General features: G+C 36.4%; 1 protein-coding gene and 1 long non-coding RNA gene across 16 annotated transcripts; one reads left to right on the top strand and one right to left on the bottom strand.

The window, feature by feature from the left end:
- Positions 1-14,766: 14,766 nt before the first annotated feature.
- LOC116742908 lies at positions 14,767-18,325 on the bottom strand. The gene is made up of 2 exons (XR_004346625.1): positions 15,305-18,325; positions 14,767-14,880 (listed from the first exon to the last, which is right to left on the bottom strand). It is a non-coding gene; the product is annotated as an uncharacterized LOC116742908 (long non-coding RNA).
- A 14,206-nt stretch (positions 18,326-32,531) lies between these two features.
- RBM26 (RNA binding motif protein 26) lies at positions 32,532-115,024 on the top strand. Of its 15 annotated transcripts, XM_032610811.1 has the most exons (24): positions 32,532-33,238; positions 59,475-59,593; positions 60,213-60,349; positions 64,008-64,096; positions 64,767-64,984; positions 66,838-67,098; positions 67,801-68,040; positions 68,487-68,627; positions 68,990-69,130; positions 73,176-73,287; positions 74,340-74,499; positions 76,958-77,122; positions 77,950-78,081; positions 79,291-79,362; positions 87,710-87,835; positions 88,187-88,261; positions 89,699-89,866; positions 91,739-91,843; positions 95,972-96,172; positions 98,882-98,968; positions 106,570-106,683; positions 108,303-109,457; positions 110,095-110,153; positions 113,885-115,024. In XM_032610811.1, exons 6-22 carry the CDS (start codon positions 67,068-67,070, stop codon positions 108,390-108,392), a joined length of 2,160 nt encoding a protein of 719 aa, XP_032466702.1. In that variant the 5' UTR covers positions 32,532-33,238; positions 59,475-59,593; positions 60,213-60,349; positions 64,008-64,096; positions 64,767-64,984; positions 66,838-67,067; the 3' UTR covers positions 108,393-109,457; positions 110,095-110,153; positions 113,885-115,024. The 15 variants fall into 15 exon arrangements, with proteins under 15 accessions (XP_032466702.1, XP_032466703.1, XP_032466695.1 ...); XM_032610804.1 differs by lacking the exon at positions 32,532-33,238 and having other exon boundaries at positions 59,478-59,593; positions 64,770-64,984; positions 68,457-68,627; positions 68,975-69,130; positions 107,732-109,457; XM_032610805.1 differs by lacking the exon at positions 32,532-33,238 and having other exon boundaries at positions 59,478-59,593; positions 68,457-68,627; positions 107,732-109,457.
- The last annotated feature ends 29,155 nt before the right edge of the window (positions 115,025-144,179 follow it).

The following is a 144,179-nucleotide window of genomic DNA, read 5'->3' as shown; positions in this document are numbered from 1 at the left end:
GTCCTAACCTCCAGTACCATAGAATATTTGGAGATAGTGCCTTTCAAAGAGGTCATTAAGGTACAATGAGGTCATGTGGGTGGGCATTGATCCAACATGACTGGTGTCCTTATAAGAAGAGATTAGGACATAGACATAGTAACAGAGGAAAGACCATGTGAGGACACAGTGGGAAGGTGGATATCTGCAAGGCAAGGAGAGGGGCCTCCGAAGAAACCAAACTGGCTGACAACTTGATCTTGGGCTTCCTAGCCTCCAGAACTTTGAGGAATAAATTTCTGTTGTTTAAGCCACTGAGACCGTGTTATTTTGTTACGACAGCCCTAGCAAATGGACGCGAGGATATTCAATATTTTTTCCCACGTGTTGAAAAATGTCTGCAGTATGCTAGGCTCCGTGGGGAATACAAACATTTTAAGAAACAGTTGTTTCACTCAAGAAGTTTAGAATATTCAGACTTAAGTGGGTTGAAGACTGTGGCAGATCTTATATTCTGTAATAAGCAGAAAGATACATATATATATATATATATATACACACACATATATATATACATATATACATTCTCTTATAGCCTTTAAAAGTAAACAGAACACTGAGTTTTCTCTTCATGATGGATAAAACAAATCCTACAGTGTTTTTTGTGTTTTTGCACTGTAATATATAAAGCCCCATAATAACATGTAAATGCAGTTTAATCATGGACAAATTATTAATGAAGAGCATTTTTTTCTGCTCAACTGCACTTTCACAAGAAGTACAAGCGCAAATAGTAAACTTTATACTACATTTAACTAAGAATGTATTTAGGATCTCCAAACAGATGCTCATTAACACTGAATACCCACCGAAAGATAACAATCTGAGGCCAGGGGACTGACAACTAGAGCTGAGTAGAGACAGGGTCCATGCACCAATGGAGCTAGAATCCAAACAGTGGTATCTGGGATTTTACTCTTCTTACAAAACAGGAGCTACTCTTGTATTTATGATTGTTCTGAGGAGTAATTACAGGAAATTTCTTTCCAGTAAAAAGTTTCAAAACTTACACACTGCTTTTTTCACCAAACAAACAAACAACTGTGCTATTAGTTAAAAGAAGATATGTTGATAAATGAAGGTGTTGTCTGTTCTCTGTGGTTTGGTACAAGCTGTATAATCCATTCCCATCCCACACATCTACATTACTCAACTCTATCACTGAATAATTGAAAGTTAGCCTTGCATTTAGGCACTTACTGCATTGTCTTCTCATACATTCTTAATACTGTATTGCTAATAAGTTGATAATGTATTAGAAATACATTGGATTAGAAATAAATAATCAAAGGCACTGAACTCTGGGAATATGAGCTGTCAGCTTTCCTTTCCTCACCAATATTGAGTTCATTACTTTGATCACTTGGGCCAGTGGTTAGGGTTAAGGATAGCTCATACTCTGCTGAACACTGAATCAGTATTTGGGGGAAGCTCCTTCTGGAAATGAATTAATTTTATCAGAAAGGGGCAGAGGCAAATTCACAGACATGGTCATAGTACTTGCTAGGAAAGATTTTCAACACATAGTTATTGCTAAAAACTATATGAAGCTTTCTTAGGCGTGGTCTATAACTTTTATGATTAATATTAAACAGATTAATTCCATTCATTCAGTCAGTCCACAGAGATTTGCTGAATGCCTACTATAAGATGCTATCTTATGTCCAGTTCCCTAGAAGCAAAGCCTGAGATGGAGATTCTTGTTGAAATGATTAGTTGAGAGAGTGATCTCAGGAGAATGGGGGTGAGAGAGGCAGGTTAGTACAGGGGATAAAAGCTTAGCAGGGATGTAATCTCACTGGGATGCTAGCTTCAGTCCAGTCCCATGGGAAATTCTTTTCTCATCTTGCGGGAAGGCAGCCAGCTTTTGTGCCTCCTGTCAGTCAATTATTTGATGGGGGCTATATCCCTCAGGGTGTGGCTGCTCCAGTCTCCAGTTCCGCTGAAGGGAAGAGAGCAGTTCTCCTGGGTTAGGGACAGCTGTGAGTTGCTAACAAGAGATACTCATAAGTGCTAGCGGATGGACAGACCAGCCAGATCAAGCAGGGTGGGCACTAAAATAGTCCATCAGATACGGTCCTGACTTGTTAAATTTTTGAAAATTTAGAGGTAGAAAGTACCTTAGAGATTACATAACAAATTACCACTCACTTTCCATATAAGGAGAACCGAGGTTCAAAGACAGTCTTAGAAGCGCCCGATTTGGCATAATACGGATTAAAGCACAAATCCGACTTCCAGCAGGTTAACTTTTATTATATCCCAATTCCTAATTCCAGAAATTTTTCTTTTGATTAGTATATAGGTAGCAGAAACTTACCTCTAATCTTTTTCTTTCAGAGAGCAAAAGGACTTGATAACATATTTTGGGACAAAATTAATTTTGTAATGGGAAAGAATTAACTGCTCAAGGTCAAATTACTGGACTTCTTCTTGCAATGAGTTTAAGAAGAATTCAACAACTAAATTTAGATGAGAACAAAAAAATAAAAAGGCAGCCCGAAACTGGCAATAAAAATAAGAGACAAAAATCAATTTCTTCCTATCACAAGTGATGAGGCAGAAAAACCCCAGGCTGGAATAATGCTAGAAATAAAAAGCAGAAAGAGATGCCTCATCACCGGATTTTTTTTTTTTTTTAACAGAGCTAAGTATTTTGATCACATTTTATGAGGAAGAATCTTGAAAGAAACTGCGAGTTAGGATTCTATTTTTGAGTCTTTAGACTTGACAAAACCAGGAATTTTCCTTTTCTCTTAAAACATCTTGGCTTTATATATATATTTATGCTGTCTTTAGGAGTTACGTAACTGTACCAAATAGTCAAAATGTGAGGATTATAAATTCTATTTACCGTATCTGTTTATATCAGGAGTTCTTAACCTGGAGTCCTTGGATGCCCAAACTGTCCATGGATAGAATTCAGTGGGTAGTTGAACTTGATGGGTAAAAACATTTACATCTTTATTTTCAGTAATATTTAACTGAAATTTAGAAAGTCCTCCAAGTATGAATGTTGGCAAAAATCTTAGTCTCTGTGACCTTATAAATCAATAGGAATCACCGAGACTTTCAAATCACAGTGAAGTTGTTGAATATCTCTCAAAATACCACTTATGCTCATCACTCTCTCAAAAGTACTGCAGTGTTAGCTCTCAGCCTCCCTGTCCACAGACACCCTTGCAGTGGGGCTGGCCAAATGCAGAGCAACTCTGGGCCTCCATATGGTGAAGCTATATAACCTCATAATAGAAATTTAACTCAAATAGCTTTAGAGATTTTTGATATTCCTTGAGAGAATCTACCCATTCCTTGTTAAGCAAGCTATGGAAACTTTAATTAAATTTACGATAATATGTTTTTGAGAATCTGGATTGTCAGCACTTGAAGCCAAAAAACAAAAAGTGGAAGTCAACTGGATGTCATACGACATGTATATTGCTCTGTCAAAGAAAGTTTATCATTCTTATTCATTTTAAGTAACAACAGCCTTCACACTAAGAGTTGTGAAAAATAAAATTTAAATTTGAGTTGCCTATATTTTAAATCTATTGTTATTTAGTGTATTTTTTAAAGCTCATATTTTTTATAGTACAAAAATAATATTAAGTTTTTCAATATTTTGAAATATTGAAAAAATTTTCAAAATTTTTTCAATGATTTTCTTTGTAATCCTATATATTCAAACCATTTATTTCCATTTAATAAAAAAAATATTTATTGAAACATAACAAGCCAGCCGTTGCTAGGGACCACATGATGAGTATCTCTATCTCATATATAACAGCAATAAATTTTTAACATGCATAACTTATTTAGCACTAATACAAATGTCCACATAACCACAAAGATGAAAATCAATCAATCTACATTTTTTTTCAAACCCTGTTGTCCCTTGAATTGCTCTTAAGCTCACCTAGGTTCTTAACATCAGGGCAGCTTTAATGGTCCTACTTGGCTACACACTGGCACTTATTCGTGCCTAGTTAGACACAGAGTAACATATCAGATTAAAGGGGGAATGGATTTTACAATTAAAAAATGCAAGCTATATAAGAAGTGCTGACTACATTTGAATTTAAAACCATTATTACTAGTAGGAATCCATAGGCTTTATCAGACTGCCAAAGGGGTCCATGTTATAAAAGAAGGTTAAGAACCTTTGATTTAGGTGCAGGTTGTTATTTATGCAAATCATGAGTCTGAATGGTTGCTCTCACTGGCCTTTGCTTCTGTGTTCTGATTTAAATCATTTTTATTATTTCCTTAACTCATATTTCTTCCTATTTTTTTTTACCTTTAATGAGATATATTTCACATACCATAAAATTGCTCATTTCAGGTGTATAATTCAGTCATGCAATTAGTAGCTTTATTGAGTCAGTTTTAGAACATTTTCATCCCCCTAATAAGATCACTCATGGTTATTGATGGTTCTTAGATCATTATTAGGCATATTGAAATTGTATCTCACCTCCTCCTCATTGATTATAGTGTTTTTTAGATTATAAGAATTCACCTATAGGGGCTTCCCCGGTGGTGCAGTGGTTGAGAGTCCGCCTGCCGATGCAGGGGACATGGGTTCGTGCCCCGGTCCGGGAAGATCCCACATGCCGCGGAGCGGTCAGGCCCGTGAGACATGGCTGCTGAGCCTGCGCGTCCGGAGCCTGTGCTCCGCAACGGGAGAGGCCACAACAGTGAGAGGCCCGCGTACCGCAAAAAAAAAAAAAAAAAAAAAAAAAAAAAAAGAATTCACCTATAATGAAAGTCCTATGACTATGTTAACACTTAGCATGGCATGACTGGTATACATTTTAAAAACAGGTTTAATGAGAAGATATTCATTCTAATTAATTCAGGCAGTAGTCATCAATAGATGCTAACACATTCTTGAGGAATATTAAGATAGTTACATAATCTCAAAGTATGTTTCCATAAAGCATTTATTAATTATAAGAGATAATAATGTTACAGTGGAGAAACATGACAGATACCACCTTAGCCAAATGATCAATGTTAACTTCAACAATAATGGGACAAATAAACAGCATATGCCTCCTAATGTGGTACACTAAGAGGAGCACAGCCTAATTTCTATGATATTCCTACCAAAAGTGCATAACTTGAATCTAATCATGAGAAAACATCAGACAAACCTTAATTTGAAGGACACTCTACAAAATCCTTGTCCTGTACTCTTCAAAAATATCAGCTTCATAAAATACAAAGAACATCTCGGGACTTCCATGCTGAAGGAAAGTAAAAAGATATGACAACTGAATGTGATGCATGATCTTAAATTTCTTTTGCTATAATTGACATTACTGGACAATTAGTGAAATCTGAATAAGGGCTGTATAGTAAATAATAGTGTTGTATCAGTATTAATTTCCTAGTTTTGAAAATTGTACTGTGGCTATATAAGATGTTCTTGGTTTTAGGAAATACACACTGAAGTATATAGCAGGAAAGAAGCATTGTATCTGAAACTTACTCTTAAAGGATTCAGAGGTGTGTGTGTTGGGGGTATGGTTGTGGGTGGGTATGTGCAAGCATGCTTGGATGCACGTGTGCACACACACGAGAGACAGAGAGAGAGAGAGAATGAAGAAGGTTGTGAGTACAATAAAAGTTAACATTTGAGGAATCTGGGTGGCGTGTATTCCAGAATTCTCTGTACTATTTTTGAAACTTTTCTATAAGTATGATATTATGTTAAAAGAAAACTAAAAAACCTTTCTAAGTGTACTCACTGTCATACCAAATACTGAGAGTTCTGATACCCCAATTTATACTCCACTCCACAGTTATTTTTAGCTACTGGCAAATTTTGTCCATAGATTTTTCGCTGTGCCCTATTTGCTTTTTTCATTTGAGTATTCGTGCTCTCCTCTTTTGTTTATTATTTCCCTAGGGCAGATGATGCTAAGCTGCAAACATATGGCCATTTTCATTTTCTGCCCATCACTTACAAACAAATGCCCCTAAAGACCAATAGTTGTGATCAGCTAAAATAAGGTGTGGAAATGTTGAGCAGAATGAGTCATATATTTTGCGAGTCAGCAGCTTTGGCTGGCTGCTGATTCAATTCGTGAACTTGGGAAAAAACCCGTCATTCCTTTGTGCCTTATTCTCCTCATAATCTTTTTCATTATGGAGTATTGAAAGGATTAATTTTGATTGTACATCACTTTGAATCTCCATGATTTAGGTATTAAGGGAGTTACCACAATTAAATATTCCTATAAATAGCATACTTATGAAAATCTTCTCCTTGGTATTTTCATAGTTGCTTTAGAATTATAAAAGCTTTTCATAATGCTCAAAATATTACCAGCCTTGGCTTGTGGTAAACTTTCACCCTATAGACATTGTATTATTGAATATTATTGAAGACAATAGGAATTATGCAAGGGATTTATAGATTACCATTGTTTTGCCTATTTTATCTTTTCATTTCTAGACTGGAATTGCATAAATTAATTTTTTTCCTTCAAAGTTTTTGCCCTCTGCACAAGGTCTGCTGTATTTGCTTGCATGGTACCCAATCACCTTTTCGCTGGAATTGAGTTTAAGTTAGGGAAATATGCCTCTTCCAACTCAGTTCATATGGTTTAGTTGGGACTGACCCAGGAAGATGGGGTCCTTGATGCAGATCTGGCCAATCAGAGAGCACACACCCTGTCTACAATGATTGTAGGAATAGGCAAGTGATACCAAGGACCATGAGTCCCTCTTATGACTCATTCTAAAATTATTAAGAAACAGGTGATCTCCTTCATCCGGGATTGCTTAACTGAGAAAATGTAAGCTTAGTCTTTCTAGTAGCTATCTTGTCATTATGAGGGGAGAGCACATCTAAGCCTGTTTCCAATCCAGACAAAGCAAAGGTGAGAGGTAAAAGGAAGTAAAATTTCCCAAAGACCATTTGAGTACCTAGACTGGGTACGCCTGTACAGACATAACAGTTTGCTAATCTGGGTCAATGCATGTTTTTTTTTTTTTTTTTTGGCTTAAGTTGGTTGAGAGAGCTCCAACAAAATCATTTTGTACATGTGGCAGAGATAGCTGGTTGCTTATTCAATATCCACTTTCCTCTTTATCCTTAGTAACATAATCTCAATTTGATTCAGGGTACCAATTGTCCTAGCTTTAAAAAAAAGTACTTCCCAGCCTCCTTTATAGGTAGGAATGACCATGTAACTGGTCAAAGGGATATAGACAGAAGTCATAGGCTGGGATTTATTAGAAGACTCTTATTAACAGAAAGCTTGGATGAGCTTTTCTGCTCCTCGCCCTTCTACTTATTCCTTCCTGAATTAATAACATATGACAGTTGCAATTCTAGTGGCCATCTTGTGCCCTTGAGGATGGAAACCATGTATTAAGAAAGGATTCCCGTTGTCGTTGTAGAACTTCGTACCAGTGTGGATAGCCCACTTTTGTGTTTCTTACATGTAAAATAATAAACTCTTAGGTATTTAAGCCACTGTAGTCAGGTTTTTATTGCCAGTAGCTGATAAAATTCCTACTTGATATAATACAACTCTGCAATTGAACATCAATGGTACTTCAGGAGACGCCTGAATTTATTTTCTGTGAAATGAAGAGAAACGAGACAAGAGTATTTTTGCTTAAAGTTACAGGTAATTCTCTTTACTTTTGCATCGTTTATGAATGTTAGGTGACAAGCAATTAATAATACTGGCTGCTACTTCTTCAACCTCTTTTCTGATCCTTTCTATACAACGAAGAAAATTTTAGATGGGTCAAATGTGGTAGCTCAGAGTCACAAAGCTCGCCAATATGAGCTTGTAGATGTTCTCATTTTTTTGGCCTTCTCCATTCTTATGATTATTGTCCCATTTCAGGAAATCATCAGTCTGTTACTTGGGGCTTCCTGCATCCAATCTTTTGTTTGCTAAGCCCAATTCTCTGCACTAGCATCAACGTTATCATTCAAATATACATCATGATTTTAAAAACTGCTTAAAAAAACAACAACCTAAATGAGCTGGAGAGTGACAAAAGTCAGGTAGAAGCTGGAGAGAAGTCAGAACTTGAAGGAGGTGGTAACAGGTTATTTTATCAGGTGATTTTTAACAGGCAGTCTCCAGTAAAGGAGCTAAAACTTGGATGGAAACCCACAGTCATACTGGCTTAAAGAAACAAGAAAGCACCAAGTTTAGGGTGATCACTGCAGCTGGAAAGAAAGAGAAAAAATCTCTTAAAAGAGAGATCCAGAAAGGGAGAGTTCCAAATTCTCTGCTCAGATCTTAGTTGAAACCTGAACTCTACTTGCACATGACAGATTAAAGGGGCCCAGATAAGGCCAAAAGATTTGAACAGAAATTTAGCTGCTGCCCTCTATGGGGAAAACAGATTTTGGAGTGTGAGTCCAGCTATGTTAACTACATATTAAAAAACAAACAAACAAGCAAACACCACTATTAGAAAACTAGGAATAGAGAGAAAATTCTTCAACTTGATAAAGAACCTACAGCTAATATGGTGAGAAACTTAAAGCTTTCCTGATAACATCAGATACCAGGCAAGGATATCCCTCCTCACCACTGCTTTTCAACATCATACTGGAAATCCTAGCTAATGTAGTAAGACAAGAAAAGGAAATAAAAGTTATACAGATTGGAAAGGAAGAAATAAAACTGTTGTTGCTTGCAGGTGACATGATTGTCCATGTAGAAAACCCAAACAAATCAACAACAACAACAAAACCTGCAATTAATAAGTTATTATATCAAGGTTGCAGGATACAACGTTAATATACAAAAGTCAGTTGCCTATATACTGGCAATGAACAAGTGGAATTTGAAATTAAAAACACATTATCATTTACATTAGCATCCCCCTTAATGAAATACTTATGTATAAATCTAACGAAATATGTACAAGAGCTATATAAGGAAAACTCCAAACTCTGAGGAAAGACATAAAGAAGAAGAACATGAATAGAGAGGTATTCAATATTCATGAGTAGGAAGACTCAACATGATCAAAATGCCATTTCTTCCCACTTTGATCTATAGATTCAGTGCAATCCCAATCAAAATCCCAGCAAGTTATTTTGTGATTCTAACGTTTATATAGACTAGGCCCCAAAATAACCAGTTCAACACTGAAAAAAAATGAACAAAGTTGGAGAACTGACACTACCTGATATGCTTTGAGACTTACTATAAAATTACAGTAATTAAGACAGTGTGGTATTGGGACTTCCCTGGCGTTCCAGTGGTTAGGGCTCTGTGCTTCCACTGCAGAGGGGGCTTGGGTTCGATCCCTGGTCAGGGAACTAAGATCCCACATGCCTCGTGGCCAAAAAAATAAATAAATAAAAGATAAACGAGTAGGGACTTCCCTGGTGGTCCAGTGGTTAAGACTCTGGGGGTTCAATCCTTGGTCGGGGAACTAAGATCTTGCATGCCACCAGTGCGACAAAAAAAAAGACAGTGTGGTATTGGTAAAAGACTAGACAAATAGATCAGTGGAACAGAACAGAGAGCCCATAAATAGACCCACATAAATATAGTCAACTGATCTTTTTTTTTAATTGACGAAATTGACATACATTATATTAGTTTCAGGTGATTCAATCTTTGTATTGTGAAATTATCACCACAATTAGTCTAGCTGACATCCACCACCATACATAGTTAAAAAAGTTTTTTTCTTGTGATGAGAACTTTTACCATGCACTTTCTTAGCAACTCCCAAACATGTAATACAGTATTACATCTATACATTACATCCGCATGACTTACTTACTTTATAACTGGAAGTTTGTATCTTTCCGCATGCCAAATAAATACCATAAGTCCAAAGACAACTAAGTGGTGACACACATCACAAAGGGTTAATTTCCCTAATAAAGAGAGACAGCCTACAAAATTAATAAGAAAAGGACTGACAACTCAAAAGAAAATGAGCAAAGGATTATGAACAGTAAGCTCATGGAAAGGAAATACAAATAACTCCAACAGTGATAGCTCACTCATAATAAGAGAAATATATAATACATCTGCAACTAGATACATTTTTCATCTATTATATTGGCAAAATTCAAAAGTTTGGTATCACTCAGTTGGCAATACTATAACAAAATGGCTCCATTGCTCCTGAGGGAATATAAATTGGTATAACCTTCATGATGTCAATACCCATCAACATTACACACTCATATGTCCTTTTACCTAGCAATCCCACTTTTGGGACTTTATCCTTCAGACATAATTTTCACATGTATAACATGGCACATGAATACAAGATTATTATTGAAGAATTATTTGCAATAGAAAAAGACTGAAAACAACTCAAAAGTTTATCAACTGGGGACTGGTAAATAGTGATATATTCCTAAAATGCACTTGCTATCTACTATACAAATGTCGAAGAAAACAAGGAGTAATCTACAATAGATTTATGGAAAGATTTCCAAGATATATTAGTAATAAAAGCAAGATACAGAATAGGGTATATGATATGATGCTTTTTGCATAAGAAAAAAAATAGATTAAAATGAGACACATATGTATCTGTATATTCATAAAGAAATTCTGGAAGGATACATAAGAAATTAATAATGAATGTTTACCCATGAATGTGGAGGGGCTGAGCATTGAGCTGAGGGAAACATGTTTATGTTTTATTACATATGAAAGAATTACATTTAAAATTTGTCATATTTCAAAGAATAAAACCCAAAAGGTTGGGGAGGTAGCCAAAAGGGGATAGTGCTAATACCAACCTGGCTCCTTTGCTGGGAACTCTTGTTATTTTGTTCTGGATTTATCTAGCGCCATATTTAGAAAAGATTAAATAAAAACTGTGAAATTAAAAAAAAAATACAATTGATAAGCCTCTATCCATATTGGTCAAGAAAAATAGAGAAAAAAAATAAAATGTGTCATATTTTACATATCATGTTCTATATTTGCAACTGGAAGGTTTTCATTTTAGTTCAGTCTACCTTACCAGAACCATAAATCTTGGTAAGAAAAAAAATTTTTTTAAGTAAAGGCTATTGGAAAAATAAATAGACAGAATTAATTTTAATTGCCTGCCATTTCTAAGTAAAATAAATGATAATGATATCTCTTTTTGTTTGGGAATATATTTATTATTTTAACAAGAAATAGAATATTCTTTTTAGTAATACATTTATATTATGTAAATAATAACTATTATTATTATTTAATAACTATAATTTTTAATTTTAATTTTTCAGAATCCAGCAGCTTTTAAAAGAGAAAATAAGTTTCTTTAGTTAAAAAGCAAAAAATGTTTGAGCTCCCTCTGCTGGATCTGTAGTAGTATATCAGAGTAAATTTTGGTTTTATTTAGAAACAAACTTGCACATGATTAATGCCATTAATTCATTTGCCAATATTTAAGAGAGTAATTCTAAACTGTGTTTTCCAAAATTTTATAAATGTTAAGTTCTGCTAATATGTCACTAATATTGCCAAGCAAGATGAGCATTTCAATACAAATCTTAAAACGTTATTCAGTATGTGCCTTTAATACATCCTTAAATATGGTACCACATAATTGGGTTGTACAGGAATGAATTCTACATACACCACAATACGTAAAGGAGAACTTTAGTTTTTAAATTTATTATGGCTTTCAAGCTACAGTAATCATAAAACCTACCTGTTGGGTTAGCTTATTAACATTTAATTGATTTAAAATATCATACGCATATTTTGAAGTTAGAAGGAATATAAAATATTTGCATAAACAATGATTAACATGACAATTTAGAGTAACTGTAAATATTGTTTTGTTCTTTGTCATGATAGCATAATCTATGATTACGATGTGCCATACAAAACTACTAGCTACTTCTCTTCTCTTTTTATTTCTATATTCCAGACCATTGATTAGCATCTCAGTGGTGACCAACTTATCCTTCTATTTATCTACTAAATTATTTATTTTCTGCTTTACTTAAATTTCTTTAACGATGCCTTAAAAAAGCAATTCAGGTTTTCATCTTTCTGTTTTATCAGTTGTATTTTCCAGTTGTTTGTTCTACAGACATTCCTCTTTCAAACTACTCATGCTTCTTACGTAAGATGTTGTTTTTGTTGGTTAGTTCATGGGTTCAATTCTGATTGTTGAAATATTGGGAATTCCCCATGTGGTGGAAGATAAAGGTGTTTCTAGTCAATGGTGTGCTGATGTCAGTTGTTAGCAGCTTATGAAACGTGACTGTTAATTTTTCAAGAATTTTGCAAGCTAGTTGTTAAAAACAGCTTCTATTAAAAATGAAATTATCTAAACTTAAAATAACATTAATTCTATTAAAAAGGCAAAAAAGTACTCAAAACTGATTTCCTAATTATTCTACTTTATTTTATTATTATTTATGCCACTCAGGTTATTTACATCTATTGTATATGTATAGTGAAAATACTGTATAATGGTGTGTTACTGCAAATTTCTTTCCAACTCTGCATTCAGTGACATCATGTCAGTAACTTGAATTTGGCTATGGTGGGAGCATTTGGAAATGGCAAGTGCTACAGAGCTGGGCTTGATTTATTGTTTTGTTGATTGTCTAGATGTAAGAAAGTGATGCAGAAAATGTTACACATATAAGCACTTGGCAAAAATCAACTAAAACATTTTGTGAGAACCAATTTGTTGTATTGGAATTTATAATAGAGTATTGTATATTTCATTATTTGTAAATTGTGTGCTACACATCTTTTATATCAGTACAACTTATATACATACATATGTATCTATACATTTTGTTTTCTAGAAAGGCAGTTGATAAACATTAACCAACATATCATTAAAGTCTCTATCCCAAAAGGTAGTATAGGTAGGCAAACAGCCAATTCTCTGCTGAGGCTGCTGAAGGGATCACTGATGTGGTATTCACCCAGCCTCAAGGGCAGTGCCATAGCTTTAAAATATGTCCACAAAGTCTTTCATACATCTCATTTCTAAAGGTGAGTACTAATTCCTTCCCCCTTGAATGTGGGCTGTATTTGACTCTAATGAGTAAAATGTGGGAGAAATTGAAAGTATTAGACTTCCAAAGTTAATTCATAAAAGATATTGTGGTTTCCTACTTGCTCTCTCTTGGATTGCTTGCTTTGGGGGATGCCAGCTGCAATGTCATGAGGCACAAACATCCTCATGAAGAGGCCCACATGGTGTGGAACGAAGGACTCCTGCCAATAGCTATTTTGGAAGAAGATTCTCTAGCCCCAGACAAATCTTCAAAGACTGTGGCCCCAGCAGACATCTTTACTGCAACTTCACGAGAGACCCTGATCCAGAACCTCTCAGCTAAGCAGCTCTCATAGATCATTATTGTTTCTTCAATTCCCAGTAAGTCTTTCACAATGATAATTTCCACTGGTTTTGTTTGGCCTATACGGGTGCTTGTGTGTTTTACTTGTGATTTGAATTTGCCTTTTGGACATAAAATTCCCAAATTAAATTAATATCCATCTTCTGGAAAATTACATGCAAATAAGGTAATTATTGGAGAAAAAGAATCAGAATTTGATTCCTGTTAAAGTGTTATCTGTGATTACATGCCCTGTCCTCCAATTTACGCTGGTAGTAAATCCCTCTTCCTTGGTGAAGAGACAGACATAGACTCAAGCTCAATCGATTAGCTTCTCTATCCTGATCATTTGTATCTTGAACAGAGAAGCCCAGGGTAGGTGGTTGCTATTGTGTCATTGGAATGCAGGAGCACCCTATAGAAAAAGTCCATGAAGGAACAAATATTGGCTGTTCTGATTCTTAGAGGTGTGCTGGTTCCTGTTGCCTAGGCTTGCTGTTCAGCACTCTTTGATGCCATAAGTTACCTTAATTTCATTCAAAACATGAATCTCCTTTTTTTTTTTTTTCAGTAAGCAGGCCTCTCACTGCTGTGGCCTCTCCCGTTGCGGAGCACAGGCTCTGGGCGCGCAGGCTCAGCGGCCATGGCTCACGGGCCCAGCCGCTCCGTGGCATGTGGGATCTTCCCGGACCGGGGCACGAACCCGTGTCCCCTGCATCGGCAGGCAGACTCTCAACCACTGTGCCACCAGGGAAGCCCTGAATCCCCTTTTATAAAAGTAAATCAGCTACGAATATTGGCTGAATGAATGATAGAAGGAAAGTTAGAGCTGTGTCATAAGAAAAATACATGTTGATAGAGACCACAAGCCTGAGCATGTGTTTGTTGGGCTCTGTGTCAGTTAGTGTTCACTACATAACTAACCACCTCAAATTAATGGCTTAAAAGCATTTATTATTTCTTATCATTCTGTGAGTTGCTGGGACATTATAGTTTGGGCTGGCTGGGCAGAAGCTGAGTGGTTTAGGATGGTCTTTCTCACACGTCTGGCGGTTCACAGGCTGGATCTAGTTGGGACTTCTTCACATGGTGGTCTGGGGTTCTCAGGGTTCAAAAGGATGTGCAAGTACTTTTCAAGTTATTGACTTGTATCACATTTATCTCAGCATATTTGCTTTAATCTCATTTAGTCAAAGCAAATCACATGGCCAAGTCCAAAACTGCTGTGGGAGGAAACTGTGAAAGTGGATATGGAAAGTGTGAACAAATTGCAGGGCCATTACTGTAGTAATTTACCATGGGCTTGAAAATATGAGTAGAGATAGCCTTTAAACTCCTTTGACTTTCTAGCTCCTTAAAATAGAAGACAAACGCAAAAAACCTTTGTTAATTCTTTTTTAAACCAGTTCATTTTATTTTTTCCCTTTTCTCTGGGAGAATGACAAATATCAAAGAAAGGCCATTAAAAAAAAAAAACAATCTCTCTTGTGACTAATGTTTCACTTTCTGGTACCCTGAAAGATAGATCAAGTGTCAATTACCATCATGAGCACAATACCATCACAATTACTATACAGAACCGCCCCCCACCGCCAATGACAAATGACAATTAAAAAAAATGTATTATCTTATTATTCCCATTTTAGAAATGAAATAATTAATGTGCAGAAAGTTTAAATGACTTGTCCAAGATAAATCAAGGCATCAGGATTCAGACCCTGCTGGCCTAACTACAGCTTAGGCTCTCATTGGCCACATGCCTACTACCATTGCCCCTGGTAGGGACAACCACAGGGCCAAAGGAACAAGTCAATCTTAGGTTAAGTTAACCAGTTAATGCAATTAATCCACAAGCATACTCTACAGAAAAAAATAACAATAAATAATTTCCTTCATTTCCAGAATGTACAGTTAGGGCTCACTAGCTGCTGCCATTACCTTTTCCCCGACGCTGTGAAGAAGTAGAATGCCATACCCCAAATTAACAAAGATCATCACTTGTCCAGAGACAACGAAGATTTCTCTGTGCCCACAGCTCCTAATGAGGCTACCTGTCATTAGTCAAATAAGAAAATCACTAGGTTGGTAACAGAAAGGTCAACACTAACACATCTGCTAATTGTCTAATGAGCCCATGTCCCAGAAAATCTGAGGGAAGCTCCATTGCCCAAGGGGTATCAGAATTTTATGCCTTAGTTTTTTGGACTATTTCCTGCTGTCCAAGGAGTAACACTGGATTACTATTTTACTGGACACTATTTAATCGATACCAGTAAATCCCAATGATGTATGCAAAGAGGGGTGGGTCTGATACAGAATGCGCATGGATTAAGGTCCAACAAGTCCCCTCCTCTTGGTCCCACCACTGCTCTTGCCTCTCCTGACTACTAGCTCTCCATGGCATTTGACTGCCTGCTGTGTTTGGAATATTCTGCACTTTCACAAGCTAAAAGAATGCACACTTCTTGGGGCTGTATGGCAGAACAGGCTCTGGAATCGGACAAACCAGGTTGAAATCTTGGCTCTACCAGCTCCTACTATGTGACCTGCCCAAACTCCTGAGTCCTCTGAGCCTCAGTTCTCTCATCTATACAGTTGGGTCATGAACGATACCTACCTTATGGGATTGACGTAAAGAGTAAATGCATGTCAGCTCCCAGAACTCCATAAATAAAAGCTACTATTCAAGAATCTGGATTGACTGAAAGCGGTGACATAAGAATATCTCTAAGTAGCACTTTTCCCCTAAAGGTCTCTTTGCTTAACCCACTTCTGGACCTTCTCTTTTGTAACTGCCTCCAGCATGAGTACCTTTGGTAATGACATATCTCTTTCCTTTGGGGATGCATTATGACCAGAACTGTTTTTCAGAGCCAACAGTGGTACTGAGAAGAGGAGCATCCTTTTAGTCAAATGTGAGGGGTGACTGTGAAGTCCAAATCTGGTCCCAATACACAAGTCTATCAGCTGTTACCACTCCCCATCCTATGCATTCAGAGTTCCTCAAACCTCACCATTCCCCAAGTGAGCAGAGACTTTCCTGCTCCCAGGGCTTCTCACGGGGCTCCTCCTCCGAATAGGATGGCACAGCCTTGTTTCTCTGACCCATTCAGAAATATCCTACTTATCCACCACACCAGCCCACTCAACCCTTCTGTAAAGCTTATTCTCTGCCAGGGAGGCACAATGGCACAGCAGTTAAGAACAAATGTAAGAGCCCAATAACAGTGCTCAGGAGAAGCATCAGAAAAGGTGGTGATGTGCATGGACTACGAAGCCAGGCTGCCTGGGTCTGAATCCTGCCTCTACAATGTGGTCATGAGCTCTGTGATCTTAGATGAGTTACTTTATGTCCCCATGTCTCAGTTTCCTCAATAGTTATATAAGATAAAGAATGGTGGTTACTTCAAAAGTCTATTTTGGAGATGAGATAAAGCACCTAGAATAGTACCCACCAAATGTTTGTCTAATAAAGTCCTCAATCTATTACTTCTTAGCTGGGTGACCTTCAATGGTTTATTTAACCTTTCTGTATCTCAATTTCTTGACTTTAAAATGAGGATAAGAAAAATAGCACCAATTTCATAGGATTGTTGAGGATTAAATAAGATAATATATGTAACTCGCCTACTACATAATTGTATATAGAGCTTTGCATATGGCAGGATTTAAACAAAATGGTAGTTTTTAAAAAAAGTTAGTTATTTTTCCTGAACTCTGTAACGCCTTACTCATATATCTATTACAGCACATATCAGATTATATTGTAATAACCTAGACTGGGAACTCCTTGAGGACAGGAAGTTTGTCATTAATCTTCTGGTAAAGGGAAAACCAGTTCAGCTGGCAACTAGGATGTGAGGGGGGAACTGAAAATTGAAACAGAAACCACAACTTGCAAAACTATATAATGAGTCACAAAATAGGAAAACTGTACAAAACCATGATATGCAAGACAAACTAAGTTCAGACCCTTAACGACATCTCATGGTGTTCTAAATAAGACAACAAACTAACCTAACAATAACTCCACACAAAGGCATGTCTTCTAAAGATAAGACCGCTGATTATTCCAACAACTTCCTAGTTTACTAATTCTGACCTATCTCTGCCAAGGCCATCCAATGACTAACTACAGTCCTGCAAACTCTGTAGATAATCTTCCTTAACTTCTACCTGTTAAAATGTTGAACTCTCCATTATGTGTGCACCTCCTTGCTGCAGCAAGCTAATAAACCTTTGTTTGAAAAAAAAATACTACCTATTGTACGCTGGACATTGGGAATAAAACCGTGAATGGAAAAAGCTTTTGCCTTCAAGGAACCTAATCTTTTAATGTGGTAACAGACAAATATTAACAATACAGTGTGATATAATTATAAGCAAGGTAAGCACTGTGAACACTTGGCCTAGTCAGGGAAGTCTTTCTGGAGGAAGTGATTTTTAGGATAAATCCTGAAGGGTGATTAGGAGTTAGGTAAAGAATAGGGTTGGGCATGGTAAACATTCTAAACAGCAAGGGCTCCTAGTTCGAAGAAGAGAATAAAGGACAGCATGCTTGGAATAGAATAAAGGACAGCTAGGAATAGATTAAGGACTTTATAGGCCCCATGCATCAAGAATACTGCTAAGTTCTTCCATTTGAAATTCAAAATAAAAATTAATGCTAATTATAAAACACATGCAGGGAAAAAGGCACACAAGACCCAGGGCGCCACCTCCAGGCACTTGGAGGAAGGAGGGTCAGTGCAGAGCTGGAAGAGCACGCAGCCAGGCGGGGGGTCGCAGCTCCTACAAAGGTGCAAAGAATGTCAGTAAGAGGATACTCTGTGGCTGAGACCGCTGGTAAGAGGCTTCTGGCACTTATAATATCAGAGCCTTGTGGCTGACAGGGTCTTGGTGCTCCCGTCAGGTGTCAGGCCTGTGCCTCTGAGGTGGGAGTGCTGAGTTCAGGATATTGGTCCACCAGAGACCTCCTGGCTCTGCATAATATCAAACAGCGAAAGCTCTCCCAGAGATCTCCATCTCAACGCTAAGACCCAGCTCCACTCGACGACCAGCAAGCTACAGTGCTGGACGCCCTATGCCAAACAACTAGCAAGACAGGAACTCAACCCCACCCATTAGCAGAGAGGCTGCCTAAAATCATTCTAAGTTCACAGACACCTCAAAACACACCAGACGCAGCCCTGCCTACCAGAAAGAAAAGATCCAGCCTCATCCACCAGAACACAGGCACCAGTTCCCTCCACCAGGAAGGCTACCCAACCCACTGAACCAACCTTAGCCCCTGGGGGCAGACACCAAAAACAATGGGAACTATGAACCTGCAGCTGGCAAAAAGGAGACCCCAAACTGAGTAAGTTAAGCAAAATGGGAAGACAGAGAAATATGCAACAGATGAAGGAGCAAGGTAAAAACCCAGCAGACCAAACAGATGAAGAGGAAATAGGCAGTCTACCTGAAAAACATTTCAGGGTAATGATAGTAAAGATGACCCCAAATCTTGGAAATAGAATGGAGAAAACACAAGAAATGTTTAACAAGGACCTAGAAGAATTAAAGAGCAAACAAATAATGATGAACAACACAATAAATGAAATTAAAAATTCTCTAGAAGGAATCAAAAGCAGAATAACTGAGGCAGAAGAACGGATAAGTGACCTGGAAGATAAAATAGTGGAAATAACTACCACAGAGCAGAATAAAGAAAAAAGAATGAAAAGAACTGAGGACAGTCTCAGAGACCTCTGGGACAACATTAAACACATCAACATTTAAATTATAGGGGTCCCAGAAGAAGAAGAGAAAAAAAAGGGACTGAGAAAATATTTGAAGAGATTATAGTTGAAAACTTCCCTAATATGGGAAAGGATATAGTCAATCAAGTCCAGGAAGTGCAGACAGTCCCAGACAGGATAAATCCAAGGAGAAACACGCCAAGACACATATTAATCAAACTATCAAAAATTAAATACAAAGAAAAAATATTAAAAGCAGCAAGGGAAAAACAACAAATAACATACAAAGGAATCCCCATAAGGTTAACACTGATCTTTCAGCAGAAACTCTGCAAGCCAGAAGAAAGTGGCAGGACATATTTAAAGTGATGAAAGGGAAAAACCTACAAACAAGATTACTCTACCCAGCAAGGATCTCATTCAGATTCGATGGAGAAATTAAAATATTTACAGACAAGCAAAAGCTAAGAGAATTCAGCACCAATAAAACAGCTTTACAACAACTGCTAAAGGAACTTCTCTAGGCAGGAAACACAAGAGAAGGAAAAGACCTACAATAACAAACCCAAAACAATTAAGAAAGTGGTAATAGGAACATACATATTGATAACTACTTTAACTGTAAAAGGATTAAATGCTCCAGCCAAAAAGACACAGACTGGCTGAATGTATACAAAAACAAGACCCTTGTGTATGCTGTCTACAAGAGACCCACTTCAGACCTAGGGACACATACAGACTGAAGGTGAGGGGATGGAAAAAGATATTCCATGCAAATGGAAATCAAAAGAAAGCCGGAGTACCAATTCTCATATCAGACAAAATGGACTTTAAAATAAAGACTAAAAGAAGAGACAAAGAAGGACACCACATAATGGGGTGGTGGATCAATCCAAGAAGAAGATAAAACAATTGTAAATATTTATGCACCCAACAGAGGAGCACCTCAATACATAAGGCAAATGCTAACAGCCATAAAAGGGCAAATCGACAGTAACACATTCATAGTAGGGGACTTCAACACCCCACTTTCACCAATGGACAGATCATCCAAAATGAAAATAAATAAGGAAACACAAGCTATAAATGATACATTAAACAAGATGGACTTAATTGATATTTATAGGACACTGCACCCAAAAACAACAGAATACACTTTCTTCTCAAATGCTCATGGAACATTCTCCAGGATAGATCGTATCTTGGATCACAACTCGAGCCTTGGTAAATTTAAGAAAATTGAAGTCATATCAAGTATCTTTTCCGACCACAACACTATGAGACTAGATATCAATTACAGGAAGAAATCTGTAAAAAATAAAAACACAGGGAGGCTAAACAATACACTACTTAATAACCAAGAGATCGCTGAAGAAATCAAAGAGGAAATCAAAAAATACCTAGAAACAAATGACAATGAAAACACAACTATCCAAAACCTATGGGATGCAGCAAAAGCAGTTCTAAGAGGGAAGTTTATAGCAATACAATCCTACCCCAAGAAACAAGAAACATCTCAACTAAATAACCTAACCTTACACATAAAGCAATTAGAGAAAAAAGAAAACCCCAAAGTTAGCAGAAGGAAAGAAATTATAAAGATCAGATCACAAATAAATGAAAAAGAAATGAGGGAAACAATAGCAAAGATCAATAAAACTAAAAGCTGGTTCTTTGAGAAGATAAACAATATCAATAAACCATTAGCCAGACTTATCAAGAAAAAAAGGGAGAAGACTCAAATCAATAGAATTAGAAATGAAAAAGGAGAAATAACAACTGACACTGCAGAAATACAAAAGAACATGAGAGATTACTACAAGCAACTATATGCCAATAAAATGGACAACCTGGAAGAAATGGACAAATTCTTAGAAAAGCACAACCTTCTGAGACTGAACCAGGAAGAAACAGAAAATAGAGACAGACCATCACAAGCACTGAAATTGAAACACTGACTAAAATTCTTCCAACAAACAAAAACCCAGGACCAGATGGCTTCACAGGTAAATTCTACCAAACATTTTGAGAACAGCTAACACCTTTCCTTCTCAAACTCTTCCAAAATATAGCAGAGGGAGGAACACTCCCAAACTCATTCTATGAGGCCACCATCACCCTGATACCAAAACCAGAAAAAGATGTCACAAAGAAAGAAAACTACAGGCCAATATCAGTGATGAACATAGATGCAAAAATCCTCAACAAAATACTAGCAAACAGAATCCAACAGCACATTAAAAGGATCATACACCATGATCAAGTGGGGTTTATCCCAGAAATGCAAGGATTCTTCAATATATGCAAATCAATCAATGTGATACACCATATTAACAAATTGAAGGAGAAAAACCATATGATCATCTCAATAGATGCAGAGAAAGCTTTCGACAAAATTCAACACCCATTTATGATAAAAACCCTCCAGAAAGTAGGCATAGAGGGAACCTAACTCAACATAATAAAGGCCATATATGACAAACCCACAGCCAACATCATTCTCAATGGTGAAAAACTGAAACCATTTCCTCTAAGATCAGGAACAAGACAAAGTTGCCCACCCTCACCACTATTATTCAACACAGTTTTGGAAGTTTTAGTCACAGCAATCAGAGAAGAAAAAGAAATAAAAAGAATCCAAATCAGAAAAGCAGAAGTAAAGCTGTCACTGTTTGCAGATGACATGATACTATACATAGAGAATCCTAAAGATGCTACCAGAAAACTACTAGAGTTAATCAATGAATTTGGTAAAGTAGCAGGATACAAAATTAAGGCACAGAAATCTCTGGCATTCCTATACACTAATGATGAAAAATCTGACACAGAAATTAAGGAAACACTCCCATTTACCATTGCAACAGAAAGAATAAAATACCTAGGAATAAACCTACCTAAGGAGACAAAAGACCTGTATGCGGAAAACTATAAGACACTGATGAAAGAAATTAAAGATGATACAAACAGATGGAGAGATATACCATGTTCTTGGATTGGAAGAATCAACATTGTGAAAATGACCATACTACCCAAAGCAATCTACAGATTCAGTGCAATCCCTATGAAACTACCAATGGCATTTTTCACAGAACTAGAACAAAAAATTTCACAATTTGTATGGAAACACAAAAGACCCCGAATAGCCAAAGCAATCTTGAGAAAGAAAAACAGAGCTGGAGGAATCAGGCTCCCGGACTTCAATACTATGACGCTACAGTAATCAAGACAGTATGGTATTGGAACAAAAACAGAAATATAGATCAATGGGACAGAATATAAAGCCCAGAGATAAACCCACACACATATGGTCACCTTATCTTTGATAAAGGAGGCAAGAATATACAATGGAGAAAAGAGAGCCTGTTCAATAAGTGATGCTGGGAAAAGTGGACAGCTACATGTAAAAGGATGAAATTAGAACACTCCCTAACACCATAGAAAAAATAAACTCGAGATGGATTAAAGACCTAAATGTAAGGCCAGACACTATAAAATTCTTAGAGGAAAACATAGGCAGAACCCTCTATGACATAAATCACAGCAAGGTCCTTTTTGACCCACCTCCTAGAGAAATGGAAATAGAAACAAAAATAAACAAATGGGATCTAGTGAAACTTAAAAGCTTTTGCAAAGCAAAGGAAACCATAAACAAGACTAAAAGACAACCCTCAGAATGGGAGAAAATATTTGCAAACAAAGCAACTGACAAAGGATTAATCTCCAAAATTTACAAGCAGCTCATGCAGCTCAATATCAAAAAAACAAAACACCCAATCCAAAAATGGGCAGACCTACATAGACATTTCTCCAAAGAAGATATACAGATTGCCAACAAGCACATGAAAGAATGCTCAACATCACTAATCATTAGAGAAATGCAAATCAAAACTAATGAGGTATCCCCCTGACACCGGTCAGAATGGCCATCATCAAAAAATCTACAAACAATAAATGCTGGAGAGGGTGTGGAGAAAAGGGAATCCTTTTGCACTGTTGGTGGAATGTAAATTGATACAGCCACTATGGAGAACAGTATGGAGGTCTTTAAAGAACTAAAAATAGACCTACCATACGACCTAGCAGTCCCACTCCTGGGCATATACCCTGAGAAAACCATTATTCAAAAAGCTACATGCACCCCAATGTTCATTGCAGCGCTATTTACAATAGCCAGGACATGGAAGCACCCTAAGTGTCCATCGACAGATGAATGGATAAAGAAGATGTGGTACATATATACAATGGAATATTACTCAGCCATAAAAAGAAACAAAATCGAGTTTTTTGTAGTGAGGTGGATGGACCTAGAGTGTGTCATACAGAGTGAAGTAAGTCAGAAAGAAAAATGCATACCATATGCTGACACATATATATGGAATCTAAAAGAAAAAGTGCCTCTGAAAAACCTAGGGGCAGGACAGGAATAAAGATACAGACGTAGAGAATGGACTTGAGGACACAGGGAGGGGGAAGGGTAAGCTAGGACGAAGTGAGAGAGTGCCATTGACATATATACACTACCAGATGTAAAATAGATATCTAGTGGGAAGCAGCCACATAGCACAGGGAGATCAGCTTGGTGGTTTGTGACCACCTAGAGGGGTGGGATAGGGAGGGTGGGAGGGAGATGCAAGAGGGTGGAGATATGGGGATATATGTATATGTATAGCTGATTCACTTTGTTATAAAGCAGAAACTAACACACCATTGTAAAGCAACTGTACTCCAATAAAGATGTTTTAAAAATAAATAAATAAATAAAATACATGTAGGAAAGTCCTTCTGGTTTTTCTCATCATGTGTAGTTTAATACTTTAAAAGAAATCTTGAATTCTCTGAAAAATATACTCATGTTCCTGCTTTGGCACTTCAGCATATATGAGTTTGTCTATTGCATCATGCACTACTGTTTCTTTAGGGAACTACAAATACTTTAGTGTGGCAGCACTGTAGAGTGTGACAGGTAAGAGATAAAGCTGGAGAACTAGGCAAGCACCAGTTAATGAAAGATCTAGTAAAGATGTAGTTAAAAGATGTGGTCTTTGTTGTCTACTGACCTGGGTTCAATCTCTGCCATGCCTGGGCACTCACTGTATATGACTGGGCAACTCAAAGCCTTAATTTCCTCAGCAGTAAAATGGAAATGCTAAGCTGTGATGATTAACATAATAAATATAAAGTGCTTAGCACAGTGCTTAATATAAAACACACTAAATTTCAGTTCAGTATTTTTTTAAATAAATTTGTTCTTCAGCCTGAGAAATGGGGAGTCAATAAAGAGTTTTAAGTAGTGAGATGATTAGAATGGGATTTTATGGATTTCTTTGCTGCAGTGTATAGTCTAGGTTGAATGACAATGAGTAGATTCTAGGTGTACTTAAGAGGAAGACTCAAATAATAATGGGGCTTCCCTGGTGGCGCAGTGGTTAAGAATCTGCCTGTCAATGCAGGGGACACACGTTCGAGCCCTGGTCCTGGGAGGTCCCATATGTCGCAGAGCAACTAAGCCCGTGTGCCATAACTACTGAGCCTGAGCTCTAGAGCCCCCGAGCCACAACTACTGAGCCCACGTGCCACAGCTACTGAAGCCCACGTGCCTAGAGCCCGTGCTCCACAACAAGAGAAGCCACCGTAATGAGAAGCCCGCGCACCGCAATGAAAAGTAGCTCCCGCTCGCCGCAACCAGAGAAAGCCCACGTGCATCAACGAACACCCAATGCAGCCAAAAACAAACAAATAAATAAAGTTATAAAAAAAATAATGATTGGATGGAGTTTGAAGATATATATGCATATATCTATATGTTGCATGTATACATATATTACATATTTATACATACACACACATTTACAAAGTCTCATATAAACTGCCACAGATGATGATAGGTGTAAATCTCAGTTTCCAGAAGAATCAAATATGTAACATTATTAAAATCATCTGTCAGTGAAATGATGTGATAATCTGTCAAAATAATTTAAAATGGGCTAAGGAGAGAAGATGGAGTGTCAATGAAATAAAAATTGACCAGGAATTGATTACTGTTAAAACTGGATGACAGGACTTCCATGGTGGGCGCAGTGGTTGAGAGTCCGCTTGCCGATGCAGGGGACACGGGTTCGTGCCCCGGTCCGAGAAGATCCCACGTGCCGCCAAGCAGCTGGGCCTGTGAGCCATGGCCACTGAGCCTGTGTGTCCGAAGCCTGTGCTCCGCCACGGGAGAGGCCACAACAGTGAGAGGCCGCGCGTACCGCAAAAAACAAAAACAAAAACAAAAGCAAAACCTGATGACAGGAAAGATTATACTTTTTTCTGCTTTTGGATACATTAAAAATTTTTTCCATAACAAAAAACATTTAAAAAAAAATATACTAAGGTAGGGAGACCTAGAAAACAAAAAGATCCCTGGGGGGCCTAATAGACTGGCTAGAATACAAGTCCATGAAGGCAAAGACCTTGCCTGTCCTTGTTTACATCTGTATCTCCAGGGCCTAGAGCAGTTCATACCACACAGTAGGCTCTCAGTGTGTATTTGTTGAAGGAATGAACGCTGGAGAACAAAAACCATAACCTAAGTGAGTCTGACAGCTTAGACTGAGAGCCAAGATTCCTGGGGATCATCTTTTATGCTACATATGATATCTCCTTAGCTACTGTAAGGAAAAAGAGCTCGAGAAAACCAACCCAAGAGAGAGCAGAGCAGATTCACAAACTTCACTTTGGTATTCCATGAGAAGTAGGTATTTACAATGGTAATATGCATTTGATCCCTAGAAAGCTTCTCTGGGGACTCTGTCATATCATTCCATGCCATTGCTTTTTAAAAAACAAATATTTATTGTGGAGATGTCTTTGTCTTGTCTTCAAGCCAAGAATCAGAAGAAAACTATGTATATACCCTATCCTCTCCTTCCCTCTCTTATGGCTAATACTACTATAGGCTAATAGAAGAGACGGAAGGAATAAACAGTCTTTTGAAGAAGGTTCACCTCTACATTTTGTTCTTATTTCCTTAGTAGCCTTAGGACAAAACTGTCTATTACAAAAGTAATGATGTAGAACCTTAATTAGGGTTTTTGAAATTCAAGCCCACTCTTATGGGGGGCAGAACCTGAGCAGAAGAAAACGACCAATAACACTGAAACAACAGACATCAAGTACAATTAAATGCCCACATGAGGCACCCTCTAAAGTTTTAAAGCTGCACTGTTCAGTACCATAGCCACTAGCAATGTGTGGCCATTGAGCATTTGTGATGCAGCTTGTCTGAATTGAGATGACCTATAAGTGTAAAAATACACACCAGATTTCAAAGACTTAGTAACAACAACAAAGTAAAATATCTCAATTATTTTTATATTAATTGCACAGTGAAGTGAAAATATTGTGGATAAGTTACAGAAAATATATCATTAAAAGTAATTTCACTTTTTTTTACTTTTTGAAAAAGTAACCACTAGAAAACTTAAAATTACATATGTGGCTCACACTATATTTTTATTGGACAGCATTTTTGTTTGTTTGTTTAGTAATTTTCCTCTCCTTATGTGGAATAAAATAAAGAGCTCAGGGTATTAATAGCACAACTCCTAGTCTTCTTACTCTATACTGTTTTGGGTCCCTTCTATAAAAGTACTGCTATAGGAGTCATTATAAGCAATTATAGGTATAAATGGAGTGCCCACTGAAGAACTGGTGATTGTCCCACAAACTCTTTTTTTACTAGAAGTCCTCTGAACTTATTAAGGGGGAAATGATAGAATGTCCTCTGATCCCAATTTACACTATCAGCAATTGCTGAAGTGTTTCCTCTTAAATTACCTAAAGATATACCTTACCACAGCAAGCATTATTTTTCTTTCCAAGTCATCAGTGCCTAGTCTCAGATGAGAAACTGTATTCCCTTTATTAACATGCTCTTGATTCACTTTTTTTTTTTTTAATAAATTTATTTATTTTTGGCTGCTTTGGGTCTTCTTGCTGCGTGCGGGCTTTCTCTAGCTGCGGCAAAGGCGGGGCTACTCTTCGTTGCAGTGTGCATGCTTCTCCTTGTGGCTCACGGGCTCTAGAGCGCAGGCTCCAGTAGTTGTGGTGCACGGGCTTAGTCGCTCTGGGGCAATGTCGGATCTTCCCAGAACCAGGGCTCGAACCCGTGTCCCCTGCATTGGTGGGCGGATTCTTAACCACTGCACCACCATGGGAAGTCCAGCTCTTGATTCACTTTTAGGCGAAATAAAAATCCTGGCATTATTATGTTAACAGTGATTTGCCTCCCTTCTGTTTTTATTTAAAAATTCCCAAATTTAATTAAGCTTTTCTTTTAAAAGAAGTATGTACATATGTTCATGTTTTCAATTCATCCTGTCATACTGAAAAACTTTTCAATGGTTGTGTATCATATTTTAAATAAAATCTAGTTCAAAATCTTAATGTGGCTCTTGTTTACCTAATTTGACCTACAGCCATGTTTCCCCCTACTTGATACCCTCCTACCTCTCTGGCATTCTTTAAGAGCCTAGCTCTTCCTTACCTCTGGAACATCCACAAGCTATTATGTCTGCCTTGAATATTCCTGTCTCTATTTTGTTTCACATGGCTAACTTCTACTCATTACCCCCTTCTTAACCATTTAAACACTATATTCTAAGAGAAGCCATGCTTGAGTCTTTCCAGTCTAAATTGTTATAATGGTTCATATTTCTATTTTCTTTCATAATACGTAATATAATTTGTATTAAAATTTAATTACAGAAATTAAAAAAAAATTTCCTATATGATTTTCCGTTAAATGTCTCCCTTTCTAAATTAGGGCAGATACCATGCCTTGTTTGTCCATCACTGTATTCTCAGCAAGCAGTAGTATATCTGAAACAGAGCCGACCTTTAGTAAACATTCGTTGAGTGATGAATTGGGAGAGACCCAACAGAGTACAAGAGTTGCAACATGAGATAAGGAAGTAATCGATGAAACAAGGTACTAAAGAGGCCACAGGGGATAAAGTATATGTGCATTAAAAAAATAAAACGATAGGGCTAAATCAATGATGGCCATAGAAAGTCAAAGGTTTGTTAGAATGTATGTCCTGAGAGACATCATATTAAATGAAGGTGGCTAGGGATGGTTTCAAAGAAGTAATTGGGCCAGAAGGGACGGTTATATTTTAATTAACTATAATTTAAAAAATATTTATAAAAATAGAATGAATCAGATGACTTGTGTCATAGATTAGGTTCTCTAGGAAGTAGATGTTGAGGTGGAGTTAGAAGTACAAAAGGTTTACTGGAGGATAGCATCTGTGAAAGAAAGGCAGAAAGTAGGATTAGGCAGGGGGAGCCATGCAGGCCTGAAGAAGCCTCTGTCATCCTAATGTTGACATTACGGTCCTTATACTATGCCTTACTCAGTCTTTAGTTGAGGATGGGCATGGGAGAGAGGGTAGCCCTGAAAATAGTGTTACTTCAGCTTTGGAAGCTGAGGTGAAACCCAGAAGAAGTTAATGACTGAAGGCTGTCAGCTAACTACATGCCTTCGGCAGTGAGTCCTTTCTCAAAGGTAGACCTGAGGCAAAGTACCTGTGACTGCGACACAGGATGCCAATTCAACCCAAATTAATCTATAAATTCAATAAAGGATCCTTTTTTTTTGTTTTTGCTAAGCTCGACAATCTTGTTCTAGGAAGTATTTAGTAGACCAAGGGTTCACAGTTAGCTAAGTCAAATTTGAAAGACAAGAGCAAAGGGGGAGGAATTTTTCACTATTACATATTAAGACAGTCTATAAGACAATGTAAATAAAAACAACATGGTACTGGCTCATCATGGACAAAGAGACCAACTGAAAAAGAGGTCAGAACCAGAGCCATACATAATGGAAATATGAATATATGATAAAGGTGGCATTGAAAATCAATGGGGAAGGGAGAGACTGTTCAGTAGAATTATAGAGAAGAATTGGCTTGCTGTTTGGAGAAAAAATAGGCTAGATCCCCACCTTACACCAAATAAAGGCATGTATTCCAGAGAGAATAAAGACCTAAACGTGATTCTCGGGACAGAGTACTGACTATACAATAGAAGAAAAAAATATAGAATATGTTGTGTGATGTTGAAATACAGGCTAAGTGTTTAATCAGACCCTCAAAGCAACCACCACTGAGAGTAAGAAGACTGTCTCCACCAGCCAGGTGAGAGAACTGGAAGAACCTAAGGAGGAGTTAAGTATACTCTAGAGAATATTCCTAAGGATCAGGGCAGCTAAGTAACTATAAGGAGATGTAGGCCTACTGGGAGGTATATCATTATGACTTGCCTATCAAAAATATTTCCCCTGCCTCTACTTCCTTCTTATATCTTTCAACAAACATTTCTGAGTTCCACACACTGTGCTACGTGCAGAAAGAACAAACAGGAATCAACTTGAGTCCTAGTCCTTAAAGAGCTCATAATCTAGTTAGACAGACAGATGAAAAACTAAATAAGACGTTTTAACTCCTATTCTACAGGTAAGAACCAAGAGGCAACAACCTTTGCCTAGGGCAATCTGGTATTTGAGCTATAAGGAAAGTCATTCCAGGCAAAAGGAACAGTGCTAACAGTCACAGGGCTTTGAAGGGAACATGGTATGTTGGAAAATGTTAAGGAGGTAACCTAATAATGGACATTCTGAATTGTTTGTTACTGAATACATAAAGTAGTCTATGGGGGTTGTTTTAGTCTTTTCTTAGTTGCACTGCTTATCACATTAGCTAATTATCACCTCTGAAGACAAAGCCAAAGAAGATGAAGCACTGAAGCGATGAGGGATAAATGATAATAGTTAAGAAAGAGAATCATGCTAGGAAGCACTGATGACTAGTCGTGGAGTGATAACAAGCACTGTAACTAAGGATTTAGAGGTGGAAGAGATTGCTATCAGCTACATTGTTCAGGGAAGATTTCCTGGAAGTGGCAGAGCTTCATTTGATCATTCAAAAAATTGAGAAATGACTGTATATATCAGGGGCTGTGCATGGAACAGGAGATTCAAAACCATAGTCTACTAATGAACAGATAATCAAATAATTGCAAAAATAAAGCAATGAGTGTTACAATAGATGCAAGCACAGGCTGATGTGATAAAACCTCAGAGGGACTCCTGCTTTAGAGCAGGGAAGTCAAGGATGGTTTTCTAAAGGTGATGCTGTATGCACTGAATTTAATGGACAGGTAGGATTCAAGTGCAAGGGAGGGAAACACATTTTGCAATGGATCAGTTTAGTGAGAGAACACACCTCTTTCAAGGAGCATGAAATAGTTTCAGGGTGCTGAAGCGAAGGCTGAAAGGCAGTGAAAGAAGTTTCTAAGGCATATAGTAAGAGTTTGATTTTAAAAGGTCCTTTATAGATGTTAAAGAATGTAGATTTTTTATCCTGAAGACAACGTGGAAGTTGATGAAGATTTTAAGCAGGGAACTAACATGATTAGATCCAAATTTTACAATAACTGCTATTAAAGGCAATGATGATGAAGGCAACTGAAGATGAACTGATAAGGGGGCAGCTAAGAGGCAGAGAAATTAAAAGCCTGTTACTATTGTTTAGGAAAAATAAGGAAGGATTCAAAAATACAGTAGCAGTGGTACTGAGAGAGAAGGATGGGCAAGGTTTGAATAGCCAGAGAAAGAAGTAAGTGGAAGCATTCCCTGTGGAAATGATGTGAATAAATGTTTGGAGGAGGGAAAGGTGAGCAAATCTGTTTCCGTGGATTATATAGCATTTAACAAAAGAATGATGATTAGCTGGAGTGCAGAGCCAGAGTTACCCAACAGTTGGTGATGAGGTTGAAAACTGGTGGAGTCAGTCCGCGGCAAGGCTATTAAACTGGCAGGCTAACAGTTAGGATTTTACATTTCCCTAGCAATATTAAATTTATAAATCATTTTTTATTGTGGCAAAATATACAAAAATTTATCATTTTAACCTTTTTTTTTTTTTTTTTGCAGTACACGGGCCTCTCACTGTTGCGGCCTCTCCCGTTGCAGAGCAGAGGCTCCAGAACGCGCAGGCCCAGCGGCCACGGCTCATGAGCCCAGCCGCTCCGCGGCATGTGGGGATCTTCCCGGACTGGGGCACAAACCTGTGTCCCCTGCATCGGCAGGTGGACTCTCAACCACTGAGCCACCAGGGAAGCCCCCACTTTAACCATTTTTAAGTGTACAGTTCACAACACTCACGTTATTGTGCAACAATCAACACCGCCTATCTCTAGAACTTTCTCATCATCCCAAACTGAAATTCTTTACTCATTAAAAAATAGCTCCCCATTCTCCCCTACCCCTCTTGCCCCTGGCAACTAAGTGATAACAAGTTGATAAAAATTCTATTTTTCTGTCTCTAGGGGTTTGGCCACTCTAGGTACCTCACATAAGTGGAAACACAGAATAGTTGCCCTTTTGCATCCAGCTTATTTCACTTAGCTAAATCACTTGTTAATCAACACCCTGGTTAATCAGTAGCAGTCTTCTAATTTGCATACTACTTTATATGCTATATTTTAAAACAAATGTCAAGCTTTTCCGACTTTGTCAAATCTTTTCCACTTAGTGCTTAAGGACACTTCACTCTAGCAAATTATAAACTCAGAGTTCTTAACAATTTAGTCTACCACTGTGTCTGCCATAAAAAGCTTTTTATTGTTCTACTTTAAATGTCTATATTGTGAATTATTTTCATTACAGTTAACAGGCACTAGACTTTTTGTAAAATTCCACCTAGTACCTTAATGGAAGTAAATAATAGCAAAAAGAATAACTGAAGCAGGAATCAAACTTATTTGACCCACCCAGGAGAAAGGAAGTTACTTTATTTAGGATGCTGATATGAAGGCTCTCTTTTGATATTATGTAATTTCCCTATCTGGGGCTGAATAGGCTCTAAACGGAGGGAATTAAAAACACTACACACTAAAAAAAAAACCAAAACCCCCCCAAAAAACCACAAACACTTATCCTTATTTCTGGCTGGGAAAAAGTCCGAAAGTTTCAGATGTTTGGAAACTATTTCAGAACTGTCAAGGGTTGAAGGAATCCCTAGGTCATTAGTGCTCTGCCCATGCATGAAGTCGAGTAATTGTGGACAAAACTAAGCCTCTGGCGGTCTCAGCGCGTTATATTAGACCAGCCCGTTCTTCCCAATCTTGTCCACAGCACAGCACATGCAGAATATAGTACTGCAGGATCCTGAGGTAAACGGAGGAGGCAGCACAGCGCAGCACACCTGTAATCCCCAGGTCGCCTGCATCCCGCCACATCCGAGTGGACGCTCTCAGAGGAGCGCTCCCGTCGGTCGTTCCAGCCGATGCGCCACGCCGTCAGTTACAGAGGACGGGCTGGGGTTCCCGCTGATTCTGAAATCAGCGGCCTTTCCCTCCTTGCAAAAAAAAAATAAAGTCTTTAGTCCTTAAGAGAATCAAAGCGTGAAAAAAGAAAAGGGCCCACAAACCACGCAAAGACGCAAAACTCGCCAAACTTGCCTAGCGCGCTCTCCGTTGATCTTACGTCTCTTCCCAGCAGGCTCCGGGAGTCACCGCGACACTTCAACAATTCCTCGCGAGATTTATCGGCAGCCATCTTCTTGGGGGTGCTGGGAGCCGGAAGACCCCCTGAACCGTTCCCATTCAGCTGCCCTTCGTCTTCGCTTTCTTCACTTTTGCCTCTTCTGCGTTGCCAACCAGCACCTGGTCTCAAAGCTGAGAGAAAGCCCGGGTCTAGGAGCGTGTCGCGCTCTGGTCCAAGGAAGATTCGCTGGGGTGGAAGAGAAGGGGGAAGGGCCCGGGCAAACAGTCGCTGCCTGAGCCGGGGCCGGGGGCCGGGGAGGGGGAGTTCCTGGCACCCCGTGGACTCGCGGCCTGCGGCCGTCCCCCGCGGAGCTGTTGGCCCATCGGGGCTCGCGGGAGCCTGCCACCGGCGCCTCCCACCGCGGCCCACGCGGGCGGCGCGCGGAGGAGGGGGCGGGGGCAGCGGCGGCTGTAGCGGCCGCGACCTGGGCGGGCGGACTAGTGTGACGGGCCTCTGGGCCGCTGTGGATGGTTTCTAAAATGATCATTGAAAACTTCGAGGGCCCTCAAGTCCTGGCTCAGCAAGACTCTCGAGCCCCATGTGAGTATCCGGGGGCTATTTCCTTGCAGGGGTGGAAGTGGGAGATAGGTGGCCTCACGGTTGCCTCAAGTGCCTTCCGTGGAGGCCGAAGCGGTTGAACGCTGGTCCTAGGGCTCTGTTTTCTTCTCCTCTACCACCCTCGTTCCCAGGTTCAGAATACGCCTGGGAGCCTGAGCTGACCTTTACCTTATCGCTGAGTTGGTTCTTAAACCAATGTCTCTTCCTCTTGTTTTCCCGTTATTTGTAGACCGACCCCAACAACCTACACACACAACTCGTATTTGCCCAGGGCCCCCAGATCAGTTTCTTCTGGTGAATCCGAGCATAATCCGCTGTCCACTAGACTATTTTTGTTTCTTTAAATGAGGTGAATAGCCCTTATTACAGATTAGAACAGTTCTTGTCTCAGCCACTCACGTTTTACCTACATACAATCCCTGAAAGAAAGGCCATGTCTCCATGTGCTGTCTGGCTCATCAGCACCTCTGTTAACTGAAGATGTAACAGGTGCTAAGGTGCCCAGTAAAATTCCCCTTTCCCACCTACACGTTGTTAGCTTGGAGGGAAGAAAATGCAATCTATCCATATGGACTATTTAGCAGTTTTAAGTAGGTTTCTATAGGTGGACTCTGTGCATGTGTGTGTTTGAGGGGGTTCAGAGTGCTGAAATGTATTAGATTGGAAAAATTGAGTGTTTTAAGGAGTTATCTTTTAATACACGCAAAATATGGGCCAAGTGTTTTATCAAAATTGGTTGATTTACAATAAACAGCTTAAAATACAACGGGGAATATCCATTCATTTAATAAATTTATTAGGCTCCTTCTATGTACTGTGGGAGGGTCAGGGCTAGAGTTTTTAAATTCCAAAATCAGTAAGACATAATAAACAAGTAAATAAGGTAATTTCAGGTAATAAGAGTAATGATGATTGTAACAGTAGAGAATCATGTAAAAGAGTGATTAGAAGGCCTCTCAGAGGAGGTGGACATTTGAGCAACACCTAAGGAACAGAAGGAACTATCTGTGTAAAAGTCTGGAGAGAGAATGCTCCTTACAGAAGGAACAGCGAGTGCAAAGGCTCTGTAGTGGAAATGATCACGGTGTGATCTGGGAAGAGAAAGCAGGCAGTTGTAGCTGCAGGGAACCTTGTGATGGGGGAGAGGATGGAAGGTTGTGAAGTTTGAGAAGTAGGCAGGGGCCAAATCATGTAGGATCTTCTAGGCTGTGGTCAAGAGCTAGGATTTAATTTAAACTATAATGGGAAGACATTAGATGATTTAAAGCAGGCAGGGATTGATTTGATTTTGTTTTAACTCTACCTGCTTTGTGGAGGTTAAGGGGCCAAGAAGAGAAGTAAGGAGAACCGTTCTGAAGGACGTTGTAGGCAGAGCTGTAGATAGTTTGCATTAGAGTGATAGTGGAGACAGAAACTAAATATGTTTAATGAATAGATCTGTAGAACTTGCTGATCGATTGGGTGTGAGAGATAAGGGAAAGGGAAGTCAAGGGTGATAACTAAGAAGTTAGCCTAAGCAACTGAATCCGTGTTGGAGAGAACAGGTTGAGGGGAGAAGAGTAGGTTGGTTGGTTTTGATCATTAAGTGTAAGGTATTATATACTAAGTGAGATGTTCAAATAAGTAGTTGGTTATGAGTCTAGAAACTCAGGCCAGGACTAGAAATATTTGGGAGTCATGCAGATAGTGTTTAAAGCCATGAGACTGGGAAGTTTCTGAGGAAGAATGTGTAGAAAGGGAAGCGAAGAGAGTCCAGGTCTGAGGTAGGAAGAAAATTGGGATACATGTCACTAATGAAACAAATGTATAACAAAAGAGGAGGGTTGTCAACTTGATGGGATACTGCATAATGGATGAAAAAGGTGGAGGCAGATTAGTGGCCCTTAGGTTTGTCAAGGTAGAAGTCATTGGTGAACTAAGTGAAAAGTCTCACTGGAGTAGGGTGGTATGGTTAGAAGCCTTGTTTAAGTGGATTGGAGAGAGGGAGTAGGCAGGAGTGTATGAGAGGGAGAACCCTGGAGCCAGAATGGCTGCCTTTGAATTCTGCCTCTGCCACTTACCAGCTGTATGATACTAGGTAAGTTACTTAGCTCAGTGCCTCCTTCCTCATGTCTAAAATGGGGAAAATAATGAGTATGTATTAAGAAAATCTTTGAACACTGCCTGGTTTGTAATTAGCACTCAATAAAGTGTTCGGTGAACAGAAAACTTAGAAGACTGTTTTGAGTTAAAATAGCATTCCCGGGGCTTCCCTGGTGGCGCAGTGGTTGAGAGTCCGCCTGCCGATGCAGGGGACACGGGTTCGTGCCCGGTCCGGGAAGATCCCACATGCCGCAGAGCGGCTGGGCCCGTGAGCCATGGCCGCTGAGCCTGCGTGTCTGGAGCCTGTGCTCCGCAGTGGGAGAGGCCACAACAGTGAGAGGCCCGTGTACCGCAAAAAAAAATATATATATATATATATATTCCCTTTTTTAAGGCATTCAATTCTCAAATTACTTATCAGCTTTATTACCATTTCCTTTTTTTTTTTTCACTAATTGAAGATTATAGCTACTCTGCTTGTAATTTTTCTTGAGTTTTAATAAAGCATCTTCGGGTATCATATAGCCTACTCAGATGACTGTAAGCAGTGCAGTCATTACTGCTGGAATAAAGCACTACTTGTAGAACCTAGACAGTGATAGGAGCTGGGATTGGTCCTTTTATAACGTACACTACTGTGGTAAAAATGAGCCCTTATCCAAGTTCCTGTCCCTTTAATTGCATTTCAGGTGAATTCTTTTTTTTTTTTTTTTTTTTTTAACAAGCCTGCATCTGACGTTAATTTATTTATTTTTGCTGTGTTGGGTCTTCGTTCCTGTGCAAGGGCTTTCTCTAGTTGCGGCAAGCGGGGGCCACTCTTCATCGCAGTGCTTGGGCCTCTCACTATCGCGGCCTCTTTTGTTGCGGAGCACAGGCTCCGAACGCGCAGGCTCAGTAGTTGTGGCTCACGGGCCCAGTTGCTCCACGGCATGAGGGATCCTCCCAGACCAGGGCTTGAACCTGTGTCCCCTGCATTAGCAGGCAGACTCTCAGTTACTGCGCCACCAGGGAAGCCCCTCAGGTGCATTCTTTAGATGACTTTTAACGCTGATTACAGTTATTTAAGACCTATGGTTTCTAACCTTGGTTTTGTGAAACTTGAAGATGTATTTGTTCTCTAAAGAGATTTTTTTGCTTTACTTCGTAATTGCCATATAGCACCTATTTGAGGCAGGACCATATGAAGCACAAAGGATAAGACAGAACTTGAAACGTGTATAGAACTTTTTTAGCTATTTGTGCTAGTAAAGTATCTGATGGTTTTGGACTTGCCTCATAGTTTAAATGTATTAAATTCAGCACATATTTATTGAGCACCTTTAATCTACTCTGTGCTAAGCACTGTGTTAGATATTGGGGAAATAGTAGGAAACACGACATGAAATGACCATCTTCATATTGTTTACCGCTTAGCACGGAAAAGACCGATGGTGAACAAGTAACCATAAGACTAGTGAGTGTTATTAATCCAGAATGCTGTCAAAATATATGTCTGGGAGGTCAAGAAAGGCTTTCCTGGCATGATAATATTTTCATCTCAACCGGGATGGATGAAGAGCAGTTTGCTGGGGCAAAAGGAGGGGAATGGAGAGCTGTGACAGCAAGGTTTTAGAGGGCAGATGGTATGAAGGCCCTAAAATAAAGGGAAAAAAGAGGTGTCTTGGAGGAATTGAAAGAAAACTGAAAAAAGAGCCAGTGGATAGCTCCAGAGAGAGGAGCCAGATCGCACGAGACTCTTGAGTCATTTTAAGGATTTGGGATGTCATTGAAGGGTAGTTGGAAGCCAGTGAAGGGTTTTAGGGGAGGAAAGTTTTCATATGGACATTAAGAAAAAAAAAAAAGTCAACCTGGTTGCAGTTTCACAACATGAAATAAAAGTTGGTAAATCTGTATTTTATTTGATTATAAGGTCTGTAGGTATATCAAGATTCTGAGTTTTTTTCATAATTTATTGAAAATATAGGTGTTAAAATTGTCATCTTGAAATACTTGATGTTTTTGTTCTCCCAAACATTTGCTTAGTCATGCATGCTAATAATAAAATTAGATGTTGGTCTTCCCTTTAACATTGATTTCTTTTCATAATGTGCAGTCCTGGAAAAGAATTAAGCTGTCTTCTTTCGATGTTTTTTTTGTTTTTTTAAACAGAAGAGGTTTTCTGCTGTATTTTAAAACTTTTTCTGAGTTTACACATCACTGAATGGTGATTTAATAAAATCATGGATTATTTTTAGTTTAGGGGAAACCTCAAAATCTAATCAAACCCCTTAATTTTTCAGAAAATAAAATTGAGAGACAGATGAACTTAATGATGTGCCCAGATTTTGTGAGTTTAGTAGTAAAGAACAAAACGCCTAGTTTTGTGCTCCTGCTACTATGTAGTGCTGTGGAGGTAGCATTGTGTAGTGGAAAGAAAACATTTTTGTGTCCACATAGACCAGTGTTCACATCTCAGCTCTGCCACTTATTAACTGAGTAATCTAGGCAAATGAACCTCCCTTTTCCTTGTTGGTGTGATAGGGAGAATTATACTTGTTTTCTTTCTGTAGTTGAAAGGATTAAATGAGACATATTTTAAAGAGCCTAGCCCTTCCCTCCTTTCTTAATACCGGTTGATTAAACACAAATAGGTTACATTACTATTATTGCTACCATTAACATTTGAACACATTGTTAAAGTTTTGTATTTCAAGTTCTGTGAGGTAAATACTGTACCTCCATTTTGCAAGTGATGACCCCGAGGCACTAGAGCATGAAGTTGAGATACTTGCCCCAGAGTCACAGCTTTTACATGTGACTAAACAGTGATTTAAACTCAAGTTTTTGACTCTGGAGCCTTGTTCTTAATTTACTACAACACAGTACAATGTATTCTTTCCTATTACTCTGTGTGTGTGTATATACACTTTTTTTTGAGGTACGTGGGCCCTCTCACTGCTGCGGCCTCTCCCGTTGCGGAGCACAGGCTCTGGACGCACAGGCTCAGTGGCCGTGGCTCACGGGTGCAGCCGCTCCGCGGCATGTGGGATCCTCCCGGACTGGGGCACGAACCCGTGTCCCCTGCATCGGCAGGCGGACTCTCAACTACTGCGCCACCAGGGAAGCCCTATACACTTTTTTACTATTACATTTTTGGAGTAGTAGCTGCTATTGTAAAGGAACAAAGTTCTAAAGCATCATGGTTATCAGTGCTTTAGAGTTTAAGAAAGAAACCTAGAGTTTTTGTAGTCTTTTCCTCTTCACCTACGCTTGTTATTAAACCTTTCTTACCACATTAAAATTTATTTTTGTTCCAGTTTTACAGGAAGAGCTGAAAGGTGATCTTTTTATTTCTGAACTTTATACCTGTTTCCCTCCCTTGATCTTTTTTTTCTGCAGACTCCTTTGGGCACAGAGTCAGTCTCCCATTCCTTAAGGAAGAAAAGCTTAGCAACAGTAGCAAAAAATAAAACAAAAAATTAAATCATACTTCTAGTCACTTTGCTAGCTTTCTTTTCCTGTCAGTGTTAAATCTTGAAACAGTAGTCAGCCTTTAATTTTTTCACTCATTTGCCCCAGCCATTTACTTCCTAATGCCTATAATATAGTTTCTTGCTACTTGTATTCACCAAAATTGCTTACCTCAATGTTACCAGTGAATTTGTTTATTAAATGTAAATACTTTGTATAAATTTTAATTCTTTGACCTCTGTATATAACATTAGACAGTGTTGATAGCTGCCCTTTTTCTTTTTTTTTAAACTTCTCATGTCTTGGATCCATAATATTTTGGTTCTCTTCTCAAATCATTTCTATCTCCTTAAGTTCTTTTTCTTGCCTTTGAATTGTATTATTCTTAGTTCTGTTCCCAAGACTTTTTTTTCTTAATCATTCTACTCCTGTTCCATCATTCACATTCATTCCTATGGATGGTTTCCATTGTAATACGTGCCTGTGGTTTTTAAAAACTTTGTGTGTGTGTTGTAGATGCTTTGAAAGTTTGATTAAAGACTGTTTTCCCCAGGATATTGCATATACACATTTGCATTTGAATTTTAGAGCTTTTCCAGCACATACCTGTATGCATTTATTTTTCACACAATTATGTTTAGGCTTAACCACTTCAAAGTTTTAAGCTCTTAACTCTGATTGCTAGCTCTGTACCTGATCCTCTCATCTGAACTTCAAACTATTGTATGTTTCTGAAAATAAAATGTTCACTTATTTCCATTTCATTTCTCCAAATTATCTGGGCTTGAAGTTTCATTTTTTTGGCTTCTCCTCCCTTCATTTCTTTTCTCCCATTCAAGTTGGTCATTGGGTTCTGTCTCTTTCTTTTAATAATTCTTACTAATGACAGTGCTCAGTAGGGGACTCTTCACTCCTTATCTAAACCATTGCAGTTTGTTTCCTAACAGACCTCCCTATCTCCAGTCTTTTTCTCTCTTCCAGTTCTTTTGGCCTGGATACCCAACTTGTTTATATCCTATTGTTAGATCAAAATCTTCAGGACTCCTAAGTAATTAACTGCATACTTTTTAACTTGGTTTTCAGGACTCTAATGTCTGTTTCAAATTATCTCTCCAGTTTATATCTTCCTACTTTTTATGTAAGTCTTAATTTCAGCAAAACTGAACTTTACATTCTGATTCTCTATCACATTGGTCATACTGTCCTTTTCCCCTCAACTTTAAGTAGAAGGTAACATTCGTTGAGTGCTATTTGCTAATGCTTGTGCATTCATTGTATGTGAGCTAGGTTCTGTTATACCAATTTTAAGGATGAAGAAGTTGACTCTTAGGAAGATTAAGTAATACACTTCATTCATAGCTTATAAATGATAGAGACAGGATTAAAAACAAGACACTTATATTCCAGAGCTTTGTTGTGCATTATCATGTATTGCCTTTCTCCGTTTCTTTTTTATATGTTGAAATCAAAGGTCAAGTGTGATTCCAGTTCTTCCAGAAAGCCATTTATCATCTATCCAGTTGGAAGCAGTGACTCTCCTCCATGACTCTCCTCTCCTAGCTCTAGTTGGTACTCATCACTTGCAAACTTGTTCAGCAGTTAATTCTTACTTGTTTTAAGGTTACTGTTAGAGTCTAAGGTCCTTGAAAATAAACTCCAAATCTTAAGGTTAAGTGTTCTGTTCTGTGTGAGCACCCAGCACAATGCCATGTGTGGGGTGTGCATCTGAGTTTCAAATGCATTAGTTGAAATTTCTATTTTGTGCACCCATGACTTAAGGGAGAAGAGGCATTTGTGTAAAACTTCTATTTCAGAGAAGCAGATAAGTGAGCAATTTGAAGATTTACTAATCTCAGGGCCTGTTTTGCTTTATTTTTACCTTTCAGCAGTTTCAAATTAACTAAAGCTTAAGTGATTTTTTTTAAGGGGGAAAGGACACTGAAGAGTATTAACATTTACTCATTAAAGTATTACTGAATGCTGCTATATGCAAGATTGCGCACCTCCATGGAGCTGCACAAAAAATTATGTATGGTAATTTAGTCTGATGAATTTTACAGCTGGTAGAAGAGTTTTTCTATAATTAATTATTGGCTAAAATATTTTTCATGACCTTCATTACCACATTTTACTGCTGCAAACCTTAGTTGGGTTTTCCATCTGAGTGATGAGTAGTTAAAATGCATTTAGCATTTTCTGTCTGTTTTAGCAATTCCTTTTCTTTGGCTTACAGTTCTTTTCAAATGAATTATTTTACATGCATAAATCAAGATATAGGGATAGTATTATGAACAAAATGGAAAATAAGATATTACGGTGTTTGGTGTGTACATTTTGAGAATGAATAACTCAAACTTGAGCTAAATGTAGGCTTCTAGGAATTTTTTTTCTTCCTCCTGCTTCGTTAGTCCCAGAGAACAGAGAATGAGTGAAACGAGTGGATGGTAAATGCTTCCTACTAGACTTACTCACTACCCTCCTACCACCTTGTTTCTGTGGAAAAATCCTTTTCAGTTTACAGATAGTAACTTCTGAAATAGGTAAAAGTTTATTTTTAACTTGAGGTTATATTTAGTATTTTGTGTGTATATGAAACAATGGAGTATGTTGGAGATATGTTACTCATTGGTTCTCACTGCGATATTTTGCCTATGTACAAGCAAATATGTTTATATATATTTTTCTTTTTTTTTATATAACTGGTTTCATACTTGGAGGTCATTCAATATAAAACGTAAGAGACTTGCCCCCTTTTTAACGGTTGCATGGCATTTTAATGTAACGTGTGTACCATAATTTATTTAACCAGCCTTTATTGATTTACTGAACAAATAGTACTATGGTGTATATATCTATCATGTGTCAATTTATACTTAACATAAACATTAGTTGCATAAGGTTTTTTTTTTGGCAGTTTCTTTTTTATTTTTTAATTTTTAAAAAATTTAATTAATTAATTTTTGGCTGTGTTGGGTCTTTGTTTCTGTGCAAGGGCTTTCTCTAGTTGCGGCAAGCAGGGGCCACTCTTCATCGCGGTGCGCCGGCCTCTCACTATCGCGGCCTCTCTTGTTGGGAGCACAGGCTCCAGATGTGCAGGCTCAGTAGTTGTGGCTCACGGGCCTAGTTGCTCCACGGCATGTGGGATCTTCCCAGATCAGGGCTTGAACCTGTGTCCCCTGCATTGGCAGGCAGATTCTCAACCACTGCACCACCAGGGAAGCTCAAATGCATAAGTTTTGACAGTTATATACGCCTATGTAATCACTGTATAAAACAGGATCTAGAACATTCTCTGGAACATTCTCTTGTGCCTCTTTCTGGGTTTTTCTTTCCCTCTCCAACAAAGGCATCTACTTTCTAACTTTGGCATTATGAATGTGGCTGCTATGAATATTCTTATTCAAGTCTTTGTGGAAATATTTTTTTTGGGTAAATACCTAGGAGGATATTTGCTAGATCATAGGGTAGATAGATGTATGTTTTCTATTATAAGAAACTGCCTAATTGTTGCTACCTGTGATTTATGAGAATTCCAGTTGCTCCATATCCGCAGCAATATTTAGTATTGTCAAGGGTTTTTTTTTTTGTTGTTTCTTTTTAAACCTTTAGAGTGAGTATAAAATGGCATCTTTCCTTTTTTGGACTGACAGTTTAATTCTCTTTATGGTTTTAATTTGCATTTTCCTGATGACTAATGCTTTTGAGGACCTTTCCATGTGCTTATTGACTGTCATATCTTTTGTAAAGTATCTAAGTCTTGCTTATTTTTAAAATTGTCCTGTCTTTTATTGTTGACTTATAGGAGCTCTTTATTCATATACAATACATGTACTGCAGATTTTTTCCCCACTCTGTGACTTTTATACAGTAGTCCCCCCTTATCTGTGCTTTTGCTTTCTGTGGTTTCAGTTACCTGTGATGAGCTGCTGTTTGAAAATATTAAATGGAAAATTCCAGAAGTAAACAATTTATAAGTTTTAAATTGCATGCTGTTCTGAGTAGCATGATGAAATCTTGCACTGTCCTGCCCGAGATGTGAATTAATCCTTTGTCCAGCATATCCCACCTGTTAGTCACTTAGTAGCTGTCCTGGTTATCAGGTCAGCTCTCATGGTATTGCAGCGCTTGTGCTCAAGTAACCCTTATTTTACTTAACAATGACCACAACATGCGACAGCAGTGACGCTGGCAGTGTGGATATACCAAAGAGAAGCCATAAAGTGCTTCCTTTAAGCGAAAAGGTGAAAATTCTCGACTTGATAAGGAAAGAAAAAATTCAGTACTGAAGTTACTGAGATTTACAGTAAGAATGAATCTTCTGTGAAATTGTGAAGAAGGAAAAAAATTCTTTCTGGTTTTGCTGTCACACTTCAAACTGCAAAAAAGTTGCAGCAACTGTGTGTGATAAATGCTTAAGATGGAAAAGGCATTCAATTTGTACTAAAGTATTTTGAAAGGTGGAGAGAGAGACTACACTTACATAACTTTTATTACAGTATATTGTTATAATTGTTCTATTTTATTATTGTTGTTAATCTCTTACTGGACTAATTTACATATTAAACTTTATCATAGGTATATCTGTGTGGGAAAAAATGTAGTGTATATAGGGTGTATTTGTGGTTTCACTGGTTTCACACCCCCCCTCCCAGTGGGTGTCTTGAAACATATTTCCCCCATGGATAAGGGGGGACTATTGTATAATGATGTCATTTCGTGAGCAGAAATTTTTAATTTTTATTAAGTCCAATTTATTTTTCTTTTATGGTTAGTGCTCTTTGTGTCTAAGAAGCCTTTATCTCCTCCAACATCATAAAGATATTCTATGTTCTAGAAATTTTCTGCCTCTTGGTTTTATGTTCAGGTCTGTTCATCTCAAATGAATTTAAAAAAAATGCATATGGAGGAGTTCGGGTTTTTTGAGCACAAGCCACCTGTTCTTACTTGGCCCTGCAGTAATCGTTTCTCAGTGCCAGACTCCGACATTTTGGTTTGTTTGGCCTAACTGTGTGTCTCTCAGGCAAACGAACTTGCGTTTGGTATCAGTTTTGGTGAGCCAGCCCAGTAGTCTATTCCTGTGGCAGGTTGACCCTGGCCAGGAGCAGCCTCTTCCCTGAGTCCCCAGCAGCTGCCAAAGCTCATTTCGTTCAGAAGCACTCAGAAGGACTCCCAGACAAGCACTGGCTGCCCTGGCTCAAGGCTGTTTGGAGTCGAGAAACGAAAAACAAACAAACAAAAATGGATGTGGAATGAGATAGGGCTAAATGGCTCCTTTTTTTTCTTTAATAAGTATATTAAGTTTTCCAGAAATGGTTCCTAAAAAGACATTCCTTTTCCCATTGGGTGACTTGGCACGTTGGTTGATAATTAAGTGTATGTATAAGTCTATTTCTGGATTCTGTCTTGGTCCAATGATATTTGGCATGTTGGTTGATGATTAACTATATATGAGTCTATTTCTGGACTCTGTCTTCGTCCAGTGATATTTATTTATTATGATGCTTATACCACACTGTCTAAAGCTAACTACCTTTATAATAAGTTTTAAAATCAGGTTATATGAGTCCTCCTAGTTTGTCCTTTTAAAAGATTGAGTTATGCTGGGTTCTTGGCATTTCCCTATAAAGATGAGAATCAGCCTTTCAGTTTCTGCAAGAAAGCCTGTGTGATTGTTGATAGGGATGTGTTGAATGTAGAGATCAATTTTAGAAGAAAGAACATCTTCATAATATTTAGTCTTCCAGTTCATGAATGTGGTAATCTCTCCATTTATTCAAGCTTAATTTCTCCTGGCAATGTTTTGTAGCTCTCCGTGTGGAGTCCTTGTAAATCTTTTGTTAGATTTTTTTTCACTGGGTACGTGATGTTTTATAAAATCATTAAAATTTAATTTTTCAATTTTCTTTGTTTATAGAAATATGATTGATTTTTGCATATTGACTTTATTCTGCAACTTTCTAAGTACACTTATTAGTTATAGTAGCTATTTTATAGATTCTTTGGAATTTCTTTTACCAGTCATGTCACCTGTGATTAATGACAGTTTTACTTTCTGATTTTTTATGCCTTCATTTCTTACTGAACTGGTTAGGAACGACAGACAGTACAAGTTAAATTGAAGTGGTAAGAGTGGACATTCTTGTTTTGTCTCAATCTTAGGGGAGAGAGACTTAATGTTTCAGTATTAACTGATGTTAGTGCTAGATTGTTTTTTTTGGCCGTGTCAGGTCTTAGTTGCAGCACGCGGGATCTTTGTTGAGGCATGCGGGATCTTTTGTTTTGGCGTGCAGGCTTCTCTCTAGTTGTGGCGTGCGGGTTTTCTCTCTCTAGTTGTGTTGTGCGGGCTCCAGGGCGCATGGGCTCTCTAGTTGTGGCGTGCGAGCTCAGTCGTTGTGGTGTGCGGGCTTAGTTGCCCTGTAGCATGTGGGGTCTTAGTTCCCCGACCAGGGATTGAACCTGTGTCCCCTGCATTGAAAGGCAGATTCTTTACCACTGGACTACCAGGGAAGTGCCCTGTGCTAGACTTTTTTTTTTTTTTTTTTTCGCGGTACGCAGGCCTCTCACTGTTGTGGCCTCTTCCGTTGCGGAGCACAGGCTCTAGACGCGCAGGCTCAGTGGGCATGGCTCACGGGCCTAGCCGCTCCGCAGCATGTGGGATCTTCCCGGACCGGGGCACGAACCCTTGCATTGGTAGGTGGACTTTCAACCACTGCACCAGCAGGGAATCCCTAGATTTTTTTTAAAACTGCCTTTTAAATACCAGATTGAGGAAATTCTCTTTTATTCTTACTTTGCAGAGTGTTTTTGTCATGAAAAGGTATTGAATTTGTCAAATTCTTTTGTCTACATTTATTGAGATGATCATAGGGGTTTTCTCTCTTTTTCTGTTAATATTGTGTATTACATGGATTGGTTTTCAAATGTTAAGCCAGCCTTGCATTCAGGAGATAAACCCTGCTTGGTCATGATGTATTATCATTTTTATACATATTACTGGATGTGATTTGCTAATATTTTGTTAAGAGGTTTTGGTTTTGTTTATGAGGGCTATCTGCATTTTATTTTTTCTTTAAAATGTTTGGTAGACTTCACTGATGAAACCATCTGAAACTGAAGATTTTGTTGTGAAATGGACTTTTTATTATGAAATCAGTTTCTTTAATAGGTATAGGTCTGTTTAGGTATTCTGTTTCTTCTTGTGTCACTTTTGGTAATTTATGTTTTTCAAGGATTTTCCTTTTAAGTTGCCAGATTTATTGACATAGAGTTGTTTCTGTTGTTGCCTTACTATTCATATAATGACTAGAATCTATTGTGATGCTCCCCCTCCCCTTTTAAAAATTATACCTGACGTTGGTAATATTACTCTTTTATTGACCAGTTTTGCTAAGTTTGTCAATTTTATTCATCATTTCCGAGAACAGTATTAGCTTTGTTGATTGTTTTCTGTTTCAATATTATATTTTTATTATTTCCTTTTTTCCTACTTTGAATTTAGTTTGCTGGCCTTTCCCTCTTTATGTCATTGGTTTTATATTTTTCTTTTAGTTTCAAAAGCTTGGAGCCTGGAGGTAAAGCACAGGCAAGTATCCAGAATCTTGTTAATGCTGAGATTCCAGTTTTTATGAAAGGGAAAATCCTGATCATGCCCTCAAAACATTTGAAGCCAGTGGTGAACTGAATCAAACTAAAGCTTCTTACAAAGCCCAAACCATGTCAATTACAGAACAAGTGACTCCACTCTAGTGGCCTGACAAAAGGGCATGGCATTTACTGAAGGTAAATCTTATTTACTTCAGTCTCCATTCACCTCATTGTTCTTTTACACAAAACGTTCAACATAAGATCAAATAACAAGGAACACAAAATAGTAAGAAAATAAGATCCACATGAGAAGAAATAGTCAATGGAAACTTACCCAGAGATGACTCAAATAATAGAATTTTTAATCAAGGACTTTAAAATAACTATGATAAAAATGCTAAAGAATTTATTTGAACATGTGGACAGCATGCATAAAGATATGGGGAACTTCAGCTAATACACAGAAGCTATTAAAAAGAGCTTAATGGAAAAACCTAGAAATGAAAACTGTAACAGAAATAATTCTTCTTTGCAACAGACTGGACACCATAGAGGAAAAAAATAGCAGTGAACTTTAATGTAGGAAAATAGAAAATATCCAAACCGAAAACAAAGGGACAAAAGTAATTTTAAAAGATACATCTGAGATCTGTAGGATAGTATCAAGTAATCTAAAATACAAGTTACTGAAGTCTTAGAAAAAGGAAAGAAAAATGAGGCAGAAAAAATGTTGGAAGACATAATGACCAAGGACTTTCCAAAACTGATGAAAGACATCAAAACATAGATCCAAATTGGCAAAACCAAACAGGATAAAATACACACACACACACACACACACACACAGCCTTAAGCATATTGTAGTCAAACTGCTGACCAAATAAAAACAATCTTAAAAGTAGCCAAAGGGAGAAAAAAAGACAGATACATACAGGAAAACAAAGACTTAAATGGTCGCTAATTTCTCTTCATAATCATTGGAGGACAGTGGCAATAGAACAATATCATAAAACAACTAAGTGTACAACCACTCAACACTTACCAACTAAAAACACAAGAGTAGTTCTGCAAGCAAGGAAGGAGAAGTAGAAGAGATCTACCAAGGCACTCCCAGCTTTCAGCTAGCAAAGTCTGAGAGTAGAACAGGAGGGCTGAGCAAAACTCCTCTTAGGCATTCCAGGCCTTCACAGAGAATTGGGTGGTTACCCTACAAAAGAAAAGGGAAGGAGCAACAAAACAACTGCTCTGCCTATATTCTCCATTTATTAATTTTCCACTGCTTACTGGCAGTTTAAAAGTTGATACGGAAAAAAAACCCCCAAATCTTGAAGTCAGTTATTATAAATAAAAAACATTTGAATGATGTCAAGTCCTACATATAAGCACTAATAGCAGTTCAGCAGATCATTTGTTGCTCTTTTTAATATAGTTTAAGTGCAAGAAGTATTTTGAAACCTATAACTTAACCTTTTTAGGGCATTTTAAAAAGAAATTATCAGTGTGACTCTTGTTATTTTTATATATTTTCTTTAATGATAGCTGAAGTACTTATTTTACATTTTCAAAAAGTTTAATTTTTTATAATAACAGACTGTGAAAGAGATAGATCTTATTTTGAAAACTGTTTTATAAACTTGTACTTACCAGGCTGTGAAAGTTTTTCAAGAACTTTCTCAAATTGGATTGTGTTAAAGTTTTTTTTTAAAATTAATTAATTAATTTATGGCTGTGTTGGGTCTTTGTTGCTGCGGGTGGGCTTCCTCTAATTGAGTGGGGGCTACTCTTTGCTGTGGTGTGAGGGCTTATTATTGCAGTGGCTTCTCTTGTTGCGGAGCATGGGCTCTAGGCGCATGGGTTTCAGTAGTTGTGGCACACAGGCTCAGTAGTTGTGGCTCATGGGCTCTAGAGCACAGGCTCAGTAGTTGTGGCGCACGGGCTTAGTTGCTCTGCGGCATGTGGGATCTTCCCGGACCAGGGCTTGAACCTGTGTCCCCTGCATTGGCAGGTGAATTCTTAACCACTGTGCCATCAGGGAAGTCCCTGTGTAGTTTTGAAGCTTCTGATGACATTGAGTGCCCCAAATTGGATGAATAGTTATGTTCTATGAAGAATTATGACTGTTCATTATGGGTAGGAAAAGGTTTTTGACTCCAGCTAGCCTTTGTTGGTTTCATATTAAAAAGGTTTTATTACCATGTTGAAGTGTTTGGACATTTTGGGGACTAGGTAATGGGATACTGGGAAGGTTAATTAAAGTAGCAGAGTAACCTGGTCACATCTCTTTTTAAGAATGAAACTATGGTGCTTAGAGATTTGATTAAGTTGTAACATTTTGGAGACAAGGAAGATTAACTAGTTTTTTAATTCTAGTTTTAAGAGTGAGTTGTAAAATGCCTAAATTTGGGCTTTGGCAGGAGGTAGGAAGAGAGAGGTAATATACTTAGAACATATGTACTGGATATATATGAGGGCCATTGAAGCAGTCAGAATATGGAAGAAAAAGCAACTAGGAAGGACTTGTCAGAATGCTTGTGGGCTTTTTTATTGACCTTTTTTGGTATCTGTGACAGCTTTTTAAACTGTTGGCACACCTTTGTATTTGTAATAATTGGGTTTGACCTAAACTGAGAATTGTTTTTTTGTGAGTTTTGGTTGATATGCCCCTGACTTAGTATGCTATTACATACTGTGATAATTAGTAGATACTTCTCAACCAGTGTGATTGGTTCTAGGGAAAAGGTAGACATAGTTACCTAGTCTGAAACAGACAAGCACACCAGTAGTAACATTTGAACAGTGGTAGAAATATGTGCAGATCTTAAGGTCTGGCAATTCAGAAAAATTATGTAAAGTGTTTCTACCTAGTAGAATTTAGTTATTCTTTATCCTTCCCAGAGGCTCAAACTTTGCTCATGAGTGTTCAGAAAAGGGAATTATATGGCTTTTGAAAAAGACCTAGAGGAAAAAAATTTTTTTTCAGATTACATACTGAATTATTTTTAAGTTCAGTTAAAGTTCCTGGGAATGAGAGTAGGGGAGTGTAATGACGATGAAAGCTTTGCATCTTATTCCTAAAAAATGACCCACTTTGTCAGATTGTATGGTTCAGCACCTTTGTTTTAAAAATGAGAAAACTGAAGCCTAGAGAAATAGAATGCTAACCCAGAATTATGTAACTAATGAATAAAGTAAGATGATATCAGACTAGAAATCTGAAAACCCCTGGGTTTTTGGAGTTCATTTCTGTGCTTTTTTTTTTTTTTTTTTTTTTAATAATACCAGACTGCTTCAAGGAAAAGCTGTTAGTTTGGCTTAGAAGACAACATAGATTTGAAAGGGAATAGTGCTTAAAATATAGTAGCTAGATTTTAACACCTATTCTAAGGGGGTGGCAATAATAGGCATCTTATTACTTCAAATTTTTATTTTATTTCATTCTTTAGTGGTCCATTTGTTCCGGTGTTTGGCAGGTTAATAAAATGCTTTCTTATTTGCAGTCATATTTATTTGTAATTATTTCTAATTTGGCAGAGCAGCTGTTCTCTCAGATAAGGAAACTGAAGCTTAGTTTCTTTAGTCCTGAGATTTGTGAGGTGAAAAGTATAACCTTTCTAATGAAAAAATTTCAGCGTGATTTGATAGCAGTATTAGAAAACTGTTGTGGCAATATTAGAAAAAACCCAGGAGTATACCATACAGCCACACAGCATTAGCCTGAATTTTTTTTTTTTAATATATGAGGAAACAGTTTGTAAGAATTTAGTTGAAAACAGAATGACAGAACTAGGTTTTTCACATTTCTAGTCTTAGTGCTATTTCTTTTGGATAATTCTGCCCCTTCTTGGTCAAGAGAGAAAATGTTTCCTAACCTCTCCTGTCTCTTAGTAACTGAAGGGAATAAGCGCTTCAAATATGTATTGTAACTAGGTAAATGTGAATCCACATATAAGTAACTGAAGGGGTGGCCTTTGGAAGCCCCAGAGCCCTTTCCCAGAGAATTTGATTCTTCCTCAGCTGTGAATTAGAATGTAAAACGTACAAGAAATAATGGAGTTTTGTTGTGGGCTGCCATATCAGCATTTCATCTGCAGTTCCGCTTTTCTTTTAAGAGAGAATTCTATGACATGATTCTATAACCACACCTATCTGTGCTCAATTTGCTCTTTGGGCTACTGCTTTTTGCACTGAGCAGTATACAGTCTGATTATTGGGTCTTTGGGAGTGTGAAGACTGACTTTGTCTTTGAATTAAACGCTTAACACATACTTTCTGAATCACTTCTAAAGCAGCGATTCTCAAATGTGGTGTGAGGACTCCTAGAGCTTCCTGAGACCCTTTCATGGAGTCTGTGAGGTCCCCACTTTCCCAACTGTATACCTATGTGAGGCCAGATTTTATATTTCAACCAAAACAGGGTATCACAACAGATTGAATATAAAAGTAGATGTAAGTATCAGTCTATTATTTAAGGCAGACATTAATAGTATTTGCAAAAAAAAAGAACCGTTGTCAATCTTCTTACTAAATTTTAATTTTGGTGTGGGAATATAACTTTATTCACAAAAAATATAGGGTACAGGTTTCCCCTGATATCTGAAATAGAGTGTTCCTGTGAAACTTTTCGTCAGCTGAAATGGCGTAAAGTGAAGAAGCAGTTACTTTAGGACACATCTTGTCAATGGATGCACAAAATAAATTGAGATAAAACATAGCTGCTCACAGACACAGTTCTGAACAGACACAGTTCAAGCTGCTATGGCAGCTTGATGCTGAGATGCCCAGTGTAGTTCTTGGGGAAGGATCTGGGCAGTGCCACTCTGGCTGCTTATGGTACGGGCTACCTCTATACAACTTGCTGCAAAACAAATGCTGGACACTATTTATGTTTTTCACCTTTTCTCATAAAAGTGAAAATTCTTTCTGAATTTCTTGTGGTTAGTAGTTACCAATGTAGGTCTTCTGTAAAAGCTTCACAAAGGGGCATAAAGCGAACTTTTGAAAAGCAGGGGATTCCTGTGTTTAGTTTCAGGTGAGGCTATTAGTTATCGAGCTCTGCCCATCCCTGCATTGCAGTGGGGGTATAGCTCAAACTGGAGAAGGTCAGTCATTTTCAAGGACCAATATGATGCTCTGGGAGAGAGGGGAGGCTATTTTCTCTGGCTTCACTAGCTGTCAGAATAATGTAAGCCCAGAACTGCTCAGGGCTATTTTTGTTGCCATGTGTGCCTGCCTCAAAATAATGCAAGTTCAAAGGAAAGCAGAATAGAAAGGGAGTGTCCTGGTAACATCATTTGAACTCCTGGATCCAGCTCTGCCTAAAGTCAATCCTACTCTTGGACTTCCCATTTATTTATATCAATAAGTTCCTCCTTTTGATTACTCCTCCTGTCCCCCAACCCCAGGTATTTATAGTTAAATCATAATGGATTTATTTAGTTATTTTAAACTAAATAATTTAGAATTTTCTCATTTTTAAATTTTAATATGGTAAATACTGGCTTTTAAATAAAAGCTTTTCTGGGTCCTCTGTCATTTTTAAAGTGTAAAAAGATTCTGAGACCAAAAAGTTTGAGAACCACTGCTCTCAAGGTAAGGAGGAATTCCTGCCATTTCTTGGGGGTAATATAAGGGAATGAAGGAACTAACTGAATAGTATTCAGCATTATAATTACATGTTTTGTACTAAGTTTGTGCAGTGCTAAGTGGTTCATGTGATGCTCATGGATGTATCATGTTTACATATGCTTATTTTGTGGTGGTCATTTTATTTTGTAGAATAAAGTGGGTATGTAATAATTCTTTATGAGTAACCTTTGCTGTAACTAATTACTACATACAAATAATCTATGTTTTACTCTTTTTTTGAATTGGATGAAACTGTATAATAAACTATGGTAATTGAATTTTTCAATGTATATAGTATGTTTGTTGCAATGGAATTTGGGTTTTTAAAAGAGTAATTCTGTGTACAGAATATAATTGCATGACTTTGATGTAAATTAGATATTTTTCTTGAATATAAAGTGAAAATTTGGTAGGAACAGACGTGGGTGTATATCCGTGTTCTAAAGTGACTGAGTTAACATATTTAAATTTAATTTTTAATTCCCACTGCCACCTCCAGCTCCTCCTTCTCAAGATTACTGAAAATGGAAGCTTGGGTAAAATTTCATCAGTTATCTTCCACTGAATTTCTAAAGCCTCCAAAAAACTTGGGCAAAACAAAACAAACTTCTTTTTGAAATATTGTACTGGTGTGTTAGCTTTTTGTTTTTTGCTTCACTGTCTCATTACTATTTTGAAAGTACTAAATTAAAAAGTAAAAACTAATATGATGAGTGTGTTAGGAAGATTAATTAGAACCTTTATATCTAGGGGTGATTCTTTTTTTAATTGAGGTATAGTTGATTTACAGTGTTGTGCTGATCTCTGCTGTACAGCAAAGTGTCTCAGTTATTTGATTCATGTTTTTTGAAGTCTTTCTTAAGAAAATTAAGTTCTTTTGGGAGATTTTATTAAAACATTTGATTTTCTGCACTGCTTTGGCTTTTCTAACTTATTTAGTGCATGTGCTCTCCTTCCCAGATACAGCTGGAGGAGAAAGACCCTCTTAGATATTCACCCATGCTTTTCAGGGGCATTATTATTAGTTGTATCCTTAACTGAATATATTCAGAGATTGATAAAATTTTATTTTTAAGCCTTTAAAATCATTGGTTTGAATGACTTCATAGTGATCTGATGTAAATTTTAAATCCTTAACAAAGGTGAGAGATTAGAAATCCAAATGTGCATGACACATTTGGATGGAATGGAACACTGGTCTCATATCCCTCATGAGTCAAGTATCAGTAGATACCCACGTCAGCCCTTTTCTGTTGGTTCCCTCTGCCTGGGCTGACCTTTTTCCAGAAAGCCAAAAAGCTTGCTTGCACTACATTCTGTTCCCTATTTAAATTCTGACCCTGTTTAAATATCCTTACCTGATAATCTTATCTAGGATCTCCTCATTCATTCCTTCTCCTCCCTCCGTTTTCTTTCTTCCTCTTTTTTTCCCTTCATTCCTCTTCTATAGTTTATCCCATTACCTGGCATTTTTTTCTCTTCGGAGCACTTGTTTATATGAGAATGCCTTCTGTGTGTGTATTGTCTGGCTACACAAGAATCCCTAGCAAGTTATCTGATAATGATACCCATTTACCATTCTGGTCATTTTCTAAGAATGTTTGACTTTGTTTATATATTTATAAAAGGTGGCACCTAGAAGTGAAAGCAGTGGCACTCCCTACTGCATGGGAGAGCTGCACTGTTTCCTCTCTGGTTATGATTTTCTTCCATTTCAATGCTTTATCTCATTTGACTTTTGTAAGTTGAAATACTTAGTTGCTTCCCCTTCACCCCACCTTCCCCAGTGCTATTGGTAAGCCATGTCTTCTTTATTTTGTAGTTTCTGGTTTTTGTTGTGTTTTCCCTGCTCCCCTCCTTCTATGCCCTCACTGCTCCCACCCTCCTACCCCCAACACACACACAGAAGGGTAATTGAAGTTGGAGCACTCTGTGGTCAGAATTGTACTTTATTGGCAGATTATATTTTTGCTGGGCTTAGAAGTACTTATGGAACAGACTTAGTGGGAATTCAGCCTGTTTTCTAAGGTAAGAGTGAAGTTTGTCACTGTTTCAGTATTTTCTTTGTCCTTAACATTTTCAAAATCTGATTCTTTTTTTCTGTTTCCCTGATCTGAAAGAAGATTTCAGCCCCACTTTTCTTTCACATGTTTCTAGAATGCTGGCAGTGTAGCAGAGGGTAAAGACTAGCTTTGACAAGATAATGTGTCATTCAAATCACAAACCTATCATCAGCAGTACCAACTGGTATAGTAAAGTACCTCGTGAACAATCTTGCTTACCATGGAGACAGTTTTTAAAAGTAACCCCTTACTATCAGAATATAGTTTTCTTTTGATTCAGTAATTTAAACTTTTTTACTTCATTAATTTTGCATAGCAGGTTATTATTGCTAGATGTTCAGATGAAGTAGCATTGGTACTTTTAATTAAGATAAATAGAAAAGAGAACACACAGTTTGCCTTTTGTCCCTGATCCATAACATTTTGGTATATTATTAAACTTCTGTGGTTCAAATTATTTTTTACTTAGCTATAATTTGTAACTACATACCTTTTTTGTTTTCAAAAGTTATTAAAATAAAAATGAAGTGGCTTCCTATAGGACTTAAGAAAAATTACCTCCCAAATGCATATTTACCTGTTTTGTTGTTAAATGTGAAATTGTAAACCTTGCTTCTACTATGTAATTTGCAGTCTAACAAATTTTAGAAAGTAATCTACCTTTCAGACTATTTTAAGTATTTAACATTTTTTTGTATGGTAGTTAATTCATTATGATTGTTGTGGCTTTTTTTTGGTTCTTGATTTGGTTTGAATTGCTTCTAATAGAAGATGTTGAGCAGAGATTGTATAGGAGTTTATCTTGCTGTTTTATAAAACTGTATTCTAGGCCACAATAATTTTTTAAAAATCGCAAAAGTCTTTCTCCACAGTTTTAGCTGCTAACATTTTAATTCACTTTTAAAGTGTCCTGTTTAAAAAATAATGGAGGGAATGGAATAGATTTGGTGTTTAGCTAAGAGAAATGTAAAGTGACAGTTATTAGAAAGGCTGTTATTAAGTTGAAAATTCACTACAACAATCAAGCCAATACTCAATCAGACTATAGCATTTGGACTCAATGTAGAGATTCTGAATTTGTTCATTAACAGTTGCAATAAAACTGTATAACACAGTGATAGTATTATGTATCACAGTGATTTCCAGTAAACTGAAGTATGTTCAGCTTGGTGTCTAGTTAGGTTAATGTTTAGTTGATTGTGCTTATTCAGGTTACCTAACATGAGAAAGTACTGTTTCATGGTCTCTCATGCAGTGTTACCAGATTGCCAGATATAAGCGTATCTGTAGATACATCATGAGATTATTGTCCCATTTTTTCATGCTTATTTCATCACAGAGGCTGACCCCAGCCTCTCCAGTTTCTTTGAATTTGTTGTCCAGCTCTTTCCTATATCCTTATCTGTGGACTTTTTGCTAAAGGAAATTCCTTGTTTAATTGGTGTTTCAGAAAAATGGGAAAATTCATGGCCCATTGTCTCTGGAGTCATATCATCATCTTCACTAGCAATTAAGTGAAAAGCAGGCTCTAAAATTTTTCTCACAAAATTACCAACATGAATATTATCTTTAATATTGTGCATTTAATATTAATGCACAATATTAACATTAGCATTATTAATATTAGCATTATTTAATACTCATTGTGATAAACATGAAAAAATTAACTTACCACAAATCACTTTGTCTGCATTTAAAAAATTGTTGGTATAAATAAATATATTGAAATAAATTTCAAAGAGAAAGTGTTTAAAAATCTCATGTACCATTGAAATGATTTTTTTTTTCTGTTTAGGTTATAACCCACTTCAAGTCTTTGTAAATAAATGGAAATAGATCTATGAGAAAAGTTGATATATAATTACTAACAGATTACCCTGAAACTTAACTTAGTAGCACAGCAGACATTTATCATCTCATGACATATATCATTCCTGTGGGTCAGAAATTTGGAGCAGGTTAGCTAGGTATTTCTGGCTCTGAGTCTTTCATGAGGTTGTGGTCAAGCTTTTGGTCAGTGCTGCAGTTGTTTCAAGGTTCCACTGGGTCTGTAGAATCGGCTTCCATGTTCATTCATGTATGGTTCTTGGCAAGAGACCTTAGTCCTCCCTGGAACCCTCATTTCATAGCCACATGGTGCTCTCTGTAAGGCTGCTTGAGTGTCCTTGAAACATAGCAGCTGATTTCTCTAGAATATATATATAATTGCAAATGACCTAGATGGTGTCTGACCATAAACATCAGACACCATCACTTCTGCCGTATTCTGTTTGTTCAGAAGCAAGGCAAAGAATGGGAATTGGGCTCTGCCTTTTGAAGGGAAGATTGAAGAGTTTGAAGTCACAGTCACCACAAAGATGTACACTAAGGAGTCTTAACATTATATGATAAATGCTGTACTAGTTCCTTAATAGAGTAATTCTCAACTCTGATACTGTATCATACTTATCTGTACAGCTCTTATAAAACAAACAAAGCAAAATGCAGATGGTTGTATTAGACCTGTTGATTCACTTGCAGTCAGATTTTCCATAGGTGTTTCTACTGTGCAGCCAAAGCTGTCCAGTGTCTTTAAGATGTACTTTTTGATTCAGTGACATGTTACTGCTATAATTCTGTAAAACCGTTACATTCCAGATATGTACAGGAATTAAGACTTTTTGGTATATGTATTAAAGTATTTTCTAGCTTTAATGTGTATAAGTTCCTTATTAATATTCTAGCATTTGAACTTTTGGTAGAACATGTGGAATTTCTATTTTGTGTTTAGTATTGTTAGAGTTAAAATTGCTAATAGTTGTTACAATAAAGAGCGATAAAAATGAATTGAAGGATGTCATGTATCATGTATGTATCTGTTTTTCCTCAAATGAACTATTAGGTTATCCTATCTCTCCCCCTCATTTGTAGTCATCTCTCCCTACTGTAATTCCCTAATGTATTTGTCTTTTTTTAAAAACTGTAATTGGTAAGTCTTTTTGTGTCATCAGTATCCTTTGAAAATTTAATTTACTGAGCATTATTTATGTTACTGGCATGAAACTAAGAAGCTAGGAAGTTAAATCTAAGCTGGGGGTGGATTCTAACTTGGGATTTTGCCAAGTTGGTGGCATAGAAGAAGAGTAGAAAGAAAGTGAGGCAAACGTGGCTGAGGAATTTAGAGGTTGTTTGAAATAGTGGACTCTGAGGGGAGAGTACAGGAGGAAGTAAATTAGAGGAACTGTGCCTTAGACAGCAACTAAGGGAGGTATTGTAGGGGGCTTTTACTAGGATGGATAGGGAGTTGGTGGCTGTAACTAGATGTTTGTAGCAGTAAGTAAATTGGAGGTCTGGTTTTTGGGTAGCTCGTTGTAAGAAGCAATTTGGTGTAGTGGTTAAGAGAGCAGACTTTAGAGTAAGAAATTTAGGTTTAAATCTTGGTTCTGTTACTAATTTACATGTAGTCTTGGGCAGTTTGCTTAACTTTTTCCTGAGCCTCAGTTTCATCAGTAAAATGAGAACTAAATATAGAATGTAAAGTGTGGAGCACTGTTCATGGCGCAAATGAGGGTTCAGTAAATGTTAGTGCTTAGCTATTGCTATTATTTTATTATTATTTACCATAACTTGTAAAATGATCTTTAATTAAATAGGTAGCAACTTTAGCTTAGTTGAAAAACAATTATCTGCTTTTTAGCAATTGGATGGGCATGGTTTGGGCATCAAAAACTTTCCCTCTTCCCTCCTGACCCTGTTTCTTTTTCACTTCCTACTCCCTACCCCCATCAACAAATAACCATAGTTATTTGTTTATACGTATAGCTATTCATTATTCAGACATAAGCCAACCCAAATACATAATCTCCTTTTCTTCCCACACAAATGGTAATACACTATACAAGTTTTTTCTCTATCTCGCTTTTTAAACTTAACAAATTGATAGGAAAATTTCTCCATGATATGAAAACTTCCTCATTCTTTTTTGTCCTTTTGCTGTATCCCATTCCCTTGTGTAGATTTAGTATACTTTCTTTTTCCAGTCCTCTGTAAATGGACAGTTGCAGATTTTTGATTTTACAATCAGTGTGACACTGAATGACTTGTACACATATCATTTTGAACATGTAAGTATATCTGTAAAGTTAATTCATTGAAGTAGAATTGCTGGGTCAGTTGTATTTGTGATCTTTTTACTGCCATACCCTAGGAGCTACCAGTTTACTTTCAGCAGCAATAATGTATGAAAACTGATTGTTTCTGTCTTGCCTCCAGAATATGTTTCCATATATTTAGATTTTATCAACTTTATAACAGAAAAATGATATTTCAGTATAGCTTAAGTTTGAATTTATCTTATGGATGATGTTATATTTTTACTCATATTTAAGAATCATTTTTATTTCTTTTTCTGTTTAGTATTTCATTTGACTTTTAAGTCTTTTTTACATTCTTAAGTTTTTGCTTTTGTATAATCAAATTACTCTTGTGCAATATATGGATTTTCTCTCATAATTCAAAAGGTCTTCATTACTCCAGAGTTGTAAAATAACTTTTTCTTGTTTTCTTCTAATACTTTAATGGTTTCATGTTTTTACTGTGGTATATGGAATAAGTTATGGGTCCAACTTAATTTTTTAGAAAGACAGCTGCCAAGTTTTCTCAGTACCATTTATTTTGTAGTTCATCCCTTCTTCCTTGACTTGGATGTCACCTTTATAAAATTTATGTTTCTATATATATTTGGGTCTATTTCTAAACTTGCTTTTCTTTCGTTAAAATTCTGTATTGTGTGGTATGTTTTCAAGTTTCCCTTTATTGTCCTCTTTTTCAGGGTTTTTCTGACCATTATTTACCTTGTTCTGGGGGAGAATAGCCTCTTGGTATGTTTTTTTTTTTTTTGCGGTATGCGGGCCTCTCACTGTGTGGCCTCTCCCGTTGTGGAGCACAGGCTCCGGACGCACAGGCTCAGCGGCCATGGCTCATGGGCCCAGCTGCTCCGCGGCATGTGGGATCTTCCCGGATTGGGGCGCACATCCGTGTCCTCTGCATCAGCAGGCGGACTCTCAACCACTGTGCCACCAGGGAAGCCCGCCTCTTGGTATTTTTATTGGTACCACACTAATTATTAGTTTTTGATGCTTTGGTGTTGTTTATAATTTGTTATAACTTCTTTTTTTAATAATAGAGCCTACTGAATCTTTAATACATGTATTAGTGTGTATTTGGCAGAATACTGAATGATGACTACATGTACCATGTAAAGCATATTAAGATAAGGGAGAGAAACTTATATTTCTTCATTGCTTTCTATGAACCAGATGCTTTTTTACATATATTAACTCATTTAACTATCATGCTATTAGTTTGTAACTGGAATTCGTAGAATGTTCAATTTTTTATGGTTATATTTCCTTCAACATTGCTTTTTTCTTCAGCTGTGATGCAGATCCATCAGCCCTGGCAAAATATGTTCTCGCTTTGGTAAAGAAAGACAAAAGTGAAAAAGAATTAAAGGCGTTATGTATTGATCAACTGGATGTATTTCTTCAAAAAGGTAAGATCTTTGGTTTAAAAATACTAATTTAAAAAGTTATTTAAAATAAGATTCAGAGAGTGTTAAAGGAATTCACTAAGAGACAGACTCGCTAACTGTAACAAAGTTGAACAAATAGTATTATTATTGATTATATCCATAGCTTATTTATAATGGAAATCTTTTCTTTCATTAACATCCATATGCTTATTCTTAAAGAATGCTGTTATTTTTTTCTTAAGAGATTAAGAAAATGACTGAAAGATAGTACTGCTTAGGAACCTACTTTGGATGTTGTCTAGCACAGTGCTTCTCAAATTTTTTCACCTTGCCAGCATTTAGGTAATGATAATATTTCTGTTTGGCACACTAGGCAGGATACATGGAGACTAGTGATGGCTGGGAGCGACTGACCCAGAGGCTCTAGCCATTCTAGCCCTCAGCATCCTGAGAATTGAATGGATCAGTATTACCATGGGACTTGTGCCATAGCACACTGGTTGGGAAGCTGTTGGTCTTAGTATAATTTTTAGATTTATAAAAAATCAAGGCATATTTCATCATACTGATGTGGAGAAGTAGAGAATAAATATCTTAGCAAATGTTTTTTAATCTATGCTGGTTTTGGTTTTATTTTTAGAGACACAGATATTTGTGGAAAAACTTTTTGATGCTGTGAATACAAAGAGTTATCTACCTCCTCCAGAGCAGCCATCATCAGGAAGCTTAAAGGTAGAATTTTTTCAGCACCAAGAAAAAGATATAAAAAAAGAAGAGGTAAGAATTTGTGTTAAACTTTACATGTTCTTTAAAAACATATTTGGAGTGATTAAACTGAGTTTTTTTTTTTTTTAATTTATTTTTAGTTTTATTTATTTTTATCTGTGTTGGGAGTCCTCAAGACCACCTCCAGGTTTGATTATTTCACTAGGAGTACTCACAGAACTCAGAGCATATAGTCATACTCATGGCTATGATTTCTTACAGTGAAAGGATACAAAGCAAAATCAGCAAAGGGAAAAAAGTATATGGTGCAAAATCTGGGGAAAAACAGGAACAGATTTCCAGAGGTTCTTCCAGTGGAGTCAAAGAAGATGCACTTAACAAGTAGTGACAACATGTGTGAACCAGGGACGCTCATTAGAAACACAGTGCCCAGGGTTTTTATTTAGCGCTGGTTACGTAGGCATCTTCAGCCTCATATGTACCAAAATTCCAGACTCTGAGGAGGAAAGCAGATGTTCAGCATAGACCATATTGTTTATCCAGACAGTTTAGGCATAGTGAGCTATTGTTATCAGGGAATGATGTGAACCTTCCAGAAATTGTTGTTTGCAGATGCCAGCTAAGGGCTTACCTTATCAGCAGGTCTTTCTAAAGATAAGTCTCAGGAGTGCTTTTAACTCTTCTCTGCACAGTATTTATAGGTATGGACTCTTATTATCTGTGTTCTATGAAAATAGTTAGATTGTCAGTAGATCTGTTTGCTTCTGCCTACATGCATTTTGTAGGGGACTTTTTTTCTTTAATAGATTTATTTATTTATTATTTATTTTTGGCTGTGTTGGGTCTTCCTTGTCGCACACGGGCATTCTCTAGTTGTGGTGAGCGGGGGCTGCTCTTCGTTGCAGTGCACAGGCTTCTCATTGCAGTGGCTTCTCTTATTGCGGTGCCCATGCTTCAGTAGTTGTGGCACACGGGCTTAGTTGCTCCACGGCATGTGGGATCTTCCCAGACCAGGGCTCGAACCCGTGTCCCCTGCATTGGCAGGCAGATTCTTAACCACTGCGCCACCAGGGAAGCCCTGTAGGGGACTATTTTTAAGGTAGTCAAATAAAAGGACCTTCATAGGGCAATGTAAATGACTTCATACTTTAAGAGGTGTTTACCTTTCATACAAGATTACCCTCTTGTTTAATAATCATATAATAGTTCAAATTTCCTCAGTTTGATGTTTAAAGATTGTAATTTTAACAAAAATAATCGTTGACAATTAAGCTATTAATATAATATATCCATGGTTAGCCTAGTTTTAGGTCAAACAAATCTTGGTTAAATTTTTACCACTGTTTGGGGCTTCCCTGGTGGCGCAGTAGTTGAGAGTCCGCCTGCCAATGCAGGGGACATTGGTTCAAGCCCTGGTCCGGGAGGATCCCACATGCCGCAGAGCAATGAAGCCCGTGTGCCACAACTACTGAGCCTGCGCTCTAGAGCCCACGAGCCACAACTTGAGCCTGAGTGCCACACTGCTGAAGCCCGCACGCCTAAAGCCCGTGCTTTGCAACAAGAGAAGCCAGCCAGTGAGAAGCCTGCGCACTGCAACGAAGAGTAGCCCCTGCTCGCCGCAACTAGAGAAAAGCCTGTGCACAGCAACAAAGACCCAATGCAGCCAAAGATAAAAATAAATAAAATAAATTAATTAAAAAAAAATTTTACCACCGTTTTGTGACCTTGAAATTATTACTTTTCCAACCCTTAGTTTACTCAGCCGTGAAATGGAAATATTATAGGGCTGTTGTGAGGAATAGTAAAATAAGGTCTGTGAAGCACTTGGCAGAGTGTGTGGCGCAAAGTAGGTTCTCAGTAAATGATAGTTGCTATTATTGTTGAGACATTGTTGTGTGGTGGGTGTGGTTGTGGCCTTTGGTTTTTTTTCACCTGATACTCTGTTTTTTTCCAGATTATATAAGTAATATATGTTCATTATATTTACATATGTGTTATATAATAATATTTATGTATGTATGATATGTATTGTAATTTACATATGTATTTACATATGTATTATATAATTCTCAAATGTATTTTTGTCTCTGTATATCTGAACATATTTGCACACACATATATATATATATATATATATATATATATATAGTTACATGCACATATACATAAGACACCCCCATCACTTCTGTCTTCAGAGGAAGACCAGAAATAATTTTATAACTGCATGTTTTGTACCTAACGGTATAGGGGGTCTGTTAGTAAGGAAGAATGGGATAGTGGATATTGTCTTGGCAACTGCTTATGCAACATAGAGATATGCAATAATTTATTTAAATTTTACCCATTGATGGAAGTCTGGATTGGTTCCAGAATTTTTTCCAGATAATTGCAAATTATATTTTAATTCATGGAAATCTTGAGTAAATCATGGGCTCTTTGTTTGAGAAGCAGTAAGCCTTAGTCTTACATCTGTTGATATAATAATATTTCACCACAGTTGTCTTGAGCAGTTGTGAAGGATATTTATCCCTCATCTTTCAGAACCGAAATGTCAGATGGCAGTCTGGACTTTAAATGCTGTGGGTGTTGTGAAAGTTTGCAGTTGGGCAGGTACCATGGAATGTGACAGTCTGTCAACCTAACTTATTTACAAGAGTGCATGGAAGCAAACTGAAGGGAAAAAATGCATCAGGAGGGTTTTTTGTTTTGTTTTGTTTTTGCAGGGGGGAAGGTTGAAATGGATAGGAAGAGTAGAACAAAAAAAGTACTTACAAGAAAGAAAAAGGCAAACTGTTAAAAGAAGGCTTTTAAGTATTATTTCTCAGAGTTTGGTCTGTTGATAGGATTTCCATTTAATTTATCATCCAGTGTGAGACACTTGACAGTGAGAGGCTTTTACCCAAAGGAATGCTGAAACAGCTGGCATAAACTGGGACATATTTATGCTATCTGTAGACTATGTGCATAAGAATATCTTAGGGTTTTTATTAAACATGCAAAATCTTGAGCCGTATCATATTTACAGAAGCTCATGTTCAATATTTTCTGAATTTGTTTATCCTCTGAATCCTTTTTTCTCTAATAACACCTCTTAATGTCCTGTGGAACCAGTTTTTTGGGCAGCATGGAAAGCTGGTCTAGAGAAAGTAGCACTGATCAAGGGAATGTTTTTCAGGGCTGCATTATATTAATTATATAATATGAATTGTAGGAGAGAGCAATGTATAGCTGTCATACTGCTGTGAGAAACTAGAGAACTGTTTGTTTATTTTCACAGGTATTTTTTTCTCAAATGTTTTCTTTTTCTATGACTTGGTTAATTCTAATGCATTCTCCTTTAGTCCCTAATGTGTTTGGTGCCAGATCAAATCCATGAAACCAAAACTTGAATGGACTTTTGAAAGAAGGAATAAAATTGGCTTTCCATTAATGATGTGTAAAATAAGGACACTTGCTTAAAATGTTTTTCTTGCTACTGTTATCTAAGATAAGCATTTATGAATTTCTTTACCATTCACTTTAACTTTCAGCAAGCCTGTCTTTTATTGTTAAATTAAATGATTGTACTTAGAAGACAAATTTATTTTGTTTAATGCTTTCACAAGAAGACTCTATTGCTCATATTTTAATATCAGTTAAGTCATTGAAACAGTAACATGGCAAGGAATAACTGTTGTTAAACTTGCACACATTTTTCTTTGTGTATCAGATCACAAAAGAGGAAGAACGAGAGAAGAAGTTTTCTAGAAGGCTAAATCACAGTCCTCCTCAGTCAAGCTCCCGATACAGAGAAAATAGGTGATTGATTCTTTGAACCATGTTCAATGTTTAGACATTGCTTTTATTTTATATGAATATTTAGACTTGATTTTCTTTTACATAGGGGTAAGTAATATCTACTCTTTTATTGGTCTAGGAAAGTGATAACTCACTCCTTTTCTACCAAGAATATCTAGGTGAGATTTGTTGGTCCTGGAAGTGAGATTTAGAACAGTGCTCAGCATATGTTTGTTATTGTTATTATTTTTATTCCTAACTGCAAATTCCAGTGAAGTCTTAATGTGAGACCTTTTTTGCCCAAAGTTTCCCTTTAGAGTAAATACATTATTTTTCCCATTAAGGCTTCAAAAGCATTTAGAGTGCAGTGCATGTACTATATGCCTATAAGTATGAGACTGTGTACAAGACAATATATACTACAGGACATATGTACAGATCCCTTAATGTATAGATGCATTTGTGTATAAAATGAAGACGTCAAAAGAGTTCTTTTTTTCCTTAGGGGTTTTAGAGTACTTTAGCAGGTCATGTTCAGGTTTTCAGTTTTTTGAGTTTCCTATGTTTGTATTCTGATGGTGGGATAAAGAATCATGGTGGTACAAGAATAAAATAGAACTTTTGCCTTTAATTGGAGTTTTTCCTGTATCCACTTAAATATTTTCATAAAAGTGATCATATATTTCTTTAGAAGTCGTGATGAGAGGAAAAAAGATGATCGTTCTCGCAAAAGAGATTATGATCGAAACCCTCCTCGAAGAGATTCATACAGAGACCGGTACAATAGAAGACGAGGGCGAAGTCGCAGTTACAGCAGGAGTCGGAGTCGAAGTTGGAGTAAAGAGAGGCTTCGTGACAGGGATAGAGATAGAAGCAGGACTAGAAGCAGAAGCAGGACCCGAAGCAGGGGTAAATAATCCACATATCTGTATATTTTAGTTGGCACTTTCATAGTGAAAAAAATTCTGTATTTGAGGGTTTTAAAATTTGTTTTAATTTTGTCAATGTTATCTTTATTTTTTTCTATTTTGGTGTATTTTGTGGGTCCAAGTGAATGCTTTTTAAAAATTTCTTAAAAAATTTTTATTTTATACAAATTAAAGCCACAATGAATTACCACTGTACACCCATCAGAGTGATTGAAATTAAAAAGACTTGCTTTACCCAGTGTTGGTGAGGATGGAGATAAATTGGAACTCTTTGGAAAACACTTGAACAGTATCTTAAAAATGTTAAGCCTATACCTACCAAATGATCCAGTCAGTCATTCCACTCCTAGGTGTTTACTTAAAAGAAATGAAAGTGTATTTCCACACAAAGACATACACAGATCATGGCAGCTTCATTTGTTATAGCCAAAAGCTAGAAACAATCCAAACGTCCATCAACAGGTGAATGGATGAACAAATTATGGTATATCCATAGAATGGATAAAAAGGAAAGAACTATTGATACATGTAGGAAAATGCATGAATCTCAAAATAATTATGCTGATTGAAAGAAGCCACACAAAAAAGTGTGTGTGTGTGTGTGTGAGAGAGAGAGAGAGAGAGACACACACACAGACATAGAATTTTAGAAAATGCAGACTAATCTATGATGACAGAAAACAACTCAGTGGTTGCCTGGGATAAAGTAAAGGAGGGATGGATCATAAAAGGGAACAAGGATACTTTTGGGGGGTGATGAGTATGTACAGTATATACCTTATTTTGATTGTGATGTTTGGTTTCACAGGTGTATACATAGATCAAAATTCATTAAATTGTACATTTTAAGTATGTTCAGTTTATCATATATCAGACCTCAAAACTATGAAAACAGTTAAAAATTTTCATTTCAGATATGTGAGTTTACAGGAGTGTCTCATTTCCAACATGCATATTTTTCTTTCAATGTGTATTATTGAAAGGGATATATTGCAGGCAGTAGAACAACTAAACACCTTAAGAGTAAAACACCTTTACTCAACTTAGATTTTTACTACCCTTGCGAACTTTATTGTATAGTTACTTGTAGTCTTTAGGAAATAATATTTATGGCTTTTGTGTAAGCCCTGTATTTCTCTGTTACTCTTAGAGTTTTTCCCCGCCCTGTGATCTAGGTGTATTAGGCCTTTCTGCACATTGCTTCACTTAACTGATCTCCTTAATGTCTTTTCTCTTTCCTTGGTAAATTTTCTTTTCTTGGCCCAGTTAATTTCTTTGTGTTTATTATGTACTCCTTTTTCTTCCTCTTTACACATCCATTCTCATCTTCAACAAATAGTGTTCAGTGTATAAAGCCATGCTAGGATCTTTGAATGGATGACAACTAAATATTCACCACAGAAAAAATAACCATACTTGTATATTTTATTTTGTTGGCTAAAGTTATGCATACTAAGATTGCAATGAAGAAAATTTTAAAATTCTCTGCTAAGTAAAGCTCAAAGAAAAATCTCATTAAGTACAGCAAGTTTATGTGTGATTTTTTAGTTTAGGTCATATTGAAAAGAAATTGCTTATCTTGGAACATTGTATATACATTGAATAGTTTTTAAAAGGAGGATTGTGTAAAATTTGAACTTTTTCTCTATGTTTAGCAAAAATATTGGGTTGGCCAAAAAGTTCATTTGGGTTTTTCCATAACGTCTTATGGAAAAACCCAAACGAACCTTTTGGCGAACCTAATATCTATTTCTTAGCTTTGGGGACATGTGTGTTTTTTGTTTTTTTGTTTAATAGAGTGTAGTTTTATAAGTCATTTATATTTTGTTGCAGAAAGGGATCTGGTAAAACCTAAATATGACCTGGATAGAGCAGATGCATTAGAAAACAATTATACTCCAGTCTCTTCGGTACCTAATATTTCATCTGGCCACTACCCTGTACCTACTTTGAGCAGCACTATTACAGTAATTGCTCCTACTCATCATGGTAATAATACTACCGAAAGTTGGTCTGAATTTCATGAAGACCAAGTGGACCATAACTCGTATGTAAGACCACCAATGCCAAAGAAACGGTGTAGAGACTATGATGGTAAGCCTGTCAACTATTTCATGAGGTATCGAATTAATATTTCCAGCTGAGTAACTTCTGTAAATTTAGGTTATACACACTCAAAGACTTATTAACCTATTGGAAATAGTGGGAAATTAGTTTTAATTACTTCATGAATTCCTCAGTATATTACTGAAGTCTTCATTAGTCACCACTGACTATTGAATATTAATTTAAAGATACTGTTTATTTGCACCAAGTCTTAACATATTTTTGGAATTTGCCAAACAAGAGTAATATCTACTGAGTTACCTACCAGGGAATTGGCTACTGAAACATTCTTGACAAAACTGACTTCTTTAGAAATCAGTGGTTATTAGCATGTAAGTAAAACCTAGAAATGTGAATATCACCTATATAAGCATTTTATAAATGAATTGAAGACTCTAAGATTTTACTGTAAAAGTTTTGTAAACTGTATTAAAGCTGTATCATGTTGCTAGCTGGGTTTACTCATTTTAATTTGGTAATATATTTTTTAGTGGGTATGTTAGCTATATTTTCACTTAATATATATTTTATATTACTGGAAATGAGTAGGTAGCTCTTGTGATATGGTTACTTATATTTGCCCAATATTAAAAATATTCCTATTTTTAAATATCTCCACTTTTTTTAACTTAGAGAAAATGTATATGTCCAGCAGTTTTCATATTTCTTTCTAATTGTTCTTCCTCACAGAAAAGGGTTTCTGTATGAGAGGAGACATGTGCCCTTTTGATCATGGAAGTGACCCGGTAGTTGTAGAAGATGTCAATCTTCCTGGTATGCTGCCTTTCCCAGCACAGCCTCCTGTTGTTGAAGGACCACCTCCTCCTGGACTCCCTCCACCACCACCAATTCTTACACCCCCACCTGTGAATCTGAGACCCCCAGTGCCACCGCCAGGCCCATTACCACCCAGTCTACCACCTGTCACAGGTAAGTAAATATGTTTGCCTATACTTATTATCTATCCATTCATAGTCTTTTATAAAAGTTGATAGTTTAATGCTTGATTTTGTTAAAAGTATCTAAAGTAATCCTATAGATGCCTGTTAGGAACTAAGAGTAAGATGCTTCCATCTGGAATATACTCCTTATTTTTCAGGCTGTGCCAAACCTATGGTTTACTGTGGTTTAGGGTGGCCCTGAATTATGCATGTTACTGATGAATCCCAGCTATCTGTAGTCCTTTATAGCTTAAGACAAACCTGTTTTGGAATACATTAAATGAATATTTTACCTTGAAAAACTCATATAGTTGTAAGAGCTTGGTGTTTGTAGATATTATAATTTGCTAAAGGAGAATATCACGTTTGGATATACAATAACTTATTTTATTTGTTTGCTTTCAGATGATATTTCTTATTCTTTGGTTTTGACAGGACCACCACCTCCACTTCCTCCTTTGCAACCATCTGGCATGGATGCTCCCCCAAACTCTGCGACCAGCTCTGTTCCTACTGTGGTAACAACTGGCATCCATCACCAGCCTCCTCCTGCTCCACCCTCTCTTTTTACTGCAGGTGCGGTTTTGGCCCTCTCTGTATTGATAATGTAGTATAGTTTAGTGAAGAGTTTTAGGTGAGGAATTAAAAAATGTCTAGAGAGTGAATTGCTCTATCAAGTCTGTTTTTCTTACTAAAATTATATGGAATAAAATGTAGACATGGTGAATGCACATTAAATATAAGTTCTCAGTTACACTTTTTAAAAAACTAAGTTTTTAATAACATTTAATTTTTATAAGACTTTTTAAAAATACATATGCACGTTAGTTATGAATTAGTAATATGTTACGTAGTTGACTTTTTCTATTATCAGTATAAAAAAAATTACCAAGAGGAGTTTTATAATTGTTTTTTAATTGCAGTTTTTGTATTACCAGATACATATGACACAGATGGTTACAATCCTGAAGCCCCAAGCATAACAAACACTTCCAGACCAATGTATCGACACAGAGTGCATGCGCAAAGGCCTAACTTGATAGGACTAACATCAGGGGATATGGATTTGCCACCCAGAGGTACTATGATGAATCTTTTCTTCTTATCATTTTCATAATATCAAGAGTGGCAAAGCATTTGAAAAGAACAGTCAGTCCTGTGTTTATTGGAGTTGAGTAAGGGATGATGCTTATGTTTGTTCCTTGGATCCTTTGGTCTCACATGAGAGAAAAGGTAATGTGTGGTACCCTATTTGTGGTGTTGGTGACATTTTTTTTTTTTTTTTTTTTTTTTTTTTTTTTATGCGTTACGCGGGCCTCTCACTGTTGTGGCCTCTCCCGTCGCGGAGGACAGGCTCCAGACGCGCAGGCTCAGCGGCCATGGCTCCCGGGCCCAGCCGCTCCGCGGCATGCGGGATCCTCCCAGACCGGGGCACGAACCCGCGTCCCCTGCATCGGCAGGCGGACTCCCAACCACTGCGCCACCAGGGAAGCCCGTTGGTGACATTTTATTCTGTCATCCAAGGGGAAAGGAATTTCCCCAAAGTCCTTATTTTCTAGCTTTTTGGGGGTATATGCTATCATTTGCAGTCTTAATTGGTTCATTTAAACTCTTTAAGAATAATGCTTTAATTCCTAAAGATAAATTCTTTTGTAGTTTAGATCATGAAATTAGCTGTACAAATTTAATGCTTGATACATATTTTAGTTTTGTTTGCTTTTGACATGTTAGAATTTGATACTGGTTTGCTTATAATACTTTAAGCATAAAGAATTATATTTTAGAAAGTGACTTGTTAGCTTTTAAATTTTTCTTAGAGGAGACAGACTTTTTGGTATAATTTCTAAATGGGAGAAGAAGATAGAATTTAGACTGGTCCACAAGCCAGGACAGGAAAAGTGCTATACAGAGGTGCAAACTGATACAAAGGTTCAAAGGAGGGAGAGTTCACATTAATTTGAAAGATGGAGCAATGTTGTGAGACATTATAGAAAATATTATACAGGCCAATAAAAATATATCTTTTTTCCTAACTACTTCAACTAACTTTTAAATCTCATTTTCTTTCCAATCTTTCCTTGCCATCTTTTATTTCTAGTAAAAAAAAAAAAAAAAGTCATGCATTGTCAGTTGTGAATAAAAGTCCAACTTGTTTAAATAAGTAACAGTCTGTACCTAATGTGGTTTAGTAAACTTGTGTTTACTTACACTTTGCACTTTTTTTGTTTGTTCATTAGAAACTGTCAGATTCTGAGCATCTACTTTGAGTGTTCAGAGAACTTTCTGTGGTGGAGGACTGAGGAACGTTTTATCCTGTGAGATCACAGGACAACATTTCATGTGGATGTCCCTTTCCTCCCACACCTTTTTTTTTTTTTTTTTTTTTTTTCTCCCACACCTTTTAAAGTCTCCTTGAGGCATTCTAATGACTTTCATTAATAATAACAGCAATAGAAAAAAGGTTTCTTAACAATTTTTATGTAAGGGAAATAAGATTGTTTGTAATTGAAAAGTAGCCACTTAAGATTATGGCTGTTCATGGTATTTACTCATCCCTTGAGTGTCTCCTACCTGACTAGTTCAGAGAAAACCCCTTCCTTCTTTGGGTCACTACTTAGCACTCATTTTCTTTTCATTATACCAGTATTCCTTGCTCTTGCTGGAACCTCTGACATCAAATCATCTCTTTCTTACCTTGCTGCTTTGGAGTGGCATAAATGTATGCCACTATAGATCAACATTTATTAGACCCATCCCAAATCTAGGACAGTTTTTTGCTGGTGATTGAGAGAAGACAGAAGGATCAAACCCCTTGCACATAAATCTTACCATATAGAAGTTGGAATTATGGTAATTTCAGCTCCACATGCATGTAGTTACAAGTTATAGGAAATGGCTCTATTGAGATATAAATGTCTGGTATGCCTACTTAGAAATTTGAATGCCTTTTCTTAGAGACTCATGATACATAATGATTATTTTATTACTTTTTAAATTTCTTTAGGTACATCATGTACTATTTCTGTAAGCTGGTTTAGGAATATATTTTCCATTAATAACATTGTTTTTATGTACCAGACAACTGATTTAGCAAACCATTTAAATTGAGGATGACCTATACTTTTGTTGCCTTATCTTTTTTCATCCCTCCTCCCCTCAAAATGTTCTCATCTATTGCCCATTTGGTTTGAAATTTACTGGCCTGGATTGGGACATATACATAATTAAAAGTTTATAATATTGTTCATTATATAATTATTATACATTTCTAATAGCCTATAGATGGCCTCATTTACATTTGTCACAGACTGTTATGTGATAACTATATTTTTATGCTTCATACTTTCAACTTTATAGGAAATTATTGTTATTAAACAAATGAAAAAACTTTAGGCCTTTTAATGCCTTGGAATCAAAAAAGTGATAATTGTACTTTCTAGATTTCTAAGGCAGTGGAGAACTTGATAGACACTCCCTTGACTGGATATAGATAGGTAGGAAGAAGGGCTAAGTGGTTTTTCATTTGCCATCAACAAAACCAGTGCTGAAAACGCTAAGCAGAAAAACAATTTATTAAAAAGATATCAGGGGAAAACGCAGTAAATACAGCTAATAGACACATTTACTAATTGTATATCAAGAGGAACTTGCTTCTGTGTGTTTAGCACTCCTTTTAAATAAATAACAGTGAAAAATAAATAAATAAATAAATAACAGTGAAAGAGAATATGAGTGAGGGAATACAGATGAGTTGGAGCAAACACATCACTGCCTTTCTTGGTGAACCTTCAGATAAAGAACATATTAAAGTACAAAAGGATATTGGATAGCTCAAAGACTCTTTAAAACGGCTAGTGAACATGTTTGGGAGGCAGGGATAAGGCCAGAAATTCTGTTGCAGAACTGGTTCTGTGAAGATACCACTTGGCAAAGAAACTACAACTTGCACTGTGAATGCCAGCAGTGCCAGATACTGGATGTTTCCACCTGATCTGCTGTAGAGATGTGGGATAAGTCAGAGTTAGCCAGAAAAAGGGGGTCAATAAAGCACATATATCCTGTGCTACTTTTGTGAAACTGGAAAATCTTTTTGATTAGGAACAGAGGGAGTAAGGGATATGGGGGCGGGGAGATAGGAGGCCAATTAAAGGCGTTTGAAAAATTCTAGAAAAGAGATGATAAGTAGCTAGACTAGGGTAGTAACAGTGGGAAGTAAGAGATTTAAGTTTAGTGGAAAGAGTTGACAACACCTTTAATTTATTGAATTTGGGGACTTAGAATGGGGGTAATGGAGAAGGTGAAATGAAAGACACCAGGTTTCTGTTTTGGATAATTGGGCAGATGATAATATCATTCATTGAGAGGAAGAACAGATTTGGTAGGAGAATCTCCTGCGTGGAGATTATAGTGGTAGCCATAAGAGAGACTGTGCTGAAACAGATCCTAAGTTCTTTTGGTTAGTTATATGTTTAGAAATACTCAGAATAGGAGTTATATAACCAATTTATCCATCTTTTAAGAAAGGAGTTTTAAAATATATTTTTTCCGTGTGGACCAATGTTAGCATGTTTTAAACTTTGGCGTCATTTGGGAATAACAGGTTAAATGTAGTTTTGTGTTTGTCAAACTCCATCTAAGTGTATGTAAAATGTTGAAAGTAGCACATATTTACAGCTCTTTTGCACTGCATTTCAATGTTGAATATTTACCTTTTTTAATTTAACATGATTTTATTTTGTTAATATGCTGATGTTTAAATAAGCAACTCATTTCAGTCACAACTCCAAGTTATTGAGTCTTAGGGTTACTAGACTAGTGTTAAATTTTAAATCTTGTAGATTGTGCATTTAATTTCAAAACTATAAACTCAGCCCCAAGATGATTTTTTTATTATTAATTTGACATATGAGAATTACTGATTATTGTTCAGTTAAGTGTGAAAGGAATTCAAAATAAGTTAAAATCCTTTAGATGACTGTATTTAGATGTACATATATTTCTATTTCTTCTAAAATGTATATTTGGACAAAAATCCAGAACTTTGTTTTTAATGCAGATTTAAGGAGGTGGCTACGATTAACAGAAAATATTAATCTATGCTTTCTTTTCTTTTGTTTCAAACAGAAAAGCCTCCTAATAAAAGCAGTATGAGGATAGTAGTGGATTCAGAGTCAAGAAAAAGAACCATTGGTTCTGGGGAGCCTGGAGTTCCTACAAAGAAGACTTGGTTTGATAAGTAAGCTGGCGGGGGAAATTGAGGAATTTTATTATGCAGTGATCTTTAGGATCGTTGCAGTATTATTGTGACAGTATAGTGGTCTCTTTCAAAATAAAATTTATTCTGTAGGCAGTCCCCAACTAAAGTGTATAGTATTTGTTTTCTAAAAATATGTAAGTTAGTTGTCTGGTACTTGGAAGGTACTTTCTTATAGAAATGATGTGGTGGTTGAGCACATGATTTGTACCTCCCCCTACCTTCACAAAAACAACAACAACCCACCCCTTAACTTAGCAATGTTGTTGAATACTAGCTGTTTAAAGGATAGTCATGACCCTACTCTTAGGGAAGGAAGGAAGGGTTAGGTATGAGAGGAGGCTTTACATGTGGGCAGTTCCTGTTAGGAGTTAGAAAGCAGCCTTTGTGGGGGTAGGGGGAGGCTGTGTGTTTGATGATTCATTTACAAATTTGCATGTTTGAGGAAAGACTGGGATCACACTTTTAGAGCTTTAACATATGTTTAATAATGGATAATTTCTAGTTCTGTTTCTGCCTCTAATTCTGTGATTTAGGGCAAGCAATGTAACCTCCCTGGGCCACAGTTTTGACCCCCTTTCTTCAAGTGTCAAACGTATGGTCTACAATTCTGACTTTTTTTTTTAATTGGAAGGAGGTCGAGACAGTCATTTCTTGCTTTTAATCAATGTTTTGAAGTAGGAAATATCTCAATAAGTTAGCCTTTGCAGAAATGGCAAAGGTTATATAGGCAAATTGACTGAAAGAGGGTGCTAAGAACTTTTCTGCTAAGAATTTTAAGTAGGAGTGGAATAGAAGTGGAAAGGAACAAATGATGAGGAAGAAACCTTCTCATTTGGCTTCCATAAAAGATAATGAACACTACTCATTTGGAAACTTCATTTTTTGAGGAAAAAAAAAATTCCCTTTATCAACTAGCAATTTCAATTTTGAAAAAAAAAATTGAACTTAAGTTGCAAAACTTTATTCCTTTGTACTTGATAGGGATCAGGATTTATAAATGAATGTATCAATTAACTTGATTTTTGTTACAGGCCAAATTTTAATAGAACAAACAGCCCAGGCTTCCAGAAAAAGGTTCAGTTTGGAAATGAAAATACCAAACTTGAACTTAGAAAAGTTCCTCCAGAATTAAATAATATCAGCAAACTTAATGAGCATTTTAGTCGATTTGGAACCTTGGTTAACTTACAGGTAAGAGCCTTGAAGTAATTCTATTGTCTCTGCTTAATTATCTAGAGAGGGAATCTTAATATAGTAAGAAAAATAGTTTTATAAGAAAATATTATGGAAACTTTGGTATTATTCTAAGTTTAGAAAATTGGATATGAAGTGAAACTTTTTATTTTAGGAAAGTGTGTGATTTTGAATAACCTATTTACTTTCAAAAGGCAGGAGACTTGATTGATCTTATTATACACTTTTTACCTAATAGAGATTATCATAAAATTACAGCAAAGTTAAATAACCACAGTGGTAAAATCTAATCTTAAAGTAGTTTTCATTTCCTTAGTTTCACATTAGCAGAATGCTTCAGTCAGATTTATTTTTGCTGCCCCTATGGTGGGACACATTTAATAGATACTTTGGGGGCCCATATACCAGGTAATCCATAATCAGTTTAAACATTTATTTTTTTCTCTTCCACTTTTGAACATCTTTTAAGATAAATATCAGTGTAATTTGTATTTGATTTCCCCTAAAATTAGACCTTGGCTTAGGTATATGTTACTTGTGAGGTTATTTAGTATTGAGTTTACATTATGTAATGTGTTGAAAGTTCAAATAATGTTGGGCTTCTTCTCCAGTTTGTGCAGCATTCTTTTGAACTAAATTATTTCCCATAATTGGATAAGAATAAATGTTAGAGAGTACAGCTTAAGTTGATATTTGGAAAAATTTGTTTTCTTTCCATTTAAAAAATAATATTATAAAAGTAATAGATGAGGGACTTCCCTGGTGGTGCAGTGGTTAAGAATCCACCTGCCAATGCAGGGGACACGGGTTTGATCCCTGGTCCAGGAAGATCCCACATGCTGCGGAGCAACTAAGCCCCTGCGCCACAACTACTGAGCCTGCACTCTAGAGCCCACGAGCCACAACTATTGAGCCCGCGTGCCTAGAGCCCGTGCTCCGCAACAAGAGAAGCCACCGCAATGAGAAGCCTGCGCACTGCAACGAAGAGTAGCCCCCGCTCGCTGCAGCTAGAGAAAGCCCTCAGGCAGCAACGAAAACCCAACGCAGCCAAATCAGTCAGTCAGTCAATCCCTAAAATGAAAAGAAAGTTCAACAAAAAAGGGTGGGGCAGTAGAGATTTACATAGAATTTAAAGAAAATGTGTTCAGCTCTCTGTCTCTTCCATTCTTCTCATATATACCCATAATATTATTACTTTATTGGTAACAATTTACCATGTGTTATTTTGGATTTTTTGTTTTGTATTTCTGTATGTATCTACCTATAAATCAGTATGCAAACTTAAAAATATGTACATATTTAAAAGTATGTGGGTCTCTAGTATACATATTACCCTGTAGTTATTTACTGCATCTTGAATATCTCTAAATATCTTTTTATGGCAATTCGATTTATCTACCACGTTTAGATCTAGACTTTAAAAAGTTCTTTTCCTTACACAGTTAACTACATTAAATTTAAAGAAGTTTAAAGCTGAGGGTTAAAACATGGTATCTCACTATAGTTTCAACTTGTATTTCCTCAGTTACTGGTGAGATTGGTATCTTATCTCTGTACAGGTCCTACTGCTGTATCTGTATACTACCTGCATTATTTATAAAATACATATATTTGAAAGTTAGTTTAAAGAAACCCTTTAGCTTTATCCTAATATAACTGCCCCCCCCCTCTGTTTTACATGAATTACTATTTAATTCTTAACTACTGAGTGGGTATTGTTATCTGGAGCGAGGTTGCTTGGTTCAGGGTCTGTGTGCTTAATCCCTATTTTGTATTGCTTTGCATCACCAGTAGTTTATATAACATACTTTTGAAAGTACTGGTATTATTGAAAGAACAGGAAATTGAACACTAAAAAGCCCTGGATCTACTACTTACTCGTTGTATGGATCTACAGAATCACGTACTCTTTGAATCTTAGTTTCCTTATGTGTAAAATGTGATTGTTGCTATTGTTTTGTAGATCTTACTCCCCCTGCCCACCTTAAATTTTCTTACACTCTTGGAAATATTTTTGTGAGGGTTACCAATTTGGAAAATTTTACAGATGGATTTTTCTGTGATTTTCAATTAGAGATCACTCCTTTCAAAGTAGTTTGCTGACTTTTTCTGACTCTGGGGATCTAAGTCATGTCACTCAGTGACATAAGGATTATTTCTCATAGCCTTAATATTGGGGGTAAAAAGTGAAACATTCTAATGCTTGTATTTAACATTTGTGCAGTGAGCATTCTCTACTAAGTGTTATATAGAGGAGGCTCTGATTCCACTCTGAACGGTCCTCAGTTACCATTTCTTCTGGAGTGAAAGTAGGCTTTGGTAATAATCTAGATATAAGGAAGTGTAAAGATAGACTCTTACTTGGAGGACCAATATATCATTTCTTGGGGAATTTTACTGTATAAAGCAATAGATTCATTTGCAAATTCACTGTGCTTAATATTTTAAATCCTAGGTTGCCTATAATGGTGATCCTGAAGGTGCCCTTATCCAATTTGCAACATACGAAGAAGCAAAGAAAGCAATATCAAGTACAGAAGCAGTGCTAAATAATCGCTTTATTAAGGTTTATTGGCACAGAGAAGGAAGCACCCAGCAGTTACAAACTACTTCTCCAAAAGTAAGAGAGAAATTTGTGTGAAATTAAATGCTTTTCTTGGAGCGCTCTTGGCACAGTGGGTTTTTTTTGTTTTTTTGTTTTTGTTTTTTTGTGGTACGCAGCCCTCTCACTGTTGTGGCCTCTCCCGCTGCGGAGCACAGGCTCCAGACGCGCAGGCTCAGCGGCCATGGCTCACGGGCCCAGCCGCTCTGCGGCATGTGGGATCTTCCCGGACCAGGGCATGAACCCGTGTCCCCTGCATCGGCAGGCGGACTCTCAACCACCGCGCCACCAGGGAAGCCCTTGGCACAGTGTTTTTTAAAAGCAACTTCTCTAACCTGTTCTCTCATTTTATTATGACATTAATCCCTAGTTTAGATAATTATAAGATGATATGTGTAAAGCCTATAGAACAGTCCCTGTTACATGGGAGATACTCCAGTACATGGTAGCTGTGTGTATTCTAGAAACTCAGACTGTGGGTTCATATTGGAAATCCTTCCTTCCCTCTCTTTTTCTCTCTTTCAATCAGTGAGCCAATGAATATGTAAAGTTTAATTGTTTGCAGAGGTGTACTACAGCAGTTTGTTTTTCTGTTTATCTTTCTTCTGTTAACTAAAAAAAGACAGAAGATAGTGAAGGTCAGATTTTGATTTTTTCCTCTACTTTATAAATATTTTATGCATCTGTATACATGCATGAAGGAATTTGGGAGGTGGTTAGGTTTTGATTATAAGCTGCACTTTTAAAACTTTCTCTGCAGGGGCAACTTAGTAACAAAATAACAAAGGTTACCTTCCATGCTCATGAACTAATCAACTTGTTTAACATGTTTTTCTTGTTCTGAGGTAATGCAGCCTTTAGTCCAGCAGCCCATTTTGCCTGTTGTGAAGCAGTCAGTCAAAGAGCGGTTGGGTCCGGTACCTTCAAGTACTGTTGAACCAGCAGAAGCCCAGAGTGCCAGTTCAGAACTTCCTCAGGTAAATGAAAAGTCTTACTGTGCCTGTCATGTAATAGGTTCTCAGTCAATTAGTTTCCCTTGGTGATTTGAATTATAATTAATTGAGTGTGTGTCTATATATATATGTATTATATATACGTTTTACGCAGAAATATGATGGTCTATTCGTATTTGAACACCACTTGTAAAATTTTTTTTTTACCATTACCATAATGTTTTCATAGTCTACTTTTCCTATAGTATTTGAATCTTAAATTCTTTCCTGTAGCTAATACTTATTTATGAGAATAAATACTTTTTCACTTTGTAGAGGAGACATTTTCCAGCAAAACTGTCTAAAATGTAAAGTTTTAGTACATTAAATCTTATTTTTCCCATCATCTTTTACTTAACTAGAATGTTGTTCCAGAGATAATTATGCAGTAGACTGAACTGAAAGCTTTTGGAAAGGGAAGGCTTAAACCTTGAAGTTACTTATGCAGCTCTCTCAGAACTTTGCATCACTTATTCCTGACTCTCAAATTCTCTTCTCCATATGCCATTCCCTTCCCTCCCTTCCACACTTGAGTGGCACTTTCTTGTTTCTGCACCCTCAGTCTCTTATGTTTCAATATGTGCTGTGTGAAATAGGATGTCGTATCCTACTTAGCTAATGGATGCCACCTTGTTAAAATAAGTCTTTGTAGATAATTCCTGAAGAGTAAGATACTGAGATTTTATAAAAACATGCAGAATGTAAATTAGTAAATTATTAGGTACTAAAAAAAAACCCCTCCAATCCTGCTATCCCAAATCATCACCAAATACAGTGTATTTGGCTATAAAACAAACATACTTTAGGAAAGAATGGCGTTTGTTTTAAGCTCACAAAGCAGGCACGTATTTTAACTACTCAGATCTAATATTTAGAATGTACAAACTTTCTACTTGTCAACGTAGGATTCTAAGAATGTATGGTTCTGTATCACTGGAGGGGACTTTAGCAACCACCTGGTTCAAACCTCTTATTTTACATCATAATTTTCCATGATTGAGTAATACTGTATACTGTTTGTTTTTCCAGACATTTTCTTTCTGTCTCTGTCTTTGCGGAAGGCCCAAGGTTTTGTTATTAACATCAGTATACTTACAGAGTCAGTATATGTTAGTAAAATCAGAATGTTCAAAATCCCTACAGACTTATATATGTTTGGGGAAACACTGAATATGTCCGTTTTAATTTTTTTAGAATGTAACTAAGTTATCTGTGAAGGACAGGTTGGGTTTTGTATCAAAGCCATCTGTTTCAGCAACTGAAAAGGTAAGAAGAATAGCATGATGTGTGTGTCTTGGCTTCATAAATGTTTTCAGGTGGCATCTTAATTTTTTAATTTTTTTCATAGTTCCAAACTCTTGCTTCTTAATTGTATCTTTTATTCCTACCTTTTTGCTTTCCATTTGCTGAAAAAGAAAAATATTTGCCTACCTCTTTTTGCTTTTTGCATCAGCATTTTAATACTTGCTGCTCACTGTATTTCCTTATGCTCCATTCTTTTTGTTTTTAGTTTTTATTTACTATTTTTTCTTTAGAGATATCATACATTTTAATTTGAAAATTCTGACAACCTTATAGAGAGGGCCATGAATTAGGAATTTTACCTGAGTTTGAGCTCTGGCTCTTCACTTACTAACTGCATGACTTTGGGCAGTGCTCTTAACCTTTCTGAACCCTTTTCCTCATCAGTAAAATGGTGATGGTAATATTTGTTTTATGGGGTTTTATGATGATTAAATAAAATCAATTATTTAAAGAGTATTTTGTAAATTAGAATGATGTAAATAAGTTTTTTATTTATTACAAACAGCTATTGTGTATAGCCTGACAATATAGTTAGTCATTTCTTTTTTTAAATGAGGGGAGCAAATGCTGATTAAATTGAGAACATTTTTGGACCTGTCTTATAGTTCTGTGTAGATGTGTTATTTTTTTCTGTTTAGGTATGAGTGAATGGCCCTGATCTTTAGTCTTTTTTGAGGTATGTCAAATCACAGAATATTAGAATTAGATAATCTTTCTCATTTCTCTGTCCTCACCTTAAGGAAGGTAACCCCCAAGTAGTTTTATGATTGACCTATACACTATGATTTACTGAGCTAGGCCTGGAATCTGGGTCTTTGATTTCTTTCTAGTCCATGGCTCCTTCCATTGTGAAGATTACGTGGGAAATTGACATTATAGTTAATTAGAGCATCTCATGAAATAGCTGACCTGCTCTCTTCACTGGTTCTTCAGTATATTATTTTCCTATTTACTGTGTTAAACTTTGGCAATTCTAGAAATTTGAGTATGAATCTCATTTTGTATATCACGTTTTCTTCTTGGGTACCTCAGCATTACTTTAGGCATAAAATGCCTAAAATGATTCATTATTTCCCCTATAAATTAGTTTCTCCTCCTAGCCACCCACCTCTGGAAGTGATGCCACCATTTTCCTTGTTGTGCAGTCTAGAAGCCTTAGAGTCATTCACTTGTGTTTGTAGTCCAGTTGTCTCCTTCAGTTCCCTGGCCTCTGGACTGGCATCCCCCTCCTCTAGTTTACACTGCCACCATTCTACTCTCAGGCTTATTTTAATGTTAACTTCGTACAGAAACTTTCATTTCCTCAGCTGAATTTGCTTGATTCATAACTCATCATACCTCAATTATTGTGGTTCTGTTACCTCTGCTTTAGTTGTTCCTTTCTACCCTAATGAGCCCTTTTCTGTTCATTGTCTCTTGCTATTGCCTGCCTCTTTTTTCTTTTTTTTGATGGTGGTTTTTCTGGAGTAATTTCCTTCTGCCTAACAGATTTCTAGTCATTCTTTTAAAGATTGAAAATCTCTCTAACCTCTACTATGAAACCTCCAGAGTTTTCCATATATGCCCCCCTCCCGAATTTGTGTGGCTTAGTCTATGCCACTAAATTTAGCAGCATCTAAATATTTACTTTGATTATTTTTATCCTTCTTGATAATAAGTAACTAAGGAATAAAATAACAATATAAGGGCTGTTACTTAGTATAGTGCTGAGCAATTCTGGTGAGGTCTACAACCCTGATTATGTGTAGGATCTGTTTATGTCAAGATTTGGATTCTGAAATTGAAGTGTACTAATAATAGCTTTTACAAAACTTTTCTAGCGTGTTTTGCTATTTGTTCTCATTATTGTTTTTTAACGTGTTTTGTATAGCTTTAGATGAAAGGTGTCCAAATTTGGAATTGATAGTATAAATTTGCTAATATAGTTAGCATTAAGTATATTTGTGAAAAATCACTAATGGTAGTGGGCTATTTATGAAAAAACCCTACTCAGTAAATATTTTAAAGAATCTTCTAAGGAAAGCAATTATTTACAAGTATGTAACTTCCTGTCATCTTCAGTGAACGTGTTTACAGAATAGCATTTTGTTTTTGCTTATTCTTGGTTATTTCTGTTCCCCTAGTCCATAGGGGTTTTTACTGCATAATCCTTAGAGCTCAGTGATTCAGAGAAGTCTTAGGAAGAGTAGGAGAATGTTCCCCATCATCAAATGTTATTTCAATTTTTTTTTAAATTGAAGGCTGGGAAAAGCTCAAACCTTGCATGCAAACAATATCTTTTGTCATTGTTTTTGCGGTACGCGGGCCTCTCACTGTTGTGGCCTCTCTCGTTGCGGAGCACAGGCTCCAGACGCGCAGGCTCAGCAGCCATGGCTTACGGGCCCAGCCGCTCCGTGGCATGTGGGATCTTCCTGGACTGGGGCGCGAACCCGTGTCCCCTGCATCGGCAGGCGGACTCTCAACCACTGTGCCACCGGGGAAGCCCTTTTGTCATTGTTAAAGCAAACAAGTACACAAATGTAAAATTTTATCCCCTTCCTGTAAATAGCACCCACTAAACTCTCTAGTGATTCTTTGTTATTCTAAGATTGCATGTGAGAGGGCTAAGAAAGAGGAAACTTAAAACCTAATTTTTACTGCTAAATATTAAGATAGTGTAATAACTATTAAATAGGTATTGTTTGAGTAGAGTGATCAGTAAAATGATGTTTGAGTGCCTCAGCTTACTCTAGAGAGATTTATGAAGAATAAAGGTGGCATCTGCATATACCATCCTGGTTAGTTTTGTTTTTTAAAAAAATTTATTTATTTATTTTCGGCTGCATTGGGTCTTTCTTGCTGCACGCGGCCTTTCTCTAGTTGTGGCCAGCGGGGGCTACTCTTCATTGTGGTGCACGGGCTTCTCATTGCGGTGGCTTCTCTTGTTGCGGAGACATTGTTGTGGCGCACAGGCTTCAGTAGTTGTGGCATGCAAGCTCAATAGTTGTGACTTGCAGGCTCTAGAGCACAGGCTCAGAGTATTGCGGCGCACGGGCTTAGTTGCTCTGCAGCATGTGGGATCTTCCCAGACCAGGGGTCGAACCCGTGTCCCCTGCATTGGCAGGCAGATTCTTAACCACTGCACCACCAGGGAAGTCCATCCTGGTTAGTTTTTTAAAAAAGGTTTAGACTGTCCAAATTATCCCCGTAAAGCTCTTCTAAATTCTAAGAAGGTAAACTGACTAATCAGTTGAATATTTAATGTTCTTATATCAGTTTTAGGTATATCAGACTTATGGTACAGGATGTTATTGTTCCTTAGCAGGGTTTTTTTTTGGTAATCTAAAAATATATCCTGGTCCCCTTGCATGATGATAAGCTGACATCTGTACCATGGAACTTTTAAAAGGGAAATTGTGTGGCATAATTGAAGGAACATTGCATGTCATATAGAGAATTTGGCTGTTAGGATTTAGCAGCTGACATCCTGGATGATCCTGGATAAGTCTTACTTTCTCTGTTTCCTTAACGATAAAATATAGTCATTTAAGTAACCCTTTGATTTTTAAAATTTGTATTTGTTGTGTAATTTTGCTATGTTATTATAAAGATTAAGGAAATGTATGATCATTTCTTTTCATAACTGTTATTGACTAATTTTAAAAAATGGATTGGCCTCTGTCAGGATTATTCTGTGGATTACTCAGTCAGTATTATTACCAGGATTATTTTTCTTAAAGAGAAATATGATTTATATAAAATTATTTGCTATGCTGAATTTTCTGGGAACCGAGCTGTTGTAGCAAAAATTGATTACTGACTTAAACATTTTTTTCTTTGATGTTAAGATATTTCTCTGCAAGATCTTCAGTCCCTTTGTCTCTTTTAAGCTACTTGGTATTCTTGTAAGAAATAAAATCGTTAATTCCTGAAAATATTTGATAAACTTAATTTTAAAGTAAACTCCTGTCCTCACTAGAATTCCCAGTTAAGTTTTGCTACAGAAAACACATCTGTATGCTGCTTTAAGGGAATGTCATAAGTGAACATTGAGATTTATTGAAAGGCTGATTATTTACTTAATATAAAAGTTGACTATATGGTAATTATATATTAATAAGTTTCCTACACATAACTCCTCAGAATACTGTCTTTTTTTTTTTTTTTTTTTTTTTTTTTTTTTTTTGTACGTGGGCCTCTCACTGTTGTGGCCTCTCCCGTTGCGGAGCACAAGCTCTGGACGCGCAGGCTCAGCGGCCACGGCTCACGGGCCTAGCCACTCCGCGGCATGTGGGATCTTCCCGGACCGGGGCACGAACCTGCGTCCCCTGCATCGGCAGGCGGACTCACAACCACTGCGCCACCAGGGAAGCCAGAATACTGTCTTTTTATTGCATTTAAGCAAGGCACTTCTGCTTTAGACACCTGTGAGAACTAGCTTATTGGGAGTGTTGCTTTGGGGCATCCTAACTATGTTTCTTTTGTATTTGATTTTAACTTGGGCACTGGTTATTAAAAAATGATACTTGGATGACTTAATTTGTAATAACCTTCTTTTGCAGTAGGTAATTTTTACAAAATACTTCTTTTATTCCGTTTTTATCCATGAGAAAAATCTATTTTTCTTTTTTTTTACAAGTACTAATAATAGTCATGGCTTGTAATATTTTATATAGGAAGTAAGATAAGGAGGTGTTAATGGATTATAACCTCTATTTTATTGGAGAATTGGCTTTTATCTTGGGAAGTAAGAGGTATTAGTGATGTATATTTTAACAACAAAGCGTGTGATACTTTTCAGCTCATCTTACGAATTGAAGAGAGCTTTGATACCCGACCTGACAAGTGTACTACAAGAAATGAAAATTACAAGCCAATATCTCATGAACATAAACGCAAAAATCCTAAGTAAAATGTTAGCAAATGTACAGTGATATGAGAAAGATAATACATCCTGACCAGGTAGAGTTTATTCCAGAAATGCAAGGTTGATTTAACATTTGAAAATCATTTATTTCACCATATTAACAAAATAAAGGGTTGGGAGGAGGTATGTGGTAGATGTTGGAGGGAGGGAGAAGGACCCCATGTGATTATCTCAGTAGAAAAAAAATGTGGTAAAATTATTTAGTCACATTAAGCATTCTGCAAACTAGGAATAGAAAGAAACTTCCTTAATTTTGACAAAGTATATTTGCAAAATAACAAACCCCTACAGTTAACATATTCAATGGTGAAATATTGAATACTTTCCCCCTGAGATCAGGAACAGCAAACGATGTCCACTCTTGTCACTTTTTTCCAGTAGTATAGGGCCTAACCACTACAATAAGGAAATAAAATAAATGGCATAAACGTTGGAAAGGGAGAAACAGAACTGTGTTTACTCACAGATGATATATGATTGTATATGTAGAAAATCCAAAAGAATTCACAGGCGATTGGAATTAATAAGTGAATACAGTAAGGTCACTGGAAATAAGGTCAATATGTAAAAATACAGCACATGCAGAAACCATTTTGGAAAATAGAGGTGTGGTTGTTTAGAAAGACCACTATGTTTTTATTACATTCTTAGAATCGTAGCATCATCTTTTCTTTTGGGTTCGTTACTTTCTTCTCTTTTGTGACAACTCTATCCTCATCTTGCAAAAAATACAGATATTTCTTGTTATTCAAACTCTTACTGTCTAAACTCTGGAACCTAATAGATCCAGATAGTGAGCAATATTTGTAATCATATAGTTCACTGTTTCTAAGACATTTTATTTTCACATTTTTACACCTCTGAAATTGGGCTACATCTTATAGTTCTTGGTATTTATGATTATAATTGGCAGCCTTTTCCTTTAGTAGGGTTATATTAAATGACAGTGTGTCTCCTAGGCAGTGATATCTTAAGCTCAGTGAAATATATTAGCTGATGTTCTGTTTTTACAGAAGGAAGTTCCTGGAGAAAACAAGGAAGTAAGATGCTTGTAGCAATAAAGGAGTCTTCTTACTGTTATCATATACTTTTTTTTTTTTTGCGGTATGCGGGCCTCTCACCGCCACGGCCCTTCCCATTGCGGAGCACAGACTCCGGACGCGCAGGCCCAGCGGCCATGGCTCACGGGCCTAGCCACCCCGCGGTACGTGGTATCTTCCTGGACCGGGGCACGAACCCGTGTCCCCTGCATTGGCAGGCAGACTCTCAACCACTGCGCCACCAGGGAAGCCCTATCATATACTTTTATTCACCTTGCAACAGCAATCCTTAGTGTGATATCTGGTATTAATAACAGTACTTGGAAAGGGAGTGTTCCCTACTCACTGAAATTGGAGAAATGCTGAATTAAACAAATTTTATGGGTTTCTTTACTTCTGGCTTTTTTACAGCTCTTACGATAATATACATTTTGAAACTAGAAAGTAGCATTATGATATTGTTTCCAACTTTATTTGAGTATAGAAATCCTGTTTTGGTCACAACTGTTCAACTTGTTATGGAACCATCATGACGAAAACAGTTTATAAACACTCAGTCTCTTTCTTCTGCAGATTATCTTGCGTTTCTCCCTTTATAAAGTTATTATCTCACCCTGTATAATCGTACAGTTTGACATTGTATGGTGTGGTAAGGTAGCATGGAATAACTTTTCCTCTAGAATTACAGAGAATGTGACAAGTTAGACTATGAACTAAATCTGTGTCTACTTTATATTTTACTGAATGCAACCATTTCATACTTGTTAGTGATATCTTAAGTATTTTCATTATTGAAGAAAATTATCAAAGTTTGATACATATCAACTATTGTAAAGAACCTTTATTTTTAAACATCAGCTGTGCTATATGGAACTAGTGTAATTACAGTATTCTAGGTTTTTATTTCATTTAGAGGCTAAGACATTCTTGGATACTTAGAATAGTGATGAGTTGCCTAAGCTTTGTGATGTTCCCTAATCTAATTTCATGATAAAAGATTAGAAAGTATTGTCCAGATTGCTACTTCTCTGATATACCCAGTTATTTACATTTTAGTACCGAGAAAGTAGGGCTCTTTTTCTCATTGATACTCTTCTATTTATGTAGTTCTTCTAACCTCTTTTACATCATGCACTCCTTTAAGACTTTGGAAACTATGTTTTTTCCTCTGGGAAGTTACACTCTTCACACACATGGTTTCATGTTTAGATTTTATAGCATTCATAGCTCTCTTTGAAGGGCTCTCTAAACTCCTTTCCAAGAACCAGTAACCAACCACTCTTTGGAACCTACAACTTTCTGCTTTCGGAGGATAAAAAAGGCAGCCTACACACTTTAATTTTCTTAAATTGACCTTTGTGTGGAAAAGATTATCCTCTCTGATCTACCATCATTTCATTTTAACTTGGTGCAAAAGTGTTTATTGGGCATTTGCTGTGTGCCCCGGTGCTGTTCTAGGCACTGAAGGTAAAGCAGTAAACCAAGCAAAAAAATACCTACCCTCATGGAATGAATTTTTGGGTTTGTGAGGACATTAGGCACCATCAGGTTGAACTTCTTATTTAATGAGCAAACTGAGGCCCAAGAAGGTACCTGAATTTACCCATTGTCTCATAATTAGTTGGTAGTAAGGTTTAGGTACTAGAAGAAGCACAAAGAGGAGAAAGACATGGTTTTTTTTGTTTCAGGGCTCTTACAGTGAAGATAGGGAGAGAGATATAAAATAAATTAATATGTCATCAGGTCATTTTTACTAAATATTTTAATAGGAATAATATTTCATCGAAGGACCTAGGTAGAAGAAATAAATGATTAGAGCTTTGTGGAGGTCTGGAGTGGTTGTGCTGAACCTGAGCTGAGTTTAAGGGAATAAGATCACTTAAAGTAGGAGCAGTGCTAGCAAAGGAATGGAGAGAGAAAGCAATAAGGTTAATTTCAGAAATGTAAATTACAAATGATCATTTTAAATTGTTTGCAGGACAGTGTCTGATTTCCTCCTGTGCTGTGTTCTTGTGTACAGTTTTTGCTTTAGTCACTAGGAATACTAGTGTTGTATTCAACAACTAATATTTTCTCAGTGATACAGTAATGGCAGTGTTTTTTATTGATTTGAAGTTTTTGTGTTTGCTTTTCTTCTAAAGGTATATGGTGTTAATTAAAAATTTTTTCACTTTATAGTTTATCCCTCACTCATACCCTTTCTTTCAAATCACTAATGTGACTTAGTTATTACAAATATATAATACTTTTAGTTCAGTGTGGTAGATTTTGACAGGAGTGCTTTAGAGTTTTGAAGGAAATAGTACTCAGGAAATCATGAATGCTTGATACATTTTTTGAGAAATTGAATTTGTATTGGTAGGTGTTGTCTACATCTACTGGCCTAACAAAAACGGTGTATAATCCAGCTGCTTTGAAGGCTGCACAAAAAACCTTACTTGTTTCCACCTCTGCAGTTGATAATAATGAAGCACAGAAAAAAAAACAGGTAAGTATAGTAGTGTACAGAATTTGCAGGTCAGGAAGCTTTTCTGCATGTATGTGTTTTTTCAGTGCTTATCATAAAATAGAGCTAAAAGAAAGGTATATGTTGGCTGCCACTGAACTTTTATTTTCCCTAGTATATTAGTAAATATTAATTTTCGTCTTGGAATGAAAGGCTCTCCTGATTGATTTTTGAAACTTGTGTACTTATTTAAGCTTTACATAGGAAAACTTTGCATTTCATTTTTGTTGCCAAGCTTCTTCAGTTACAACCAGTTCTGTCTTTTTGGGTAATTCCATTTATCGGAAAGGTACATGGTAAATATTCTAATAATATTTTTGATCCCTTCTCTAGGAGGCACTGAAACTTCAGCAGGATGTAAGGAAAAGAAAACAAGAAATTTTAGAAAAGCACATTGAAACACAGAAGGTAAAATATTAAAGTTAGATTTGGCAAAATATATTTATAAGTGTCATAATTTTTAGTGAATTTAATCTTACACTCTATAGATAGTCCTGAGAAACATATTTACTGTAATTGATAATGGTAAAACTGAAATATTTATCAATAATTATATATTAATTGATAAAATGTTGGTGATGAAGTGTATTACATTGTGTAATATACATTGCACAGTGGACTGGGAAATGGATTAGTTTAAATGGAGCTATGACTATCAACTTGAAATGAAAATAAGGAATATTTATCCAGGTATGTTGCTGCACAGTAGTTCAATAGATAGTAAGTGGAACCTTTTTCTCAATGTTGACATATGTACCTTTCTTTAATTGGCTTGTGATCCTCTAGTCCTATGTTGTCTGGTACAGCAGCTAAGAGCCACATCTGACTATCAGGTACTTGAAATGTGTCTAATCCAAATTGACGTGTGCTGTAAGTGTAAAATACATACCAGATTTCAAGCACGTAGTATGAAGAAAAATGGTAAAACATCCCAGTAATTTTTGTTGAAATGTCACTTTTGATAAAATGAGTTAAATAGAATATGTATTTAATTAACTTTAATGTATCTCTTTTATCTTTGTAAGGTGGCTGCTAGAAAATTAAAAGTGGCTTGCAGTATTTCTTTTGTACAGTGTTGCTCTAGTTATGGCATTTAATTAGTGTCAGTTCTTGATTATGTCTGGTAATAGAAGTTATGACACTTGAAAATATTGAAAATACACAAACTTTTTACCTTTTGGTTTAAAATGTATGTCTTTTCTAATTTAAATTTGTATGTACTTGATAAAGAGACATCACAATGCTTTACAACCAAAACTGAAACCATCTTGACTCAGAGAACCTATAATACTTTGTGATGTCTTCTCCATATTACCATGTTTATCTTCTTACTTCCTATCTATGTTGGGCATATTGTTCTTAGCCTAGCCAGTTACTGTTCTCTCTGACAAAGAAAGTAAGTAACTAAATATGCCATTTTTCTAATATCTCATATGGAGGGAAACCGTAAAATTTTTCCTCTGATTCTTTCTGGGTTACGGACTATGTTTGGAGTGGGAATACTTAGGATCAGTAATATCAGCAAGTGGATTAGAAAGTAAGATTGTTGCTATTTCAAAATGACAACTTTTCAGGGATTGAATTAAATTTCTTGTGGTTGTATGCTTTGAACTTATGTTCTAAGAGACTTAAGTAGTAATATAGTTCTTCACAACATAAACCAAGATTAAGACTTGAATTGAGATAGTTAGCATCACCAATCTGCTATTCTGCTGTCTCAGTGATTGTAAGCCTTGTCATGAACACATAAACTAAAAGTAGCAGTTATTTATATTTACTTTGCCATGTTTGCTTTTTAAATAATAGTAGGAATGTGTCATATATTTGTTTTTAAAAATTTGCCAGATGTTAATTTCAAAACTGGAGAAAAACAAAGCAATGAAGTCTGAAGATAAAGCAGAAATAATGAAAACTTTAGAGATTTTGACAAAAAATATTACCAAGTTGAAAGATGAGGTCAAAGCTGCTTCTCCTGGACGCTGTCTTCCAAAAAGTATAAAAACCAAGACTCAGGTATTTCAATTTGTATTGTTATTCATATTACTACTTGTTAAAAGAACATTAAAACACTACATTATTTAAGATTCAGTTTTCCTTTAGCTAATATTCTTTGCTCAAAATTTGATCATTATATACTACCATTCTTCTCCTTCTCTAGTAATTAATAAGTAAATAAACACAAACAAGCAAACTCTACTCATCTTTTGAACCCTGCACATTGTAGTTAGAAAGTCAATTGTAGTTAGAAAGTCAGTAATTAGACAAATAGTTATGGATAATCTTAAAAAGGTAGCTAGAGGACAAAACGATATAGGTACTGGACTGCTTGACTGAGAAGTTTGAGATTTATTTTGTAAGTAATTGGTGGTATAAAATATTAATGAACAGAGAAGTACCAATCTGATGTCACTGTACAGAATGAATGATATTTTCTTTTAATAAATTTATTTATTTTTATTTTTTGGCCGCATTGGGTCTTCATTGCTGCACACGGGCTTTCTCTAGTTGCGGCGAGCGGGAGATACTCTTCATTGTGGTGCGCGGGCTTCTCGTTGCAGTGGCTTCTCTTGTTGCAGAGCACGGGCTCTAGGTGCGCAGGCTTCAGTAGTTGTGGCACATGGGCTCAGTAGTTGTGGCTCGCGGGCTCTAGAGCACAGGCTCAGTAGTTGTGGCACATGGGCTTCATTGCTATGCGGCATGTGGGATCTTCCCGGACCATGTCCCGAACCCATGTCCCCTGCATTGGCAGGCAGATTCTTTAACCACTGTGCCACCAGTGAAGTCTCCAGAATGAATGATTGAAAGGGAGAAAATTCAGGTAGATTAACTGATTAGATACAAAAAAGTGAGCAAGTTAATTTCAGATGACAATAAGTGATTTTAAAAAAACCCGTGGAGTTATACAATACTTATACTTTGTGTGTATGTGTGTATTTGTTGTGTGTGTGTGTATGTATATATGTGTGTGTGTATATATATATATATATATATATATAATTATGAGTTTATATTGATATTTCTCATTCTAATCTAATACCACAGCGTTCTTCTTTTCTTTCTCTTAGGCCATATCTCCCTGTTCCCATGATGACAACTTGGTTCCCACTAACATCAATACAGTATACGTTTGCACAGTCCTGTAATCCATTCGAATAGTTCCAGAATTGCTAAAACAATACCACTTCCAACAACTAACTAAATATAAAATTAAGAATTTGTTTGCATTCTTTACAACCTCATAATATACTCCACTAAGAGTATAGAGTCAGACCCGTGGTGTAGGATCATGTGTTTTTCTGTTCGTGTGGTTATGTTATTAATTTGATAAAGTTAGGTTTATTTCTGTCTGTATTCAGTTTTGGATCGCTCTCCCTGTCATTCTTGCTGATTTAGTTTTATTTTTTGAATAAGTAAAACATTAACATGATTCAAAAGTTATACTATATAAAAAGGTTTATATAAACAACCGTTCCCCCTTTGAGCCCTGACACTCTGTTCCCCACTCTTCCCTCCCTCTTGGTGTGTGTGTATGTATTCTTTCTTACGTAAAAGCGTACTGTATATTCCTCATTAACACCTTGGTGTTTTGCTTTTCTTTTCAGTTATTTCCTGAAAAGTACTCCATATCAGTCAGTAGAAATCTCACTCTGGCTTCTGTCTGGAAAATGAATTATAGGGAAATCAGTGGAAGTAGGAACAAGTTAGAAAGCTGTTGCAGTAGTGTAGACCAGAGGTGACTGGTGGCTTGAACTAGGATGATAGGACTGGAAATAGAGAAGAAATGTACGGATTAAATGAGAATGTGTAAAAAATTCTTTGTAAATGTTTTGTATAAATGCAGGATATTGATTGTCATCACCTAAAATATTTATTACTATTTTCTAGATGCAGAAAGAATTACTTGACACAGAACTGGATTTATATAAGAAGATGCAAGCTGGAGAAGAAGTCACTGAACTTAGGAGAAAGTATACCGAATTACAGCTGGAGGTACGTTTCATGATAGCCACACAGTACGCTAAAGAGGACTAGTTACAGTCTTGATGGTTTATTTGAAAATACATTCCTCTCATTCTGGTCAACAGTCGTTGGCATGTTGGAAGTTGATGTAGAAAAGAGGGAAGAGGTTAACAAATCTTTCAGAGCTAATAGAAAATCCCTTAGTATTTAATGAGGGGTGATAGCCATTCTACTCTTATACACAAGTCCCTCTACTTCTAGTGAATTTTGTTCCTTTTCTATTTTCGGTTTGTTTTTCTTCCTAGGACCAAAATCTATTAAAGCCTTTTCATTTATTCTTAGGGAGATATTCTGTGCATATATAGGCATGTTACGTTGAGTTCCTGTAAGGATCAGACTTTTAGAGGTAGAATTATATTGAAGAACATGCTTTCTTAAGTTTTGCCTATAGATGGTGCTGTGGATGTTAAAGAGAAAAAAACTAACTTCTTATAATTTAGTTATATGATTATATAAGAAAAATCTAGTAAAATTGATCTCTATACATGAGAATTTTTAACATTTAGCAAAAATACGTTTAAGAATCAGAATTACATTTTGAAGTACAGAGACATTTATGTCATTAGTGTAGTTGGTACTTGTCTATATTTATCGTTGCCACAATTTAATTTTTTGTATTTTAGCTTATTCCTTTTGCTTAATCTGAAAATAATGCTTTTTTCCCAAATTCATTAGCAACTTGATTTTCTTTTTTCAACATAGTAGAAATCTGTATTGAGTACTGGTATCCAGCTATTAAAGACTTTAACATTTAGCAGCCATTGTTCTTGTCTTAAGGCTCTGTCTTGTCTGTCATAGGAAGCCATAGGATGGTATATTAAACCTGCATATATTTTGCATTCTCTGGAAAACTGATATGGTTGTCTGTGTGTCCTGCCTAAGATAACAAGTTTTGGAAAAGATAGGTTCCTTTTATGTTAATATAGAAATTGTGTTTTCACCATTCTGGAGATTTCATGCCTGTGTTGATGCGACTTTAAAAAAATACATTATCATTTTTAAAATTTTGACCCATAATTTTAGCAAATAAATAATAGTATTACTAATATCCTTTATATTATTAGTCCATGTTTTCGTTCTTATCATGATATAGCTAAACACTGAATGACATCTTCTGTTTTTCTTTTATGATGGCCAAACTTTAGTTTGCAATTAATATTAGTATATGCAGTAATGCAGTGTTTGCCAGAGGGTGTTCATTCACCACATCAATTCCATATTTTGTTAATAGGTATTAGTGAAAAAAGCTTTTGAGGCCAAATAAGTTTGGAAGAGGTTATAGTAAACATGTTTTTTTTTTCCCCACATTCTATTTTTAATTTTTTTTAACATCTTTATTGGAGTATAATTGCTTTACAGTGGTGTGTTAGTTTCTGCTGTATAACGAAGTGAATCAGCTATACGTATACATACATCCCCATATCTCCTCCCTCTTTCGTCTCCCTCCTACCCTCCCTATCCCACCCCTCTAGGTGGACACAAAGCACCGAGCTGATCTTCCTGTGCTATGCAGCTGCTTCCCACTAGCTATCTATTTTACATTTGGCAGTGTATGTATAAACATTTGTTTTGTATATGGTTTTCTAGAGGCTTGTAATTTGTGAATCTCCAAAAACACATGTTTAAATACTCAGTATTGCTCAAACTTACTGGTCCAGGGACCCCTTTTTTAAGGAGTATTTTGAAGTTCCTAAGAGTATACTTTTGTATATGCTGTGCTGTTATTGACATTAATCCTTGACCTCTGAAGTTTGTTATTTGGATTTTAGATGATTACTTTAGCTAATGTTAAAATTAACTGTCTTGAGATGAATAAACTAAAATATTTATACTTGCAGAGATTTTGGCAGTGGTGCCTGCTTGACATTTTCACTTGGATGTCTCACATCCTCAGGCTCAACATGTTCAAAATTGTGCTTATTTTGTTCCTAAACTCATCTACACAATTACCCAAACCAGAAATCTGGGAGTCATCATTGATTTCTCCCTTTCCTTCAGTATTCAAACACATTTAATTACCAAGTTTTATACATATTACTCCCCAGTGTATCTTTTTTTTCTTAATCAATTAATTTTTGGCTGCGTTGGGTCTTCGTTGCTATGCGCGGGCTTTCTCTAATTGCGGTGACCAGGGGCTACTCTTCATTGCAGCGTGCGGGCTTCTCATTTCAGTGGCTTCTCTTGTTGCAGAGCACGGACTCTAGGCACGCGGGCTTCAGTAGTTGTGGCTCGTAGGCTGAGTAGTTGTGGCTCACAGGCTGTAGAGTGCAGGCTCAGTAGCTGTGGCACATGGGCTTAGTTGCTCCGCGGCATGTGGATTCTTCCCAGACCAGGGCTTGAACCCATGTCCCCTGCATTGGCAGGTGGATTCTTAACCACTGCGCCACCAGGGAAGCCGCCTCAGTATGTCTTAAATGTGTTTATTTTACTTCTCTCTATCTCCATGGCCACCATTGTAGACTAAGCTGCTATCTTCAGTTGTTGGCGCTATTGTAGTAGCCTGACTGGTTTCCCAGCTTGTTCTCTTTTCCTTTTACCAGAATAATATTTTAAACACTGATTTGATTACATCACCCTACATCTGAACTTTAGATGTTTTAATTGATTTTCATGGCTCTTGGGATAAAATCAAAGTCTTTAACGTGGTTCTTAAAGTTGTTCATTATCTGGCTCTGCCTGTCTCTCTAGCCTCATCGCTTCATCACATGTGGTCCAGCTGTACTGGATTTTATTCCTTCTTAGAAGTACCAAGTTCCTTTCAGCCTTGGTTCCTTTGTTCATGCTCTAACCCCCACCCCTCACCCTTGCCTTGCTTGTTCTTTGTACCTTCTTTGATGCATTGAACAAATAACTAAGTTTCTACAATCTGCTAGCTGCTATTTTAGGTGCTGGGGATAAAGTAGAGAGTAAAACAAGGAAAAAAATTCCTAATGGAACTTTTATTCTAGTAGTTTATTCATTGCAGATCTTTAATATTCTATTTAAATCTTTAAGTAAAGCATTTCCTCATTTTTTGAATCACTTCTCATTAATATAATCAAATAACTAGATTGCTTAATGTCTCTACCCTTTTAGGATTTGAGCTTCATGAGGGTAAAGACTAGACCACAGGAAGTGCTCATTAAATATTTGTGGAATGAAGGAATGGTGTGCTATTCATATAGAGCGATAAAGTGGAATATGTTACTATGCTACATTGGTTGTATGATGGTGTTAGTATAAATGATCAAAATGATGAATTTGAAATAACTGTACATATTGAAGTCAACAGACAAACAAATGGAAACACTGTATTTGAAAGCCATAACTAGAAAAAATACACTTATATATATAGGTATCTTGTATGTCTACATTATGCTAACTTCTTTTTTTTTTAATAGATTTATTTATTTGTTTATTTTTGGCTGCGTTGGGTCTTTGTTGCTGCGCCCGGGCTTTCTCTAGTTGCGGCGAGCAGGGGCTACTACTCTTTGTTGTGGTGCATGGGCTTCTCATTGCGGTGGCTTCTCTTGTTGTGGAGCACAGGCTGTAGGCACGTGGGCTTCAGTAGTTTTGGCACATGGGCTCAGTAGTTGTTGCTCGCGGGCTCTAGAGCGCAGGCTCAGTAGTTGTGGTGCACGGGCTTAGTTGTTCCGTGGCATGTAGGATCTTCCCGGACCAGGGCTCGCACCTGTGTCCCCTGCATTAGCAGGAGGTTTCTTAACCACTGCACCACCAGGGAAGTCCCTATACTAACTTTTGAAGTAACATTCAGCTCTGGGCCTTATTTGGAACTCAAGAATTGCTGGTCTTTTTGTGATATAGTTTGATGTCTTAGTAGGGGCTTAGTAGAAAAGGCACATTTATTAATTTCAAAACATTGCTTAAATTAATGTTACTTTGTTTTCTAAATTCATTAGCTGTCTAAATTTTTTTTCACTTTAGAAACTAAAACCCTAACTTAAATTATGAAATCCTTTTGTAGGGCATTATTCGAATATGTAAATATGTATCAAATTGTATAACTTATATCAGATTGTATGACTCATCTGACTGAGTATAACACTTGGCTCGTGTTAGTAATTGTGATGTTTAACCTATTTGTCTAATCTCTTCTAGGCTGCGAAACGGGGGATTCTCTCATCTGGTCGTGGTAGAGGAATTCATTCAAGAGGTCGAGGGGCAGCTCACGGCCGAGGCAGGGGTCGAGGTCGAGGTCGAGGTGTGCCTGGTCATGCTGTGGTGGATCACCGTCCCAGGGCATTGGAGATTTCTGCATTTACAGAGAGTGATAGAGAAGATCTTCTTCCTCATTTTGCGGTACTTTCTTACTGTCCAACAAAACAAATACTGATAATCATTGTTGGGGGTAATGGATATTAAAGGGAAAGTATGAAAATGAAATGAATAATTTAAGCCCATTAATCTCACCAAAGGTTTTGATTAATCTATAATAATCCTTTGTTAATTACTTAAAAAACAAGCTCTAGTGGTTTTTTGTTTAATCATTGTCTGGAAGAAATGTTACTATTCTTACACTTAGTAGGCCTTCAGATTATGAAAGGAATGATTTAGACCTTATTGTTTCAGAGAGGGAAGTCCTATCGTTTAGTTTCATTTGATGTTTACTTTTAGGAAAAATTTAGCATGTTGCATGGGCCATCCAGATTTTTTAAAATTAAGATGGAACTTTATTTGTTAATACTGTATTCTTGACCTAGCTAACCTAGAAATGACACAAGACAAAATTTTGAAATACTATCTTGACATTGCCTTATTTGATGCCAGGGTATAATTAAAGGGAGTCAGTCTAATTGCAATGGACTTCCTTCTATGAGGAAGAAGAATAAGATTCTAGTCCCTGCTAATCCATTATTTTACTTGGATTTCCTGGGATCTGTTGGGTTCATGTGCAGAATGGAGATCATATCTGCCTAAAGCCCTTTTCAACTTAAATGTTATGATTCTTAGTGGTATCCTAAAGGTTAGTTACTAAGCATTGGTCTTGCCTGCAGCATTAGAGTAATTGCTCTGGAGATATAAAGTAAATAACCAGTTCTTTACCCTCAAGGATTTTACATATAATGGTTTAACACAAACCAGCTAAACTACAAATAATTTAAAATCTAGTTAAATTTATTAAAAACTATAAATACTTCAGTAACTTAGAGAAGTATTTTTCACACAGACATATGATGGTGAAAGAACAGTAGAGGAAAGTTTCAAGAGGTAGTAAAGCTGGAGCTTGGGTCTTGAGGGATAGGTAAGCTTATAGATAGGTACACAAATAATTTAACATTTTGAATATTCAGATTTAAGTATTTGACAGTTATATTCCAGACTGTTAACTGCAGTTACAAATGTAAAACTATACTTTTTCAGGACATAGAGAGGTATTGAAAGAAATGGTATATGTTTAAGAAATAACTAAAATGATTAATATTTAAGGATGGTGAGTCTGGAAAGTCTTCTGCTTTATGGCTTCAAAGGGAGAAAATAAGGAATCAGCTTTCTAGCTTGGAAATAACTGTAGCTCGATTCTTCCCTACTACACACCCTGTTTCTGCACCTTCCCAAGGGGAAGAAGATCCAGATAACTTAGGTGTACTACATATCGTTATACAGCTAATCAGGAAATTATCAAAGGATAAGCTCAAATAATCCAGACAAACAAGGTGAGTTTAGGAATGTGTTTTGATGAGACTGAAATGGTTTTGGTTTTAGAAACAGTCAGAGCCTTTAAATGGATATTCTTGGATGTATTTGGAGATTCGAACTCTTCTCAAAGTTAGTAGTGGTAATGCACATTTTAAAAATTGCCAGTCTTTAAATAAGATAGCTTCTCTATCTCAACCTGTGATTTGAACATATGACAGGTATCAGAGAAAAAAATCTACATTACTAAAGGATCATTGATGGTTACAAATTGTGATTAACAAAATGCTTTCTTTAATTTATCCATTGGAACCAGTAGCAGTAATAAACATTACAGCTAAAACTTACAGAGCACTTATTTTGTGGCAGGTATTTTTCTGAATGCTTTTTATATAACTCACCATATTATGAGTTATTTTGACAACTCTATGAGGTAGGTACCTTTATTATGCTTATTTTAGAGATTGGGAAAATGAAGCATGAAGAGATTAAGTAACTTGTTCAAGTTTACACAGCTAGTACTAACAGAGCTGGGATCTGACTGATTCTGTGGTCGTTTTCTTTACTATGCCCTACAGAATTTTTCTGTGTGGAGTGTGTGTATTTAATGAGATTGTGGTTATAATTTTATTTGGGGGTAAGAAATAAGGAGGTATTAGTAATGATATATAAAGGACTAAAGTTTTATGTGATAAAGGTGCTGTTTTCTGCTGTTTGCAGAAAAATCTTCCTACACAGGGAAAAATAAAATCCAGCACACCCAAAACAAGCATAATTTAATATGTTTAGCTTTTAAATGTCCTAAAAGAGTGTGGTCTAGAGGAGGGTAAAGTAAGAGTAAAAGCAGGGTCAATCAGAGTTTTGAATCGAAAACTTTTGAGTGGAAAACTGGACTCTCATCCTGGTAATTAACTTAGTTACTTTGGAAAAATTACTTAAATTCTCTGAACCTCCCCCCCATCTTTAAATTGGGAATGATGCAAAAAACTCACACAATATTCTGAGGATTAAATATTCTGCTTTAGAAAGAATTTAACATACTCTGGAATTGGAATAATGAGTATAGAAGGAATGGCAATAAGGAAGCTCAATCTTTCACCATTGTTTCCCTATTTAAAGAATAGTTCAATCAAGTGTAAGTTACCCTGGTTCTAGAAAGTATAGAATTGTAAATAATATTGGAAAATAGGAACACCCTTTATCATACAATATTACGTCCTAAAATGAATTATTCATAATTTCTTTCTGCTAATCACCCTGAATTGTTATGCATTCTGGGTTATATTTATTGGTGTCTTAATATTTTAAAAACCATTGGGATTTTGGATGTTTCAAAATATTTATTTGGAGGAAATACTTTTTTTTAATTTAAAGCAATATGGTGAAATTGAAGATTGTCAGATTGATGACTCTTCACTTCATGCAGTAATTACATTCAAGACACGAGCAGAAGCTGAAGCAGTAAGTATTATAAATATTCTAATTTATTAAAATTCAGATTTAAATGTTCTATAAATATTGCCTCTAAGTTTTAATATAAATGAATTTTTTTGACTTACTAAAGAACTACACTGAGACAGTAGATAGACCATAGGAAGTGGAATTCATGGCTACAAAGAATGTCCTAAAGCAGTTAGGCAGTTTTATATATAACATGAATATTTAGAATATATAGTTAATCACCAAGTTGAATGTCAAGTTGTACTCTCTTGAGACATCAGGAATTCTTCCATTCTCTTTCACAGGAGATAGGGCCACTCCACTTTCCATTATCCCTTTCTCAGCTGGCCCAGAACAAGTCTGCTTTGGCAGAATGAGTGGTGAGGGGTAAGGTACAAGCGGAGATAGAATCCTGATGGCTGCTCTTCTTAACCATCCCTCATCTGCTACTTCCTAGTCCCAGTTGGCTGAACCCTACAGTGTCCGTAGCTCAGCATACCCGCAACTAGGCCTCTACAACTTTTTGCCCAAAACAGGAATATATAGCGCTAGCTTTTAGGGTCCTTTTAGTATAGTTGTCTTAAAATGTGTATCTTGAATTATCTTTCTAGAGAATGACCAGAAGTATATGCAGCCTTGTCTTTCTTCTGGGTTTAAAAGATTTAAAAAAGGAAAATGAGTGCGAGGTGTAACGGGTTCATCGGAACATTTTTAGCCCTATGTATTCTTTGTTCAAGATTGTAGAGAAATAGATGTACCATTTTGACCTTGGAAAAACACGTTAAGCGTTCCAAACAGTTAACCTAATGTGAATGAAAGAGTAGGATGGTTTTCAGAAGTTTTAAGATGATTGTGGTCTAAATAAGTTTTGAAAATCTTCTAAATTTATTTATTCTCTTTGTAGTGAATACTCCCTGCTGGTACATTGCTGGGAACTTACCTGGTAGGAGTTGCTCTTGGCACATTGCAGCCTATAAAAAAGACTGTTGGTCTGATAAGTCTCAGAAAAGTGTTTAACGGGGCCCTAGAATAACATAGTTTCAGTGTTAGGTGGGTGGGTAGTGGATAGTTTTATAGAATAGGAATTCCTCATCCTAGAGTTTTATTATGTTTTAAGAAATCTTCTATTTAAAGGTCTTTTGTGAAAATAAAAGGTAATTTATAATTGATGAGAGTTTAAAACTTTCTTATAAGCTTATATGTATATGTGTTATATTGAAAAAGTAGATTTTTGATCAAGTTTTCTCTGAGAGGTATTATTGAATATAAGTTAAGAATGAGCCTCCTTTAAATGACAGCTTCAGTGACAGTTTTCAGTGTAATGTTGGATACGTTGCTTGAGTACCATCTTTTTATGTTCTATTTACCATTGTTATAAAACAATGGTAATTGTTATGTTCAAATGGTTACAGTATTACCAAGTTTGTGAATTTAGTAACTACTTTAAAAATATATATTACTACTTGTCCCTGTTTACTTATGTGGCTGAGAAAAAAAAAACCCAAAACCCTCCTGCCTCTTAAATAATTGTTGGATGTTTTGCTTTTGGTAAGTAGGACCTGTTGACATATATCTTCTTGGGTTTTGCTTTTTTCTATCTCAGATGTAAATTCTAATATATATTTTTATACTATGTATATATCTTCCAAATGAATAGCAGTGATTTCAAAGACCTGGGATTAATGTATAAAGAAAGATTTTAACAGTAAATTATATGAAGGTTGAATAAGTGGCAGAATAACTTAGCTTAAGTTAGATCTGATGAGAGTTAGCTTTTCAGGGTAAATACCAGTTTAGTTGGATTTATGTAACAGACTAAAAGGAACAACTACCATTGCTATGATAAACATTTGGAATTAGGTTATAGAAGTTGTTAAACATTTCCTTAAGCCAAAAAAATTTCTTAAAATTTTGTAACATTCTATTTTAGAAGAGGATAGAAAATTAAGTTGAGGCTAATCTTATACAAGCAGAATATAGGCTAAAATAGTGTTTTTCAAACTTCTAGATTTTAGGGAACAGTGAGGTTTAGGAATTTAAAAACTAGTGTGTTTGACATTAGGTTTCCAGTGTTTAATTTTGTCAAGGAAGAATGCTTAAAAAGTACCAAAAAAATTGTACCATCATTATATAAAATAAAGAAAAATTTAATACAAATGTAGGTGGATATAAACTCAAGGTAAAGGATAGTCCTTCCCAAGAAAAGAAAATTGTAAACCTTTGCTAATGTTTATTTCCAAATATTTCATTGTTCATAATTTCTGAATCATTGTATTAGATGACTGAATGTATGTCTATTTCCTTAAGTCAATAGATGCATAATATTTCAAAGGAAAGTACAGGAATAAGATAATCAAGACATTTAAATATGACTGAAAAGTAAGAAATTTTCCTCAGAAAAGAGATTGAAGTATTTTAAGGAGTAATAATATAAACAGAACCATTTTAGCTTTAGGTTAAGATGGCTAAGGTTTGATTCTGGTTAGTTAGAAGATGGATCCTACTGCTTTATTTTCTGTTTTCCAATTTGTCTGTCACCACCCCTAATGTACTAAAGGTGCATAAGTACCCAAACAGGACAGAAAAAAGTAACCTCTTCCCATGACTGGTTAGAATGTTAGTTTTCCTACTCTGAATTTTTCCTATACTTTTGTAAGAAACCAGGATCCAGTTTTAGAATAGGAATAGTTAAGTTCCTGTTTTATAAGAATCAGTCCCAAAGATGAAACTCTACAGTCCCAAACTCAAAGAAGGTATATAGCTTTTTATATCACAAAGAAAGAGAATCTTGTTTTACTGGTGCGTTTTTGACACCCATGCCTCAATTCCCAGTAGTTGTGTGGATTCACTGACTCAGAACTTGTAAGGTATACTTAGAACAGTGCCTGGAACATAGTAAACCCTCTTAATGTTAGCTATTTTTAATATTTGTGTGTGTGTGTGTGTATGTTTAAGAATGAGAATTGATTGGTAAATCAGTGAAACTGGATACAAACAAGATAGAGTGATTTCAAAACTCTCATTCTTTAGACCTGAAGATAGAAGCACAAAATTGGATTCATAGAGGATAGTGCAGCATGAAGGGTAGAAGCCGATGGGGCTGACTGAGTAAATAGTAAATTTATAGCAAGAAGTAAATGTATAAGTGGATTCATTCAAGAGAAATCAAATCATGTATCTCACAGTCTTTGTGTGTGTGTTCTTGCTGATTTACTTAATAGTTATTAAGTGTTGCTATGTGATGGGCACTGTGCTATGAGAATTAGTAAATCTAAGTCTGAAGCTTGTGAGACAGTGGCCATGTAGTCTTTCCCTATAAATTCTAAAAATCAGAATTTACATGTTTTTGTGGTCCTTTAATGTAACTTCTGCCTAAACATTGTATACTGTGGTTATTACAAACATTAATAAGCTTGGTTTTAACCTTCTTTTATAGATAGTTTTATCGTTATGGTTACTAAAAAAAAGTTAGGTACACTAGGCTTGCAGCTTTAGCTCTTCTGGCCTTAGGTCAGATTTCCCCACATTGTTTTTACAGAACACTGGTTCTATAGGAGCTCCTCTAGCAAAGGATTCTCTTGTCAGTAAATTTGTGAAGAGCTGCATTTTGTATATTCAATTTAGAATTATAATCTCAATGACTTGAAAAGGCAAACACACCTGTTTAATTTTGCTTAATCCAGCCTTTTCCAGATGTTACTTGTTTCCAGAATCATTTTCCATGTAAGATATGGAACCTACCTCATAACTACTTTTCATACTTTTTTTTCTTCCCTCATTTGTCAGGTCTTCAAAGACTTTTTTAAAATTTTTTCTTCTGTCACTGGGTGTGCCTGCTTTCCTTACGTCCTAATATGGTGCAAACTTTGAATGACTGTGCAAGACTAAATAGGCAAATGTCTAAAGCAAGCCTATGAATAAAATGCTTCAGCTTTTAAACATACTTTTTATTTACACTTCAAAGCATAGAAATGAGAGAAAATTGTAAAATGAACTTCTACACACTCATCATCAAGCTTTAGCAATTATCTACTTATGGCCAATCTTATTTTGTCTATATTCCACCCACTAACAACCCTCTGCCTCCTTATTTTGGAACCATTCCCAGTCATCATATCATTTCAGCTGTAAACCTTTCAGTGTTTATACTGAACCTGTTCTCTCGATATTAGAGCCTTAAAAAAATAAAACAATACTATTATCGTACCTAAAAATGATTAATATTTCTTAAGTATTACCAAATACCAGTGTTTACATTTCTCTGGTTTTCTTATAAATATTTTACTTACTTCCTTTAAGGATCCAGAATAAGATTCATATTTTGATTTAACTTGATTGGTATTGTGGAATTATAAATTCATAGATTTAAACATTTCATGGGTATTGATCCATTGTCCTCAGTTATTGATGTCCCATCTTTGGCTAGTGGCTAGTATATAGGTTTGTTCCTGAGTTCTTTTGACAGGACTCTAGTGGGTTATGATACTTTCTCTGCTTTCTGGTATGAAAAGGTGTTCTAGGTTCATCTTATAAATTTTCTCTTCCAGACTAGGAACTGGCCATTTCTCTAAGGAGCTCTGATTCTTTTTACTGGGAAAGGTATTTAAAGACCACAATCTGAGTACTAGGGATGCTCATTACTACTGAGTTTGTTACTATAACTAATCTTTTTCAGTGGTAAGAGCTGGGAGTGGGGAAAAAAATGCATATGTTCATATAGACACATGTACATATACATACATATCCTACTGATATTTCCCATTTAATTCTGTACTATATGGTTTTTATACACACACGTATACAGGTATACCTTGTTTTACTGTGCTTTGCTTTACTGCAATTTGCAGATATTGTTTGTTTGTTTTAACAAATTGAAGGTTTGTGGCAGCCCTGCATTATGCAAGTCTGTCAGCGCCATTTTTCCAATAGCATTTGCTCACTGTATGTATCACATTTTGGTAATTTTTGCAATATTCCAAACTTGCTTCTTCTTTATTATATCTGTTCTGGTGATCTGTGGTTATTTAGGGGCACCACAAACCATGCCCATATAAGACAGCGAATTTAATCAATAAATGTGTGTTCTGACTGCTCCCACTGACCAGTCATTCCCCATCTCTCTCCCTCTCCTCAGGCCTCCTTATTCCCTGAGACAAAACAACATTGAAATGAGGCCAGTTGATAACCCTGCAGTGGCCTCTAAGCGTTCAAGTGAAAGGAAGTGTCACACATCTCTCACTTTAAATCAAAAGCTAGAAATGATTAAGCTTAGTGAGGAAGGCATGTCAAAAGCCAAGATAGGATGAAAGCTAGGCCTCTTGCACCAGTTATTCAAGTTGTGAATGCAAAGGAAAAGTTCTTGAAGGAAATTGAAAGTACTAGTCCAGTGAACACATGAATGATAAGAATATGAAATAGCCTTATTGCTGACATGGAGAAAATTTTAGTGGTCTGGATAGAATATCAAACCAACCACAACATCCCCTTAAGCCAAAGTCTAATCCAGAGCAAAGCCTTAACTCTCTTCAATTTTGTGAAGGCTGAGAGAGATGAGGAAGCTTCAGAGGAAAAGTTTGAAGCTAGCAGAGGTTGGTTCATGAGGTTTAAGGAAAGAAGCTGTCACCGTAATATAAAAATGGAAGTGCCGATATAGAAGCTGCAGTGCGTTATCCAGAAGATCTTGCTAAGATAATGAAGGTGGCTACTGTAAACAACAGATTTTCAGTGTAGATGAAACAGCCTTATATTGGAAGAAGGTGCCATCTAGGACATTCATAGCTAGAGAGGAGAAGTCAATGCCTGGTTTCAAAGCTTCAAAGGTCAGGCTGACTCTCTTGTGAGGAGCTAATGTAGCAGATGACTTGAAGTTGAAACCAGAGCTCATTTAGCATTCTGAAAATCCTAGGACCCTTAGATTTATGCTAAATCTACTCTGCCTATGCTCTGTAAATGGAACAACAGAGCCTGGATAATAGCATCCAGTAAATAATTTTAAAATTAAAACTTTAGAGAGTTGTAGATTCACCTTATAAATTTGAAGTATGTGCTAAATATAGAGATTTACAAAATTAGGCCATAAGAAATTTTTAACAAATTAAATAAATTTATGTATGTATGGCTGTGTTGGGTCTTTGTTGCTGCATGCAGGCTTTCTCTAGTTGCGGCGAGCAGGGGCTACTCTTCGTTGTGGTGCACAGGCTTATCATTATGGTGGCTTCTCTTGTTTGCGGAGCATGGCTCTAGGCGTGCAGGCTTCAATAGTTGTGGCTCGTGGGCTCTAGAGCACAGGCTCAGTAGTTGTGGCGCATGGGCTTTGTTGCTCCGCGGCATGTCGGTTCTTTCCGGACCAGGGCTCGAACCCGTGTCCCCTGCATTGTCAGGCGGATTCTTAACCACTGCACCACCAGGGAAGTCCCCATAAGAAATTTTTGAAGAACTTACTATAAAAAAACATCACTTTTTTTGCCTTTTTTAGCTGGATGAAAACATGAGTTTTATGAGTAGACATTTTGCATGAGACAGTTGGAATTCCTTACCAGAATATATTTTTATGTAATAATTATAGCTTCAAAAAGATTACAGTTTGTTTCTGGCCTTAAATATTATATATAAGTACTTAAAATTTTTTAGTTATATGACATGATGGGGTCATGGACTAAAAACTCCTGAGCTGCATTTTAATAGGCATGAAATATTTTAAATTTATCATAAATTTATATGTGCAGGTTTAAAATTTATACCTGGGGACTTTAATATCACGCAATTCATAGTCAAATGTCATTGAACATGTAATTGTTTCTACATTTCACATTATGCTGTACTTTGAGATTGTGCTATAAATCTTTTGTGACTATGAGTTATTTTGGTATGTTGCTAACATTGATTTATGTTAGTTCACATTACTTTAATTTGAAAGCATTCTTTCTAAACCAGCCATTTAATGTAACAAGTACTTAGACTTGACTGTTTACTCAGTTTTACCGTATGCAGGTCTGAAAGCTTTGTAGGGAAGTGCTTTAGTTTTTCAATAGAAAAGTTCAGGGTTTTTGTTTGTTTGTTTTTTTCTTCTTCATTGAGATATTTATATTTTGTAATAGTGATACATCAGACATTTTATGGTATTTTTTGATTATTTGATGTAATTTAAAAATAAATACACATGCAAAATTATTCTTATATTTGTTAAAGGTTTCTAGTTATTATATGAGCCATTTGTGAATTAACAAGAATTAAGATCTACAGCCAGAATCTTGAAGTGCTTTGAGATTGTTGCCTTGAGTAGCAGTTATCCTTTTACTGTAGACATGGAGACATAGTTCTTCTAGTCAGATATTGGCCAGTAGTGAAATAGCTCTACTCGATTATGAGAAATTGTTCCTGTTTTCTTTTTATAAAGGAATTTACAATCACTAGGCTGATTTTAGAAGTAAATAACAATATAAAGTACATTATAAATTGCAATAATAAATAGTAAATAAAGAAGTAAACCACAAAGCAAAAATACACAACTGTCTTTCACTTGTGTTTAGCTAATTTAGTTTAAATATTAGGTACTATAACATTTCATTTTTTTCTTCACAAATTATTAATGTTCTATATTCCAATGTTCTTAATTGTTTTAGGCTGCAGTTCATGGAGCTCGTTTCAAAGGGCAGGATCTAAAACTGGCTTGGAATAAACCAATAACTAATATTTCAGCTGTTGAAACAGAAGAAGTTGAACCTGATGAAGAGGAAGTATGTTTTTTTTCCACTTGTTTTTACCCTTAAATGTTTACGTTTTTATATAAAATGTGATTTTATGGCTGTGATTTTAACATAAAACTTTTATTCCTGAGCCATCTTCCAGGCAGGGGATATCAGATAAATGCAGACAACTTTAAATTTTATGTATTAATGAGAACTGTGGATTGCTAATCCAAAAAGAATATATGAAAATCATATATATACTCAGTTTTCATTTACTCTTAGAAAACATTAATTATTCATTAGATTTTTATCCACAGGAAATCTTGTGATATTTTAAGTTTTAGAGTATATATTCTATTCAGTTGCTTTATTAACATTTCAGGTTTCATTTTAATTCATATCATTTTAGTTCATTAGAATGAATGCCTGCTATATGGTAGATACTGTGATAGGCACAAAAATGAATAAGACACGGTCCCTGTTATCAAGGAGCTTATAATATGGAAGAGGGGGTGGTGACAGACACATAAGAAACTAATTATAATAAAAGGCAGACTGATATGGTAAATAAAGATTTGAACAATATGCTGTGGGAACCCAGAGGAAGGAGTGATTGTTTCTTTCCAGAAGAATCTTGAAGGAGGTGGTGGCAGTGGAGCTGAACCCTGAGTGATAAAAAAACTTTTCATAACCAAGAGCTGGGCCTGGGAGTATAGTTGAGAGAGGCATTTTAAATGGCAGAGGTATAGGTGTGGAAGAGTATATTTTTTCTTGGGTAACAGCACGTAGTCTGATGGCTGAGAGGTGAGAGCATGAACAGTGAAGTGGAGAGCCCTTTGAAACCAAAAACCTAAAGATATGCAACTGTTTTGTTTAATCATGAAATAAGCTGTAGGAAAAAGTTGAGGAAGTTAAGGAATGAAAGGTAAGGTGGGGAAACTAAATGGTTCCATGTTTTACATTGGTTAGATTTTCATAATGGCACTTCATTTTGTTTGAAGAGCATTCAAGGCTGTTATACATATCCATAGTCAAATGCAAGAATAAAATGTGTATTTTGAAACTCATATACATGATTTGTCATTTTATATTTTAGATTATACCTTTGTCCTTCCATGAGTTTGAATTGAATGGGGAGAAAAGCAGGAGAGCTCCTGGTATTAGGTATTTTGAAAAGTTTGAAAAGTAGACTGAGAAGCTTTTATGAAGGGAATGGGGAAAAGAAAAGAATGCTATAAAAGAAAATGTTTGTTACATACAGCAGAAAAGAAATATAAATATTGATAAACTTTATTCAAGTTGTTGGTTGATTTAGTGTCAGAGAAGACTTACTGATGTTTTCTTTAAAACAAAAAAAAGGTGTGGAGCAATGTTTTGTAGGTATAGAAGATGGCATAATTTGATAAAGAGAGGCAGGAGAAACGGCATGTACAAAGGCTTACTACTTTGATATTTTTTTAGTGTCTATTTGATGCAAGCAATAGAATAGATAGTATTGAGAAACCATTGAGTAGAGATTGCTTTTCTTTGTTTCTTGAATGTTCTAGCTATAGAAATACCTTTTGTATTCGACTCTGTTGAGAGTAATCAGTGTTTAAAAGTGTCACCTTTTTTCTTTTCTTTTTTTTTTTTTTTGGGTAAATTCCTAAATGCATTTTAACCTAAAGTTTCAGGAAGAGTCTTTGGTGGATGACTCATTACTTCAAGATGATGATGAAGAAGAAGAGGACAATGAATCTCGCTCTTGGAGAAGATGATTTGACTGATCATTGATCTGCATATGATAGAACTCTACCTGTGTTTCATTAGTATTATCTAATGTACTTTTACATATTTGTAAAAACAATTTTTGGTAAAATGTGATGAAGATGGATTTCACAAATAGAAGAGAAGAAAACTACCTTCTGAATCCTGTATTTTGAAAGATTGATGTTTGAGTTTTATTTCAGTAAACAATTGGTAAAGACATCACACTAGAAACATATGCAATGTTTTTATTACATACTTCTACTGAACATTACAGAATTCTTTGGGTTCTTTGTAATTTAATGAATAGGTCTGAAGACTTAATGACCAATACTTGTTATAACTTAGAGGATTTTGTTTTACTCCAAATAAGGAATGCATTTGCATTTAAGATCTTAATGAATGTTTTCAAAAATGAGTAGGTAACATAGTACTCTAACTAAAGTCTCCAAGTTATGTATTCATAATATTACATAGTAGTATACTTAGGCTTTACTATGTATTAGCCTTTTGTTGGACTTGTGTATGTATTTTACAATATGGGTTTTAATGATAACGGTGTATGACTGCTTTGCATTTGAGTCCTTATGCATTCAGATGTTAAAAATAAAGTGGAATGGTCTCTTGAAAAGAAAAGAAAAGAAAAAAGCAATGACAAAAAAAAAAAGACAATGTTCCTTGATTTAAAAAAAGAAAAAAAAAAGAAAAAAAGTTAAAATAAATAGACCATTCCAGATGGTGATCTGCCCTTCCCCCCAATTATCACAAAAGGAGCTATAATCACTAACTTATTCTTAATAATAATAATAATGGTTACCAGTACCTTTACAATAATGTTCAATCCATTGTTTAAAATTTATACCACTTCAGTTTGGTTTGATCCTATAAACTTTCAACAGATGTCTTAAATTAAAAGCAGGCTGATTAGTTTGGAACCAGACTTCAAGTAGAGCTAACATTTGGTGAATAAGAAAACATCACATTACATTTTGGATGTATGAAAGAAAACTTGACCATTTGAAGATGTATGAATAAAGAAATGTACTATAGATACTACTTTAGGAAAACACTGTTTGGTAAGTGTTCCAGTCTGATATTTTAAGTGTGCATTTCCTATACTTGTATAAAAAATCTTTGACATATGCAACAATATTGTGATTTTTAAGTGGCTTTCTCTGACAAGTGAACATGATCATTGAAAGTTGATACAGCAGTTTCCAGGAAATAAATGCATTCTTTATAGAATGGAGGGTGGAAGATTACATATTTATCTTTTACAGTTTATCCTTTTGGTTGCAAGTGTTTCTACCCCTCCTGAGAATATAGTGATTATATTAAAAGTCACATAAAAAAAAATTACTTTCTTCCCATACTGGGGTCCTCACAATCACAGACTAATTTCACCACCATAGTCTTTTGCCAGTGGAGTAGCTAGTGGATGCTGTTCCTCTTTTTCTTTTCTTCCCACACTTAGGATTAAAGTTGTATATATATTCTTGATGGTATTATATTTCATAGGAATGTTTTGGCTTGCAGTTGATGCACATATTTATATTTAAAATTTCACTATCAGATTTCTTTTGTCAAAATAGTGACTTTACTTGAAACTTCTTTACTCTACTTAGAGCTGTGATATATTTTGATGTAGTCTCTTGTATGTTGACTATGTGCTATTCTGATTCATTAGGTAAGTTTGTTTTCTTTTCTTTTTAGTAGTCGTGAAAGATGCCAAATTGGCAGAGGCTCACGTTTCTTCTCTTTACACCAAACAGGTATTATAAAGAAAGAAAATCTTGCAAAGGCCAGTTAAATCTCCATGCTGATTTTTGGCTTTATAATATGATTAGTAAATTTTAGCATGATGTTTTGCAATTATTGTAAAATTCCCTTATAATGTAACTGAAATCACATACTATTTACTTAAACCCATAAATAGCTAATCACTTTCCCTAATCTTAAATTCTGTAGTAACCTAAAATTAAAAGGTTTTACACCATGTTGCTTTGAATGAATCAGAAGACAAGTATGTTTTGATAGGGTCCTGCAGTATGGGATTAAATATTAGCAACATTCATTAGGTCCATAATTATATTTTTATTATCATTAATATGATTTTAATTATAAATATTACGTAGTATGAAATTGCTATTGGATTTTTTCAAATTAATGCATATGTTTATAAATAGTAGTACTCTACATGTACTTTCATGTGTTCTCATTTAAAACTTAAAATATCCCTTTGAAGTAGTTGTTAATTCCCATTTTACAGATAAGGAAACTTAGGCTAATAGAGATGAAATGACTTGCCCAAAGTGACAGCTAGTAAGTAGAAGGACTAAATTTGAATTGCAGGCATTCTGATTTCAGTGCCAACTTTTTTTAAAACCTCTACATTGCTACCTCTTTCCTAATTATTGATTGGGCATGAGATTGTGTTCACAATAAATGTGGTAGTTGTTACACAAAATTAGTAGACTTCTTGGTCATTAGCCAGTTCATACCTTAACCATCCCTTTTAACACAGCACTTTGTTCATATCTCTGTTACAGTACTTATGTTGTAATATAATTTATCTGGTTTATATGTCTGTCTTCCCCACTAGATTACAAGCTCCTCTAGGAAGGGGACCATGTCTTATTCATCTTTTTATCTCTAGTGATTATCATAAAGCCTGGCTCATAGTGGGCATTCAGTTGTTTGTTGGATGAATTAATGGATGAATGCATATTTAAATCTCCAACAATGGAGTGACAATTACCTCCCTTGTTAATTCTTATCAATTTTCTAAAAATCTCTCTTGAAGGTCTTCTCAGTCATTGGGACCGTCTTAGTAAACAATTGATACTGTTAAGTATTGCACCAGTGGGGCTTACAAATACTGATGGAGGAATATACAAGTAGTCTTAGTGGAATTTCCATAACAATTAGTAGGCTATTAAAATTTTGGAGTTTTAAATGTTGTCCATTCAGGAGTAAAATCGCCTTTTGGTTTCTATCAGTGTGTAAGAATAGAAATGTCAAGAGCCACTAATCTAGTCCATCCCATTAATTTTTTATATCCGAAGATGAGCTAGTGTAGAGTACTGGACAAGGGTTAAGAGATTTAGCTTTTGGTTCCTAGCTCTGTAACTTGACTCTCTGGCCTTAGACAAGTCTCTTAACTTACCCAGGGTTGTTTCCTTGTCTGTAAAATGAAAGGGGTTGGACTAGATGATCTCTAAGGTCCGTTTCACGTCTTTAGTTTCCCTGGTAGTATATTAGTGTTTGATCTAAAACAATTTAACATATCTGTATCAATTCTCCCTACCTGTTGTTGCTGTTGCTGTTTCTATCATCTTATCAGTGGAAACAACTTAGATTTGGTTATGATAATTCATACAGTGTGTCTTGGTACAGTTTTGTATATAGTGTTCCCAAATGTTTGCCTTTGCTACCCAAATTCCTTTTAACCTGGGAAGTGTAGATTAACTTCTGTATTCACACTTTTTCTTCTTGCTTGTAACTTTTCCTTTCACTTCCAAACTTAAAGTTTAAAACTCTTTCTTATTACAGTATGCTACCTAAAACTTGATACACGCTTTTAAATTTTGCAGTTCTAACAAGTTCTTTGCTGTAGTATAGATCTGGGCTGAGGTGGGAGTGAAAAAGGGATTGAGATGTAGGTAGCTACTTTTTCCAGGAAAAAAATTGAAGGAAATTATGTATCATTGGTTTAAAAGATTGATTAGGATTACCTCAAGGGATGGTTGAGTTGTCATTTTACATATTTCACTCAATATTTTATGTCTCTACGTAAGCAGTGTTGCTTTAACTGTTATTGGATAATTGTAACATTTAAAAATTAATTTTAGTATTTAACCAGTACTCAAGCATTTAATGAAATCATGTTGCATGAATGGGAGAGTATTCCATAGCTCTTGTTTTATTTTGTAATATGATCAAATGTATCAAACAGTAGTTTACTATAAAGATAAGACTTCACTGTTTTAGCTGATTGCCTGTAGAAAGTATGGCTGAGCTTAATTGAAGGAAATTTCTTGTTACTAGAACTGTTTTATGGGGACTGTATTTTCAGTCTTACTTGGAACACTAATCACTGGCTCTAAGGGTTACAAAAAGAAGGCAAGCAGTTGCTTGTTTGGTATGTTGAAATATCAATGGCTATTGTAGAATATTATACAAACTTTATCAGTCTATATTTTCTTTCTTTTTTCCCCTTACCTATAGTGTGAACTAATTATAGAAAGTCAGTTTTAGTCCTTCCAGAATTTATGTAAATATTTGTAAAATTTTCTTTTTTCTTCCCTTACAAGAAGTCTTTTAGCCTTTTAAAACAAAAATGTCCTGCATAAAATTCTGGCTTATTAGGTTAGTTCACCTTTTGGTCTTTTGCAGGGCTTTTCTCATTCTTCCAAAACCATATAATTAAAGCAGAAATGTAATCTAGGAATAAATTGTCAGCATACTATCTGTAAGGCAGAAAGAAAATTTCCTTTTCCCAGATCTCGGGAACTACTTTGTTCTTGTTAACTTCTTGAATTGGCTAGTTGCTCTGAGGTATGTATACAGCATACAGGCTTTTAGAGAAGAGATTTTTTCTCTCTGATCATTGTATACCTATCAGATGACAGCAGATTATCTTCCAAAATAGCTATCTAAAAGACCTAAGAAAGGAAGAAACCTTGGTGAACATGACTGACATACTCAGTAATTTCTAATGAAAACTTGTTCAAAGAAAAATTTCATACTTGTTCAGTAGAAAAATTCCTAATTTGGTTAATAACTTTCTTGCAGTTTATCAGTATTATGTACTCATTACTTAGTATAATTAAAAGCATTTTTATTTTACTTTTTTGTATCAATTTATTATATTTGCTGCTTCCTCATCCCTCCCTCCCTGTCACTTTACTTCATCCATCCTCTCATCTTCCCAATCATCCAAGTTAGTCTTCCTTTGTATACGAAGCAGTGTCTCATTTTGATATGTTCCTTTTTATTTACTTTTGTTGTTAATCATTATGCTTAGTATAGTATTTTATGTCATATAGTGTGATTGAAGAATGAAATGGTTATCACATGGAGTTTAAGGAAATGAAGTCCTTGGGAAACTTAAGACAATTGTTCTTGCTTTTATTTTATATCAATATTTTGGAATTTGTTCGTGATTTCTTAAAATTACTACTTTGCCAACCCACACTGATAAAAATTTACTATGTGGTCAGTTATGACATTTCCTAATCAAAAATTTTAGATCGTAACCATGTTGCAGAGCTGTGATCTTTGCAGCTTAATGTTTCAGTGAAGCATGATGCAGAGAAGTTTTGTTAAATCATTTTAACCCAAGGCTGATCTTTGTGAAATTTGTCTGGAACTTTCATTTTGATTCCTTTCTCAGATTTTATTTAATGTTAAAAAAAATTAGAGGTCAGTGTATGGTATGATTCAGTTTTTAGATTTATTTACTGTTTTCACAGTTTTTTTTAATAGTCTTCTCTTTTTCCAGCAGAGAGAGATCATCATTGCCTGAATTTAGCTTTGTGACTACAACAGCAAGACCTGTTCCTGTCTGGAGACGACTGTTACAATAATATGATACTATCGTTTTATGTTTGCCCTTTATCATTTTGAATAGGTGTTTACATGTACCATAATTAGCATTTTATCTTTACAGTTCTTTTAGGGTACATCTGAGTCCAGAAGTAAATCTGATTGTGTGCTTTGTCTGACCTTATTCTTAAATGTTTTCTCCCCTTTATAGCCATTTATTTTTAAACAGTCTAAGAAGGAAAAAAAAGAAAATCCTCTTGGTTTTCCTAACCTGAGATAAGTTTTCAGTCTCAGCCAAATTGAAATTGTGTCTAGGAAGTCTATAAAGCCATGATACTATGTTCATTAGCATGAACAATTTAGAATGATGAAAATGATTAAAAAGTTAAACCTTGGTTTGGCTTTAATTTTCCTGGGTTTTTAGGATACATTTCTGGAGTTAGGATAGTCACTTAAAATAATTTTGAACAATTAGTAAAATACTTTTTTCACATGGTGATAACTTGCCTGTTTCTTCTAAATATACTTATTGAAGTCGCTGCCAAGGCCACTTACCCAAATAATTTTTTAAAAATTCTTAACTCTTCAAAGTAAACAAGGAAAATAATTTTCTTTCTTTTAAAGTAGTATAAAATGATCTGTAGATTGTAGATATTAAGAAATATCTATTAAATGTCTAATTTACACAGTTTTTCCTTATTTTCCTCAGTTGCAACCAAGATATCAAAGACAATTTTAAAAGCAAGGGGAAATAGTGTTGTGTGTCTAGCACTGTTAAAACTATAGTTTCCCTGCCTTAAAAGGTGTATGTCTGTATCATTTATTTATAAGCAATATGGCTTGGAATTATTTATAAAGAGTGTGATTAAATTTTATTCTAAATATTCACCCAAAATACCCTCTTTATAATGGGCACCATTAAGTTTTCAGAAAACTAATTTCTTAGTATTCCTTCATAGATTCTTATTAGCATTTAAGAAGTCGGAAGTTACACTTGATAGCAACTCCTTTAGAAAAGTCCAAATTATACTTGATTCTTTTCTCCCTTTTTTTTTTTTTTAGTTCCATTCAGCCATGCTCATATTTTCACCTTTTTGTGCAAAGTTAACTATTCTGCAAGCACTTTTTCTTGAGTATGCATTGCATTTGTCTTCATGAAAAAAAGAATGAACCCGTCAGACATAATGTAAGTTATCTATTTTGATCCACGTTAGTTGGAGACAGCATGGTTAATGTAGGCTTGGTTTAAAGGAAGGTCTTCTTAACATAATTATGACCTTATAGCCTACAGGGCATTTTAAAAATTGGACTTCTCTTTTAGTTCACGTTTACAAACAAACATATAGTTGCTGGGAGTTCACAAATATTTTCCCAGATTAGTTCAGTAGTTTTTTCTTTTTAAGGAAAGATTCTCTGCCTGTGTAATAGAATAGTTCTAACCTGCTGGGCTAAAAACCCAAAAAACATTCTCTGAAGGGGGACCATACTTGCTGTTAACAGTTTTGGTTGGTTAATAGATGTGGATCATATCCCACCACTCTCAATTTTATTTTGTCATCTTCCTCCCCCCCCCCTTGCTTTTAAATTAAAAACAAAATAAATTGAACATGACATTGGGAATCAGAAGTCGAGATGATTTAATTTTCATTGAGATCATTGTACTTTTTGAAAATCGCTGTGAGATCTGGTAGGTCAGGTACATATTTGAGTTCCCATATGTTTATTAATTAAAAATAGGGATTTTCATTATTTCATTTTCCTGAAGAGGATTCTTACGGAGCTACGTGTAGATAACTGTACAGAATCACTTTTGTGTAATTGAGTGAAGCAGTTTACCTCTGCATGATTGCATTATGGAAGCCTTTTATATATCTTTATATTTTTCAATATACTTAGATTTTACACTATCAGCTGCCCTACTCATGCTATATTTGTTTTTTTTTAATAGAGTTTATAAATATTTGTGCTCAAAATACAGATCAATTGAATATTTTTGGTCTTGTTTACAAGATAAATAATACTTTAAAGTGATGCAGGCCCTCAAGTGTCTTAGGAAAAAGTCATTGGTGCTACAGAACCTTTCAATATCATTTTTCAACCTGTTATCTAGACTTTGCTAGGCTTAAATCTATGATTGCTTATAACTTAATCTAATCTAGCAGCATAATTATAAAAGTGGTCTGCGGTGAGTTGGGTAAAGAGCCCAGCCAATTAGAAACATCCCATAATTTAAAGATAAGATGGAGAATGACATTATACTAATTTGTGTCCAGCTTCCCCAAAAGAAAATAGTTTCTTCAGTTTTTCATTAGCTCTTTTGATAAAAGGAGTGGTGTGTTAATATGACTAGAATAAAGAAAATGATACATTCAGCATGGCTCAGTTTTCCCACATTTCAAATGGAAAACTTTTCTAGTCCTAAAATATGGTGTAATCCTGTTCTGCTTTAAATTCCCATCTGTCTTTTACTCAACAGGAGGCAGAGTAATTCTTAAATATTTATAGAACATTTGATAAGTTCTAAAGAGATGTATTATTTACATTGTACAAGTTTTGTGTTGATGTGCAGATTGTTTTCTACATCTGCAAGACTTCATTCCAGCACCTTAGTGAATGTTCTTAAGATACAATTTTTAAGTATCAGCAAAGCATTCATAGATGTTTACTTTTGATTCTCAGAATCCTGAACCTGTTTTGGGTATGATGTTACTTCACAACATGTCTGGCACAAGATTTCCTTTAATAGTGGTTTAGTCTAACTCAATTTCTGTGGATTGTTGAACTGAAAAACACCAAAGGAGTTCTTTCTTGTCTGGAGACTGGATTGTTCCAGTTTTTAATACCTGTGCCCATAAGTATCCCATTTCACGAATGTGTGTTGGCATGGGGGAAAAATTCCCTGCTCTTTGAGTGGAGCGAAAGTAATTGGTTAAGCTGTAGCAGCTTTTTTTGTTTATTTTTTAAAGTGATAATAAAACTTGAACTGAAAATGGTAAAACTTGAACTAGAAAACTACTCTTGTATGCTTAGAATGTTTATAGTATTACGTGTTTATGTGAGGTTGTCAACATTTTTATTATTTATAGTTGAATTATGTTTTGTTTGTTAAATATCCATAATGTTTATTATTTTTATATTTTGAAAAATTTTAAAATAAAATAGTCTTACTAAAAGCAGTTGTTAACTTTTTAAAATTGTCTTGCATTTTGCATCAATTATAGTAACATAGAATAGAAAGGAAAACTTGCAGCCCTTGGGCACTGCACAAGTAGAAACATAAAGTGCTTATACTGTCAACTTCCAAGGCTAATGAAAGTTTTTGGAACTTCCCTCCATAATTTTCAGTTTTCATCTGAACATTTCTTCTCCTGATCTAATTTGATATACTTTTCCAGCATTCAGCATGTTCATTTCATATTTATTTTTATTGAATGATAAATATTGCAATATTTGTTTTTTGTGTTTTTCATTGCAGATATCCCTTCCATCTATAACTTGGGTTAAATAAGTTTGGTAATAACCTGTCTTCCACTGCTTCTACAAGAAAATACATTATCATCTCAGTATATAAGTTTTGATAAAAATCTAGTTAAAGAGATCTGGTTATGAAATAGTAGAAGTCTCTGGCTTAAAATAGAGGACTTTGGTTAATAAATAATGATACTTGGTAAAATTATTAAAAAGAATTATATATATAGATATATACCTATATATAGTACAAATGACACACAAAAATGTAAGCCTTTAAAGTCTTTCACATTTTGAACCATGTTTTAATCTTAAAATGACATTTGTCCCTAAGATCTCATTTAAATCAGAATTTTCAGGGACATTACCAACCTATTATTTAAAAAAAAATAACATCTGTGATTTAAAACTTCGTAGACAATCCTGTACTTTTTATTAGAAGTCAGTGTTAGGAAGAAATACTTAGAAGTTATAGCCGTCTGCAAGTTTGGAGTTGGATAGCTTTCAAATTTGTACTAAGTTTAATGCAGTGTTTGTTGTTTAGGGTTTTTTGGGGGATAAATAACTGGATAATATGCCAACTTCATATTTTTTTTTCTTATCAAGTTGATATTCAGAGTTAACAGAAATTAAAGAATGATGATAAAAAGGAAGATCTCTGGCATTTAACAATTGTCATGTCTGAATGAGGTAAGAATTTACATAGAAACCAAACAGGTAACTCTTTGACAAAAATATTGAATACTGGGCTGATTATTAGTCATGACAGCCCTCACATATGTCATATTTATAATATTAAATGGATGAAAACTGCATATACTAATGTAATATAATCCTAACCAACCATTTTTTGGTCAACCTAAAAGGAGTAGGTCTTTAAAATTTTGTTTTGTCAAGGTTTCCAGTGAAAAAAGAGAGAATCCCCAGATTGGGAGTGCTCACAAAAGAATAGAGCCATATAAGGTGCCAAGGATGGGAAGAGGAGGATGGATTATAGATTTAGTCCTGCATTTGTGAAAATTCTGACTGAAGCAGCCTGGAAGCAAGTAGTACTTTTTTATTTTTATTTTTCTCCTCAACTGATAAGCTTTATGGAGCATCAAAAGACATGAAAATTTCATAGAAAAACATGTATCCAGGGCACATCTATTCAAGGTCCTGCTTGTGTTTCTCATGGGGAACCACTTAAGGAAGGGATGATGATAGCAACCTGAGCGAGTTACATTGCTCCCCACCCCAATAACTCCCTCTTATCTGCCACAAGAGCACCTCAGCACAACTTTTCACATAAAGCCATAAGCCACGCCACTCAGACCTAATGTCCAGATTCAGTGTCCCAAGATTTTTACTGTGCTATGTATGTAACCTACCTGTGACTGCCCTTACCCACTTGGACCTGGGAACATTCCAAATGTGAACAATTAGGGCCTTCCTGTATGCAGTCCCAACTATAAACCTAGAAAAATCAATTGCATTTCTATATACTAGCTCTGAACACCTGGAGGCTGAAATTAAAAATACAGTGCCGGGCTTCCCTGGTGGCGCAGTGGTTGAGAGTCCGCCTTCCAATTCAGGGGACACGGGTTCGTGCCCCGGTCCGGGAAGATCCCACATGCCGCGGAGCGGCTGGGCCCGTGAGCCATGGCCGCTGAGCCTGCGCGTCCGGAGCCTGTGCCCCGCAATGGGAGAGGCCACAACAGTGAGAGGCCCGCGTACTACAAAAAAAAAAAAAAAAAAAAAAAATACAGTGCCAATTATAATAAGGGAAAAAGTGACATACTTGGGTGTAAATCTAAAAAACTGTGTACAGGACTTGAATGCTGAAAACTACAAAATGCTGATTTAAAAAAAAAAGAAAAGGAGACCTAAGTAAATGGAGAGACTCATGGGTTGGAGAACCCAATGTAGTAAGTGTGTCATTTCTCCCCAGACTGATACACAGGTTTGACATAAGTAATTTTCTTTTTGGTAGATACAAGATCATACAAGAATTTATATGGAAAGGCCAAAAAGAACTAGAATAACTAAAATGATTTTTTAAAAGAAGAATCAAGTGGGTGAAATTATCCAGTTTCAAGACATAACTATAGTAATCAGGACTGTGTTCTTGATGGGAGGGATGGACATATAGAGATCACAGAAGTAGACCCACATGAGTGTGCCCAACTGATTTTTAACAAGGTGCAAAAACAGTTGAATGGAGGAAATAATTGCCTTTTCAACAAACAATCCTGGAACGATTGGTCATCCCTCGGCAAAAACAAAATGAACCCTGACCTAAATCTCACACCTTACTCAACTCAGAATGGATCATGGACTTAAATATAAAGCTATAACTTTTAGGAAGAACAAAAAATCCGGAAAAGTCTTTGGAACCTAGGGCTAGGCAAAAAAGTTCTTAAGACTTGATACCAAAAGCTTAATCCATAGAAGAATGATAGATTGAACTTCATCAAAATTTAAAACTTTTGCTCTGTGAAAGAATCTGTTAAAAGGACAAGGAGATAAGCTACAAAGTGGAAGAAAGTACTTGCAAACCACATTTCTAGTATGTGTCAGGATTGGTATCTAGATTGTATCATTAACTCAAAGCAAAACAATAAAAAAAGCCAGCAATCCAATCAGAATATAGGCAAAAGACATAGAGACATTTCCTCAAAGATGACATTCAGATGACAAATAAGCTTGTGAAAAGATATTCAACATTCTTTGCCATTAGGGAAATGAGAAAATTAAAACCACAATGTGACATCACTATATACCTATCAGAATGGCCAAAGTACAACAGTGACAACACTAAATACTGTCAAGGATGCAGAGAAACTAGATCACAAATACTCAGTACATTGCTGGTGAGAATTGGATAGCAACTCTGGAAAACAGTGTGGCAGTTTCTTAAATAGCTCAACATACAACTGTCATATGAACTAGCAATTATACTCCTGGGCATTTAACTTATTTTCACACAAATGTCTGTACACATTCTCATAGAAGCTTTATTCATAATAGTAAAAAACTGGAAATAATCCACAGCATTCAATGGGTGAATGGTTACTGATAACATCCGTTCCATGAAAATACTACTCAGCAGTAAAAAAAAAAAGAAACTATTGATACATGCCACTCCGGGATGAATCTCCAGAGATTACACTGAATGAAATAAGCCAGCCCCAAAAAGCTACTGTGTGAATTCCATTTATATAGTATTCTTGAAATGACAAAATTATAGAGATGAACAGACTAGTAGTTGCCAGGGATTATGGAGGTGGTAGCGGTGGGAGGGAAGCGGATGTGGCTGTGAAAGGGAAATGAGGGATCCTTATGGTGATGGAAACTTATCTCGTCTATCAACGTAAGTATACTGGTTGTGATAATTGTACTGTAGTTTTGCAAGATACTACCATTGGATTAGCAGAAATTTGGTAAAGGGTAATGGGACCTCTCTGTTATTTCTTACAGCTGCATGTGAATTTTAATTATCTCAAAATCAAAAGTTTAATTTTAAAAGCAGTAAAGGCAGAATAACATCTAACTAGTCCTATTTTAGGGTGCAATCTAGGGAAATGCCTTGGATGTGTGCCCCGCATAAAGAATGAGGTTTTGGGAATTCCCTGGTGGTCCAGTGGTTAGGACTCCGCACTTCCATTGCAGGGGGCACAGGTCCCCTGGCCGGGGAACTAAGATCCTGCATGCCATGTGGCACAGCCAAAAGAAAAGAAAAAGGTCTTGAGAACAAGTATTTGAGGTATATAAAAGCAATAAATTGAGTTTGCACACTTGAGAACTTTCGGAATTACTGCAGACTTATTTCTCTCACTGGTTACACCACAGCCAGTGCCAGTAAATGAAGTAGTTCTATATGTATGTTGCGTGTTAATTCTTCCCATCAGCATTGCTGCCTGAAAGGGACTTCAGACTGAGAAATGGCACAGCTCACCTACCTATGAAAAAATGGGTGAGGAGTAAAACAATTGATTCTTATCTCACTCTTCCTGCCCTTTACCATAGTTCAGGAGGGTTGAAATCATCCAAAAGGGGAAGGAAACAGAACAAAAGCAAAATTTTAAATGCTCTGAAGGAACAGAGTTTCATGAAAGTATAAAGCAAATGGATCTGACTTAGGAAAGGCTTCCCGTAACAACTGATCTTTCATTTGAGATGAGAGCTAAGCAGTCTACTATGGGGGAGCATATTCTTGAGGTAGTGAACAGTTTTGTACAGAAGTACTATAGAGGGACCAGATGTGCATTTGAAGAATGAGAGAAACCCAGTGTGGCTACAAGGCAGACATACACAATTTGAGAATTACTACAGAAATCTTAATCTATCAGCATGAAATTCCTAGAGGTCAAGTATAGAGTGAGGAGCTCTACATTTAATCCAGATAATGTGGACAGATTCTGCAAAGGAAAATTAGAAGGGGCAATGACAGAGGTAGAAAAAGAACCAGGAATGGGAGTTACAGAGGCCAAAATTTAAAAAGCTCACTTTATAAGGAAATGATCAACAGTTTTAAATGTTGCAAGGTAAAGTAAGATGAAATGTGAAAATGTCCATTGGATTTTAGGATAAGGAAGTCATTGATAACCCTGGAATGTGTTTTTGTCTGTTTTTTTGTTTTGCTTATTTGCTTTTTAATGATGGATATCGGAGACAAAATGTATAGGCTATGGAGTGAAATGAGGGTAAGGATATGGAGACAGAGTATAGACAAGTTTTTTGAGAAGATTTTTAAGGGTAGAAGAGAGATTAGTAGTTTGCAAGGCAGATGAGATAAAGGGAGGCCAGAGGCCTAATCATGTTTAAATCTCTGCAGAAAGGAGTCCCAATTAGAAGACAGAGTAGACAATAATGATAGTTTACGGTGCCCAAAAGATGGGATGAGAAAAGATCCAAAGCACAATTAGAAGGACTGCTCCTGGGTAGTAATACACACAAGTCGTCCACTGGAGGACTAACTGGAGACAAGGAGAGAAAGAAAATTTCATTATGATTTTAGGTTTGGTAATGGAATTAAAAGAGTTCCCATCAAATGACTCCAGTTTTCTTTACAAGTAGGAATATCATTTGCTACATAGCCCTCACCTGTGTAACTGCTGTATAGCATCCCCCTTTTACCATCTTTCTCAGTTATACCTGAGACTCTCCTAAATATCTAGTCTTAACTAGTCCCCTAACATTCTTCCTTACAAGAATCATCTGGACTCTTCACGAAGGCCTCTATCACTATGTGGCCTCTGTTAAAACACTGCTTTACTGGTAACCCTCATAGTGTCCTTCTCCCCTACCCAGGACACCAAAGCACTGAGCTGTGAGAAAGTCAATGACCCTTCTCCAACTCTGTCAGTCTTTGTTCCTGGGATCCAGTGTATAGCATCTGCTCAGAGCCTGTGTCTCTTGAACACAGCTCTTCTATTTCCTGCCCTAAACCTCTCATGCCAGTGGGTAAACAAACATCTTGCTATCTCAGAATCCTTTTTTTGCCCTTTCTACTCTCTTTTTTGATATTTAGGCAAAAAAGTAGTTTTCATAAATATCAATTAATGAAAATAAGCGGTCAGAGGAGTGGCAAAAGCATGAAGTAATTAGAATGTAAAGGGTTTTAAGGAAAATAGAAGGATAGAAGGAGTCTGAAAAGAAGGTTTAGAACATGGTAAGAACTTTGAACTTCATACTGTGGTGTTGCCACTGAAAGGTTTGAAAGTTTATAAGAAAGAAGGTGATGGAATGAAAGGAAGACAGGGATGAGGGCAGGGTAGTGTTAAATGATTATACTTGCAGTTTTGAAAGATCATTTTTGCAGTGGTAAGGAGGGTGAATCGGAGGCAGGGAGGACAGTGAGCATAACAAGGGCAGAGAAACCGCAGGTTTCTGGGCTGAGCAGTAAAGCTGACTGGTTGTGGGATTGGAAACTGGCTTGTAAAAAAGGAAAGAAGTTGAATTCATTTCTGACATGTTGAGCTTCAGGGCCTGTAGCATATCAAAATGGAAATAACCTGTGGGCAGATGTCTGCTATCTGGAGCCCAGGAGAGAAGTCTGGGATGCAGATACAGAGCTGGGAACCATATATAAGAATGAGATTTCCCAGTGAAGGACACATAGCATTCAAAGAGGGAAGACAGGATGGTGAACTCCATTATTTGCAAGGTAACCATGAAGTAGATGAAAAAAGTTGCTAGAAGAAGACCAAACTGAAGTGATGTCACAAAAGCCAGTGAAGGAGAGAACTTCACAAATGGGGGCTTAATCAAATAAGTAAGGTCAAGATGGATTGACAATTCATAAGTCTGTACGTAGCTTAATGGAAGGAAAAGATATGCTGATGTGGAACAGAGTAACTGGGATGCTAGGTGGAGACAATGTAGGAAACTCAAAGTGGAAGGCAAAATTCAGTGTGGTAGCTTGCTGGGTAAAGGAAAGGTGGTGGTTGATTCTTTTTAGAATGGCAGAGACATGAGCTCATTTTATAGACTGAAGGAAAAGAGTCAATAGAAGGAGGAGATTAAGAATGTAAGGGAATTTGTTTATAATTGATAAGGTGTTTCAGGGTACACCGTGGAAAGGGATGACAGAGCAGTTGTGAAAGAGTGATGAGAGTATGCTAGAATGTGGTCGCCAAGGCCCAAGTGGAATGTGGCAGAGAGAAATGCATGGAACTAGCCAAATTCTGTATTTTAAATCAGTTTTGATAGTGCTTTTGGTCATTACTGAGGCAGGTGTCAGGTGCTGGGGGATGCTGGTTGTCATTTGCAACCAATCCCCACAAGTCTAAACACAACTGGAATATTGTAATTGTCCATTACAAAATGTAAGTACTTTGCTCATAATAAGCAAATGGATTAGGCTGCTCTGGACTTTTCTGGAAAAGAAACGTGTAGGAAGGGGTAGTGAGGAGAGGGAAAATACCAAGGGAAGAAAGATGAAATAACAAAGCCTGGCACCAGAATTAAAAAGACCCTGTGTAAGAAAAATGTGTTTGTCTATGCTTTCCAGGAATAAAAGAAAATTTGGGGTTTTTCTTTTCTTTTCTTTCTTTCTTTCTTTTTTTTTTTTAACTCTGAACTGTTTATTTCTTTCAAGCTGTGTCTTGATGCCTGGAGTAATGAAAATCTTCCCAGGGCAAGAGTTGTTAACTTTGGCTCCTGCTACTGCTTCCTAGAAATGAGTAACGTAAGGTAAGTAGAGAGAGGAAGCACCTGGGTTTAGTAATTGTGTGACCTCCAGCAAATGATTGGAGTAAAGATCTCAGTCTCCTCATATGTAAAGTGGAGCTAAAAACAGCACCTTTCTCACTGAACTATTGAGAAAATCTGATGAAACCGCAAAAAGTAAGGATTTATTTGGGGCGTAGCAATGACTCAATGGATTAGTAATTGTTTATAAAGCCTTAGGGATTGGAAAACACCGCCTATGAGCTCCCTGTCTGGGGGAAAGGAAGGCCCAGAGGAAGGTCATAATGAAAATGGATGCGGGATAGTTCCATCATCCACTCCCAGTGCCTCATCTGGGAAGGTGAATTGGATTTACCTTCTCATCTGCTCTGGTTTAGTTGTAGGGAATCCTGGGAAAAGTCTCGGTATTTCCCTTTCTTTACTCCAGCTGCTTCTAAATACTCTGGAGCCCTAAATTAAAGGGGCATGGAGCCTGTGGAATAGTGATAGCTGAGCTTCTTGTATTGCAAGGAATTAAGGCTGCTTCAGGTACTCCCTATGAGCTCTGTGTCTTGGGGGAAACTGGCTTGGGAGTTTGGTGAGGAATTCCAAAATTATTCAAGGTTAAAAGATGTGGACAAATTTCCGTTACCACAGTTTACTTAAATAGCGCCAGTCCCCAAATGCCATGATTCAAAAATCAGTTATCACAGTATATTAGCATGTAGTTGTGTTGCTTTCTTGTCTCCAGTGATAAGACTCATGAAGCAGTTTACAGAAATGGGTAATGAAGTGCTAGTTACAGCAGTTTTAAAGTGGCGGAGAGGGTCGTTGCTCTCTCAAGAGTGAAGAATAGAAGGGGACAGTTAACTGTCATGGAAGAGGGGCTGGCTCACAGGGGCTGCTTGGACTTCTGAGGAGTTCATACACGGCTGATTCTGAAAGTGATAAAAGATGCTGGAAGGATACACACAATAGCTGGAAGTGGGAGCTTCTTTTCTTCCTTTCTTTCCCTGGTAGTCTCCCAGCAGTGCCTCCCATTGGCAGTTAGTCTGGGAAATGTAGCTCGCAGACACCCAGCATTACAAAGCCAAGTATAGTGGGGTTGGATTGGGTCTGAGAGGCAGTAGGTAAATAACAGCATAGCTGCCATCACCATTTCTCCCAGGGATTGTTGGGAAAATAGGATTGCTAATGCCTTGCTTTGACACCTCAGATCTTTGAAGAAGCATGTCCACAGGGCCACTGTCATATGTTTGCAGCACTTGTAAGTCATGCATTGAAATAAATGGACACTTGTTGCCCAAATATCAACCAGAGGTCAGTTACAACTACTTTTTCTTGGTCTACAAAAATCAGACACTTTTTCCCAAAGGCTATCCTTGTTTTTGGTAATAGTTCATTTCATTTCTGATCCTCAAATGGCTAACCTTTGTGTGATTCCATGTCCAAGAACTTTGCTGGCCTTCTTTTATCTATTCTCAGGCTGTGGGTTTGCTCTTTCTTTACACCCTTTCTCATTTGCCTCTCTATTTCTGGTAATGAGGTATCCTGGGTGTTCATTCTTTGAGAGGATTTTTCAGTATGGTACTCAAAGAAAAAGAGTCTAAGGAATCTTGAGATTTTAATTCATTTCAACTTTCTTTGTTTCTTTGTTGTACCCCTCCTGACCCACTGGGAAGAAACAAATCTATGCCTTTGGAGAATTTTGAGCTTATGCTCTGGATACGAAAACAGAGGCTTGCACATACTTCTTAATATATTTCTTGTTTTCTTTTACATACATTCATTTACACATAAGCATTTGTGTGTGATAAAGATGGATAACCACAGCATTTGAGCGGTTTAAAAATACTGTTAAGATAGTTCTGGGATCCTACCTGATACCTGCTTGTACTGGTGGCAGTGACACCAGGATGGAAGAGGATAATGTGAATATACAGTGAAAGTTAATGAAAATTACTAAATGAACTATAGATGACAAGTCTTGCTTATATTCTAATTTTCATAGCTGTTTTTTTCAAATACATCTTTGATATGCTAAGAAGCTATAAGAAGGATACCAAACAGTTAAACTGATGAGTGCTTCTTTTTCATTGCATCATTTTATGCTTTATAACTTTTTATGGAAGCTTTTAGAGGTACCTCACTTTTTGACTTAAAAAATGGAATATTTGTCTCAGAGAGCTAGACCTAGCTGCAGTGAGTTTTTGAAAAATTATGCCTCTATGGCTTTAAGGGAAGACTGGCTTGATATAACATCCAAAGGAAGTCTTTATGATACATTGGTTTGCTAACAACACCGTCGGCTAAGAAATAATAAGTGAAGGTTCTAAACTAGTACGTATCATACATAACGTGCACATGTGCATAAAATGAACAAAACTAACATGTTCTATGAAGTGTTCATTTTTATTAACTGACTATAACAATAAAACGTGTATTCTAGTGGAAAGAGCCTTTGGTGACCAGGGTTCCATTCCAGTTCAGGCTCTACTACTAATTAACTCTGTGACCTAGGCAGTCATTTAACCTCTCTGGACCTGACTTTGCTTATCTGTGATAAAAGAAAATGAATCAGACTAGGAATAAGCAGGATACATCCTGACCACCAACTCCAGAAAGTAGCCCGTTAAGAGCTGAGTTGAAAATTCTAAGGCTGAGTCTGGGCTTAATGAGGAGTGCCATGATCGATTAGTGCTGTCTGCTGTGAGTGCAGGATATGGAGAGCGGCACTTTAAGTGCCAGATACTAGCTGTCTCCCTAGACTAGCTTACCTCCAAGGCCACTTGTGCTATGCCATATAATTCAAGCTATTCATCATTTAAATTTAATTTACAAACATAAAGCAAACTGGAAAAACAAATCTTGAGGTTTCCTGACCTAAACATGGATTTTGGAAAAACAATTTTTCCTTTTGGAAGTAGAAATAAAAAAGGAAGTTTCTGCCAGGACTTTTTTGAAAGCGTTTTAAAATAATGTAAACTTACCTCCCTTCACGCTTTCATTATCGCATGAAATATTAAGTACCAACTTTGAAATTGTTACAGTGTGGGTGTTGAATATTTGCTGAATTGAATTGAATTGGGGGATAGAAAGATGAATAGACACAGCCTTTGCTCTTGTAGAGTTCATGGCCCAGTGGGGAAGGCAGACGTCCTAGCAGGTAATTCCAATTCAATATGTTAAATGCTATAATGGTTTTGTGAAGCTTAAAAAATGAAATGACCAACTTTGTCTGAAGGAGTTCCTGCAGGTTCCACACAGAAGATGACATCTGAGCTGAATGTTAAAGGGCGAATAAAAATCTGTCTGGTGGAGCAGGGTAGCTTAGGTATTTTGGCACTGTTGAAAAAGAATTCCTTCCCACAAATTATTTGTATTTTGGGGGGGGGGGTTGGTTAAGTTAGAGTCTAGAAAATTGAACTGTAATTGTTAGTGATTATTCTTGCTTGTTTAAGAAAATATTGTCAAACCATGTAGGCCTGGAAATGCAATTTGGGCTGCCTGGGAGAGTAGGGTTGAAGCATTTAGGTGGAAGTTTAAATATCTCTGGATGACAACCGCAGGGAACAATTTGGAAGGAGAGATGACAGAACCGTTCTGATCAAAACTGGAGACTCAGAGAGAAGGGTAGAGGGTACGCGGGATGAGAAGGGGCTTGGGGGTTGGAGGGGTTCATCAGGGAATTTGTGTAAGGATTTGGAAAGGGATTTTCCTAAACCAAGGGCCTCCCAGGAAAGGACTTAGCATCTCCAGGAATACAGAGATGGAAGCAGTATCTCATGCTGGAGTATGACGGTGAAATAAAGTATTAAGTTATGAGAATGACCATCAAAAGTCAGGTGAATAAGAGAACTCAGTCACCAGAACTCAGTGGTTATAGAACCCATGGAGGGACATGCTGACTGTGTATTAGTGGGTGAAGCCTTCATTTTTTATTTTATTTTGTTTTTTTTGCGGTACGCGGGCCCCTCACTGCTGTGGCCTCTCCCGTTGCAGAGCACAGGCTCCGGACGCGCAGGCTCAGCGGCCATGGCTTACGGGTCCAGCCGCTCCGCGGCATTTTGGATCTTCCCGGACCGGGGCACGAACTCATGTCCCCTGTCCACTGGCAGGTGGACTCTCAACCACTGCGCCACCAGGGAAGCCCAAAGCCTTCATTTTTAATACTTGCAAAAAACAATAGAAAAAACTTACTCGGTAGACTGTGATGGTTTCCAGGGCAAAGTGGGGAAATTCTCTGACCAGGTGCTTCCTTAGAGGGAGTAGTTCGAGATCTCAGCTCCCTCTCCCTTGGAGCTGTTGAAAACTGTTGGGGAAAAGTAAGAGTGGACCAGACTGTAAATTTCCCCGAAATAGACTTAAATGTTGCTCAGAGGGTTTGGTTGCTGATGCTCTGAGTTGTGACTATGTGTTGGCACGCCTAGTAAGTAGAGTTAGCAATTGGATTTGCTTTTTAAGCTGCATGTACGCATTTGGGCAGCAGATGAGCCTTACTCGTGCAATGATTGGCTAATAGTATTATCCAGGCCCTCTCCTGTGCAAGACGAGCTGTGACACTGAACTGTGAGGACTCTGTCCATTTACCCACTGAAAAAGCACATTTATAGATTGAATGTGCAACAAACAGGTCTTCTGTTGTTTTAAAAGGATAAAATCAGATGTGTTAGATGAATAAAAACGTGGCTCATGGACTTCCCTGGTGGCGCAGTGGTTAAGAATCCGCCTGCCAGTGCAGGGGACACGGGTTCGATCCCTGGTCCGGGAAGATCCCACATGCCGCAGAGCAACTAAGCCCGTGCGCCACAACTACTGAGCCTGCACTCTAGATCCCTCGAGCCACAACTACTGAGCCTGTGCACCTGGAGCCCGTGTTCCACAACAAGAGAAGCCACTGCAATGAGAAGCCCACCCACAGCAACAAAGAGTTGCCCCCACTCGCTGCAACTAGAGAAAGCCCGCACACAGCACCTAAGACCCAGTGCAGCCAAAAACAAAAACAAATGTAGCTCATGTTCTGAATGATATAAAGTGGGTCCTGTGTCTGCAGCATAGAATTGGGATTTGTGGGCAGCTATATCTAACTTTAGTTGCGTAGCACACTTTTGGGAAGTCACTCAACAAACTGATCATTTTCCAGTCCATTTAATGAACTCCTTAAGCAGACGGCATCAGAGTTGCAGCCTGGACTGCCACTCTTTCTTTTCACAGCAAGTCATATACGATATTGGCAGGGTTAGCAAATATTAACATTCAGATTTCAACTCAGGCACGTTATTTTCTGGCTGAGAATTACGTGTGTGGCATGTGTATTTAATTTTAGTCAATTTCTTTTTCTTGGGTTTTTTTTTTTTTTGGTAACCTAAAATAAAATTTCATAGGACATAGTGAAATTTCCTTACTATATAAAAAGGGCTTTGTTCTGCTTTAGAAGACTGTTAGGCAGGATCTACTAAAGCCGAAGAGTCGTATTCAAATATATGTGTTCACCCAGTGACCCAGGAATCCTGCTTCTAGGTATTAGACTCCATAGAAATTAAAATACATGTGCACCAAAGCAAATGTACAAGAATGTTCCCAGCAGCAATCCAACGGTAAGAATATGCTGTGCATACAACAGAATACTATGCAATGAGAAAGTATAAACTACTGTTACACAGCACCACAGATAAATGCCACAAACAATATTGAGTAAAGTAGTCAGGCACTCCCACCTCCCCAAAAAAGAAGCCAGACCACAAAAAGTAGACTTTGTAAGATTCAATTTATATGAGTTTCAAAAACAGGCAAAACCAAGCTATGCTGACGAAATTCGGAAGAGTGGTTATATTTGAAGGGGTTAATCACTGAGAAGAGGCATATCGGGGGCTTATGCGGCATTGTTAATGCTGCATTTTTTTTTAAATCTGAATGGTGGTTACACAGGTGTGTTTACTTTGTTAAATGTCATTGATATATACACTTATGATTTGTGCACTTTTCTGTATATGTATTTTTACTTCTATAAAAAATTTAAACGGGTTTTAGTAACAAGCATTTACATTTGTAATATTCTAGCCTTGTAAAGTTAGGTTTAAAGATTTCTTTCTCATTAGCATAGTAGGCTCAAGTATTTTGCACAGGAATCAGTATTTTTATTTTGATTTTTCATCAAATACATGTGTGTACCAGTTAGTATTTTCTGAATTTTATGACATTCTCTGTAGTAGTTAATCCTGTGGTAAGCAATGATGATTTTAAGAGATGGACTAAGGTAACAAATTATGTCAAAGTTTCTTGCAGAGCCAAAGATGTCTATTAGCTAATAGTATCAGTTGCCTGTAACAAAGTATATTTTAACATTTGTGTATTTATTTTCTTGAATATGAGTACTATGTAACTCATTTAAACATGGTTTGCCTTTGTTACTATCTTTACTTTCTGCATCTCTTCATAAAGTATTGTATTGTTTGGTATCCTCCCTTTTTATAAAAAGAATTTAAGATTACATTGCCCCTTCATGTATATATATATATATATATATATATATATATCCATAAAGTACATATATGTGGGCGTTTTTTTTTTAACATCTTTATTGGAGTATAATTGCTTTACAATGGTGTGTTTCTGCTTTGTAATAAAGTGAATCAGCTATACATATACATATATCCCCATATCTCCTCCCTCTTGTGTCTCCTTCCCACCGTCCCTATCCCACCCCTCTAGGTGGTCACAAAGCACCGAGCTGATCTCCCTGTGCTATGCGGCTGCTTCCCACTAGCTATCTATTTTACATTTGGTCATGTATATATGTCCATGCCAGTCTCTCACTTCGTCCCAGCTTCCCCTTCCCTGTCCCCATGTCCTCAAGGCTACGTCTTTATTCCTGTCCTGCCCCTAGGTTCTTCAGAACCACTTTTTTTTTTTAGGTTCCCTATTTACGTGTTAGCATACGGTATTTGTTTTTCTCTTTCTGACTTACTTCACTCCGTATGACAGTCTCTAGGTCCATCCACCTCACTACAAATAACTCAATTTTGTTTGTTTTTATGGCTGAGTAATATCCCATTGTATATATGTGCCACATCTTCATTATCCATTCATCTGATGGACATTTAGGTTTCTTCCATGTCCTGGCTATTGCAAAGAGAGCTGCAGTGAACATTGTGGTTCATGTCTCCTTTTGAATTATGGTTTTCTCAGGGTATATGTCCAGTAGAGGGATTGCTGGATCATATGGTAGTTCTATTTTGAGTTTTTTAAGGAACCTCCATACTGCTCTCCATAGTGGCTGTATCAATTTACATTCTCACCAACAGTGCAAATAAATGCTCACTCCAGCATTTATTGTTTGTAGATTTTTTGATGATGGCCATTCTGACTGGTGTGAGGCGATACCTCATTGTAGTTTTGATTTGCATTTCTCTAATGATTAGTGATGTTGAGCATCCTTTCATTTGTTTGTTGGCAATCTGTGTATCTTCTTTGGATAAATGTCTATTTAGGTCTTATGCCCATTTTTGGATTGGGTCGGTTGTTTTTTTGATACTGAGCTGCATGAGCTGCTTGTAAATTTTGGAGATTAATCCTTTGTCTGTGTAACTCATGCTATGTAATTCATTTAAACATGGTTTGCCTTTGTTACTATCTTTACTTTCTGCATCTCTTCATAAAGTATTGTTTGGTATCCTCCCTTTTTATAAAAAGAATTTAAGATTACATTGCCCCTTTATATATATATTTTTTATAAATATATATATATATTTAGCCATAAAGTACATATGTGTGAGTGTTTTCTGTCTTTTTTTTTTTGGCTGCATTGGGTCTTCGTTGCTGTGCGCGGGCTTTCTCTAGTTGTGGCGAGCGGGGGCTACTCTTCATTGTGGTGTGCAGGCTTCTCATTGCGGTGGCTTCTCTTGTTGCGGAGGATGGGCTCTAGGCACCTGGGCTTCAGTAGTTGTGGCATGCTGCCTCAGTAGTTGTAGCGCGCGGGCTCTAGAGTGCAGGCTCAGTAGTTGTGGTGCACAGGCTTAGTTGCTCTGCAGCATGTGGGATCTTCCCAGACCAGGGATCGAACCCATGTCCCCTGCAGGCGGATTCTTAACCACTGTGGCACCAGGGAGGTCCTCCGTTTTCTGTCTTTTTGTCTAAAATCAGTGATGTCTTCCCAGAAAGGTGTGTGTGTGTGTGTGTGTGTGTGTGTGTGTGTGTGTGTAGTGATAATTAGAGAAATTGTAAAGTCAGATATTAAAAGGAGCTGAGGATAATAGTTCATATTCCTGTTTTCAGACAGCAGACACTACCCTCTGAGAAATTTGGTGTTGTAAAGCATTTTATTGAGAACTTTTATAAAGCCTCAGCGAAGCAAACTAGGTAACAAGCTCTAGTGTTTTTGAACCCTTCTGGCTTCATAGAATCATAGACTGTTTGTGCTGGTTGGGACAGAGGTCAAACACCCTACACATTCATGGAAATTGTCCCTCAGAATCTCCTGGTTGCTGGTGATTGTTCTCCAAGGTCCTGAGCACAAAGGAGATGCCACCCTGAACCTGAACCTCTTTGCAGAGACACACTTGAAGATGAACTGACTATATTAACTACAGAGAGGACCTCTGCCTTGGAGATGGAAGCCTGTTAAGAGAAAAGCTGCGATGTCTCGGATTTCTTTCCATTGTGCTTCGCTTTAAAAATTTTAAACTTTGCTTCAGTCCTAAAGCCTGTGGTACAAGAACACAGCTTTCCAATCTTATCTATTTTCCAATGTAGGATAAACATGTTGGGTTTAGTTAAATTATGAATGCTGATAATATTCATTTGGTACAATTTATATTCTTCTTTTATCTTTTTATTTTTGACAGTTTAGGCTGGGGCATAAAGCATTATTATATTCTTGGCATCCTCCCTTAGAAGTTTTAAATCAGTTCATGAGGCTTTCAGCGCGCTTCCTGTCATTCATCCATCAGCATCCAGTCCATTTAATCCCGGCCTCTCAGCCGAGCTGCCCTAGCCCCTGTTGTGAGTGATTGGCCTGCTCCAGCGCTCCCAGCTTCTCCTGTCACATCGCATTTGCATAAAAGAGGACAGATAACCAAATTTGAGCACACAAATGAAAATGCTAAGCGCTAAACCTGTCACAGTTGTTGTTCAACTAATGGTGAAAAATTTGATTTGCTTGCCTTTCACTGTTTGTCATGTGGACCCCCTTCTCAAATGTGCCTTGGCTTCTGCCTCTGTACATGTAGCTTTTAAACTCTTGAGCACAAGCAGCCCACCCTGGGGATTACTTACCTCTCCTACCAGCTTTTAATGTTGGCTCATCTTCTTGACTAAATTAGGCCACCATGGCAAACAAACACATAATTAAAAACCCAGGAAAGACAACTGCAGTTGCACTTCTTAAATTGATTTTTACAATGCTGATGGATGCCTCTGTGTGTTCTTCCATTTGATAATTTTATTTCTTTATATAACCTTTTGGTAGGAGAAAATTAAGAATGGGTGTTGTAGAAACCTTTATGTTATTTTAAAACCTATGTGTTATTTTGCTCCTTTCTGTTCCTCAAATAACAAAACTTGTATAATGGGTCTTAAAAAGCATATTTCTGTTCCGTAATACTTTACCTGCCATACCAGTATACATTTTTAATCAAGGTTTCAAATGATTCCATTTGAAATTGTATTAGAAACAATGGATAAAATTCCTTTGCTCACAATACTCAATCACATGAGCTTTGTTTAAATGGTAGGTAGTATGAGCGTTTTGAAAATTTGTATGTGTACTATGTACAGTCTCGTTCAATATTTGTTATAAAGAGGCTTTAACTTGCTTTTACAGGCATTAAGTTGGTAATTTCTTGATGCTCATTAAAACAATACATAATGGTATCTCTATAAAGGAGAAAACCTTGTTTTCCAGGAGTCGCACGAGAAAATGTCTCTTTCATTTATAACAATACCTCTCATTGCTTTACTGCATTAATTTGTTTCTAATATTTTAGGTATGTGATGTTCAAGCAACAAAGAAGATGGCATTAACTAAAGTTGAAACCTTTTAGGGTTGAATACAGCTTAAATTACCTTGAAGAATTGGAGGTTTATATTCTTGAAATTGGGTTAAAATGAAATGTGACATTACAGTGACAGTTTGTGGTTTGCAAAAGTTGGATGTAACATCATTTATTGCAGTATTCCTTTGGGATTTATTTTTAGTAGGTCATATGAAATGGATTAAAGAAATATTTGAACGGTATAATTTTATACAGTCTTATCCTAAAGAAAAGAAGGTCTTTCTTTTTGCTACAACCCCCTAAAATGCTGAGTGGTTAAATCTAACGTGAAAATTTGAATGCACAGTAATCTCTTTACAATGTTTAATCCCATTTTAGTTCAAAGGAGTTAAATTATGGTATGAAATGCTCACTACTTTAACACATACATGATAAGCTTAATTTTTTTTTTAAGAGCTAGAGGAATAATTTCATCCCTATTACATTTTGTTTATACTTCACTATTTTTATGTCATCGTAATTTCTTACTGTGTGGGTGAAAGTCTCTATGACCCTGATGTATAAATTTCAACTAGATATGGCTAGTCACATATGAACAATATTGATTATAAGATATTTTAATATCTCTAAACCAAACATCTGGAAAAGACCACAAAAATTAACTTAACACTCTAGGAAGGGTTGAATGAAACTCTTACCAGAGAACTCTCTTATTATAGCATTTAGCATAGGACCTTTTACAGAGTAGAAACAAAATAAATTAATAAGTCTAAACCATGGTCTACCTTCATTCTACTTCCGTGTTGTTCTGATTCCTCTTCAGTAATATTTTTCCTTTGTCCACATATATTTTCATTTTGCATTAGTTTAATTATGGATCATTTAATTATGGAGGTAGCATTAACACTGTGGTTAATAATTTGGGTTTTAGAACCAGACATGGGTTGGAGTCCTGTCTCATGCTCTCAGTAACTGTATGACCTTGGGAGAAACTCACCGTTATCTCCAGATTTCTCTTTGACATACTGGAGATGATAATAACACCATCCTCACAGATTAGTTATTAGGTTTAAATGACTTAATGCATGTGATACTTTTAGATTATAATTTGGCACATAGTAAGTGCTCAAAAGTAGTGGCTATTATTGTAGTGCATACAAAATTAATGCTTTACTTTTGCCTTTGACCTATTTTAAATACCTTTTAAAGGTTTCTGAGCAATCATATTTAGTATTTTAATGGTTTTATATAATATTCCATAGTTTACCCAGTATTTCCCCAACAAGTGGATGTTCATATTATTACTAGTCCTTTTACTTTTATAAATAAACACTGTTATATGTATCTCTGTTCATTCAAGCCCCCTACCCTTCTACCCCCCCCTTTTGTATTATTCCTCTGAGTTAAGTTTCCAGAGTGAGATTCCTGTTTCATATGGCATGAACTCTTTATGAATATTGAACTATATTGCAAAATTGTCATCTAAGAAGTTGAACCACTTTACAATGTCAACCGCAATCTCTGCCCTCACTAGTGTTGGTCTTGCTTGCATTTCCTGCTTTGGTGTGTTCATCCCCTCAAAGTCGCATCCCAGCTCGAAACTACTGCATAGTTACCCCTTATTCATTTCACATTAGAATAATTCTTCTTAACCATTGTCTGTCTTTTGGCACCATTAGAATTATTCTTCTGTGGCTTCTTGAATAAAGTTAAAAGTTTTTATTAGTTAAAATAAACCATTGAATCAATCGCCTACTAAGTCTACCATTAATTTTTTTTTTTTTTTCTATTAGGAAACTGCACAGCCTAGTTCCAAGAATACAGGCTTCAAGTCAGACAGATCCGGGTTTAAATCCTGATGTTATTATTTACCAAGCTGGGTAACCTCAGGCGAAATCTGTCAACTTCAATTCCTCATTTAGGATAAGAACAACCATACCAAACTTGTTTGGTTATTGTGATTTAAGGCATGTGAACTCTTGGCTGGCTTTAGGCGCTCAATAAATATTAGTTAATTTACTCTTTCAATTACTACTCTGTTCCTACTCTTGCTCTTTTCTCAGAATATTTCCTGGAAATATTTTTCCTCTCCCATTTCCAAACCATTGCAAATGCTGAGATTCTTTATTCTCTCTGCTGAATTTTGATATTTTTTTCTTTGAAATCATCTTTACTCATTTCTCCATATTAGACTCACCTGCTTCAATGACTACTCTTGTTTGGGATTTGAAGAGTATATAGAATTTTTTTTATTGAATATTAAGCTTATATTGGGATAAAATACTGAAGGAATCCATGAGTTAATATGAAAATATAAGCTGTCATTTGGGTGGGGAAAGCAGAAAAGAGGAGAGAAGACTTTTATGAAATCACTTCTCTTCCCCAGTGAGTGAAACCATGTTGGTTCCTGAATGGCTCTAATATATCCTCCTGGTCTTGGAGCTAGCAGATAAAAGAGACTCAACAGCTCTTGGGCTAATTATGTTTACAAAGTGCTTTCCACTCATCTTGGCCTATTTAAATTTTTAATTGTATAAAAACATTTCCCTGACCTTAGAAAACTTACAAGATGGTTAGAAATATAAACAAAACATTTTTAAAAATCACAGATAAAGATTAGGAAATAACACCAGCATGACATGCGTAGACCAGGATTTTCAAACTTCAGCAGTATGGGAACTGAAGAGTGTATGTGGTCCCTGAAAGTATTAAAATTTAATCAATAGCAACAACAACAACACCATGTTGACGAAACAAAATACATCTGTGTGACATTCTGTGGGATGCTGCTTTCTAACTACTTGCATGCAAATTATATTTACAGAACCAGCCGTGGTTCAGGAAGAGTTTATGAAGACATTGGTTTTAAGCTTTAAATGACAAGTGGGACTTGAAAATAGGAGGCCATATGCTAGGTAGAAGTGATGGAAGAGGAAAGGCAGAGAAAGAAAAAGTAGATGATCTTTCCTAAGATGAGTGAATGCTTTGATTTTATTTGAGAGGAAATTCATGCCCAAGACAAAAGCTCCAGTGGTGAAAAGGAGTTGATGTTTATACTGTGTGCAGGGGCAAATTACAGAAGGGGATGCCTCCCCAGTCCCTCCCCCCTGGAGATTAACCTAATGAAAGTAATATTTGGTTTAGGATGATTGTGCAGGTGGTGTGCTGAAATTAGGGGACAGAGAAAAGCCTGGAGAAAAAGAGACCAGTTTGAAGATGATTTCAGTGGTCCAGGTACGAGGTACTAAGTATAAAGGTGGTGAAACATGGAAATGGAAGAGCACATAAAATGAGGGTTTCATAAAAAGAATTAATAGGTCTTGAGACCAGATAAAATTTGGAGCTCAGAAAGGTAAAGAAATCAAAGTTCATTGATGTTTCAAACTCGGGCAGAATATTAACTAATGAAACAGAGCTAGCTGGCTTTGGGGGGAAGTTCTGAGTGTGATTCTAGATTTATAAAGTAAAATATTTAAGTGATGTAGTGTATAGGTAGTTGTGGTGATTGAGATTGGAAGTGCAGGTTTGGAGATCAAATATGAAAGTTACATGGAAGGAGGAGATGAAGAATGATAAACTAGAGTCAGGGGATATAACTTGTTTCAGGACTTTGACAGTGAAAGAAAAGCTAGAGAGATAGCTTGAGCAAGTAGGAGAATTATAAGAAAGTTATTATTTTTCAAGAAAAGGGAGGAAAATTGGGAGGGACCAGTAAAGTAGGGACACCTCTTTCTCTGCCCAAAGCAAATCACATGATCATATTGTAAAAAAAATTAATAAACATAAACCTCAATTAAAATAGATTGGGGAAACGAGAGAGAAGTGGAGGGGCTCTTCTGTGATGATACTGGAGCCCAACAGAAGAAGAATGATTCCTCTTCTTTCCTGGTAACAACTCAACCAATGAAAAGCCATTGGACTCTTTGTTTACTAGAGTCCTCTCAACTTCCTTTTCCCCTCTATAATAGAGTTTTCCTTCTCTTGTCAAGTGGGGACTTGTACACGGCTCACAATGGTTGTAGATCACGAATTGCAATTCTTTGCTGATCCTGAATAAATCCATTTTTGCTGGAGAAGTAACTCGCAGTCTGTTTTAGGTAAACAATATCAATAAAAGTCCAAATCCCACACTGGATTAGATTCAAGAATTAGGTTCCTTTTTTTTGCTGCTCTGGGGACAGCAAAGAAAGGGAACTCCCTTTCTTGTAGCAAGAGGTAAGATCAGAGTTCAGAGTGGGAAACTACCATAAATTCCTGAAATTGTGTGTGAATTTAAAATGTTTTAGTAGGATTCTTTTTTCACGACCTTTGATATCTGCTTTAGAATTTTGTTAAATGTTTTATTGGGGTTGTAAGATAATAATAGCTTTTTATTAAAAGCTTTGAGAAATTATAACTGCCAAGACCCAGCCACTGTAGTGAGTGACTACAGTAAGTGATTATTGTGACCATTCACAACCACGGCAGGCATTACCACTCCTCTTCAATGTCTGGTTTTCCTTCACCTTTGGGCAGGCAGATGGGTGGGCAGCTTTTCCCCACCCTGCTGTCCTGAAGATAGGTATGCATGCAATTTGCTTTTCCCAGGGCGTGTGAGTGGAAGTACTATGTGTTAGTAATGACTCAACTCTTCAACCTGCTTGTCCTTCCCATTGTGATTGATCACGGACATGCATGTTGATGTGAAGATGCTGTAAGACTCAAGCAGGTGATAATGAAGCTAACATGTGAAGGTAAGCTGCCCCAGAGTGCTGTCTGTTGTTTGTTGTCTGGGAGAGTGAGAGAGAGAGAAACTTTTGTTGAACTTTTTTTTTTTTTTAAACCGCAGCTTAATCTAGCTTATTCTGATAAATAAAATGACTGAATTGAAAAGTATAAAAAAGGCAAGTTACAGAATGCCTACAGGTCTCCCTTCACTTACCTGAAATGTTTATAGTGGTTCCAAGTATAAATCCTTATACTTAGAATGTAAAATTTTATAACAATAGGTATAAACAGGGTAGTAATAACAGCTAACATTTAACAAGCTCTTTCTGTATGCCAAGACCTGTTCTAAACCCATCTAAGCTCTGTACATTCTCTCATTTAACCCTCATGACAATCCTAAGAGGAGACTTTTATTAATAGGGCCATATTACAAATAATAAAACTAAGGACAGAGAGGTCTAGGAACTTCTCCATGGCAAATTCAATGTTCAAACCCAATATGTCTGTTTTTAGGTTCTTTGTGCTTCCAGATGTGTGCGTGAAAGGTGCACAGCAATTGACACTGATGTCTGAATGTCCTGAATCCTGTGTTGTCTGAATGTAAAACCCAACCTTTTCTTCTACTATAATTACATTCATCAGAATTTCAAACTTGAGATCCTTTCTGCTACTAATTAGTAACTAAATCTTTGAACTAAAAGACGTGATACACATTATTTTGAAGAATTATAACAGTTTGACAAAATGAGAACCCTTGATTAGCCTATGGATGGAAATCAGTCAAAGCCTAGTCAAAATGATTTACATGCAAACCTTGAGAAGTAATTTGACTGATTAGTTGATTCTACACATACATGAAAAACAAACACCACAGATAAGGTGAGAAATCTTTGATTATGCAGATCACTTCATTTATTTAGCACCTCTGATGTGCAAAGGACAGTACTAGGTGTGATGAAGATTCAGAGATGGGTAAACATAGTTTAGGGAGCTCACAACTAGGGAGTATGTGACATCAATGATAACAATAATAATAACAATATCTCAGCATTAAAAATGTGCCAGTATACCAAAAACCATTGAATTTGCACTTAAAAATATGTGCTAGGCATTTCACATACATTTCTTATTTAATCTCCAAATTAATCTTATTTAATAGTTGTCCACATTATAAAATATCCATGGCTCAGGGAGGTCAGGTAACTTACCTGAGGATACACAGTAGGTGGTAAAGCTGGGATTCACATGGAATTTTCTTGGACATCAAGGCCTATGCCTTTCTTTACTAGTATTTCTAAAGGTGTGTTAGATCTATACTGGTGGTAAATCAGAGATTTTAATGTGGTACAAAAATAAGCAGCTTATTTGAAGAGTTAAGGGTTTTACAGTTAATTTTCTACTTACTAAACAATAAGAATGTATAGTTTTATTTTAAAGTAAATGTTTTTAGGTAGATAAAATTAAATTGATTTAAATGAAAAATAGTATCTAGGTTTGCAAAAAAATGTGAAGATAGCACTTGAGTGCTTAAGTGTTGAAAATATTGCTCTAGGCCACACTAGTATGCCTGCAGGAGGGCTGAGGGTCAGGAAAGGCTATGCTGCTGTAACAAACAAGCCCTGAATTCAGGAGTGTAAGAAAAATGGCTTATTTATTTATGGTTCACATTATATACCCAACATGACAGGAAGGGACAGTCGGGGGTGTGGAGGTGTCTCTTTTCCCGGTAGTCACTCAGGAACCTAGGTCCACTAGCTTATGTCACTCAATGGGAGTCTTTGGACTTTATCCTGAGGGTAAGAGATCAGTGCTTTTAATGCCTTTTGCTCTATTCACTGCAAGCACAGGCAGTGTCATGGCTAAGAAGATAATACAATATGTTGCCTGGGGACCCATCACTAAGATATTTGTGATTCAAACCTAATATATGAAAATCCAGGCTTATACTGCAAATAAATATGGGGATTGCTCAAACTGCAAAAGGATTCTTAGCTTAAATAAAGGATTAATTGCAGGGTGCTCTTTAAGAGTAAATATTCCTTAAATGGGCTATTTGAAATGAATATTTATTTAATTCTGTGTAAACCCAGCTTTTTAGAAGCTCTTTTGTGATGCGGAGTTTTACCTGTTTCACAGTGAAGGTAACAATGTACATATTTAAGATATGTGAATATTGTTTCCATTAACAGTAACAGCAGAATGGAGTTGTTGGGTTTTTTTTCCCCATGTGAATGCAATGAAAGCAAGTGTAATTTAGACTCTAAGCATTGGAACAAATACAATTTTGAGAGGCAGGAACATTTCTTTAGTGATTATCTGAGCTCCCAAACTCTTAGTTTATGTTTCTATAATACCCCTTATCAAGTAGAATTACAGGCTTACAGGGCTATCTTCTTCACTAGCTCTGTCACTGAGGACAGGAGATGTTAGTTAACTTTGTCTTTCCAACGCCTGATACAGGTCTGGGCTCTTAGTAGGTGCTCAATAATATTTGCTGAGTGACTAAATAAATACCTTGCATTTTTCAAACCAAATTCTAAAGCAGAAAGCTTTTCTAGTCAGTTTTGCCTCTGCCGACCATGACTTTATTCTTAATTCATCAGTCCTTACCTCTCTTTAGTTTGCAGGTTTGCTAGAGATAACAGCTAAATCTTTCCTCTAAGTAATCCAAGATAAATAAGAAATACACTTCAAGAGAGCCAATGAATTCTTAAATTGTTGATTCCTGTGACTAAGTGAGAAAAATGAATGTATCTGTGTAGTCAAGAAATAAATTCCAGGCAACCTTAGCATAGTTGTCTAGTTTTGAAACATTAAGGCCAATTTATCAGCCATTACACTCCAGTTAAGTACTAATCAAGTTTGTGTCCCCTCCAAGCTAAGTAATAGAGAAGAACTCTGATTACAAGAGAACACTAAAACCATCTATTATATAGTCTTAAAATGCTTGTGACTTTAATTTCCATGAAGAGCCTATGCTGATTGTGTTTAAATGTCAGTTTTACAAAAGGCATACATCACAAGTGGGACAGTCAAGTAATTGGAAAATAATTTGCAAAAACTTGAGTCCTTCCTTTATCACCTCCCACTTTGAATTTTTTTTTTTCCCTTTTAGGTAAATTTCTATTACATCTCTTTATGTCCTAAAGTGTATGTGTTGACGCAGCTTCAGCTTTCAAATCCGTACCACTTGTGCTGTTGAGAGCTCTGATTCCCATATGATCTCCATTCCCTCTGTTCGAGCTTAAGCATCATTTGTTATCCTTGAAATTTATGTGACAAGCCAGAATTGTGACCATGTACGCATTTGCTTCTGAGAGCGCAAAACATACAAAGCAAAGAGGTAGAAAGCAGATGCACTCAGGGCTCAGATTAGCACTTGAGCTCAGTAATAAAGGACCTGCCAGTAATTAAACCACTTCAGAATAATAAAATGATTGTACACAGTATGGAGGGAGGCCCACCATTAGATTGCTCATCATAGCTAAAGGAAAGGAGGACCTGGGCTTCCAGGGAAGACGTATTGACCTCCAGATGCTTTCTTTTGACACCTCCAAAACATGACATTGTTCAGGGGTATTAAATCAGTGCATCTTTGTTTAGATGAAATATAATGCTGGGCTGTTAATATATTGATACTTTCTCTATGTTTTAGAGCATCTAGGTCTAGAGACCAAATTTTTTGGAGTTCTTTGTTAATCAGAGAGGCACTATGTAAACTAGAACAAATTTCCTGTGGGTGGGGACCAGCCATTGTGTACAAGCAGGCAGAGTGAGTCTTCCTCCTCCTGTTATTGTAGTTTCTGTTCAGAAAGCAACACTTAAAGCTATTTAGATGGAGGGGACTGAATAGGGATGAAGAGGCCAATTAACCCATTTTTCTTGGCCTTTCCTCACACATAGACACATTCTGTACAACACCCCAGTTTTGATGTATTATTTTAATTAATCCCAGTCTTTTGAATCCTGCAGAAAGAAGGTTAGCAAATGTAACAATGCTCAGGAGTTTCTTTATCGTAAAAGACACATAATTTCAAGCATTTAATAAGGTAGATTTATTCTGGGTAGTTTAGCTTGCACATTCACTCAAACAGCCCTCCCCAAAGACAACATTAAAAATGTGATTAGTTAGCTGCCATCAATAACACAAAATAGGAAAATGCTCTCTGAAGGGACAGCTTTGTGGAGGGACTGCACAGTGTGTAGTAAAAATATATGGCCTAATAAGTTTACATTTGCAGGCTCATTTGTTAAAACTCTTGAATTTCTAATTTGTGTCGGAAAGATAAATGGATGGAGCCACAGTAAAGTGTGAGATTAATACTGATGGATGGGGATTCAGTTTTTTGCTAGCCTCTTAGTTCCACACAACCCAGTAGGCAGTTTATAGGAAAACCAAATGTAAATAAAAAGAAGGACATTATTTACTCCGGTTGAGACCAATTACCAGTTATTTTGTTCCTTTCAACCTTACAGTTAAGGAAATTTCTATGTAATTTAGTTATTATACTTCAGTAATCAGAAGGGCTATAATTTATAATTTGATGTTTCTAAGATTGGCCTCCAGAAGCTCTATTATGTGAGGAGCAATTAGGGATTGCCCGATTCATTGTTTTTCATAAAATATTTCCCCAGTCAGATTGTCCCTAAAAATTTTTTTCTGGACACAACATGGGAAGAAGATATGGGCTCTGAGGAAAGGCAGAAGAATGGTAGGCTTTTTCACAGCCAAGGGTTTAGGAAAAACCAAATGTGATTTCTGTAGCTGAAGTAAATTTAATGCCTCTTTTTGTTGTCTTAAACCACTCCCCTTCCTTTCCTACTCAAGGCCTTAAGCAGCCCCCTGGCATGGAGTTTCCTAATGCCTCAGGAACTTCCTCTGTATCACTGTTGGCCATCAGATCAGTAATGGCAACAATGGTCAATGGCAGA

Source organism: Phocoena sinus, chromosome 18 (assembly GCF_008692025.1).
Source record: "Phocoena sinus isolate mPhoSin1 chromosome 18, mPhoSin1.pri, whole genome shotgun sequence".
NCBI classification, from domain to species: domain Eukaryota; kingdom Metazoa; phylum Chordata; class Mammalia; order Artiodactyla; family Phocoenidae; genus Phocoena; species Phocoena sinus.
The sequence above is the reverse complement of the archived record's forward strand: the minus strand, read 5'-3'. Positions and strand labels throughout refer to the sequence as shown.

Excerpts from the sequence above, each read along its gene's own strand:
- RBM26 (XM_032610804.1), top strand. The coding sequence starts at position 67,068 with ATGCCAAAGAAACGGTGTAGAGACTATGATG. Across the intron at positions 74,500-76,957 it reads GAACCTTGGTTAACTTACAG|GTTGCCTATAATGGTGATCC; the intron begins GTAAGAGCCTTG and ends TTTAAATCCTAG. Across the intron at positions 78,082-79,290 it reads CCAGTTCAGAACTTCCTCAG|AATGTAACTAAGTTATCTGT; the intron begins GTAAATGAAAAG and ends TAATTTTTTTAG.